Genomic DNA, 141,356 nt, shown 5'->3' with positions numbered 1-141,356 from the left:
AATCCTTGTTATTCACTGTGCTTTAGAGTGTATATTAAAGCCATCAACTTGACTTTGAGGTGAATGCACAATTGTAAGAACAATGCTTTTCATAAATAACACTACATGTCACTGTACTGGAAATGAACTCCAATGCTGACTTGTATTTGGACTTAGCTGAGCAAGGGAAAACAACACTCAAATAGGAAGAGCTGTGCAGATAGGAAGGCTCTTTTTGAGGGTGGGGACAGTTTATAAGGGATTGAACTCAGGGGCACTCAACCACTGAGCCATAGGCTCCAAAGTAAGATCTTAAAGTGTGACTGATGTTTTTCTCACAATGAGTTCTCTCACAATAGCGGGCTGGGGATGTGGCTCAGTGGTTGAGTGCCCCTGAGTTCAGTCCCCAGTACCAAAAAAATAAAACCAAAAAACCCTTAATTTGGAAGGAACTAATGGGCAGGCCAATTGGAACATGAGATCTTATATTTGTTATCAAATATTTTTATATTTGTTTTCTTCTTTTAGAAAAAGTTTGAATCCTTTTATTATCTATCTATATCTATATATTTAGATAGATATATCAGTAATTTTTGTAGCTTTCAGGTGAAGTTTGCCTCTTTTATACTAATGAACTTCTTTTAGCAGATCTTCTAATTGAGTTCTGCAGGAGATAAATTCTTTTGGCTTTTGTCTTTGTAAAAAGTCTTATTTTGTCTATAATCCCTGTGACTCAGGAGGCTGAGACAGGAGGATTGCAAGTTCAAGACCAACCTCAGCAATTTAGCAAGGACTAACTTCAAAACAAAAATGTCACTCCCCCACCCCTGGCCCCACCCAGTGCTGGGAATTGAACCCAAGAGTTCTCTACTACTGAGCTACACCCAGAGTCTTGCTAAATTGCTGAGGCTGGCCTCAAATTCACAATCCTCCTGTTGTAGCCTTGAAGTAGCTGGGATTACAAGCATGGACCACTGCACCCAGCTCATCTTCACTTCTGAAGTACATTTTTGCATGAGGTAGATTGACAGGGTTCCTTTTCTCCTTCACCTGTGAAGATTCCAGTACCTTACATTTGGGCCTCTATCTTGATGTGAAGTCAGATGCCATTCTATTATCATCCCCCAGCATGTAATATGTCCTTTTGTGGTGGGGGGTGGTTTTTAGTGATGTGATTCTGATATGCCTAGATGTGGTTTTCTCTATATTTAACCTACTGTCGATTTTCTGAGCTCTTTCTGCCCAAATTTCTGTCTCAATTTCAGAAAATTTCTCAGTCATTATCTCTTCAAATGTTTTCTAATCCATTCTTTCCTTTTTTGAAATGGTCTGCTTGGTACGTTATAGTTGTACATAAGGTGGATTTGTTGCTACATATTAGTACATGCATACGATGTAACAGACCATTGGGCTACCGTCCCTCCTTTGTATGCTCTCTGCATCTGTTCTCTTGTGGGTCCACCTGCTCCTGGTTATGAAGCTGCTTGATTTTGTATTCGAGAGCCCCCCCCCCCACGCCTGTCACTTAGGTGATTTCTAATGACTGGTCTTGGTGCACTGGATTATGTGTCCAGCTGCCTTCTTGCCCTCTGACACCTTTCCTTGCTAGCGCTCGCCAGGCCCTTCGTCGCAGGGAAACTGCGGAGGAAACGGATCTCAAACCACGTTGAGGAACGACAGCCCAGGAGGCCTGGAGCAGCCATTGGAAGGTTGTAGGAGCTTTCAGCAGATCTGCCTCCTGGAGCACCCGGAGGATGAAACTGTGCGGAACTTACCCGGAACAGGTGTCTTCTTAATTGCGAGGAGGAGACTGGCGGAATCTTCTTAGTGGCAGTGGAGCTTAAGTGGAGGGTCTGGAGGTCAGTGAGGCGCAACTGCAGGGCGGGGCTGAACGCACCGGAGGGGCGGGGTGGAGGCCGCGGCCCTGCCAGGACAGAGGCTGGCGGGAGCACTGGCGCGGTGGAGGCGAGGTCCAGTTAGGAGGCTGGAGCAGAAGTTGGGGGTCCCAGGGGGGTTGGCAGTAGCAGAGGCAGGGGTGAGAGGGGCTTTCTGTGGCTGTGGTTTTGTTTTTTTTAATTCTCGGCTGCAGGGTTGGCTGGGCAGTACTACGCAGGGCCCGGGGGCTCGGACTGGTGATGATAGGCATAAGACAGGACAGAGTTCTTGCCCTCCTGGAACTCGGGAGGAGAGAGTCCCACCGTGCGCAGGCTGTCCCAACGCAGGGGCTGTGCCAGGGCGCAGCGGGCACTGCGCCGTAAGAGAGAGGGCGCCTGGCCCAGGCCGGTTGTTGGAGGAGAGGACGCACTGTGAGTGTGTCCCCAGAGTCTGTGTGTGGAAGCCTGGTCCCCAAAACCTAGGGGTCTTGAGAGGTGCCTGTGGCACTGGCCCTGCCATCCAATCCCTTCACCCAGGACCAGCCTCCCATCCTCACACAGGTCTCAATCAAAGTCCTCAACAAGCCCTTCTAAAGCAACCCTCTTGGCACCACCCTAGACATTTATTTTATTCTGGAACTTATCACTATCTGAAATTATATTGTTGATTTATTTACCTTTTTATTTTTCATCTCCAACCACCTTCACACTCCAGAGAGGACAAGTACGTGTCTTGGTGACCGCCAGCGGCCTGGCTGCAAACCCAGGAGAAGGCAAGCCTGGCACCCAGGAGACAATTCTGTGGGATGGGGGCAGCGCTCCAAGGGGTCTCAGTGCACACACCAGAGCACTCTCCAGCGGGCGGCCACTCACTCTGTATCCCACACCTTGAGAGTGCTGGGCAACAGATACAGATTTTAAAAACAAAAATTTTTTATTTGTTCTTTTTAGGTCTCGATGACAGGAGCATGGATTTGGGCATTTTATACCCACATGGAGCATAACTTCCCGTTCTGTGGTCATACCATGTAGAGTGTCCCTGGTTGTGTGTTCATCTCCAATTCATTCTACTGTCAAGAGCTACAGATGTGCTAGCAAGTTTATATGTGGTGTTACCAATCTGCATCTTGTTGATCACCACTGAGGCCCAGTGTTCTTCCTCTTTTCCTAACACGGTTGCCTGTGACCTTCTTGCATTGATCAGTTAGGGAGCTGGTGCTTGTCTGACTTCTTTATACTGCAGGCTAGAATCTTTTTACATGTTCAACAGCGTGTTTTATTGGTATCTTTGCCAGGAGAACGCTTCCTGGTGTTTAGGCAACCTCCCCTGAGAGGCCAGAGAGACACAGGATGGCCCCCTGTGTCATGGGGAGCAGGCTCAGAAAACACTCTAAGTCCGAATTCAAACAAAAGAAAGCTTTATTTACCTGGCCAGGGACTGTCACCCACCCACAGAAACTGAAGCTCTGTGGGAGAACAGCCCTTTCCTGACCTGTGTCTTGGAATTTAAGGATGAAAACCACAGCTTAGGGGCTTTCCTCAGCGTCATGCAAGCAAGCAAGTTACAGAAGCTAAAAAAAGCAGTTAGTGTACAACTTAGTTAACCATGTCATGAGTCCGAGCAAGTATCCTGAGTGCCAGCTGAGCAGGGCAATAATCTATTGTATAGTCCTCAAGCCCAGGGTGTAGCTCACACGACCACCACCATACCTGGGTACATTCTGTGGGGTACAAAGTACAGGAAAGCAGTTTTTTTAAAGAAGACAGCTTTCGTTTCTGTTTCTCAGAAATGAGTCAAGCAGCTCCCTTTCACAGGAGCAGTGACAGAAGAACTAGGAGGGCTCTAGAACAGTGAGGTGGGGTCCCTGCAGCCACACTCTGTGTCCGTACAGCCACCGTGACCCCATTCCCGCTGTCCCAGTACTGGAAACTTATTTGGTGCTTGGAGTTCTCTCATTCACATCATTTGACTACTGAAATCCATCAGCCTGATGTCCACATGATCATGTTAGTACAACCGTCCACAACTGTAACCTATAACTGACACTCTTCCTGATTTTAGTGATTAGTTTACACCACAACATAAGCTTCCACCAGTGTCTGCCCACCTAAGTGCCCATGGTCCCACGTGGGGTCCTCGGACCCTCAGCTGTCTGGCTGAGGCAAGCCATTCCCAAGCTGTGCACAACTCCCACTTCATTCAGAACTGACAGCAGTGGCTGAACGTGGACGTGGCAGGTGTACGGCATGCTGGGCTCAGCCTCTCGCTGGAAACCTCAGATAAACACATGCCCAGAAAGACAGTTTGCTCTGGTTCTGTTGTTATTGGAAGGGGAGTTAATCACTTATTAATTTCTAGTTAATAAGCCACATCAAGGACATAGTTGCAGGGTGTAAACACAATCCTTATCCAATACGTAAACAACCCCATTGAGACAGAGATAGAGGTCCACGCATGTGCCTGTGAGTAAGCATGAGTCCTGGGTCAGACTTCTGTGTAGGATTCAAGGCAAATTCCAACACAGCTTGCAAATCCATATGAACTGGGCTCCATGAAGTCACACTAATACTTCCCAGACTAGTTTAAAAGGTAAGGAAGCAGCCCTGGGACTTAACGACTTTTAACTCAGGAAAGTTACTGATTAACTGTGCGATTGAGCTGTTTTCACAGAAGCTGGTTTCCCAACTACTTGGTATCGGCCCTGTCCCCCCTTGACCTTCTCCTTTCTCTGCCCCTGGAGACTGAGCCTGCAGCTGGGGAGGAGATCAGAAGGGTGGAGGCGGAGGGCGGGCAGCCTAGTGGGGCTCCCTCCTCCCAGTACCACCTCCCAGCCCTCCTCAGTCCCCCTCAGGCAAGGGGTGGTGGTGGCCCAGTCTCCTAGTCCTGAAACCATTCCCAGCCCTGCGGCCCTCCCTTCCCTGCTCAGTCACCCTCTAGGGTCTGCTCCTACCCCTAGGATCCTGATTGGGAAGGATGCCCCTTACCTAAAGAAGGAAGCAGCGGAGGATCTCAGCTGTCACCTGTCCAACGCAATGCCAGGACCAAGTGGTGAATGGCAAAGCATCGCAGGAGGAAATCACCTCTCAGCAACCAAACCCACAGGCCCAAAAGCACCCACCCCAGAATGCAGGGCCCTGCACACTTCTCCTCTACCCTGTGCCCAGGGCCTTGTCTTGTCCTGGGCCTTGGCCGACCGCGGGTTGCCTGTGCATGGTGCTTCTCCCTGCCTTCAATGAGCGAAGACGCCAGAGACCTCCTGTTCAAGACTCAGTCCCCCAGCCTTCCTCGGAACTAGAGGCACCCATGTGACCAAGCCTTGACTAAGGGACCTGAGGGAAGCCACAGCCACCTAGGTCTTGCCCTTGAAGGGAAGCCCAACTCCGCCTCCTCTCCTGCAGCCTGAGTTAGGCTGGAGGGTGACCCACTGTCCTATTTTGCGCATCTCCTGACACTGAACTCTCTGCATGAAGACTGGAAGCTGAGGAGTTGGTCACCCCACGTGGGGATGTGACAGTGGGGACTGGAGGACCAGTTGGAAGGAGAGGGTGGGCTTCACACCATGCCCCTCACACGAGTGTGAAACAAGCTCTCATTTTGTCTACGCTGCTGTGACTTTGGCTTCTTCTGCAGCGGAAGTCGCACTGCGGTGGACCGGGCCTTTCTCCCTTCTCCTGGCAGCAGAGCTCTCCTGCTGCCATGTCAGGACAAGGACAGGGTCTCACTGAGTTTACTGTTTTATTTGTGTTATACTTTTCACAGCTGGCTCTTAACCCTAGTCTTACTATCCTGAGTGCTGTGCCTTCAATGCAGGCCAAACACTGTGGCTGTGCGCAATGTCACAATGTCGTGTTCAGTGCCAGCAACACATTCTCAGGCTGAGCCTCTTTCCTCACTGGCAGGTCACTGAACACTGGCGGGTCACCTGGCAGGCCTGAGTGGGGCCATAACAGGTCCTTTCATACCAGTCTTGGTTCCTAATATCTGTGACAATCCAGCCACAATCAGACTTGACACAGGTACATATGTGGTCACAGCAAGGCTGGGAAAGGGCCAGGCAGCCCCAGGGCACGGCAGGCTGGACTGACAGCAGAGCAGAGAGCAGATATGAAGGCACAGGGTCACTGCAGGTGGTCAGACATGATCAGGACCAGCCAAGGTACTTGTGCAGGGTGCAGAGCCACCAAAGCACAGGACTTCTTTCCGGCCAAGGTCCAGACAGGGCAGTTTCACAGTGTTAGGTTGGAGTGCCATTTTTTTTAATATTCATTTTTTAGTTTTTTAAGGTGGACACACTATCTTTATTTTTATGTGGTGCTGAGGATTGAACCCAGTGCCTCATGCATGCCAGGTGAGGATGCTACTACTTGAGCCACATCCCCAACCCTGGAGTGCCATTTTGAGAAGTCAGTTTGGAGTGAGACTCATGTGATCGTCACTGAAAGCTAATGGAAGAGAATATAGAAAGGAAAAGAAATGGAGGCAGACCTCAACCGGTCAGTGGTGCTTCTCTGAGCAGCAGAGAGCACATTTTCAAGAGGAAAAATGGCAACTGGCTACAATAAGGGTCTGAGCTTTCTAGGGTTAAAGGGGCTAGGTCCCGGAAGGAAAGCATTGGTTACAGTTGAGGAGACCTTGGGCAGCCAAGGGACGTCTGCAGATAAGCAGAAGTGCCACACGTTCAGAGCCCATCGTACGCCCTTTCTCCTTGGGGGCTGCCATTTTCCATAGCCCTCAGTCACTGGCAGGGATACTGCATGCAGCTGAAGCCCAAGGACAGAGATCCTGAGAGTCCTTGTTGTGATTTTTTTAGGAAAGGCTCATGACGAGTAACCAGGTAACAGGTCAAGGTGCTGCAGGGTCCAGTGTCTGGGTGCTCCTCCTGTTATGGGCCTTTAGTGAGGGGGTTACATGATCTGGTGGTCTGGTGTGTCTGAAAACCCATGGGCCTGACTTTTCCTATATGAGCTGGACACAACTGTGCATCCATGTGCTCCTGATTAATTTCACAAGTGCACAGGTGGCCATTCTTATCAGCAAAATCGATTTGTCTATCAGTTTGTGCGTTAGGGTGGTGCTGGGCAGATGGTGGTTTATTGATTGGTACAAACAAGGAAAGGTGTGGAGTCAGGGCGTCAGCACTTAACTCAAAATGTGTAGCTTAAGGCAAAATATTGCCTTACAGAATGGAGAAACAGCCTGAGAACTGCAATTCTATACACCACGGAGTCACTCAGGGCAGGCACAGCCTGAGAACTGCTGTCCTACACACCATGGAGTCACTTAGGCAGGCACAGCCTGAAGATTACTGATTTGTACTCCATGGAGTTACTCAGGGCAGGCACAGCCTGAGAACTGCTGTCCTACACACCATGGAGTCACTCAGGCAGGCACAGCCTGAGAACTGCTGTTCTACACACCATGGAGTCACTCAGGGCAGGCACAGCCTGAGGACTGCTGTTCTACACATCATGGAGTCACTTAGGGCAGGCACAGTCTGAAAACTGCTGTCCTACACACCATGGAGTCACTCAGGGCAGGCACAGCCTGAAGATTACTGATCTGTACACCATGGAGGTACTCAGGGCAGGCACAGCCTGAGAACTGCTGTCCTACACACCATGGAGTCACCAGGGCAGGTGCAGCCTGAGGATTGTGTCCTAAACACCATGGAGTCCCCAGGGCAAGAACAGCCTGAGGGCTGCTGTTCTACACACCATGGAGTCACTCAGGGAAGGCGCAGCCTAAGAGCTGCTGTTCTGCACACCATAGAGTCACTAGGGCAGTTTCAGCCTGAGGACTGCTGTTCTGTACACCACAGATTCACTCAGGGCAGGTTAAGCCTAAGAACTGCTGTTCTACACACATGGAGTCACCCAGGGAAGGCACAGCCTGAGGACTGCTGTCCTACACACCATGGAATCACTCAGAGCAGGCACAGCCTGAGAACTGCTGTTCTACACACCATGGAGTCACTAGGGCAGGTTCAGCCTGAGAGCTGCTGTTCTACACACAGGGAGTCACTCAGGGCAGGCTCAGCCTGAGAACTGTTGTTCTTCACATCATGGAGTCACTCGGGTTGTGAAAATCACCTTTAGGAAGAGACCAGCACTCCTCAGGTTTTTTCTCCAGTGGTCCCAGACGAACTAGTGCTCTGAAATTCTGGGCCCTGTGTTGAGGTTATGTGGAGCCTCTATAGGATATTTGACATCATTTCTTAGCCATTACAATACTGGTGGGTTTGAGTTCTTGGCCCATGAGACCAAAGACAGTTCACAGGAATTGTTATGATAAGCAATTCACAGAAGCAGAACAAAGACATGGAGCGTTTCAAGTGTTATCATGAAGTAGCCTTCTCCAGGCAGCAGTTTCTCCAGATAACGGAGAGCTTACTCCCTGAGAGCTCTATATCTAAAAACCAGGACACTGAACTTTTAGTTTGGTCAGCAGTTAATTGGAATCTATAGTTTATACTAACAATTACCTGATGCAGCTACATTTCTACAGAGTTCAGGAAGCAATATTTTCTTGTTTACTCAAGGCAGGCGCAGCCTAAGGACTGCTGTTCTACACACAGGGAGTCACTAGGGCAGGCACAGCCTGAGGACTGCTGTCCTATATACCATGGAGTCACTAGGGCAGGAGCAGCCTGAGGACTGCTGTTCTGCATACCATGGAGTCACTCAGGGCAGGCACAGCCTGAGAGCTTTTGTTCTACACACCATGGAGTCACTAGGGCAGGTGCAGCCTGAGGACTGCTGTTCTGCACACCATGGAGTCACTAGGGCAGGCACAGCCTGAGGACTGCTGTCCTACACACCATGGAGTCACTCAGGGCAGGTGCAGCCAGAGGACTGCTCTTCTAGACACCATGGAGTCACTAGAGCAGGCACAGCCTGAGGACTGCTGTTCTACACACCATGGAGTCACTCAGGGCAGGCAAAGCCTGAGGACTGCTGTTCTACACACCATGCAGTCACTAGGGCAGGTGCAGCCTGAGAACTGCTGTTCTAGACACCATGGAGTCACTAGCCTGAGGACCGCTGTTCTACACACCATGGAGTCACTAGGGCAGGCACAGTCTGAGGACTGCTGTCCTACACACTATGGAGTCACTCAGAGCAGGTGCAGCCAGAGGACTGCTCTTCTAGACACCATGGAGTCACTAGGGCAGGCACAGCCTGAGGACTTCTGTTCAACATCATGGAGTCATTAGGGCAGGCACAGCCTGAGAACTGCTGTTCTGCACACCATGGAGTCACTCAGGGCAGGCACAGCCTGAGAACTGCTGTCCTATACACCATGGAGTCACCAGGGCAGGCGCAGCCTGAGGACTGCTGTCCTATACACCATGGAGTCACTAGGGCAGGCACAGCCTGTCCTCCCCATTTATCATTAAGGCCTAGCAATTTCAATTCTTGTTATATATTCAAAAGAATTAAAAACCAGTATTCACACAAAAACGTATACATAAATATTCATAGCAGCACTATCCATAATGGCCAAGAGATGGAAATAACCCAAAGGTCTATCAACTAGAAAAGGGATAAACACATACATAAAGTGTATTTACACAACGGAATATTTTTTAAAAAATATTTTTCTAGTTGTTGATTGACCTTTATTTTAATTATTTATATGCAGTGCTGAGAATCGAACACAGTTCCTCACACATGCCAGGCAAGTGCGCTACTGCTAAGCTACAGTCCCAGGCCCACAATGGAATATTTTTAGGCCATAAAAAATAATGAATGGCCCGGTACAGTAGCGGTCGCCTGTGATCCCAGTGGCTAGGGAGGCGGAGGCAGGAAGATGGCAAGTTCAAACCAGCCTCAGCAATTTAGGGAGGCATTAAGCAACTCAATGAGACCCTGTCTCTAAATAAAATAGGGCTGGGGATGCGGCTCAGTGGTAGAGGGCCCCTGAGGTAAATTCCTGGTACCACTCCCCCACCCCCCCCAAAAAAAGTAAGGAAGTACTGATAAATGGTACAACATGGATGGGATGAGCTTTGAAAATATCAGGCCAGGGTTGGGGCTGTGGCTGAGCGCTAGAGTGCTGGCCTAGCATGTGTGAGGCCCTGGGTTCAATCCTCAGCACCACATAAAAATAAATAAATAAAATAAAGGTATTAAAAATATGTAAGCATAATATTTTTTAAAAATCAGGTAAATTGAAAGAAGCCAGACACAAAACCACGTATGGGATGATTCCATTCATAAGCAATGTCCTGAATATGACATTCCAGAGACAGAAAGCAAGTTACTAACTGCTCTGGGTTGGCAGTTGAGAATGGGGAATGACTGCTTTTCGGCTATAGGGTTTCCTCTTGGGGTGATGGAAATGTCCTGGATTGAGATGGTAGCAGCATTCCCACAGCATCGTGAATTGTATCCTTTCAAATGACAGGGAAGGAGGATTGGATGTTTGTGAGTCTCAGGGTGCACACACACCATTTGTCTAATGGAACCTGGGTGCAGGAGGCCAGGAGTCTTCCTGCTTAACTTCCCGTGCCTTCCTGGAAAGCTGGAGTGAGACATGCACAGAGCACACTGACTTCTGGGCTCTCCTCCAAGCCTTGGGCCCTCCCTGTCTCCATACCCTGGACTTCAGGGGAGGTCCTATTTGCCGCTTGGACTGAGGGGCTGGGCTTTCTCTGCGCAGGTCAAAGATCTGGGATGGCGTTCTGCTCTGTAGAAGCTGATGGTCCAGGCGGCTCTCGGAGGCAGATCTGAATCCTGCCACCCCACCAAGAGCCAGCTCTCAGACACACAGGTGTTAGGGTGAGCAGGAGGCTGTCCTTGTTGGGGGATGCGGTAGACAGGATAAAAGGTGCTCATGCCCTGATCCGAGGAGCCATGGCTACGCCACCTTAATGCAGAGGGGACTTGGCAGACGCAATGACGTCCTTTGAGATGGGAGATTTTCTGGACTATCTAGGTGGACCCCAGGTAGTTACAAGGTCCTTATTCTAATTCAGACGACAGATTCAGAAGATGTGGTTATGGCAGAGGGTGGGGGTGTTGAGGATGCTCTCTGCTGGTTTTGAAGGCTGAGGAGGAGGAGAGGACAGGGCCAAGGAGTGCAGGCGGCCCCTAGAAGGTAGGTGCCAGAACTGTAAGACAATGAACTTGTGCGGTTTTTACCTAAAGGAAAAGAAAAAGTGAGGCCCAGTGGACTTTTTCTAGTTTTCCCTTAAGAAAATCCCTAAAACCTTAAAAATGTTTTAAAAATAACTGTAATGCACATAGACCCCTCCAGGAGCAAGTGGATAGATAATAAAGGCCATCGTTTGTTGGTGGCTGGAAACAGCATTTGTGACCCTGGTTGTCTTATAAGGCAGTATCATCATTCCTGCTTTTCTGATGACAAACAGGCTGAGAAGGTTAGGGGAATTAGAGTGGCTGAGGAGGGCAAGTTCCTCCAAGGCCGGTGCCTGAATTCACCCATCTGCACTGGTTGCCTCTGATGTAAAAAGGGGCTTGTCTCTTCCCTGGACGATTATGGACAGCTGCAGCTGTGGCCAGGCACGTGCAGGGGCAGAGGGCCCCCTGGCAGGCTGGGCTTGTTTGACAGATGGGGGCTGCCAGCTGCTGGTCCTTGGGGGAGGCCCCCTCTCATGGGCCAGCCTTCAAGGGCTCCCCTGGGGCCCTGCTGGCTTTCTTTGCCTTTCTGCCCCCACCTGGGACCTTTCACCTCCCTGTACGGCTGTGTCAGTCCTAAACTCCTGCGTAAACACTCACACTAGGTCCTGATTGAAGGATTGAGTCTGAAATGGTTTTGTTCTTGTGCTATTGTATCATCCTTGTATGCTTTTAAATTCTGATTTATGTTGCTTTGGGTTGCTTTAAACTCATTATTTTATTTGTTTACATTTCAAGTCTGTTTTCTAATTTTATCTTTTCATATTTATTTTGCTTTTTTAAAAAAATTTTTACTTTGTATGCAAATTTTAAATATTTTACTTTTCTAACATTTTGTTCAATTTTTAATTTTTTCTTTCCACTTTTCTTCCTTTCATATTTCTCTCTTTCTCTCTTTCTCCCCCTGCTATATCTTAGCAGATACTATTTTATCTTGACATTTCTGACCTTCTGGTCTTGTTTTTCTTTACGTTTTATTTAATTTCTTTATCTGTATGACTTTTGTTTTTCCTACTATCTCTCTTATTGTCTGAACATGTTAGATTGGCTTTGGGATTCATTTATTTATCCCTCTGAGTCATTTTGTATTCACACTTTACATGATTTTAGGTTTCTTTTCTTTTTGTCGATGGACAGAATGCCTTTGTTTTATTTGCTTCTTTTTATGTGGTGCTGAGGATGGAACCCAGTGCCTCACGCATGCTAGGCAAGTGCTCTGCCACTGAGCCACAGCCCCAGCCTGATTTTAAGTTTCTTTAAATGTGATTTTATACTTAAACCATGTCATGAATTTCACTACTTGAACTCTTCTGCTTTGAGTTCTTTTCGTATATTTGAACCAAAATCCTTTCTGTCCCTTTCCATGGTGCTCCCCTTAGAAAGATGGTTTTCATCTCGCTGGTCTCCTGCGTTTCTTCCGAGCCTTCCCCTTGACTTCTCCATGGTTGGCTTTCAGGAAATTGGCGACAGGCTGAAACCCAGGCCAAAACTCTCACCATAAACTGGGGGCTTTCTTTTTAGCTCTGGCTCCAGCTGTCTCTCTGGCTTCTGTTAATAGATCTCACATGCCCTTCCGCACGCCTCAACAGCTTAGGAAACAGCAATAAGAGATCTCAATCACCTTCCTGAGGTGGCACCTCTCTAGCCAAGGAGAGCCTCCCTTCCAGCCTAGCTCAGACTGCCCTCAGAGCCCTCTGCAGGGAGAGGGCCGCCCTCTGCAGCTGCTGCTCCCTGCCACACCAAGGTCCCTTTCCTGTCGTGGCCTTGACTGCAGCCCTCTTCGGTTGCAGCCCCTTGAGCACTGGAAGTTCGTTTGCCTCCACATACCCCACACCCTCTGGGAGGACACACTCACTCTCTTTCTGTCACTGGGGATGGAGCCTGGGCCTCATATGTGCTAGGCAAACACTTGACGGCTAAGCTACACCTTAAACCAAGGTGTTTCTGTGAAATGCCCCCCCCCCTTCACCTTTGTGTATCAACACGTCCTCCTTTGAGCCTGGGTCCCACAGCTGTGTCCCTTCCTTCCTCCTTACAGCCACCTCTCAAGTGATTGGATTGGCTGTGTGGGTGACTCCATGACCAGTCCACCAAGCCTCTGTTCCATGGGAAACTCCCAGACTGGTCAGCTAGCCTGCTGGTTCCCCCAGTGGCTGCCTCCCCCAACCCGGCCTCCTGTCTGCATCTGTTTGTGGCCCCCTCTTGCCCTAGATTGCGTACAGTTATGAGGCGAATCCTTGCAACAACCCTTTGAAGTGGGACTTTTATTAAAGTCTACTTTGCAGATGAGAAGCTGAGACTTGGAATTCCATGTGGGCGAGTGGTGGGTGTGCTCCAGGGGTGGATTTTAGTGCTGATGTTCACGTTCTTTGCCCTCATGCTCCTGAAAAATAATGTTTTGAGCGAGAGAGTGGGTGTGGATCTCAAGTCATCAATGCAGCAATGTGAGAAACATGAGCTCGTTTGCTTCCTATAACTCACCTTAAATTCAGCCTCTGGCCTAGCAGAAGAGTGTAACTGAGTCCTGGCTGGGGTCTCTGTCCTTAGACCAGTACTATGGTTTAGGGACCTCCCTGTAGCCCAGGAGTTGGATGTGCACGATGCCAATCTGATCCTCAGTCACCAGAGCCCTGTCCTGCCCCATGCCTGCTAGAGATACCTGGTACCCACTCTTACAAAGCCCCAGCTCCACTCTCTCCCTGGCTGCTCCCTTCCTCTCCTCAGTCTCTTCCCCAAACCTTCCAGGAATGATCCAATCCAGCTTTTAAATTTCCACAAGACTCTGTGTTCATGTCTGTAAATTTTTCCTCCTATGGAGGAGTGTGGCAGAATACAACTCTTTCTACTCCATCATAGACCACTCTTGAAACAAGAAACTGAGTTATTCAACATCTCTATGCCTTAGTTTCCCCATCTGCAAAACAGATGTAATAGTAATACTGATCTACAGGGGCTTTTGTAAGAACAAAATGTGCAAAGCTAGGACAGCTCTTGGTACATGTGGCCCATGAGCTAAGAATGGCTTATACATTTTTAAATAGCCGTGGGGAAAAACAAAGGAAGAATAACATTTTATGACACTTGAAAAACTGTATAAAATTCAAATCTCAGTGCACACAAATAAGGTTTTGTTGGGACATGACCATGCTGATTCATTTCCATACTGCCTGTGGCTGCTGTCACACCACAACAGCATTGGGTAGCTGCAAATCCTGAGATAGTTACCATCTGGCCTTTGATAAAAAATGTCTCAGACCTCTAAGTAGACTAAAGCCAGGGAAGAACTCTCTAAGGCCCAGGAGAGCAGGGCTTACCTCATGTAAGGAGGAAAGGCAGACTCAAAGGGCCAGGTGGAGTGACCTGGGGGTCCACACTTCATAGAGATTAGACCTGGAGGAGAGGGATTGGGTCCTGGGATCTTAACTTGACAACTATGCTGGTGTTAGGGTGACAGGACATGTTGGATGCGAGAAGATCTTGAGCCCAGCAAGAAAAACACTTCTCTGGTGACTTGCTTTAACTCTGAAAGCCTTGAATGCAGTAGAAGCCACACAGTGTAGCTTCCAGGTTCAAGTCTTAGGGGCATGGTAAGTGACTTTTGTTTCAGTGGAAGGCTCCTTGAGTCTGCCATGCTCCGAGGAAGCCCAAGCTAGCCACTTGGAAAGGCCCACCCAGGTACCCCAGCTGACAGCTCCAGCTGAGCTCAGCCCTAGCCCACCCAGCAGCCCACCTATATCAGTTCATGCCATGTGGAGCAGAAGTCCCCCATCAACCTGTGCCATGACAATCTTTAGGACAAATTGTCAGAAATAATAAGCTGTTGTTTTAAGCTATTAAGTCTGGAGGTGATTTGTTACAAAGGGGTGGATACCTGACACACCCCACACCAGCCCTGCTTAGCCTCAGGGGAAGTCTGAGCAATTCCACCCCAGAATCTGGCTCCTAGAACATATGTCGATACTAGTCTTCAAAGTCCAAGTTTACTGGAGGCAAAGCCTGAAACGAAGTCAGATTCCTGTCGTGTACTGAGGGGCAGCTCTCAGGAGAGAGGGGCAGAGGAACTGGAGGAGGCTGGGACAGAGCTGAGCAGCCGAGGGGTGGGGCCAGGGTGATGAGGGTGGAGCCAGACAGGCGAGGGGCGGGGCCAGGCTGGTGAGGGGTGGAGCCAAGCCCTTAATAGGCTTCAGCCTCTGTCTATGAGGGCCTGAGCAGAGAACCACACAGGACCTCGTAAGTGTGAATTGCACCACAGCGGTGGTCCTATCTGAGGCAGGGGCAGGATTTAAAGGAGGTCCAAGTTCACACATAATACACTGGCTCGTGTAAGGGGTGTTATTTAGTGTTTTAGTATATTGCCATACAGGTGCAGCCATCCCCACTATAAGTTCTGTAATACCTTCATTTCATGGGAAAGAGCCCGTGCCCTCCCTTACTGCTCCCGGGGTCCCCTGCCCCACCTCGCCCTAAGCAATCCCTAATCGACTTTCTTTCCCTATGCATGTTCTTATACGTGGAATCAAATACAATCTTTGGCAACTGGCTTTTTATTTTTTTATTATTTTTTAATATTTATTTTTTAGTTCTCGGCGGACACAACATCTTTGTTGGTATGTGGTGCTGAGGATGGAACCCGGCCGCACGCATGCCAGGCAAGGGCGCTACCGCTTGAGCCACATCCCTAGCCCCTGGCTTTTTAAATTTAGCAAAATGCTTTCAAGAGTCGTCCATGTCCTAGTTTGCACTGCATTTCTTTCCCTGGCCATATGACTGCTTTGTGTACCATCTTTTGTGTGTCCATTATTAGTTGTTAGAAATTTGGGTCGTTTCCACCCTTTTGCTGCTATGAATAGTACGGCGTCTTGGGGCATTTGCCTGGAAGTTCTGGTCTCACCTGTTCTCGTTGCTCTTGTGTAGGTATCCAGGGGTAGAATTTCTTAGTTACAGAGCAACTCTGTATCCATGCTTGAAGAAGAGGCAGGTGGCTTTCCTAAGTGGCTGTCCCACCTTATGCTCCACCTGCAGTGCCAGGGGGCTTCTATTTCACTAGATCTGCAACATTACCTATTATTCTCTAGCTTTTGGGTTCTATTATCCTAGTGGATGTGAAGTGGTATCTTATGTGATTTTAATTTCCATTTCCCTGTTGACTAATGATGTTTAGCAGTTTTCTTTTCTTTTTTGTACTGGGGATTGAACCCAGGGACTCTCTACCACTGCGCTACTCTCCAGCCCTTTTTTATTTTATTTTTTTATTTGACACAGGGTCTTGCTAAGATGCTGAGGCTGGCCTCACTCATACTTTAGATCCTCCTGCCTCAGCCTCCTGAGTAGCTAAACACCTGACTTATTTAGTGTCTTTCTAAGCTTATTGGCCACTTCTATATATCTTCTTTGGAGAAATGTCTACTCAGATACATTGCCTGTTTTATAATTGGATTCTCTTTTTATTACTGAGCTGCAAGAATTCTTCATATAACCTGGTACAATCTGGTAATTTCTATACACAAGCTCATGTCCTGTGTGAGTGGAGACAGCTTTTCCGCCTTGGGTTTCTCGCTCTCGCCTACTTGCGCTGGCTAGGATCTCTACACAACCTTGAACAGAATGGTGGGTGGTCCTCCTTGTCCTGCTCCTGATCTCAGGGGAGGCTCTCAGCCTTTCTTTCTTTCTTCTTTTGGTACTGGGGATGGAACCTGGGGCTCACATGTCAGGCAGCTGCTCTGCCCTGGGAGGCAAGTGGCCCGTCTTCCCCCAGTGTGGTATGAGGTGGCGCCCCGTGGGCTTTTGCAGATGCTCTTTGTCAGGACGAGTTTTCTTCTATTCCTAGTCTTTCTGTGTTTTTACCATGAAGGGGTTTTGGACTTTAGTCAGATGCATTTTCTGTGTTTATCAAAACAGTCGTGGTTTTTGTTTATTTCTGTTTATGTGACACATTTCATTAATTTGGTTTTTAGATGTTAAACCAACCTTTCATTCCTGGGATAAGTCTTCCTTGATCATGGTACAAAATTTTCTTTATATGCTGCTAGATTCTGTCCGGCAATGTTTGACTGAGCTTTTTTTGGTCCATATTCATAAAGATATATTGGTCTGTAGTTTTCTTTCTTGTGATATCTTTGTCTGGTATTGATATTTATAATATTGGTTTCAAAAAAATGAGTTGGGTATGGAAGTGTTGTCTCCTTTTCAATTTTTTGGAAAACTCTGAAGAATTAGTATTAATATTTTTCAGTGCTGGGGATTGCACCCAGGGCCTTGTGCATGCTAGGCAAGCACTCTACCCCTGAGCTACTCCTCAGCCCCTGATGTTAGTTTTTTCTGAAACGTTTGGTAGAATTTAACAGAGTATAGGCCAGGACTTTTCTTTGCTTGTAGTTTTTTTTTTTAATATTTATTTATTTATCTTTAGTTTTAGGTGGATACATTAGTTTGTTTTTATGTGGTGCCGAGGATCGAACCCAGTGCCTCATGCGTGCCTAGCGTGCACTCTACCACTGAGCCATCACTCCAGCCCCTGTAGTTTTTTTTTTTTTAATATATATATATATATATATATATATATATATATATATATTTTAGTTGTAGATGGATACAACACCTTTATTTTATTTGTTTATTTTTACATGGTGACGAGGATCGAACCCAGTGCCTCATGTGTACTAGGCAAGTGCTCTACCACTGAGCCACCACCCCAGCCCTGCTGTAGTTTTGATTCACTAATCCAATCTCTTTACTTGCTCAGGGCCTGTTGGGACTGCCTCTTTCTTGTCAGTCTGTGTTGATAGCTTGTCTTTCCAGGAAATTGTCCATCTCATTTAGTTATCTCTGTGTCGTTGTTCACAGTGTTCACAGTGTCCTTTATGACCCTTTTTTCTTTCCATATGGCCGGGAACACTGTCCCCTTTTTTTTATTTCTGATTTCAATCATATGAGCCTTCTCTCTTTTCTTGGTTAGTCTAGCTAATGTCTAGTCAGTGTGGTTGATCTTTCAAAGAACCAAATTTTGGTTTAACTGATGCTTCTCTATTTTCCCCTATTCTCTGTTTCACTGTTTTCTGCTCAATGTTTCAATGTTTCCTTCCTCTTCTTTCTTCAGTTCAGTCTCCTTCCTCCAGGGTCTTCAGGTGAATCTTGGGCTTGCAACCGGAGCCCACTGGACGACTAAGCCCTTCCTTCTGAGAGCTCTTTTAGCTCCTATGGGATGTGGCATGGGTTGGCCGTCCCCTGGGGTGGGAGCTTGGGCGGCTCCTCTGATTCTCCCTCCACGGCTCCCTGCTATTAAACTCCACTAATTGTCAGCTGGTCTGTCCTGGGGCATAATCCGCTTCTCTGAGGACTCCAATAAAATCCTGCTCTTTGAAGGGCTGCTGAGTCCCTCTGAGACGGTACGACGACCCAGGCCAGTTCCTCCAGTGTTCCCTCCTCAGCTCTCAGGAATGCCAGCTGGACATTAGCTTATCCTAGCTGTTCAGAGAGTCCACCAACCTCTTCCCAGAGACCTTCCCCACGATCTGCACCAGTTCTGAGAGAGGCTGGAACTTCTCCGCACTCCACTGGGAAGAAGGTGGTTCTGTGAGAGCAGATTGGGAGCTGTATGTCGTGGGGTCTCTGAGCCAGGACTCCAGAGCTGGAGGGGAGACGATGGCCCTCTTCCCCCTGAGCGACACCCTGAGTGGCATCCTGCTTAGGCACTGAGCACTTGGAGGAGGTGGGTAGAGGCCTCTGCTGCCCATCTGGCAGGATAGTGCTGCGTCAGGCCCTGGGGCAAGTGCAGGCAGGCTCCAGTCTTCCCAGGGGTGCCCAGGCACAGCCAGGCATGTAGCCCCTTGGGAGACGCGCCCCCTGCGCCTGGGTCACACTCACCTGGGACAGGTCGCCAGGGGCCACTGAGAGATGCTGATGTCCTGCCCATCTTGGAAAGAGCCCTGTCCCTGGCGGTGAGGGGCCTATGTCCTGGGCTCCGTCAGTCTGCAGTGTTTCCCATCCTGCAGAATCGGGAAGCTCAACGGGCCTGTGCCACCCTTCCCTCTTCAGGAGTGGACTGCTCAGGAAGGAGCACGGCCAACTAAGGTGCAACCGTCTCCTTCTCTCTGCACTGCATCTGAGTAGCTTTCTTAACTATTGTTTCATTTGCTGCACATCCTTGAGATGGTTTCCAGAGGTTTTTAAGTGGTCTTTTTTTTTTTTTTTTTTTTTTTAATGTAACTTGCACCAGTTTTGCTGTAGAGTGTGGTCCACAGACTTCCTTGTATGGAATTCTGGAAATCCTCTCAGGACCTGCTTTGTTTCCCCCTGTGCTGGGAATTGAAGTCACACATGCTAGGCAAGCTCTCTGTCCTCACCGAGCCGCAGCATCCCTAGCTCTTTATTCTTTATTTTGAGTCAGGATCTCGCTAAGTTGCTGAGGCTGGCCTTGAACTTGGGATCCTCCTGCCTCAGCCTCCTGAGTCTCTGGGATCACAGGTGGGCACTACAGCACCTGGCTGGGCCGGTCTTTTCTTGTGTTCCCACGTAAGTGGGCCTTTGGCTGTCCTTGGATGGAGAGTGTGAAGGAGATGCATTGTCCCAAGTGAGACGGTACTGGTGTGGCCGAGGGCTGTCCTCGGGAGACTGTTGGTGGCTGTCAGCAGGCAGCCAGGTGTGGATAGTTCACTCCATACAGGGGACCCACACAAGCTGAGGCAGGCTCCAATGCCATGCTGGGGCCAGGTCCAAGGTGAGGCAACCCACACCCACACTCGGGATCACAGGAGCACCGGCTTGCCACCCAGAGCGACCGTCTCCTCACATCATCCCCAGGTGCCTGCGGTGGTTCAGATCTTACTGTCTCCAAAAGGTCCATGTGCTAAAGGCTTGGTCGCCAGCTGGTGCTGTTGGAGGTGTGGGCCTTCCCCAAGCCAGGCCTAGTGGGAGGCCTTGGTCACTGGGGCTGCCCTTGAGGGCCTGTGGGCCCTGTCCCCTCTCCGTTTGTCTTGCTCACTGGCTATAAAGTGAGCAGTTTGCTTGTCCACGGTGATGTGATGCCACCCACAGGCCACAAATAGCGGGCCACTCTCATGGGCCGACCCTTCCAGCTGGGCCTCTGGGACCCTCTGCTCCACACCAGTGGGGTACCCTGGGTGTGCTGCTCTCCCTGCTGGTGCTCCTGGCCCTGGCCCTGGCATCCCTGGTTCCTCTGCCAGCTGTCCTGTGTCTTTCACCCAAGGGGCTCCTCCTGGGGGCCGTGCCTCGCCCTCACCCTCGAGCATCAGCCATTCTTGTGCTCGGAGGATGCTTCCTTTTTCTGTTTGTATCCTATTTTTTTCCAATGCCTGCTCGTTTCTCAGCTTTTTGGAGCTGGGGTCTGCGGAATGATGAGACCCTCAGTGACTACAGGGAGGGATGCAGGGGCTGGGGGCTCCCTTAAGCGCATCCAATCCAGCTTCCAAACTGGAATGATATTTACAGCTGCTTTAAATAGGAAGAAAATCTCATGAAAACTCTGAGACTATCTTTGTGGGCAATGAGTTTCTTATTCCCCAGTTTAATAAAAAACTCACACAAGAAAGTCTTACACTGAAAACATTCATGAGTTTTTTTTTTTTTAACTGCACATAGGAAGATTTGTCTTCAGAAGTGCATAAGGAAAATTTCCTTGAGATTATCATCACAATGAAATCAGGAAATTAAAAATTGCTCTTGGAACTCAGCTTGCTGCCTATCCCCAGGTGTCCCTGTCTGTCATTTTGCCCACGCTCTCTGGGGCAAAGGGCCTGGCATCCTGCTCAGCTTTGCCAGGGTCTGGCTTTGCAGACACACAAGTCACTTCACCTGTCATGGCCTGGCTCTGCTCAGCAGCAAGTGTGACACAACCCAGGCGTGGCCGAGGCCCCTGGGGAAGGGCTCTGGAAGCCGCTGGACACCGCTGAAGCGCAGCCCACAGCTTCAGGCTTTGTGTTGGCACATGTCCAGGCATGGGGCAGACGAGGCTATGGTAGCACGGGACGAGGGCCCGCTGTCCCAACCCACGCTTCCAGTGGGCCAAGGGGGTTGTACTGCCTCAGCCAGGACAAAGGGAGGCACCCCAGGGTGATCCTGTGTCCCCTCCATCATGCCTGGAGCACACACCCAGTGTCCAGTGCGACAGCTGTTCCCACTGTCCAGTGGGTTGCTGGCCTTGGAAGGGGCAGCACAGCTTCAACCTCCCACACCAACCCGGCTCCAGATGGCAGGGGCTTTTCTCCTCTTACTTGGGGATTCTGAACCTCATTTGTCCCACAGACCAGGGAACTCTGCTCCAAGAGAGGTGGACACTTGGGAGCAGGAAAAGAGGAGCTAAACTGCTCCCAGTTCCTCTCGCCCTTGTTGACCATTCCTGTCTGGATCTGACCTCTCAGCAGCAGACTGGCTAATGGTGTCACTCCCAGTCCCCCACCCACCCCGGGCTCTGTCTGCAGCTAAGCTGTTGCAAGGCTCCAAAAAAGTATTCTAAGCCAACCCAGCCTTTAAGCTCCTGGAAGGACAAGGCGGGGCTCAGTCGGGGATCTCAGCAGGCCGTTGGCCACCGGGCTGTCAGCAGTGTCATCAGAGGATCCAGGAGGCCTCCTGCCTGGCCTCAAGGCCAGTCGCAGCTCCCCAGAAGGTTAGCCTCCTGCAGCCTTCACTCACAGAGACATCAGCTCTCCTGAGTGGGGCCGGGGGGATGCCTGGGGGTACTGGGAGAGCTACGATTGCCTGCCCACTCCCTGGACCCTTTGCCCATTCCTGCCCAGTGCAGTGTTCCCCCTTACAGTGGCTAAGTGTGTGGATGAGTGTGATGGATTCAGAGGTGCAGTTGGTACAACAATGTTCCTGGATGTGTCTGCAAGGGGATTTCTAGAGAACCTGAGCATTAGAAAAGACAGTAAAACTGTCTGCCCTCACTGATGAGGGTGGGCATTGTCCAGTTGCTGAGGGCCAGAGGGAGCAGAAAAGCAGAAGGGTGACTTCTCTTCTCTAGCTGAGACGTGCATCATCTATCTTGGAACACTCTGGTTCCCTGATCTGTGGACTCTAGGACTTGCGCTAGCACCCCAAGTTCTCAGGCCTTTGGACCACTGGAGTGACCCATACAAGCCCTGGTTCTTGTGCCTTTGGTCTTGGACTGAATGACACAGGTTCTCCAGCTATGAAATATGCATGTTGTATGTTAAGACACACACCCCGCTGGTTGGCCTCTCCAGAGAACCCTGACTAATGAGATCCTAGAGCACCCACAGTGGGATCTGCCCAGAGCCCCCTTCCCTGGCACTGGGTGGGAATAAAACCCTTGCTTACCTGCTGCCCTTTTCCATGTGTAGGGGCTTGGGTGGTCTTAGTTAACCAGATCCCCCAAGGATGATGTCTCCCCTTTGGGCCAATTTGCATCATTATTTATTATTGATTGATTGATGGCATGTGGTGCTGGGATTGAGCCTGAGGCCTCACCATGCCAGGCACATCCCCGGCCCCCAGGCCAATCTGCGTCAGAGACGAGCTGTGGTTGCTGTCTGAGGTCAAGCACTTTATTCTGTCCATGCTCTTATAAGACAGGTAGCAGGATCAGCCTGGTGGCCTGGACAGTCAGGGGCAGATGACCACCTGGCTGGAGATGCCCCACTAGAGTCCAGTCGCAGAGTCTGTGACCCTTCCCCTCCTACAGATGCATTCAGTCCAGGCCAGTGACCCAGGGCTTCCTTTGTAAGAGGGCCGTAGCCATGTTTGTGAGGATGAGCTCGGCTTGGGGGTTGTGGGAGCTGCCTCTGAGCTGAGGGGTCTTGTCTCCTAGAAGTCCCCAGGACGGGGACATCACACTGCTAGGTGACAGGTAATGTCGGCCTAAGAAGCCTGTGTGGGCTGACTGTGGCCATAGAGCCCTGAGGAGCCTCTCTTGGTGCCCTGCCCCTCCCCTGCCCTGCTAGCCCTCCTGGGGCTTCCTGCAGGTAAGTCTCTCCCTTGGGAATCCTCTCAGGCTCTGCTTCTGAGCAGGCACCACCCGGTGTGTGGTGACAAAGTACCAGAGACCAGGCGGCCAGGAGCAGGAGACACTGGCGCTCACTGCTCTGGAGGCTGAGTCGGGTGGCCGGTTCCTCTGAGTAGGCTGGCCTTGTCTCCTCTTAGGAGCACAATGATCCCAGACTGCAGCCCCGTGACCCCACCCCGAGGCCCCACATCGGAACACTCCTGTGTGGGTGCCGGGGCTGGGGTGCACTTTCAGTCCACCACACCAAGCCAGCAGAGCCACTCAGAGAACCTCCGGGGCCTCCCCAGGCCACAGCCACCATTCCCGTGGCCCTTGATCCTGTGATGGCTGCTGGGGCCTCCACTTCCTCCCCGGCGCCCTCTCTGTTCTCTTCTTGGCTCTTCTTGGCTCCCATTACTCCCCAGAGTCTGCTGTTCCCTGCACTGTGGCCCCTCAACCGTCACCTCCCGTGGGGCGGGCCCCAGAATCCCCCTCTCCTGAGTTTCAGTGCAGCTCCCCCGCTGCTCCCTGCACATCTGCACACACACAAACACACACACACACACACACAAACACACACATCTCCCAGGTCTGTGGAAAGCCCCCAGCCTGCTGGCCTCACTCCAGGCTGTCCCCTCTGGTCTGTCCCCCTGCTCTAAGCGCTTGCCTAGGCCTATTGGTGCTGCTTCCTGAGTTTTGCCTCAGCGTCCCTGCTCCCCACCCCACCCCCGCTGAGGATTGTGGCCATTTCTGGTCCTATCCCAGGACACCACAGAAGTCAGGAAGGATTGCGGTCCCAAGGTTCCCTCTACAAACATCACTAATGAATTTTGTGGCCGTTACATCAGTGTGTCTCTAGTAGAGCCACATTTTGGTGTCGGTGTCAGCAGGTATTACTCTTGGGGTCGTGGGCCTCTGTGGTCACGGAACAAAGACTCACCTGTTTTGTGGAGCTGAGGAGAGGTGACTCTGCTCTGCCATGGCTAACTGGCCTTCCAGATTACTACTGTGCAGAGGAGGCAGCTGTGTGTCCTGGACGCCCAGTAGACTGTAGACCAAGGTGATTTGCTGAAAATCACTGGATCAAAGTGCTTTTGTTCTCTGACCCTTTGAATTAAGTGGTTTATTTGTTTATATCAAAAGGCAAACAGACTGTTGTAATTGGAAAAAGACAATGTCATTGACACCATCAAGACAGAGTTTTGGAAAACCCTGCTTTCTAATTATTTTACTGACTTATGTGTTTTTTCCACGGCAACGTGTGGTCAGCCTCTGAGGGGCAGAGAGCCATTTGCCCCGCCTGCCCCTGCCACAGCCTCCTTCACCTGGGAAATGAGTCTGCCAGCAGGATACCTGCACCCCGGCCCCCATGGCTATAGGTGGCATAAGTGGGACACTGATTCCCAAGGGCATGGTCACCAGTCGGGGCAGACATGTGACCTTGGCTTGGCCAATCAGAGCTTTCCTTGGGAGCTCTCCATTGGAACTGGGAGAGTAGCTCAGCTTGCTCTCTGGTCACACTGTAAGGATGTATAGGTGGACTGCTCACATCCATGTCCCCTCACCATGAAGGAGCCAGAGCAGCCAGGAAGGAGACCAGAACAGACTTGAGTGCAGGAATAGTCCTAGCAAAGCATGAACCTGATCCAGCCAAACCTGAGGCCACCTTTCTGCAGTCTTGCCCGCTGTGTGCCTTGGCCAACTGATAATCCTTGTAAGCAGAGCCATGTCTATATCGACTTGTTTCCTGTGGCACCTAGAGTGAGCCCAGGGAGGGTTTAATGAAGACCTGCTAACGGATTAAAACTACTCTGTGAGATACCTGAATCAAAGTCGACTGATTCCATTTCTCAAAATCCCCAGAACAGGTGTGCAAACACACACAAGCAGACCCACATCACACACTGCCAACACCCAGACCTGCTTTGGTATTCCCAAGGCCAGGGGCCTGGATATGTGTGCAGACACACTCAGACACACACACAATCAAGTACCACTTTCTGGGGCACAGAAACTCTTCACAGATCAAATTGCCCCAAGCCAAGCTCTTTGGGGAATGTATCTTTTTTTTTTTTTTTTTTAAAGAGAGAGAGAGAGAGAGAGAATTTTAATATTTATTTTTTAGTTTTCAGCAGACACAAAATCTTTGTTTGTATGTGGTGCTGAGGATCGAACCTGGGCCGCATGCATGCCAGGCGAGCGCGCTACCACTTGAGGCACATCCCCAGCCCGGGGAATGTATCTTGCATCATGTCCAAGATAGGGGAGAGAAACAGGTGTTTCCCAGCTCTTCAAACAGGCGTTTGTCCCAGGGATTGTGCTCTGTGTTGTAACGTGCTTGCACTTGCTTCCCACGAAACATCAGATAGATACTATTACCCCCTTACATCAAAGAAAACATTCAGCATTTGTTTTTTTGGGATTGGCTAACTTCACTTAACATTGTTTTCTCTAACTCCATCCATTTACCTGCAAACGCCATGATTTTATGGCTGATTCATAGTAGGGTAGGGAGTGGGATCATGAGAGGAATAGATGAACTCTGGATAGGGCAGAGGGGTTGGAGGGGAAGGGAGGGGGCGAGGGGTTATTAATAATGGTGGAATGTGATGATCATTACTGTCCAAAATACATGTATGAGGACACGAATTGGTGTGAATATACTATGTATACAACCAAAAACATGAAAAATTGTGCTCTATATGTGTAATAAGAATTGTAATGCATTCCACTGCTGTATATAAATTAAGAAATTACATAAAAAGATACTATTGGGCTGGAGATGTGGCTCAGCGGTAGCGCGCTCGCCTGGCATGCGTGCGACCCGGGTTCGATCCTCAGCACCACATACCAACAAAGATGTTGTGTCCGCCGAGAACTAAAAAAAATAAATAAATATTAAAAATTCTCTCTCTCTCTCTCTCTCTCCTCTCTCACTCTCTCTTTAAAAAAAAAATAAATAAAAAGATACTATTATCCCCATTTCACAGATGAGGGAGCTGGAGGAGCAGGTCCAGGAAGGCATCTGTAGCCCAGCCTGGCCCCAGGCCCCTCCTACCAGGTGCTTAATCATGGACTGTTGGATGCTCCTGCAGCAAATGGCCACAACAACCCATTTCCTGGAACACACACATGGTTTCTAGGACCAGGAAGGATGCTTGGCTGCTTAGCAGGCAGGTCTGTCTTCTTGGGCTCATTTGCATGGAGGCAGAGGACCCCCTGTTTACGGCAGAAGACAGCTCTGGTGACCTTGAGACTCGTTTGCTAAGCTCAGACAGGAAGGCAGTGTCAGGGATGGTGGGAATACCAGGTCATAAAGGCTCAGCTGGCCTCAGAGGATTGCCGAAGCCCTAACCGCAGTCTAGGGCCTTCCACCGTGTCTTCCTGTTCCTGGGCCCTGGGGCCTCCCTGATCCTGTCCTTGGCACAGTAACTGAGATTTATAGATAGTGGCAGAAGAAGTAGTAGCCCACAAGACACCAGCCACTCCTCAACCTCACACAGATGCCCAGGAAGATGAAGAAAATAACCAGATCTTGCAGCAGCTCTGAAAACTAAAACAGCAGGCCGTCAGTGCACAGGGACCTGCCAATAGATAGGAGGCAAGTGGAGCGTTGAGAGAAGGACACCCAGGCCACATGGTGTCCCCTGCCCTGCCCCACGGACACTGGCTATGGGAAAGCAGGTTGGGTTCTTTCATCCAGGTGTTGTCTCTGACAGAGGAAAACAGATCTGGCATCAAATTTGCCTGTTGGGAGCCCAGCGCGCCCTGTGCACGCATCATCTAGGGCCCTTCCTCTCGGCCACATCCTCCACGCTTACATCCTCTTTGGCAGAGGCTCCCAGTGAGCGAAGCTGTGTGTGCGTTGGGGACGGAGCTGGGCAGCAAGTGTGCACGGAGCACATCCTGGAAACCCAGCTCCAGGCTGAAGAGCAGTCTGCAGGGAGCCCAAGGAGCCAGCAAGAGTTCAGGCAGGGGATAGCCATCACTCCAAGAAGCAGGAAACTACAGACAGGGAGCCCGAGGGGCTGCCGCCTCAGTGCGGATTCCCTGGCACAGGGGGGATCAGACATGGAGCTAAGAAATCAAGCAACAGATGTAGAAAAGAAAGCAAGTGCCCAAGAGCCACCAACCCTCAGACGCTCCGTGTGATCACATGGTGTTTGTTGGATGTGGAGTAAGGAGAGAAATGGAATGAAATTCACAACAAATAACAATGAGCAGGGGAAATGAGGGGCCTTGGACAGGATCAGAAAACCTCTGGAGGACCCAGAAGACAACGTCAAGAGACTGTAATCCCACTCTGGTCCATGGCATAGGGCAGAATCCACATGCTGTAGGCGGCAACCCCGCCTCCCAGCCATCCACAGACCATCCCACTATTAAATCCAACTGGCTAATCCTGGGGGACTGTGGCACAGGTCACAACCAGTGAGTTCTGTGGATGTGCACCATGGCCACACTTCCTTCACCATAAAACCTGCACTTTGGTCACGGGCAACTTAGTGTGAGTTTCCAGGGTGATGAGTCAGACACACAGCCAGTCCACAGATAGGCTGCCAAGTCCCTGCCTGGAATAAGCCTCTGTCCCCATGAGACAAGGCACTGTCTCCTCCAGACAGACAGGTTCCAAAGTCATCTCCTGCCAAATGCCAAGTGCCAATGTCTCGGCTTGGCACAGAATCACGAGCCACCACACAGCTTTGTAGGTTCAAACAGCAATTCTTTATTCCCGATCTCACACCAGCCTCCACACACGTTCAGGGGCAATTCCAATAATGTCCGATCCCAAATCCTACTCCACGAGGCTTTTTCCAAATCCCATTTTAATCTCACGAGAACTCAACAAGCCTCAGGAACACCCTAATCCCAGCATCAATAATCTTCAACCTCAACTTCCCTAAAACTCCTATTGTCACGCCCTAAACCCAAGGACGGAGATACTTCCTGCAGGAATACACCCTAATCCTGGATCCACCCTGGTGATTGAGCAGGGTCACCTTTCGCAAACACACAAGCAAGGTCGCAGCAAATTTCCAAGGCAAGTCCATTTAACATGGGGTACACTGGCAAGGATTACGATGCGTCATACCTACTTGGTAATGGCCCTCAGCAATCTCCCTGAGAAGGGGCTCGGTCCTCCAAGGACAAGGGTCGTAATAGGGCCTCAGTGTTCCTATCTGCTTCTGGGACATCACCACAGACCCCATGGACAGGAAAGGAATGATGAAGGAATGTAGGAATTACTCTGTGCCTGTAAATTTTATAACCTAAATGAAATGGACCAGTTAGTTCCTTGGAGGGCACCTTCTGCCAAAACTCATGCAAAAGGAAATATACCATCTAAACAGGCCTATGACAGTAAAGAAATCAAATCAATAATTAATAAGCTACCAAGATAGGGAGTGCCCAGTCCAAATGAATTCATTGGTAAATTCTACCAAACGTTGAAGGAAAAAAATATATGCCAAATTTCTATGATTTTTTTCCAGAACACAGACACAGAGGGAATACTTTCTAACTCAGTCTTTGAGGCCAGAATCAATGCAATAACAAAATGAGACAAAGACATTAAAAGAAGATAAAACTATAGACTAGTACCTCTCATTAACATAGATGCAAAAATCCTCAACAAAGTATTATCTAGTTGAATTGAACAGACTATGAAAACATTATACCTCATGGCCACATGGGATTGATATCAGGTATGCAAGACTAATTTAATATTACAAAATCAATTAATGCAATCCATTACATTAACAGGCTAACGAAGCAAAAACGACACAATTCTATCAGTTGTTGGAGAAAAAGCATTTGGCATATTTCAACACCTATTCATAAGACCTCTCAGCAAACTAGAAATAAAGGGGAACATCCTCAATTTGATAAAAGACATGTACAAGTACCATACAATAACATCATCGTTAATGTGAGAAGCCATTGGTACCAGCTACAAAAACCATACAACCATCATATTTAGGGGGAGGCTTTTCTTGGGATCAGGAACAAGATAAGCATGTCTCTCTTACTACTCTTTTTCTGTACTGGATTGGAATTTCTAGGTGATTCAATAAGTCAAGAAATATAAATATCAGAGGTATACATAGTGGGATGGAAGAAGTAAAATTATCTTTGTTTGCAGATGACACCATCATCTATAAAATGTACAGGATCTATATCAGCAAAGCTACAAAATTTGATTAAAGATATCAAAGAAGTAAGTAACTGGAGAGATGTTCATGGGTAGGAAGACTCCATTTTTCGGATGTCAGTTCTTCCCAGCCTGACCCATGGACTGACGCAATCCAGATCCAAACCCCAGCAGGCTGTTTTTCGGATATTAACAAACTAATTCTAAAATTTTTATGGGGGGACAAAAACCCAGAAGGACCAACTCAACATTGAAGGGGAAGAAAGTCAGTAGATTGCACTACACAACTTGAGGAGTTAATATAAAGCTACAGTGATCAAAACAGTGTCAAGTGGTGAAAGAATAGGAAAATGGGGCAGTGGGGGAGAATACGGAGACCAAAGGCAGACACACACGAATACAGTTATTTATTATGGAGTAAAGACAGTCCTTTCAACTACAGATACTGGAACAACTAGATGTTAACATGCAAAAAACTTAATCTAGACACAGACTTTGTGCCCTCATGAGACTTAACTCAGAATGGATCATAGATCGAAATGTGAAATGCAAGACTATAAACTCCGATAACCTGGGAGGAAATCTTTGTGGCCTTGGGTTGGCATGACATTTTAGTTACAAGCCAATGTATAGCCCACGAAAGAAAGAATTAGTCAGATGGACTTTATTTAATTAATTATTTCCTGAAAACTAAAAAATTCTGCTCTGTGAAAAACCATGCTGAGAGAACAAGCAGACAAGCCACAGACTAAGAGCCTTTGCCAAAGACATGTCTGATAAAAGACCATTATCCTCAGGGTGCAGTGGTGCATGCCTGTAATCCCAGCAGTTTGGGAGGCTGGAGGCAGGAGGATAACAAGTTCAAAACCAGCCTCAGCAAAAGTAAGATGCTAAGCAATTCGGTAAGACTCTGTCTCTAAATAAAATACAAAACATACTGCTCTAAGAAATAAAGTATATCTATATTATCTTATGTAAACAGTAATCAGCTTAAATTTTTTTTAGTTGGCAATGGACCTTTAATTAATTAATTAATTTATGTATTTGTATGTGGTACTGAGGATGGAACCCAGTGCCTCACATATGCTAGGCAAGCGCTCTCCCACTGAGCCCAGGCCCAGTCCCAGGAATGGACGTTAAGAGAGGGGAGGTAGGAGATCGGGTTCTGCATACTCAAATAAACATAACGGTCGTAAGTCTTGGTGTGCTGAAGGGACTTTCCTTAAATCAGCCTGATTCTGGCTCCTCGCCTCGTCCCTTCTGTGTAATGCACCTTGGGCTCCGTTGGGCACCTCTTCCTGCTGGGCATCACAGATGCTGCTACAGAGCTTGGAGAATCTGAGGACGGTCCCTGTGCTGCCACCCATCACAGTGGCCACTGCCTTCCTCATCGTCCAGGCCTGCAGCATTTCCAGGTATGTGCCTTTGGCTTTGAGGTCACATGTGGGGCCCAGGGATCTCTGCTGGGGTCTCACCTCCCTCTTCTCCATCGCCCCTTGCTCCATCTCTGGAGCCTGGTTGCCATCTCAGTGAGCTGGAGCTGAGTGGTGACCACAGTTCACAGGCCCCAGACCTCCTCCCTTCCCATCCAGGGGTGTGTGTATGGGGGGACGGATCCACAGAGGCCCTGCCCTTGTGCACACCCATCTCGAGCCCTTCCACGCTGACCTGTGCTAGGATAGCAGACAGCCTCTTTCTTAACCCACGTGGGTCCTGTGCTCCAGGACATTGAGGTGGGAGGGACCACTCACCTGAGATCAGGGGAAAGCGGGCTGGCAAGCATGGGAGAAGAAGCAAGCCTGGCCATAGCAGTGCCCGGGAACTCAGGACGGGAGGTGGGTGGGAGCCTCTGTGGGCTCCAGGAGGGCCCTGGCCTCACAGGGCCATGCCCCAATCACAGCACTCTGTGCCTGTGGCCCCGGCTGGCCTCGGCCCTTCTTGCTTGGCCTTGGTCCTTTTTGCTTGGCCTTAAGGGACAGTAGTGACTTTCCTGTCGTCTCTGCTACAGACTGTGAGCTCCCACAAGCTTCTCAGGCTGGGAACTGCCCTGGCTCCTGGCATGTGTGGGAAGCGCACCCTGCCTGCTCCTGTCCAGCCCCACATGGCAGCCAGGGGGCACAGGCCTGACCTGACCTGCTGCAGTGGTTGGTTGTGAGGTACCCCCCAAAAGCTCAGGTGTGAGACAGTGCAAGGAAGTCTGGAGGTGAAGCGATGGGTGATGAGAGCTGCACTCCATCAGTGCCTCACTGATCTGGATTAGCTGGGGGGTCACTGCAGGCAGAGGGTGTGGCCTGAGGAGGTGAGTCCTAGGACATGCCTTGGGGTTTATATTTTGTCCCTGGTGAGCAGTGCTCGCTCTGCTTCCTGGTGCCGGTTCCTGGGCTGCTTTCCCCAAGTCCTTCCTCCAGGACATTCTGCATCACTTCTTGCCCAGAGTTACTGAGTCAGCCCACCATGGGTGAAGTGAAATCCTGAGCCACAATAACCTTGTCCTCCTCTACATTGTTACTGGAAGGTCTTCCTCACGGCCACTAAAAGGCTGACTGAAACACCTGCCCTGCCCGGAGGCCCCAGGGGCAGAGGTCAGAGGCCCTGGCCTCCCCAGTGAGGCTGCCCTGCCAGACATTTCCCTCCTGACCCATTCTGTGGAAGTCCCTCTTCCCAGGTGTGCTCCTGCCCTGGAGGAGGGCGACTCAGGAAGCGGAGCTGAGCTGCCCCCTCCCGCCCGCAATCCCCGCAGGTGCACAGCCTCCTGGCCCGGCTCACCGCACCTCTGCCGCAATGCTCGCACCTTCCGCGGGCCGCGTTAGGGCAGCCGAGGCCGGAGGCTGCAGCCCCGCGCCCGTCCCCCGGAGCCCGCAGCGCAGCGCAGACCCTAACTTCCTGGGGCCTGTTCACCTACTCCCCGTGCCTCACTGATGTTCTGCCCACATTAACATCAACTCCCACAAACAGAGCTACTGACCGCCACCGCAGGGCTGGCAGCGCCTCCCTCTTCAGAGCAGATCGGCCAACCCTGGGGTGGCCTCGAGATCTGGAGCTCTGTCGCTCCAACAGCCCGCGGTCCAGTCAGCCTACCCGCCAGCCGTGGGAGAACGTGACTTGACCAGGGCGGAGCAAGCCTGCCGCGGCCACCTGGGCAGACTCCGCCTCCCTGATGCTGTGAGCCGAGCTCTGAACCGGGTGCCAGCTCGCCCTGGTCCATCACGCAGGGCTCTGGGCCAGGGCGCGCCCCGCCTGCGCACCTCACCAGGTAGGTCCAGCGTGCGGTTCACAAACCTCTGTTAAGCTGGACTCTGCGGGACCTGGCGGGGCCCTAATGAGGGGAAGCAGACAGCAGCAGGGACGCTCTGATTTCCTACAGGCCTGGCTGGGCTCAGTGGTAGCTCTGGCTGCCAGGCCCGGGTTCAATCCCAGCACAAACCCTCAGCCAACGAAGTTTCAGGCATGTGAGTACATAATAGCATTTCATGAAAACTGCCACGCATCCCCGCGCTTCTCTGGCAAAATTATTTTAGTGTATTTTAATTCTTAAAAAAAAAAAGAAAAATAGGAAACAAAAGAAAAATCACCCATAAACTCCTGTTTTGAATCACAAAAGGATCTTAAATATTCCTCTTTCTGACAGCTCCAATTCTAGCTCCCAGAAGTAACTCCGTCTAGTTTATAGTGTATCCTTTCCTAACTTTATAACTGCTTATAAAGATACATTTTTTCAAAAATATATACAGTTTCTGGGTGGGGTGGCACAAGCCTGTAATCCCAGTTACAAAATTGTTGGAGGCTGAGGCAGGAGGATCTTGAGTTCAAAGTCAGCCTCAACAAAAGCAAGGTGCTAAGCAACTCAGTGAGACCCCGTCTCTAAGCAAAATTAAAAATAGGGCTGGGGATGTGGCTCAGTAGTTGAGTGCCTAAATTCAATCCCAAGTACCTCCCCCACCCAAAAAATACATATAATGTTACACTCACTTAATAGAATACTACACAGCAATAAAAAGGAACAAGCTATTGATCCAACCTGAACCTCAAGGGCAATCTGGTAAGTGAAAAGAAACAATCTCAAAGTTCCCAGGCCTTGTTCCTTTACCCTTCTACAGTGAAAGGATAAAGTTTCTAAGCTGCAAAGCCTGAGTTAAAATGTAAAGGACCAGGCATTGTAAACCTGCTTCTAAACTGCAAAGCATGGGTTAAATTCCTAAGGCAGTTAGGACAAGGCCCTACTGGCCATTTAGTTGAATCATGGCCTGGGATCCTGTGCAACTCCTCACGTAAGCATTCAAGACCCCGTGCAGCTTGTCACATAGATATTCAGGGTCCGAACCAATCAGTTTAAATGTAACCCCCTCCTTAGGAAAGACCTATCACTCCAGCCAGCCCTGTTCCCCGCCAGTGAATGTACTAATCAAGTCTAAGAATTATTGTTTGATTTTCCCTCGGTGTAAGGTGATTTGTTAAAGGAGACTGTGATGTATGCAAAACCCCCCCACCTCCTCCCCAAAAGGTGTACTTAAGCATTGTTCAACCCCTGCTCTGGGCTCTGGGCTGCTCTCGCTTCTTGAGTGGGCCTAGAGTCTCAGCGCGCTGAATTGGGATCCTCAATAAAAATCCCCTTGTGTGTTTTGCATGAAGCCAGTCTCTTGTGGTCTTTTCCTCCGACGTTTCACGGGTCCCTTACAACAGCACTCTTGAAACAGCAAAATCGTAGTACAGGGGGCAGATTTGTGCCACCAGGGCACATGAAGTGAAGTGGCGGTAACAAGAATTTGTGTGAGACAGTGTGTCCCTGCGCTGTGGCAGTGGCTTCGTGGACTTGTGTGGAACACAGTGGCCTAGAATCACACGCCCACATTAATACACAGAACCTGATAGAACCTGAGAAGCTCCTCCTTGGCATGGTGAGAACGGTGAGTTCCCGGTGTCTGCATTTCATCACAGATACGTGAGATTCTACCTCCGGGGAAACTGGACGAAGGGGACAGTCTTCAGTGAACTATTTGGGAAACTTCCTCTGAGCATACAACTATTCCAAAACTAAAAAATATGGAGTCTTTTTTTAACCTAAACTGGGAAATATTTATATACTCTGTCTGCTAACCTCTTTCCAGGTCAGTATCTATGGCTTTTATATCATTCTTTTAACATCAAAATAGTACTATCCATGTAGATATGTCATTTTCCATTTATGTTATTGTGTGTGTGTGTGTGTGTGTGTGTGGTTTGTGGGGATTTTGTTGTTGTTTTGGTAACCAAGGATGAGGGATTGAACCCAGGGGCATTTAAACACTGAGCCACATGCCAACCCTTTTTATTTTTTATTTAGAGACAGGGTCTCATTGAGTTGCTTCGGGCCTCACTAAGTTGCTGAGGCTGGCTTTGAACTTGGGATCCTCCTGCCCCAACCTCCTGAGCTGCTGGGATTACAGGTGGGCACCAGGGTGCCTGCCTAGCTATATATGTTTTGATGAAGTTCTAGATTGTTTTCAATGTTTAAAAAAATCACGACAAATGCTACTTGTTAATATGACTTTCTGGACACTAAAAGTGGGGTGCTGGCTCTAAGTTAAACACGGGGCAAGTCCCCTCCGTGCACACACACACACCCCCCACACCCCCCCCCCAACCCCCCCCCCCCCCCCCCCCCCCGCCTCTGACCTACTGGCCCTCGCTGTCCTGGGTGCTGTCTCCTACCTGGTCCTGAATGATCCATGGTGAAGTGTTTCTGGTTTCACTTCACATCTGCCTGTGTGAGGTGCCGCAGTCTGACTGGGCACAAATAACTGAGCCACCACAAAGCCTTGTAGATTCAAACAGCAACTCTTTATTCCCCAACTCTCACCAGCACTGCACACACCACACGGGAACCACACTCCCTCCAATGGGCTCCATCCAATCTCTCCAATCTCTCCGACACCCCCGCCCCAGAACTCACGGGAACTCCAAAGTAGCGGGCGCCCGAGGCAGCAAGAGCCGCCCTATAGCCTGACAGTAAAGGTCAAATATACAATACAATCAATCCAGCATCACAGCAATTATATATAGCTTAACTCAAATCATCATCTCAATGGTTCGCTGGCGTCACCTTACAACCATTTCCTCTGGCAAATGCCAGGCATCATTCTGACTGGGCTGTGGCTCTCAACAGTGAGGATCGTATTTCTTTGTGGCCACCAATATTTTGGTGTCTGTGAGTGGCCTGGGTGTGGCTCTGCCTATGACCCTGTCACTGATCACCGCCTCCCAGGTGCCAGGGGTTTGGTTTAGCTTTTTGGCCACCCCATCCTCAGCCCACACAATCTGGACCTCCCTCAATACGTGGAGGAAGATGGCATTAGAGCTTGAATCTGGAGTGTCTTCTAGAGCCCATGTTTCCAGGAGGTGGGCAGTGGGGAGGTTGTAAGAGGTGGGCACGGGGAGGCCTTCAGGTCGCTGTGCTGCCACTGGGGGCCAGAGTGTACCCCAGCCTCTTTCTTTGCTCCCTGACTATGAGGCAGGTTGCTTCTCCCCACCATGGCTCCTGGCCCCAAGATGCTGCTCGCCACAGGCCCAGAGCAACCCCATCTACTGGTCAAGGGCTGAAACTTCCAAAACTGGGCCAAACAAACCTCTTCTCTTTATAAGTTGATTATCACAGTAATTATCATAGTAACGAAGCTGAAACAGACAAATAGGTGAATACTGTTTTCTATTAACTGTTTATCCTTTTCTTGTGGACCTATAAACAATATTGACACAACAGAGACATCAGTATTAAGTTTTGTACTGCAAATACTCCCATTTTGATTGTTTATCTTCAAAAAAGATTTGCCAGTCCTGTCATTATGTATAATTATAATGCACAATAAAATGTTTGGGGAAAATATCTGTTTACCTATTGGAAAGGCAATAGGACCACAGGGCACCAATGTGCCACATGTGATGAAGGTACTTTGAAGAGTGACCCTCCTCCCACGGTCTCTTGGCTGCCTGCCTCTGGCCAGCACATACAGATGCCAGCTTCTCTTGTAATTTTCTGAGCTGTTCTAGGCTTATACACATATGACACCAAACCTGCTTACTGTATCTTCCATATTTCACAATACGCCCCGATGTTCTGTAAGGGTCCGGCGAATCGTTGGAGAAAGAGACCACAAGAGACCAGCTTCGGGCTGGGGATGTGGCTCAAGCGGTAGCGCGCTCGCCTGGCATGCGTGCGGCCCGGGTTCGATCCTCAGCACCACATACCAACAAAGATGTTGTGTCCGCCGAGAACTTAAAAATAAATATCAAAAATTCTCTCTCTCTCTCTCTCTCTCTCTCTCTCTCTCTCTCCTCTCTCACTCTCTCTTTAAAAAAAAAAAAAAAAGAGACCAGCTTCATGCAGTGAGCAGGAGGGAGTTTATTGAAGAGGATCCTAATTCAGCGCGTTGAGGCCCAAGGCTCACTAAGGAAGGGAGAGTGGCCCAGAGCAAAGGTCAAGCAGAGCTTAAGTACACTTTTTGGGGAGGGGGGGGCTTTGTATACATCAGAACAAATCATCATGAGGCGCGGGAAAATTGAACGACAACTCTGAGACGTGATTAGCACATTCATTGGCGGGAACAGATCGGGCGGGGGTGATTGGTCACTCCTAAGCGGGTACACATTCAAACTGATTGGTTCAGGCCCTGTGACAAACTGCACAGGGCCCTAGGCTAAATGGCCAGTAGGGCGTTGTCTTAACTATCTCAGGAATTTCAGGTTCTGGGTGTAGCAGAGGAATTTTGTGAAGCCCGGGTCTTTTACATTTTAATTTTGCAGTTTAGAATCAGCTTATAAATTTTACCCTTACAGTTCAACAAGCCTGGTCTCTGTCCCTGCAGGATTTCTCCTTGCCTGGCATTTGCCCATAGCTCCCTGTGTGGTCTTTCTACACACTCTCCTCTCCACTGTGTCCCCTGTGGATGAGTGAGGTCCAGCCACGCCCTACCCAGGGACCCCCACTGGTTTCCTTACACGTTCCTGGAAGGTCATCTGGTCTGTCCTCTGGGTCTGCCCTCCAGGTCTGCCTCCGTGTGCTCAGGGGCCTTGTCCAGTGCTCCATGTTCTTGTCCCAAGCATACATTCAGCCATTGGTTCTGGGGTCCTCATTGCTAGTGAGCCAACAGCTGGTCCAAAACCCATTCTTGAGTCAGATTCCTGGGACCACTGCTGGCCTCAGCTGTCCCCAGCCTGAGATGGAGCTGTGCACAGAGAGGGTCTGTGTCCATGAGAGCCCCACAGAAGACAGGAAGGCAGGGCTGGTAGCCACAGAGGCCTTGGCACATTCCAAGGGACTGCTGGCTGGCCTCAGAGTTGTCCCAAACTGAATCAGGGAGGCTGATGTCCACTGGTCATTGATGTGTGAGGCCTCCCCCGCCCCAGGGCAATCCCACAGCCAGGGCACTTCCCAGGTAACACTGGTCAGCTAACAGCCCTTCCAGCAGCTGAGGATGGCTGTGCCCACTCTGGAGGCAAGGCCTCCTGGGTTATGTCATCAGATGACCATGGCCATGCAGCTTGCCGACTGTCTTTTACCTACAGCATCTCCTCTTTATGACTAGGGGACTCTGGCACTGGAGTCTCCCCAGCCCCCTCCGTGACTTCTGCGGAGCCTCAGGAGGGTAGATAGGCTCCAGGGACCTCTTTGTCCTGGCATGTCATTCACCCATCATGACTCTCTGTCCCCCACTGCACAAGGGCACGGGACTCTCCTGCAAGGATAGCCGAGTGCCCTAGAGAAGGAGGGGACGGAGCTCCTGGGCGCTCTAGTTATCCCAGCTTGGACACCTCTGCGCCGTCCAAACGGCAGCCTTGGCCAAGGGTGGGTATTTCAGTTTAAATTAATGTAAGCTCTGGCCTCCAGGGAGTTTCCGTGTGTGTGTGTGTGTGTGTGTGTGTGTGTGTGTGTGTGTGTATGAGAGAGAGAGAGAGAGAGAGAGAGACAGAGAGAGACAGACAGAGACAGAGACAGAGAGAGAGAAGAGACAGAGAGAGAGCGCCACACGCAGACAGGAGCCCAGCATGCCGCTCTGGCAGATGGAAGGTGGAGGAAAGGGACCTTTCTTATCCGGTGACTGTTTGGGAGTGGACATCAGCTAGGAATGAGCCGGGCAGGGAGGCTGCGGGAAGGTGGGGGCTCTGTGTCGTGACCACTGCAGTGAGTTGGCTGCTGCATCAGGACCTCTCCGGACTGAGTCACAGCCACGCTGCGGGTTTTGTTCTCTTTCTGTTCTTGCGGAGGGGTGGGGGGAGGCAGGATAACTATGATTCAAGAGATCATAGGCGAGGAGATGAAGTGGGCAGAAAAGCCCCTCCTCTTCTCCCCAGGGGCACCGCCCATAGGCACTAAGGTCTACGCTCCCAGGGAGGACTCCCCTCTTGAGCATGAGCTTCCAGAAGCAATTGTGATATCCAGCTTGTCTCCTGCTGCTGAACACAGAAATGCACAGCCTCCTCAAGATGCCTGTGAGTGTGTGTGTGTGTGTGTGTGTGTGTGTGTGTGTGTGTGAATCCCAGGGCCTCAAGTGTGCAGGCAAACACTCTGCCACTGAGCTTCCTCCCAGGCAGTTACAGTGTCTTCTAATTAGAAAGATAACTTATGTTCAGTCCAGAAAACATGGAAAATATAGACAAATCGGAAGAAAATGAGAAAAATTAATCACCATCCAGAGAAGGATTACCACATCCTTTTGGATTGTTATACGCACGTCCATTTTTGATTATTTCAGCTTAGTTGGGAATATACAATGGACACATTTTTGTTCCTTTTTTCCTTTTTACATGGCATCTTGAATATATTTCTGTTCCATTAGAATTATTTTAAATGTCCCTTCCATGAGCACACAATACTCTGTCTTATAAATATACCCTGATTTATTTAACTACCCCCGCCCCCCCCCACCGCCCAGGGTCAGACTTTGAACAGTTCTTTGCCTCTCTTGCAAATATCCTGGCAATGAATAATTGGTGGCATCTGCTTCTTGTGGGTTCCTAGGATGGAAGTCCAAGTGGAAGGGAAGGAACATCTAGAAATATTTGACACACACACGGCTGGTGCCCGTGGGGTGAGCCTCCGCCTGCTAACCTGCACCTGTAGCCCAGCCAAGTGGTCTCCTACCAGAAGGTGAGTCCCACACAAATCAAAGGATACCCTTTCTTAGTGTCTGGAACCTTGAAGGTAGTTGGTTATAGAGAGTGTCACTTATCAATTTATCATTTTTTCAGCTCCAACTTCACCCTTTTTGCCTGCTCTATGAAAGCAGGGCTGGGACCCTCAGATACTCTCCTTTTCCAGGGCCACTAAAGCTCTATCAGCAGAGGAGGCTGGGGAGGCTCCGCGGGTAGGAGGTTCTGCTCTGGGTCCGGGTGGTTCTTCCTCAGCAGTGGCTTCTCTGCCCAGGCTTGGGTGGCACCCAGTGGTGGTTTCACAGTGGAGAACCTCCAGCAACACTCCTCTGAGCAGCTGGTCCTGCTCAAGGGGCTGGTCTCCAGCAAGATCTGCAGGCAGGGGCCTCAGCAAATCTGCCGTCCTGTTGGCCACCACAGCCCCGAGATGTGATTGTTCCTCGAATATCCGCCATGCCTATAACCTATTTATTTATTTTGTGCTAGGGATGGAACCCAGGGCCTCGTGCATGGTACACAAGCACTGTAGCACTGAGCCACATCTTTAGCCTGCCACTCCTGTATTCTTTGGAATTATCTTTGCTTTTTATGAGTGAACCCCTTGTGATTCAAACCATTAATTTAACTAATTCTTAGTTAGACTTTCCTTGTTCAAATCACTGTGTGGTTTCCCTCTTCTGCTTGGACCCTGCAACTCCAGAGCCCTGAGCTCAGAGATCTCTCTCACTGGGTATTTCCCTTTTCTGTGTATTGCTCCTACTCAGAACCAGTGGCATGTGGGACAATCTCCAGCCATAATCTTTGGTGGCTAGTGACCTTGTGCACACATAAGGATCATTTATTTTCCCTTTCCTGTTATTATTGAGGGCAACCAGCTAATGAACCTGCCCCATGTGTCCAGTGAATTAAATAATATCCAGAATGACCATTATTCTGTTCTGGTCAGTGTCAGGGACCCCAGGTTGAAGTGACAATAAGTGCTTCCTTCTCTGCTTGCTGGACTTCGCACACATCCTTCAAGATCCAGATCACACATCTCCATTGTCAGTGCTCATGACCTCATCTTCCTCCCAGCCGTGGTGCTTGGCTTTGGCTGGACTGCAAGTCACCTGGGCCAGGCTAGCCCTTGCCTTCTGTGCTCTTGTGTCCTGGCGAGAAGGCGCAACGTTCTTTTCATTTTTGTGGGGCTTCCCAGTAAATGCCTCATTGTGAGCTCGCTATAGTGAGACCATTACTGTTTTACTCTTGATTAACAAACAGGGGAAAACAGACCTGGTAACAACCCCTGGAGGTGAGTGGTTTTCAAATTTTTCTCTCGTCAGAGTCCTGGGAGGAGCCTGGGGACAGTTTCTCATTGCGCAGGTCTGGGGTGGGGAGTCCTAGTTCTTTTTACCAAGGTCCTGGGCAGTGCCGGAGCTTCTGGCTGGGCCCATGCGTCGAGACCCAGGAGGCTAGTGCACCCCTGTCCATCTCAGATGCCCCCACGTGCACCCTGCCACCCTCAGGTGTACCAGGCTGAGCAGGCCCCCACAGCTCCTTCTCCCCAGAGCCACCTGTCACTGTCCCAGAGCCCTGACACGACCACCTCAGCCCGGACACATCAGGGCTTTTCTTAATTTTAACTTCACACCCAAGTTGGGGATTCCTTTGGCCCCAGTGGCCCCAGTTGTCCCGTTCCTGTCAGGTGGGACCCTCTCAGGGCTAGACAGGAATAGTTCCTGCCTCACCCGTCTGCCTCTGGCTGAACGTGGTGCTGGGGTGCCAGTTGGGCAGCACCAGCCTGTCCTGCCATGCCAGTGCCATGGGGCCTCAGCTCCTAGTTTCACCCACCTCCTCCTGGCGCCCTCCATGCCTCACAGTCGGGCAAACACCACTGAACTATCCTCCCTCCCTGTGGATCTCCCAAGGCCCTGAGCCCTCACTCAGCTGCTGTGGGGGCCTTTCTGCCAACTCCCCCAGAGGGCATACCAGTCCCAGGCCAGGTCCCCAAGGAGTCCCTTCTCTGGACTGCAGAACCCGAGCCTTCCCTTGGCTTCCTGGCTCCCCGGGGGGAAGGTCGAGTGGCCCAGGTTGGCTTCTCAGGGGAAGGAGGCAGATGGCAGGAGGCAGGCGAGTGGGGGCAGGTGGGGGCAGCTGTCAGCCCGGGTTGGGTTGCGGGTCTAAATCCTGCTCTGACACCACATGCCTGTGACCAGAGGCAAGTTACTCCCTGTCTCTGAAACCTTGGGAGGTGACAGGCCTCAGGTGAAGATGTGGCAAGAAGCCACTTGAGGCGCTTCCCAGCGGCCTGGGACACACGCTGCTGTGCTGGTTGCTGTGATTACGTGTGGCCCGACCGATTTCCACCTGAGTTTGTGTTTTGCCGTTGGATGGGCCTGCAGCTAGAGGGAAAGTGGGGTGGCTGAGGAGGGCAGAGCAGCCTGAGGGTGTGGGGGACAAAGCAAACTGAGGGACTACAGTGTGACACTTGTTAGGCACACAGTTCTGTATGATCCTTAGAGTAAAGGAAGCCACGGAGGCACACGATCCCACACCTGTTGGGGGCAGGGGTGGAGTGCAGAGAGGCCAAGCTGCTGCCCAGGGCAGCAGGGGCGAAGCCGGGGCTAGAGCCCAGAGCTGAAAGGCTGTGCTGATTGGGTCCCCAACCCTGTGGGAAGCCAGACACCCAGGAAGCTCAAGGTGGAAGCAGCTGGGGAAGCCCCCAAGGGGGCTCAAAAAGGAGAGGGCACTGTCCTCCGTGGCTACTCCAGGGGCTCTCCTGGAGCCCATGACGAAGGCCAAGTCCCCCAAACAGCCTGGCGCCATAGAAATCACATCCGAGCCTCCTGCCTTTGTACTCTTACCAGCTGTCTCTTAGACTGGCTGCGAATGAACATGTCACCTGATTGAGGCAAAGTCCAACAGCCTAATGAGAATCGCCTGGGCCCTGCCACTAAGCAGCTCTGCAGCCTGGAGCCGGCCACTTGGCTGCCTGGGCGCAGCCTCCTCATCTGCATAGTAGGGAGCTCACAGGTCACTCCCAGACTCTCAGGACATTACAGATTGTACCTGCGAGGCCTTCACACCGTGTCTGGCATACAGGAGATTCAGGTCAGCGCGTGTAGTGGGTCAGCCACTGTCCTGTCTTGGTTCTGTGACTCCTTGGCCTGGACCTCGAGGTGTTGTTCCTGTCCCTGGACAGCAGTGTCCTCTTCTACGTGACAGTAGAGCCCTTGGCTAGTGCTACGGATCTGCACATTCTTTGCTCTTGATGCCCACTGATGGCTATGAGGCTCCTGACCACCCTTGGAGAGGGGTGCTACATAATCCCCATTTCTTCGTGGGGACACCGAGGCTCAGAGGGTGGGGAGATGTGGCCAATATCATGGGACTACAGAGAATCAAGTCTAGGGACCAGGGGTCTTTCTTCAGACTTAGTCCCATGATAAACTCCTGTGGGTAAAACAGCTTCACAGGGTCTGCTGGGGGGTGGGTGCTCCAGCAAAAGACCCCGCGCCAGGTGCAGCCTGCCTCCTCCTGCAGCTCAGGAGGCCACGGGACACTTTCCAATGCCCTGTACAGTGGCTTATTAAGACACTCTTGTACAATTGTCCCTCTGTACCATGAGGGAGTAGTTCTGGACACCCAGATCTGCGATGACCGTGTCCCTTATATAGAATGGTGTGGTATTCACATAGGACCTATGCACAGCCCCTGGGTGACTTATCAGATCTAATACAATGTAAACACTATGTGACTAGCTGCTACACCGTGTTGTGTAGGAGTCACACGAGGGGGAGACAGCTGTGCATGTTCCTCACAGACGCAGCTTTTTTCCAGGATTCCATCCCCAGGGTTGCTGAGTCTGTGGATGGGAGCCGCAGAGACCAGAGCTGCTGCTCTGTTTCCCTCTCTCTGCTCAACGGCAGTACTTGGCTGTAGGATAAGTCTCGCTTGGGGCAGTCCTTCCATCTGGAAGGCTCTGGATCTCCACTCCACTCATTTAAAAAAGAATTGCAACGATTTTTATCTCAGAGGGTTGTGGACGCGCAAGGAAGAGCCTGGGGAACATGCTGTCCTTTGGCTTCAGAAGGACTCGGCTGGAACCATCTCCACCTGTTTTACAGGTTTCCCCCACTGCGCTTGGCTTCTCCTGAGGATGGTGTCTGAAGCCCGTGCTATCTTCAGCTCTGGGGTTTTACCCTCTTTCTAGTACACACATCTTATCTGCCGTCTTTGTTACTTACTAGCTCTTTGACCTTGGACACGTTGCTTATGTCAAAAGGCCTGACGTGAGGCTAAAACAGGACATGCTTACAAAGCACTCAGCACAGCGCCTGGTAGGCAGGGCGCTTGGTGGACGGCACCATTATTAATGAGGTCTGTATCACAGCACCAAACGCTCTGGCCTCCTGGTTGTCGCCTACACCCAGCTTTGCAGGTATTCTGCAGAATTCTGCTCATTCATGAGCACCACCTGCATACTTGGGCTCTGTGGTAGAGATGTCCCCTTCTGGGAAGGACGTCCCTGAGCAGACATAACCAACCCTTAAGTCAATCTCGTGGGGTTATCGAAGATGTGTGGATGCCAGGCTCACCCTTGGAGTCCAGGGCAGCTTCCTGTTCCCTAGAAAAGAAATGCAACCTGTCCCTTACCCCCTGCAGCCCCCTTTCTCCTGAATCCAGCCTGGAACACCCAGCAGCTCTGTGGGTGCATCAGAGCCAGCATGCTGGCCGGAATGGAGCCTGGAGCCCTGAACCCAGAGCCCTGAGCCCAGCCTGCACAGGGAAACACAATCCTGGTCCACAACAGGGTGCAGAGGGCCCCCAGCGGCACCACCCAGCATGTCATTGGGCCTTGGTTGTACCCAGGGTCACCCATTTTAAGAAGCCAACAGTAAAAACACACAAAGTAGCCTTCTCTGGGCCCTTTCTTGGGGCTCCGGCTCTGGGTTCCCAGGATTCTCTCCTGAATCCAGGTGTTCCCTAGCATAGCGGTTCAGTGCAGGGGCCTGCACCCACACAGCCTGGGCCTGCACCCACACAGCCTGGGCCTGCACCCAGCACCTCAGCAGTACTGCATGGCCCTCCTGCTCAGGGCCAGCCAGCACGTTCAATGGCTCCAGGTGGGTTAGAGTTCATGGAGGCCACTCACCTAGCTCCACAGAAGCATGTAGACAAAAGGGAAAGGATGTGATTAATTATGAATTAAAATAACTAGAAGAAAACTAAACCCTGAATCTCTCATCTACCCATCAGAGAAAGGAAATGACAGTGAGTCCAGCCACTGAAGCCAGAAGTCCTGCTCATAGTCAGCTCAAAGTCTCCATGTTGACCTTGTCTTAAATGACCATTTAAATAGATCAATTAAAAGATAAAAGCAAAAGATGATTTGGTTAAAATAATGGCACCTGGTTATTGAAAGGAAAGTATATAAACAGCAGTGTAAATAAACATGTATGTGTGTATATGAAACCTGACTACATGCATGGGGTATATACACGACATTTATATCCTATGCAGATCATATTGTATTATGAATGTAGGTGTCACTTATGTTTATTTATGTACCTATGGGCACACTCTCCTCACTTAGTGGCCTGCTACTGTCCTTTCTGTGTTGCTGGGCTGGCCAGGGCCTCGTGTGTGCTGAGCAAGGCTCTGCCCTGAGCCACCCCCAGCCCTCAGGTGCCTTCATTTTACTAAAGCAAGGGTGCTGCTGTTTTGCTTCTGTGGCCGGGAAGCACTGAGATTCGGGGGTGGAGGGGCTTCCCCTGTCCACCCAGTGCCACCTGCTGCACCCTGGTGCTCCCTGTGTCACGCACTGGATTTGTCTTACCGTGGACATTCTGTGTGGACGAGCACAGGAGGTGGGAACGCTCGTTGACTATTATTACTAATCTTCAGGGACGGACTCTCCTTCCTGGAAACCTCAGTGCTGCTCCTGGAGGGCTTAACCAGCTTCCCTCTGGCGGGAAACCTGACTTCAGGAGGCAAAGCTCTCCCTTTTGCAGGGAGAACAGCGTGTTTTTCCGGACTTCTCAGCCAGTTCTGTGGAACAATGTGCGGCAGGGAAGTGTGGACTTCCTGCACCTCTCAGCGGGCCTTGCCCAGAGCACACCTCCTGGCCTTGGAGGAGGGCCAGCCTCTCCCAGCCAGCCAGCGTTGTGGAGGGTTGCCATGGAGGCTGTAGCTGCTGTTGAAGGACGCAGGAAGCTAAAGGGGGGCTGGCCGAAGCCGGCTGGGGTGAGAAGCCCGTCACCCTGCCCCAGGCTTGATTCCTGCTCTGGGAACACAGTTCTCTTTCTGGGGCTGCCAACCTGGGGGATCAAGTCTGGGGTTGTGGGGGCCATCTTGTCTTTGGTTATCTGTGCAGCCAACGTAAATATTCAGAGAGGCAGAGAGAGAAGGAGCTACAGAGTCAACCTGGTGAAGAAGCCCAGGGTCAAGAGGCGGCGTGCCCCACCCGGGAGCAAGCTCACAGGGAATGGGTGCCTGCCAAGGGCCACGCGAGCAAGGAGCCAGAAACCACAGGCCACCAGGATTCCCCAGGCCCCTGGAGTCAAAAGCTGTGCGACCAGAGAGGAGCTATTGCCACTGTGACCTGTGTGTTCTGGGAACAGCAGTCCTGAAGAAGCAAGTGCAGAGTGGCCAGGGACGTGCAAGAGGCCGGGGAGGTGGGAGAAGCATCCTTCGGCCCTGAGCATGGCCAGGATAAGGCCCCAGTGGACACTGCTATGCCATGTGACCCGGGGCTCGGGCTGTGCAGTCCAACCTTCTCCTCCCTTGCTCCTCCTCATGTACCTGCTGAGGGCCTGCTGGGAGCCCTGTTCTAGGAACCAGGACTGAACACACCAGGGGAAAAGGTAGGAATGTCTGTGTTTGTGAGCGCACATTCTAGTGGGGGACACCCAGCAACAGAGTCCAGCCCTTCTCCTGTGCCAGTGGCCTGTTCTGCGAGGTCACAGGGGACACGGAATTCGAGAACACTGAAACTTTGCTCCGAGGGCAGGTGCAGAGTGAGGTTCCTGCCAGCCTCTGGGGGACCCGTGATTGATGTGCAGTGTTGATTCATCTTTGCAGCTTTGGCTAACTCACAGATTTTCCGCTTGAGGCGCATCGATCAGTCTTCTTGCACCTAGAGTCACCGCACTTTGGCACTCAGCATGCGGCCAATGTCAAGAGCAGACCCACCAACAGAGCTGAAGCACTCAGCCAAGCATAGAAGGGTCAGCAGAGAGGACCCTGCCAAGATGGGGACGAGGCTAGAGTGCATCTGTGACGTGCTTTCGAGGGACTGTGGGTGACTCTGGGCATGCCTGTGCCCACCCCGCTGAATAGAGGCTGGAGTGGCCCCCAAACCACCCAGAGATGGGCTCTGGTAGGATCCCAAATGAGGAGGCTCTAACCAGCAGGAACAGTCCAGAGCACTGTGGTGGGCCCCAGGGACAGTGAGGGATGGGGGCGTCCTGCCAAGGGTGTCTGTAGTGAGGGGCAGGAGTGGCAGAAGGGAGGGTAGTGTTTTGGGGGAAAAACCTAAATGCCATTCCGGAGTCTGGGAATTCAGGACCCTGCTTGGGTTCAAGCCTGCAGGACCTGCAGCCAGTGGTCATAGTGCAGCCGAGGCACTGTCCTCTCATTCAGGATGAGAGGCAAAGCTGGGACTGGGGGACTGAGTGTGCAAGTAGCCATGAGGTCCTGGGTGTGTTGATGGGGGGTTCAGAGGAATTTTCACCACGAAGGCAGAAGGAGAAATGAGGATCTGCCAATTGTGAGGCTGGCTGAGGAGGCTGCAGAAGGAAAGGCCAAGTGGTCCGAGGGGAAGGAGACCCAGGGAGGCCTCTGAGCTGTGGTGTGGACTGGGCTGTGGGCATCAGGGCTGCTGCCCTGAGGGCCACCAAAGGGGTATGCTCGGCCATTCTTGTCCCTTAGTTAGCCTCCAGGGGTGGAGCCCTGGTGCCCAGGGTCCCCTCACAGTCCCTCATTAAATAGGCCCTTCCTCATGTTCCCACGAGCCCCCAGACCCTGTGAGCAGCACACCCCTGTCCACCACCCCACCCCACCCCACAGCAGGAGGCAACATCTGAGGCAGAACCCCTCTCCGACCGTCCATGCCAGATGCCATGTACACACACTCACGCCTTAAAATTAAGGATAAGCAGAGAGATGGAGGGGAAGCTGGAGCCCCCAGCTACAGGGGCTCTTCCCAGCAGGCTCTTTGTGCTGGGTCCACGTGACAGCGGTGCCCACATCTTCCCCAGAACAACATGTGCACTGGCTCTCCACTTGAAGGAGGGACAGTCATCCTGGCGATCTTCGTCAAGTCATGAAACTGTTCCCCAAGGCTGCATTCACTGGGCTTGTGTCCCGTGAACCATGAGGTACGGGGTAAGACCAACCAAGAGCCCTGCCCCCGAGCTGGAGAACCAGGGTCCCGGACACCAGGGCCTCTCACAACTGTAAAAGGATGGCTTTCTCCTTCACTCCACATGGTGTCTTCCTTTGAGAACTCCAGAAATATTTTGTAGCCCAGGTTTTAGGCAGAGCATCAAGTTACATATAAAAAGAAAAATTTATTTAAATCAATTTTATGCAATTATATTTTCACATAATAAAAGTCACACCATTTCAAGTGCACAGTATTGAGTTTTAAGAAAATTTCTGTGTCATGAAACTGCCATCACAATCAGGATGTAGAAAAGTCACCCCATGATGCTCCCTGCACATCTGCACAGTTTTCTCACTCCATCCAAACGCCAGTCAGCTTCCTGTCCTTCTAGATTAGAGCTGTCTTCCTGGAGTTTCACGTAAATGGAATCAGACATTAGGGACTCTTTCATCACTGTCATGGTGGCTGGGAAGGAGAGAGAGAGGACAGCCAGGGATAAGACACACCCTTCAAGGACATGCCCCTGACCGACTTCCTGCAACTAGACTTGTTCCTGAAGCTTATGTCTCCCCCGATAGGGCCATCAAATTGTGAATCCACCATTGTATTGATCCACTGTGGAGCTCAGACCCCTCAAGGGGCAATCCCTCCCTGAGAGCCCCACCTCTGAGCCTTGCTGCATGGGGACTGAGCCTTTGAGGACATTCCAAGTCTAAACCCTAACAGTGGCCTCAGGAAAGCAGCACTCCTCTTAGGAGCCTGATGGTGCAGAGCTCTGAGAATGAGTAGCAGCTAAGGTGGGAGCTTCCCTCACCTGGGAAGTCCTGCGAACCACTTCCCTGTGCAATAGGCCATGACATCCTCACCCAGATCCAGGGGACAGGGACAGACCCACCTCCTGCATTGCAGCTGGTGTGTGAGATACCTGCACTGTGGGTGCCGCTCCGCGTCAGTCTGCACAGAGCATGAGATGTGTATCACTAGCCCCACTGGGAAAATGAAGAAAACCAGGCTCACGAAGGTGGAGAAATTCACCCCAAACTAGTAAGGCCCTGTGCTCGGTATTTGCTTCCCTGTGTGTTCCTGTGCTCAGGACTCTCAGCCCAGGCCTTTAGGACAGGGGCCCACAGCCTCCCACACACACCTCCCCTCCCCCATGCCTCCCCCCTACCCCACACCCACCCAAGTTGTTGAAGATGGTAGGTGGGGCCTGCCTCCCCCTGCAGCTGGCTGTCCCACAGCCCAGCGTCTCAGCCTCCAGTTCTGCTGCCTGCTCTTGGGTTCTCACTGTTCCCTTCATGCTCAAGGCTGGGCTCTGCCTCCCTGGATTTAACTGTCCATCTTCCAGGACACAGCCTTGTTGTCCCTTTCCATTTTTCAGGCCAGCCTGACGGTATGGATATGCTTGGCCCATGCTGGCCTGGCCTGTGGCCAGAGGACTTGGACCACCTGAGACGTCCACACCTCACCCAGTGCCTGTTTGATGGGAGTGAGCAGTGACACCAAGGTCTCGAAGAGGGCTGCCAGGGGACAGTGCGTTATTTCTTAGGACTCTTGCTTGCAAGTGCCAGAAGCTTTGGGATCACCTGTGCCCAAAGGAGGGATATGCTGGGGACACTTACATAGCACAGGTAAGGCAGCAAGGACGCGGCCCCAGAGTCAAGAACCGAGGATAGAATACTGCTCTCCTTCTTCCCTTCACTGTGTCTGTGTCCACTTACATCCCTCCTAACCTTGAAGACCTTCCGCATGAAGAGGAGAGCAAGAGCAGCAGCCTGACCCAGACCTTCTCCATCCGAAGGGGATTGTCACAGTTCCCAATCGCAACTGACAACTCTCAGGGGAGAGTTCTGATGGACATGCATGAGGAGGGACCACCCTGGATCAGTCCGCCTTGGCCAGGGAAGCAAGTATCCACAACCAGACTGGATGGCTCCAGCCCCATCCTTAGACCTCTGGACTGGACCGCTCCAGCCTTTAACACACAGAGTATTAAAATGGCTTAGTTACAGATTTTAATTAAATGTTTTACTTTTGCACATGTGTCATGATGGGTAAAATTGTGGCATATGCAGTCGAGGGGAGAAATAAAGAATGTCCACATGCTTCTGCCCCTGTTCAATGCTTTACTCACTCAAATTACTCCATACATTTTCACCCTATAGGTTCTTAATCAAGAAAATGACAATCCTTAATGCTAGGCACTGCAATAGACATAATCAATTCACAGCAAACAATTCTAGATTAATTAATTCACAGCAAACAATTCTAGATTAATTCTAAGCACTGCAAAACACCCTTAATCATGATAGGCTAATGACAGACATTCCCTCTGCATGCTAAGTTCAAAAGTCTTAAGCCTTAAGCTTTATGTCCAGCGGATGCACACTCACTCAGACTGTGGTGACCAGGTCCAGAACCAAGTCAGGCTTTTCTTGGCGTGGAGTGGATGACCAGTTGAGGAGAGGGACATAGGGAGAAGTTGCAGTTCTCTCCAAGGTCCAGACGAGTGGTAGAGTTTGAGAGCGGTAGAGCGAGGATCAAGCAGAGGATCAGGAAATGATGACAAGTGATGGGATGTCAGGTCCTCTTCAGGCTCTCTAGCTCCAGTGCATCCTTGTTCTGGCTGCTGAATCCCTGTTCACTTGCTCTATTATTTATACTAAATTTTGGGGCTTTTGACTCCCCTTTCAATCCTTATCAGCTACAACTGTATTTTTCCATGACATCATTTACCCTGGGAACAGAAACATCTGGTCTGGGGGTCTCCACCCTGATCTTCTCACCTTTCCCTCTTATCAGGGGAGGACAGCCGGCCTGAGGCTACACTCTGTTTATCAGGGTGAGGGGAAGTGACTTATCTGAGACCACACAGGAGGGCTCTGTGGGTGTGCCTGGTGAGACTTAAGGTTTCAAACTGGAGTTTTTAAAATGGAGTTGCTTAGGCTCAGGCCGAAGGCCATTCTCACAACGTGATATTCACATCTGATCATGTGACCATAAGACAGGGTCTTACCCAGGGCTCTTAACTAAGCACCCTGAAACTTCATCTTCATCTCTGGGTGTACCTGGACCTTATGTTGGGTTTCTGTATTAATATCAATATTTAAGGCAAAAGTCTGTTCACCATCAAAATTCTTTATTCAGCCCTGAATGGACTATACGGCCGGTTCTTCAAGGGTGGATCAATCTCTTCATATTTTTGTTCATTTGCAGCTGAAACACTGAAACCCCTTAGGATCACATCATACAAAAGATACAAATATGCAGGGTGCCCCTGCCTTGGGATGTGAGAGCCCCATAGGACTAGGGCCTGAGGGAACGGCAGAACCTGGCCACATCATCCTGCAAGGCACCTTCCCACCAAGTCATTGGAGAAGGTCTGCACCCTCTGCTGCTTCCCCTCCCCCAGGGTACCTGCAGTTAAGTTACAGATATTAGTCATTATATGGTGAGGCCCACATTACTAAGGAAGCCCATTCAATTTTCAAAAATTGGGGCTGGGGATGTGGCTCAAGCGGTAGCGCGCTTGCCTGGCATGCGTGCAGCCCGGGTTCGATCCTCAGTACCACATACCAACAGAGATGTTGTGTCCGCCGAAAACTAAAAAATAAATATTAAAAAAAAAAAATTTTCAAAAATTGAAGGAACGTTTTTTGGAAACTTGTTTGATAATATTATTTAGCATCAGGCACCAAAAGGTGTAAAAAACGTGCATACCCCTAAACATTCGGTTTCTGGGAATTTATCCTAACAAAATCATCATAGATACACTAAAATAAATAGCTACCAATGTGTTCATTGCTAGATTATTTTTTAATTGATAGAAATTGGAACTAGGATTAGGTGTGCTGGTGCACACCTGTAATCCCAAAGTCTTGGGAGGCTGAGGAAGGAGGATTGGAAGTTCAAGGCTAGCCTCAACAACTCAGTGGTATGCTCAGCACTTTAGTGGGACCATGCTCAAAAGTTTTATAAAGGGCTGGGGGTGTGGTTAGAGGCAAAGTGACCTTGGTATTCAACCCTCTGTACTCCCCCACCTCCACAAGGGGCTTGGGGGGAAGAAACAGAAAGAAAGAAGGAAAGAAGTTAAGAATAGGACGGGGACATGGCTCAGCAAGAAAATGCTTGCCTAGCACCTGCAGGCCCTGGCTTCAATTCCCAGTGCCACCAAAATAAAATCAAATAAATAAAAATGGAGCTAACCTACGGGTCCACTGAGGACACTGGTTAAATAAATGATGACTTAGTTATGAAACTCAGTACAACACACTGGTCAGAGTGGCAAGGTGAAGAACTGTGCAGGATCTACTTTAAGAGAAAAAAAAATGAAATACTCTTAAGGACATGGAAGAAGATCTGAGTAAATGAAAACAAACAACCTGCTCTTGAATAGAAAGACAAATGTCACGCCAACACCAATTCTTTTATATATGTTTAGTTGTCAGTGGACACTACACCTTTATTTTTTATTAATTTATTTGTATGTGGTGCTGAGGGTCGAACCCAGTGCCTCACACAGGCGAGGCAAACACTCTGCCTCTGAGCCGCAGCCCAGCTCCTGCCAACACCGACTCTACGTTGATCTACAAATTCAGCATCATTCCGACCAAGAAGAGAACAGTAGGACAGAGTGCAGAGGGCAGGGGGGCCTCTCAGGACAGCCAGCTGACTCCTCTAACATGAACCCCGGGGTGTAACACTGCAACCATAAAAGCAGAAAAATGGGGAGAGTTTTGAATTTCAAACTATCAGTTTTAGTGTGGGAAAGGCCCCTGCAGAACACGATCCGTGTAGTCCCAAAATTATGAAAATATGACTACATAAAATTTTTTTTCTTTTTTAAAGATTCTAACTCAGTACACATAAAATTTTGACAGGAAGAAATACCATGAGCTGTCTGATGAAGAAAGTGACCAGCTGAGAATGATGTCGGAGTGTGGATGATGGACAAAGCCTCCTTTCTCAATATGTAAACATTTAAAAATGAATCAATAAGGAAAACACCCCTAAGAATATGGGCATCTACCGTTACAGAGCTTCACGTCCCATGTGTTGGAACGATGTTTTTAAAACACTTGTACTTAGCTTCACTGAGGAGTGAGCTTCATCTGCGGCTGCCTGTGCCAGCGGCTTGTGCCCTTCCCCTGCTGCCCTGTGTCCCTCGGTGGAGGGGAGGGAGAGCACTGGGGACTGGATGGAGCGTGTTGTGTTCCCTACAAGCCTGGTCCTGTCAAAACGAACCCCACTACTACGTATGACTCTAACGCTCTGATAAACGCATAAAAGGAGTCATTTCTGTTTATATAAAAACCCTGCCTGACCATTTTCCAAACATCGTCGTGCCACTCCGCCTTCCCACTGTGGCCAAGACACGGGCCTGAGATGGCCAACTTATGGCCGCTTGCACCACAGTTTGGAGGTTTGGTCGATCCGCCCTGCTGCTTTGGGGCCCCTGCCGAGGCAGCACCTCACAGCAGGGCCAGTGGCAAAATAAAGCCAGTCACCCCTGGCCAGGAAGCAAAAGAGAAGGGGAGGACTGGCTCCCCCTGAGGAGCTCCCACTGGACCCCACCTCTGAGACTCCATCTGTGGACAGCCCACCCTGGGAACAAGCCTTTAATACACAGGCCTGCAGGGGACAGTCGGGACTGTCCAGCTGCTAGATCAGTCCTAGTAATTGTAGCCATTCTTCGGTGTCTGCAGAGAGAAACGCCTCGGGTTCCCATTTCTATTTCCCTAATGATGGATGGTGCTAAACATCTTTTCATGCATTTTTATTTTGCCGTTTTTATTTTTTTCTTGGTGAAATGTCTGTTCAAACATTACATAATCTAAGGACCCTGCCTTCTTAGTCCACCATGTCTGGGCCTGTCTCAGTTGACTGATTTCTCGTCTGCTTGGAGTCAGGATCTCTACCTGATGATTCTTGTTTGTGTGTCACACTTTGGCTTAGCCCGTTTTCCTGCTGTTATGACAGAACATCACAGACTCCATCATTTATTTGAAAAGGAAATGTGTTTCTCAGAGCTCTGGAGATTGGGCAGCCCAAGGCTGAAGGGTCACATTGGGGGCCAGTCTTCCTGTGGCATGGTAACCCAGCAAAGGCCTCGCCTGGTGAGAGCAAGGGGACTGGGGCCAGAGAAAGCAGAAGAAGCTGCGTTCTGCCGATGTCTTGGGGGGCACCAGAATCAGGAGGCACCACAGCTTTGTAGGTTCAATCAGCAATTCTTTATTCCCGATCTCACACCAGCCTCCACACACGTTCAGGGGCAATTCCCAATATGTCTGATCCCAAATCCTACTCCAAGAGGCTTTTTTCAAATCCCATTTGAATCTCAGGAGAACTCAAGGGGAACAAGCAGCAGGAACACCCTAATCCCAGCAGCAATAATCTTCAACCTCAACTTCCCTAAAACTCCTATTGTCACGCCCTAAACCCAAGGACGGAGATACTTCCTGCAGGAATACACCCTAATCCTGGATCCACCCTGGTGATTGAGCAGGGTCACCTTTCGCAAACACACAAGCAAGGTCGCAGCAAATTTCCAAGGCAAGTCCATTTAACATGGGGTACACTGGCAAGGATTACGATGTGTCATACCTACTTGGTAATGGCCCTCAGCAGTGTTCCCTATGGCTAACCCTCCTGGGGAGATCCACCTCAACTCTCTCGGGGCCCCACCTCCCCAAACAGCAGCGGCCAGGTAAATTTCCACCCACCTTCTAGAGGGATGTTCCAGCCATAGCAGAGCTGTGGATTTTATTATAGTGGGTACTCAATTTCTTCAAGGTGTATGTCCAAGCACATGTAAGGTGCTTGGGATCAGTTTGAGCCTTTTGAAGCTTGATTTTAAATTTTAAGGAAGGTCAGTGTTTCAAGACTCATTTAGTCCCACGAGTAAGATGGTATCCTTCTGGGGACTCTGTGTGCTGTGTGCGTGGTGTGTAAGAGGCCTCTCTGTTTCAGCTGGTGTGAAGATAACCACCCGTGTTGCGTGGCCTCCTTCTTCCCAGTAGAGCCCCCCCTCCACCAAGCCCTGGTCTATGCCTCCCCTGCTCTGTGGTTGCTGGGCTCTGGGTTCTCCACCTGCTGGGACAGGGACTGGTGAGTCCAAGACTCTCCTCATTTCCATCTCCCTGGTTTCTACTTGTTTACAATAGGAGGAGGGCCTTTCCCCTGGTGATTGGCGCTTCATGGGGGAAGCAGAAGTCTTTTTCCCATTTTCCATTTAAAGAATCCTAGCCAAGAACTTCACCCAGTTTGTCTGGTGACCCTCCTGCTTCCATGAGCCAATCAAGGTGGGGACAACAAAGGGCAAAGGGCGCAGAGTCAGGATTTCTAAGGTTGGAATGTGGGAGAATCAGTCCCCTGTAAAAAGTGGAGAGCTCTTTTCAGAAGCAGGAAGGGCATGCGCGGGGGGTGGCAGAAAGAAAGAAGACGCAGGTTCATACAAAAAGGATCTCAGAGTGGAGCAGGAGACGGGCTGTAGGAGCCCCATGGTCCAGAAGGCTGAGTTCATTCCCAGCCCACGTTTTCCAGGGTCAAGGACAACACAGAGGGCCCAGTGTGCAGAGATGCCTTGTGCAACAGTTGCACTGAGATAGATAGAGGTTTGCAGGGCTCTCCTCTGCCTCCCCTCCTCTGCCCGACAGCCCTGGGCTGGGAGGAGCCCTCTCCCACCTCTCAGGAGAGAGCTGGGGCTGGTCTATTCTTCTAGACTACACACATTTGAACCCCATGAAGAGTTTTATTTTGGTAACTGAAACTCCTGTTCTTCGCAACAGTTGAACCTGAGAATTCCACCTGAAGTGTGGAGCGTGCTCTGGGAAGGAGGCAGTGCGGGTTCCATCCTCTTCTGATAATGCCCATAACCCATCTTCCAACCTCTCCAGGGTGTGTGGAGGGCTCAGGAAGGACGTCTCAGGAGGCCACCTTGGTGCCTGCTCTCCTGGTCTGGTTTTGGCATTCCATCTGCCTAGTGAGTGTTTCAAACCTTCCTCTGCAGAGACTTGTTTAACTCTTTCCCCTTGAGTGAGGTATGGTGAGGCCAGAGGCAGACCAGGAGAGGGGAACTGGAGTTCCACACTTCTGTTCTCCCAGTTCCCTCGGGGATCAGGGCTCAAGCAGGGTCACAGTCAGAGGAAGGGAGGACCTGTCAGCAAACACCACCCTGTGGTTTAGGAGGGCAGAAAAGCCGCAAGAGGAATACCAGGCTCAGGAAGGGCTGACTGATGGTTCCAGTGGGCTCTGGCCAGAGCTGTCTCCAGTGTCTGGTCCTTGACCCTGGGGTGTCTAGAGTGGCCGCATAGTGGCCTGGAGCGTGAGAATGTGATAAGAAGGGAACTGACTCGTCTCCAGCCAGGACCTTGAAACTGAGTCAAACAGCATTTACAAACCTCACATCTCAGGTGGGTTGTGGGTTCCCTGGAGACGCCTGACCACAGAGGACACCAAGGTGCACCAGTCTGTCTCCTGTCTCTCCCCAGCATGTTCGTATATACACCTGCACCTCTGTACAGCCTCTATCTGGCTGGCTCTTTTCTGCTAAGGTCTGAGTTCACCTTGCCTCTTCCCCAAAGCCCTCCTGGGCGAATTCCTTAGAGAAGGCTCACACTGGGTCTCTCCTCTGCTGCGGAATGCTACAGGCTGTGAGCATCAGCAAGAGAACAGGCTCAGAGACAGCACCACAGAGGACCCGGGCTGCTGCAGGGTGGGAAGTTGGCAAAGCTGAGGACGAAGACATAGCTCTCCTGTGTACCAGAGGACCATCCAGGCCCACCACAGGGTTGAGCAAAACCGGGCTCCCGACTGGAGTGCAAAATCTAGGGGCACCATGAAATTCTGTGGTCAAGACAAATACTATTTAAAGCAATGTTCTTAAAGTACATTAAAATGTTTACGTGGGAGCCAGTGTGGCTCCTCCTGGCTCCCGACAGGGGCAGCGGCTTCCAGCTCACCCAGCCCTTCAGCAGAGGCTTGAAGAAACTAAGGCCAGCAGCGAGGCCCCGAGAGCATGGTGGCGGGAGGAGACAGCTCATAGGAAAATCCGAAGCACCTGCGGCAACAGAGCTAGGGGCAATTTGGGAACCTATGGTGGCGATCCGGTTGCAGGCAGGGACGGGATTGAGTGGGATTCAGGAATCGTCTAGGGAGACACAAGCCTAGGGTTGTTTCTTACACAGTAATGGCCTATGGGGGACAGAACGAAGAGGTCAGGTCTGGGTACAGGCCAGTCCCTCAGAAGACTAGCGCATTATCCGAGTGAGCGGTGACAGCATCCCACCCAGACAGGTGCAGATGGACTCCCAAAGACCTCGTGCGGACCTGGGTTTCCCCGGTGACACCAGGGTGGGCGGCTCCCAGTCTCCCGCAGGGTGCCCAGGGCGCGGACCCGCCCGAACTCGGCGGGGGCTGGGGCCAGCGGGCGGGGCGGTCCCGCCAGCAGCCTGACCGCGCGCCGCCCAATCGCTGCGGGCGCGGAGCCGGGGGCTGGGGCCGCCGCCCGTACGTGCCGCGGCTGCGCCGACTGCGCGAGAGCCGGGCAGGCAGAGCGCGCTCAGTCTGGCGGCGGCGGCCGTGCGCGCACTGACGTGCCGAGCGCCGCACAGCCCGCACCGAGCCGCGCTGCCACCGGGCCGCGCCGCCGCCCGCCATGGTGTCATGGATCATCTCCAGGCTGGTGGTGTAAGTGGCCTTCGCCCTCTCCCCTCCGTGCCCCCTCCTGTCCAGCCCCGGCCGCGCGCCCCTGCTGCGCGGGCCGGGGCGCCGGGCTATTAATACCCCGCGCCGCTAAATTTAGCAGGTACAGTAGCTGCCCCTGACGCCGCGGGACCCGCGTGCAGAGTCGCCCGCTGCCGAGGCGGGGGCTGCGGGGCTGCGCCTCGCCGCGCCCCAGCCGCTTTGTTCCCGGTGGACAGACTGGCAGAGGCCTCGAGGGGCGCGCCGCGGTGACACACGCGTCTCTGGGGGAGATGCCGGGGTCGCTGGGCACCCGCCCCTGCGCCACGCTTTTGTCGGGTGGAGGCAACAGACAGAGCCCAGACGCGCTAGGGGCGCTGCCCAGAGGGTCAGCGCGAGGACGGTGGGGAGACAGAGGCGGGGTCCCCGGAGGTCGGAAAATACTCCTTTTTAGGTTTCTCAGATCGACGGCGGCAAAGGCAGGATGGCTGTGAATCTTGGGGTAGACACCTGCGTCCCCCAGGTCTGATTTCTGTTGCAGGGGGTGGGAGATGGGGCAGGCGTCTTTAGGAATGCCCAGGAAGTCTCCAGGTGACAGACCGCCCCCAGGGCGGTAGCACTGACACCTCCAGGCGCAGGAGAGCAGAGTCATCTGGGGTGAGGCCCGTGAAGTCCTTGGGGATGGGCGTGGGGGACATTTTTATCCTAACCTTCCCCACCGGGGGGCAGGACAGATGTGCCACCTGCTCAGAGCAGCCAGGGCTGGCATGGGCCTGGGGTGGCTGAGGGGCACGGGCCTCGGCTTTTCTTTGTCTGAAAAAGAGGGGTCTAGAGGATTGTGCCTCATCACTGCCGGCGTTTGACACATGGTCGCGTCCCCTCCTTCACTGATTCCAGAGCAGCAGCGGGGCAGTGCTCTCAGGTCCTTCCCAGCATTGTTTTGGGCACCTCCCGGCTCTCTTCCAAAGCCAGTGCCTTGCTTCTTGCCCCCTAGTCAGTCCCTCAAGGCCCCTTCACAGCTGCCGCCAACTGTCTTTTGGCTTGAGCTGTACCTTGAGAGGGCATGCTGAATATTTAGAGGATTCCTGCAGGCAGAGCCCCATGAATGACACAGGAAAGCCTGGCAGCCCTTGCCACACCTCAAGCCTGGCCAAGGCCCTTCTTGCCTTCAGGGTGGACCGTGATCTCTACATTTATCAGTGGCTGCTGCAGGGCCCTCAGGGTGGGGCAGCAGAGGTTAGTAGGCCTGACTGGTGCTCTCTACAGGTCCACTGGGCTGGCGTGAGAGCTGAATGGGGACAGGAGACCATCTTCAGTTTTATCAGCACCACCTCCCAAAGAAGGGGGCAGCCTTGCAGAGTAAAAAGCAGACGCGGATGTGGGAGGGGTCTCTGTGACCATTCTTTTCCCAAACAACCACACTCTGCAGAACCAGACTTCAGAGAATTTAAATGACCCTGAGAATTGCCACCCCCTCAGGTCAGGGGAGGGTTGGTGGGATTTGGGCTGTTGGTCCCACTGGACTCCAAAAGGTCAAGATGGGTATCATCTGTCCCCCAGTCCCCAATTTACTATTTAAGCCCAGCGTGAAGTATGAATTATTAGCTCCACTTTTAACAAGCAATAACACCTGTTTTATTATATAAGTAATACCTGCTCATTATAGGATAACTAGAAAATGTGCATGAGCAGACTGGAAATCATCCACAGTAGCACTACACAGAGATAACTAACAATGATTTTGAGGGGCCTATTCTTTTTTAAATTTTTTTTTTTTTGGTTGTGGTTAGACACAATACCTTTATTTTATTTATTTATATTATATGGTGCTGAGGATGGAACCCAGAGCCTCACATGCTCTAGGCCAGTGCTCTGCTGCTGAGCCACAGCCCAGGCCTGAGGGGCCTATTCTTATGCATATATGCCCTTGTACTGACATTTATGATTCAAGGGAATGGTTGATGGCCCAGGACTACACATCTAGGGGAGCATCTTAGGAAGGGGGAGGAATATTATGTTTGGACTCAGAAAACCCATGGTTCAAATCCTACTTCTACCTCTTGCCAGTGGTCCCAGGTCCTAGCCCAGATCACCACAGAGCTTAGTTCACAAGCTAATTAGCCCCATGTTGCTGTTGCATTGATTTCAGTGACACACAATGGGTGAACTCCTCAGCACCTGGAGAGTCCCGAATCAATGGTGACTCCCCTTGTCCTCCTAGGTACACCACAAGAGCATGGAAGAGCTCTGGAGGGGCTTTTTCGAGCTGGATTCCCTAAGGGCCAGTAGCCTGAGTAGGTGGGCTCTGGCTCCAAGCCCCGGTTTGGCATGAGCAGCTCTCCTTTGGCTCACTTTATATGTTGGGATTTTAGGTTAACTATGATGAGGAAAATATCTGGGTTTAACTGCTAATAAAAATCACTGGTCTAGTCTGCCCCACTTCTCTGTCCAACTGCGGAGGGAAGGAATGTCCCTTGCCCAGAGACAGAGCTGAGCTGGGGAGAGGAAAGAAACTCTGGACTTTTTATTCCAAACCCCTTCCACCTTGGGCACCCTGGGGTCATGCTGAACTGAGCTCTGTCCAGCTCCTGAGCTCCCTGGGAGAGCAGCCTACAGTTCTGTCTCTAGTCCCATTTCCTGTGAGCAGTCTTTTCAAGGTTGTGTCAGCCTTTGTCACATCAAAGAACATTAAAGGAAGACCTATGTGTCCTGAGGATGGAGAGGGAGTGCCTTCCTGTCTTTGTGGTCCCAGGCACCCCCCCCCCAGGGGCCTAGAGAGGAGCAGATGGCCCCCAGGGACAGCTGCCTGAGTGCCCAAGGGCAGCGGTGACTTGTCTCCCTCTCCAACCCCTCGCCCCTCCGAGGGCTCTTTTTAAGGCACCTATGCCACCCAGCAAAGGTGGTTGCTTTGAAGAGATCAGAGGCCCTCTGTATAAGGAGGGACACCGTTTGGTGCTGTTCCCTGGGAATGGAGTCCCTGGGTGGGCATCATGACAGGCCTGTGCCCACTGGGCACAGTTCACTGAGTGGGCATCAGTTTGAGATACTCCTTTCTTGCCAGTTACTATCCTCTTTGGCATACCTGGGAAGAATTAATAAAGAACTCTTAAGGTGGGCCCTGCAGACAGACAGTGGGACGTCTGCTCAGACAGGAGGCTCGGGGCTTGCTGCTCACCTTGTATAAAATACTTTGTTTTCTTTACAAACAGCTCAAGGCCTAAGCTGCATATGTTTCACCCTGGGGAGGATATGTTCACATGTACCTCGAGGGAGGGGGACACAGACGTTCTGTGACTTGGGAGAATGTGCCCTTTTGTAGCATTTACTCCAAGAATCAAATGTTACTTCATTGTCTCTGGACCCAGTTTTGGCCAAGGTCCAGATGGGTGGCTGAACAGAGCTTCCCAGGGCAAACCCCGCTCACTGTGCAGGGAAACAGGCTTACCTCAATAAGGGTTTCTGAATGACCCACTGCTGGGCAGGAAAAAAATTCCTTCCACCCTGAACATCTTTTTAGTTTTAGGAAAGCACAGGGTGGTGCTCAAGACAGAAGCTTAGCTTAATGGCTGATTATCTGGCCACGTCCCAGGAGAGCACTGTGGGGGGCTCCTCCTGGGTCAGGATGTGAACCTGCAGGAGAGGAAGGAATGTGGGTTGTCCTCAAGACTCCTTATCACTGCAAAGCAAGCAGAAAAACACAAACCCTTAAACATAGGCTTGGCTCCTTGGGGGCGCTGCCGTGTGCCCCCCCCCCCCCAGGGAGCTGGGTCAGAGGAAAAGCTCGGGAGGGAGTGCAAGGGTTCCAGGTCGGAGTCTAAGGGCACCACGGCCCACCTGCCCACCTGGGGACCAGGTCCTAGGAGTCCTCCTGGCTCTAGGGTCCCTGCTCTTCCAGGCCCCTTCCCCCACCTGGCCTGGCTGCACCACATCTATTCCTAAGCAGGAGGTGTCCTCAAGGAAGTGACAAACGCCAGCTTGGACGTCACTGCGGTTCAGCTGCCTCATCGTTGCCCGCCTGCTGGGAAGTGGCTGCTGAGGCTTGTCCCCACTGTATGGGAGGCTAGCTGACAAGGGGCCTCACCTGCTGGTTACCAGTCCTCCCTCCTTCCTTCTGAAAAGGGCATCTTCCTTGCAGGTGTATTATTAGGGGTGGAAGTTCATTGCCGAGGACGAGGACGAGCCTCACATGTGCCCTGGTCACCAGCTACCAATAAGAGCTGCAAGTGCCTGCCCTTTGGCTCTGAGGATGCTCTCCTCTACTTCTGGGCTTTCGAAGGCCCTGAGGGATTGGTGGATGGATAATTATATACAAATCATTTGTTCCGAACCTTCAGATCTTGTCTGTCTTCACACAGAATTACATTGTTGACCCTTTGGGGAGTTTTAGTGACTCCTTAGAAAAAGGGAATGTTGTTAAAGGACAGGATGTTTGGTGCATGGTGGAGGAGTTGGGAGGAGCCTCCATGGGCAATCAGGGCAGCCCTTCAGGCGTGGCGCGGGTGCTCAGGGCAGGGCTAGCACACCCATTTCATCTCTAGCTGCCATCTCTAGCTGCGGCGTGAGCTGCCTGGGAGGAGCACAAGGCTGGGCTGGGTTCAGTGGGGGAAGGAGTCCCAGATCCTGCAGGGAAGGGGACTTTCTTCCTGCATGCTGGTCCAGGGTGGGCTCTCCCAGGCCTAGCCTGTTCCCAATCAGGAGAAGTGTGCCCACTGTGAGAGGTACCCGACTGATAACCAGAGCACCCACTGCCCCGTTCCCATCCCTTCCCGTCCTGCCCCGGCCACACCTTCAGACACCTGGCTCCTTGGGTCCCAGATGCTGCAGCCAGCACAGGGAGCTGTCTAGCTGGTGCTCTCCACTCCACCTCCTTCCTCTTAGGATCATGGTACAACTGAGTCCCTTCTCCTTTGCTCTCTTGACACTGACAGCCGGGTTTTGGTTGGTGGCACTTCCCCGTGCACGTTTGCAGTTGTGCTCTTTCTGGCTTATCCTTGGGGACTGTGAATAGTACTTCAGGCTGCAGAGCAATCCTGTTCTCTCTGGTCACACACCCGTCCACTTCTGCTCAGTGGGAAGGGAAGGCAGGGGCTCAGGCCCAGGAGTGCACTTCCCTGGATACGGCATTGGTCCAGAGGTAGGCATGTGACTGGACTGAGCCAGCAGAGCTTCCCAGGGCTTCTTGATTTGGATCTGGGAGAAGAGCTGCACCTACAGGGCACGGAGTTGGAAAGATGTGGCCGTGGGTACTGGCACCTGTTGAACCCCAGCCCCTGGGGCAGGCGGGTGGGCCTGAGTGGAAAGGGCGGGAAAGCAAAGGTGGGCAGAGGGACATGGCCGAGGGAGGAAGGGGCATGTCCGCTGGTTCCCCAGGTCCCGTTCCTGACCTTGCGTGGCTCAATGTCTGTCCTTAGGGCTGGGATGGAGTGGGCTGGGTTGTGCTGTGACTCTCACCTGTGTGGCTCGAGATACAGAGGTCCCTTCTGTGCTCTGTGCTCTCTGTTCAACGTGGGCTGGCCAAAGCTCTGCCGGTGGTAACCTCGAGACCCAGGTGATGCCATCGTATTCTCTTGGGTGTTACTGCCACATTGGACATAGGATGGACTGTGGAATCTTAAGTACCTCCACTGGGAAGTGGAAGCCTGTCACCTCTGCTCTGGCCGTGCCTGAACTTGAGCAGTGGGGGGTTGTGTGGTCACCCAGGTGTCCATGAACAGCCGGGAACTTCCGGAAGTGAGCAGTGAAGTACCCCACCAGCTCTGCACACTTGGACCTGTCCTTGGCACCAACGGGCTGTCTGCCCCGCTCTGGGGCCCTGGCACTGCCTTTACCTTTACCTTGGAAATCTCTGGCTCCCTCCCTTTCATTTCCTTTTCTTTGTTCTGTTTTGAAGGTCAAAACAGGAGGAGGAAGCCTTGGTGGTCTTCATGGTTTTCTTATTCTTTTTAGCCATACATGACAGTAAGATGTATTTTGGAAATTCTACAGTGTGACTTACTCTATGGCGGATCCCAGTCTGTGGCTGGGCCTTGATTTTGAAGAAAGATCAGGGAATATAAGGGCTGGTGCTGCCTGTGGCCAGTGCGCTGGCTCCCCACCACCACTGTGTGCCTTCTCGTGTCCCAGGCTGCCTTTCTCCACGAGGCCCCACTTGCTCTCCTAACTGGAGGAAGAGTCCTATCTTCTGGGTTCCCAGAGGGGCTTTGGCACTTTGCACCTTGTGATATCATGGTCTGTGCACTGTCTCCCCTTATGGGCCATTTTTCTTCCTCTCCCTCTTCTCTCTTTGCATGCAGTAGGTGCCTAACACATGCCTATGGCTCATGAGTGAGTTACAGACTCCCTATTCAAGGCGTGGTCTGGACACAGGGTGTGGTCACCTGGAGTTCCAGGCGAGGGTGTGTTGGGGTTGGGTACCTGTCACCCACCCACATGAGGGTGCCCTCATTGGCTGCAGAGCTGGATTTGCGCCAGGCTGTGTGCTGGCCCCAAGGGGTCCTGACCTGCTCTGGGAGGTCTGAGACCAGCCAGGTGCCTTGTATAGGTGGCTGCCTAATGACCACCAGTAAAATCTGTCACCTCTAGGCTTGGGGCTGGCATGGGGCTGCCCAGTGAGCCTAGGGTGGGGCTGGCGGGTCAGGCTGCTGAGGACAGTGGGCTGCAGCCCTCCTGGAGAGAGGGAGGGCTGGCGGTGGGGGGGTGTTCTGGAGTCTCCTGGAGTCCCGGTTGGGTTCTGGAACCTGTGAGGACTTTCCATGAGCGCCTGCAGCTCAGAACCCCTGGCCTATGGGTCTCCCTCCTGAGCAGTTGGGGATCCTGGTTGCCTGTGGGCACTTCCGCCCAGGCCTGTGTGCGGCGAAGGCCTGTTGAGAAGTCTCAGCTCCACCTTCACAAGGCCCCCGTCAACCGTGGCTCACACCTCCACGGCTACCACCCCGCTCCAGCCCTGGACTGCTCACCTGGACCTTCCAGAGCCCTGCTGCTGTCTCCACTTGTGTTCCTGCCCCTCCAGTGATTCACTTGAGATGTGCTATTTGGATAAGGCTTCTGTGTGTGCCAAGGTTCACATGTGAGAAGCTTGGTCCTCCGTGAGTGGCATTGGAGGTGGGGCTTTGGGGAGGTCCTTCAGCCCAGCTGGGACATGACCTGTCCTCTCTGGCTTCCCTAACACTCGATTTCTTCCTCCCCATGTCTCACCCCATTGCCATTCACCAGGAAGTCACACAGCCAAGGGGCCCTCATCAAAAACCTATGCAATGCTTTTTGGACTTTCAGCCTCCAAACACTGAGCTCAGTAAACTCTTTTCCTTTTAAAGTGAGCCTGCCTCTGGTATTTTGTTATAGTAATTGAAACAGACTAATACAAAATGTAAGATTGGTCACCTCTTTCCCTTGCTGTTGAATAGCTGTCCGTAAATTCCCACCCCATGGAAAACCCAGCTCAGATTCCTTACCATTCTCAACAGGACAGGCTCCTGCCCCCTCTGACCTCACCTTGGGCTGCTCTTCTGGGAAAGAACCATGTCCACCCAGCAGGCTTTGTCCTTGTTTCTGCCTTTGCCCCCAGCTCTGCCCTGGGCTGCCATGCCCTTCCCCGTCCAGTTAGGGCTCTGCTCACGTCCCCTCCCCCAAAGGGCTCTACCATGACCACCTTCTCAGAACCCCCTTCCCGTCACCCCCTCCCCTGGGGTTCCTGGAACTGTGCTTTTGATTCGTTTTCTTGTTCATGTCCCTCTCCCCCAGCCTTGGTCTCCATCACTGTCCACACTCATCTTGTTCACAGCTGTTTTCCCAGGTCTGGAGCAGTCCTGAGCACACAGTAGGACATTTGGGTAGTTTCTGCATTTTCCTTTCCCCCTTTGCTCTTGGAAAGGGTGGTGTAGTGAGCTCTCAAACGTGTTCCCGGCTGCACAGGTGCCTTGGGATTGGAATGGCCGAGGCATGGGGCATCTGCATTTATGCCTATGAAGAATGGTTCAATATTTTCTTTGAGATGAGAAGATCATTTTCAACACACAGTTTATAGAAACTTGATCTGTGATGGTGTCAGGAACTTAATCCCTCTACACCTCGGTTTTCTCATCTGTAAAATGAAAGATTTGATTTCTGTTCCTGGAAATATGTAAAAATAAATAGTCTGCAAACCCTCCCTAAAGCTGAAGTTAAAACTTGTAAAAAACTTGGATGAAATATCACAGCAGCCCTCTTACAGGCTTAGCTGGACTTTTAAGTAATGATGGGTGGTTTCCAGGATACAGAGAGGAATCACTGAAGTTAGAAACCTGGAGGACAGGTTACAGTGATGAAGGACTTGGCGGCCAGGTGTGTGTATGTCATGTCCTTCTGCCCAGTGACCTCCTAATGACTTTCCAGGTTGGCAGCCTGAGCAGCTAGTCCCAGTTGGGGGCCAGGACTCCACTTTCTGAAAATGTTTTAATGTGGGAAAAGGAGAGCTGTGCTTTGTGGTCAGGACGTGGGCCAGGGGGCACTAGAAGTCTTGACAGAAAGAAAAGTTCCCATTGATGGGCACTAACCGTGCCCTGGGCTGCCTCACAAGGCAAGGCCTTCCGACCTGCAGACTGTTCTGAATACTTCTTTTGTAGTGGTAGGTAGTGGTGCAGGGAGAGAGAAGAGTTACAGGGAAGATCTTCAGTCTTGCTGGTTAGGACTTCACTCCTGCCCAGGAGTGATGATTGATTGATTTGCTCATTGCTGGGTTGATGGATTCATTGATTTGCTCTTTTATTGACCATTTGCTATGTGCCAGGCACTACTCTGGGCACCAGGGATATAAAGATGAATGAGTTATGGTCCACCTCTGAAGAGCCAGTTTCTGGACATGGGACCTGATCTCAAGGGTACCTCCTGCCTGGCCAGGGCTCTTTTTACCATATGTACCCAAAATACGAACATAGGTACGTAATCTTCATTGTAAGAATGTATGCACTTACTTATCCTTGAGCTCTTTTGGTACTGGGGATTGAACCAGGGTGCTTAACCACGGAGTCACATCTCCAGCTCTATTTTATTTTATTTTATTTTTAAGAGAGAGTGAGTGAGAGAGAGAGAGAGAGAATTTTTTTTTTTTAATATTTATTTTATAGTTCTCGGCGGACACATCTTTGTTGGTATGTGGTGCTGAGGATCGAACCCGGGTCGCACGCATGCCAGGTGAGGGCGCTACCGCTTGAGCCACATCCCCAGCCCTCTATTTTATTTAGTCAGGGCTTTGCTGAACTGCTTAGGCCCTTGCCAAGTTGTTGAGGCTGAGTTTGAACTTGGGATCCTCCTGCCTCAGCCTCCTGAGCTGCTGAGATTACAGGCGTGCCCCACCACACCCGGCTCCATTGAATTCTTGACGGATATTTGGGTAGTTTCTAGATTTTCCTTTCCCCCTTTGCTCTTGGAAAGAGTGGTGCAGTGAGCTCTCACGTGTATTCCGGGCTGCACAGGTGCCTCGGGGTTGGAATGGCCGAGGCATGGGGCATCTGCATCTTCCCGCAACTGACTATGTAGCCCGGGAAGCCTTCCCTTCCTGGAATTGTGAGGATGTTCTTCTGTGTTACTCCTAATGGTTTTGCAGTTTTCCTGACCCATCTGGAATTGATATCTATAAATGACGTGAAACTGCAGCCAAAATTCTTTCTTTTCCATATGAGACCATTTATCCATCAGCAGGTTCATCCGCATGGCAGGGCCCCACCCCATCATCTTGAGTTGTGTGGTCCTGGGTCTGTTCCTTCTCTTCATGCTGTACACAGAGCCACCTGCCTGGCCCGCACCAGCACCTGTCCTGATCACCAGTGCTCTGGAGGGGTCTCTGGCTTATTGAGAGTTAGTGTTGAATTATGTGCTTCATTCAACACACACACAGCTTCCCAAACCTGTTGGTATTTGATTGGAACAGCATGGAAGGCACAGAGCGACAGAGAACTGACAGACAGGGGCACACCAGTCCACAGTGTGGCATCCATTTATGTAAGTCTTCTCTGTCGACCTGCAATAAAATTTTGTAATTGTTGCTGTAAACATCAGCCAGGCCATTCTTTAGATTTATTTTCAGGTGTGTGATGTCCGTCAGTGCCATCATATTTAGCATCTTTTTTGGGGGGGCGGTGTTACTGGGGATTGAACTCAGGGGCACTCGACCACTGAGCCACACCCCAGCCCTATTTTGTATTTTATTTAGAGACAGGATCTCACTGAGTTGCTTGGCGCCTTACTTTTGCTGAGGCTGGCTTTGAACGCGTGATCCTCCTGCCTCAGCCTCCTGAGCTGCTGGGACTATGGGTGAGGCCACCACATTTATGGCTTGTATTTTGGATCCATGTGCAGCTGCCTATTGGTGAAGTGGCCTCCCAGGCCTTGGGTTCTCCTGGATTCTCCTTGGTCACACCCTCTAGGGTGTGTCTTTGCAGTTACACTGGCTGCCCTGCCCTTGGTCCCCAGCACCTGGTGACTGCAGGTGGCGAACCCAGAGCCCCAGAAGGGCTGGGGTGACTGCTGGGGTTTCGAGGGTGAGCGTCATTACTTGAGAGCCAGTTTGCTAAGAAAACTTTTATAAGGAATGGTGTTGTGTCGGGTGCTCCTCATGAGATCGCTGTCGGCCTGTCAAGAGGCAAACTGTGCAAATAATCTTACCGTTAGTTCCACCCAGCCCTCCTGGATAGACTCTGGATAGTTTGTGGAGATTGGGTTGCTTTCTCCAATAGAACTGGCTAGTTGGATTATCAGGGCCATCTTGAGTTGGTTTTCATAAATGATGTGAAGCAGAAGCCCCCAATTTTTGTTCTTTTTTTCATGTGAAAAACCAATTGTCCAATTTGTAATGAATTTATTTATTTTATAACCATTTATGATTTCTTTTTCTATGGGAAGATTTTAAACTACGAATTCAGTTTCCTTAATGGCTGTAGATTTCCTCTTTCTTCTTGGATCAACATTGTTTTAGGACTTAATCTGAGTACATTTTTCAAATTTGCTGACAGCTGACAAAGCTGTGTCTCTGGCTGCTCCTTCTTCTGTGCTCGCCGTGGGCATGTGTCAGACCCATTCCTGGGGCTCCGCCTGACGTCTTTCTCTGCTACTGTTGCATTATGGACCCTGCATGTCCTCAGCCATGGCCAGTCAGCTGCTGAACACATCCATCTGTGTTGAAATCTCAATTGTCGTATTTTAGAAATCCTGTTTAGTTCAGTTCCAGACAGCGTGAGTGCATCATATACTGCCTGTTCTTTTTATATATATTAAATTCACTTTCATTCCTCTAAACATATTCGACATGTTTATGTTGGGTTTGGGGGTCTCATTGTTCTGGCATCCCAGGCATCCCAAATTGTCTTTTTTTTTTTTTTAAAGAGAGAGGGAGAGAGAGAGAAGAGAGAGAATTTTAATATTTTATTTTTTAGTTATCGGCGGACACAACATCTTTGTTTGTATGTGGTGCTGAGGATCAAACCCGGGCCGCACGCATGCCAGGCGAGCGCGCTACCGCTTGAGCCACATCCCCAGCCCCCAAATTGTCTTTGAAGGGCAGTTCAGCCATCCCATCTCTGCTTCTGTTGGCTGTGTGTGTGTGTGTGTGTGTGTGTGTGTGCATGCGCCTTACTTTTGCTGAGGCTGGCTTTGAACGTGTGATCCTCCTACCTCAGCCTCCCGAGCTGCTAGGATTATGGGTGAGGCCACCACATTTATTGCTTGAGGTGTGTATGCGTGTACCTGTGTGCATGTGTGTGTGTGCGTGTGTGTGAATGAGCGTGTATGCATGTGTGTGCATGTACATGCATGTGTGTGTGCAACGTGTATGTGCATGTGTGTGTGTGAGCGTGTGTGTATGTGTGTGTGCATGTGTGTGGGAGATGTGCTGCTGGAAATGGAACCCTGGGCCGTGCATGCCAGGCAGGTGCTCTGCCACCGAGCTGCCCCTAGCCCCTCAGAATCAAGGTAGGGTGTGAGTTCTGTACATCCTTTCCCCTGTGAGCTGATGTTCCTCAGGACTTCGTCCCTGGGAGTCCTTGGAGGCCTGGGATAGAGGCCAGTTCTTCAGAGGAGTTTCGCTTTGGCTTCCGCTGGGTATCCAGGAACACTTCCCATATTGGACCACTGGAAAGCAAATTCCTGAAAAAAAATATTTTTAAAAATTTTTTTTAAAAAACTTGGGCATGTAAATTGGGGTTGCTAACGTACATGAGGGAGACTGCTGGGTACAGATTCTCGGGAAGTTTTCTCTCTGCTACTGTGGGACCTTCCTTTCCTGGAACTCCAGGCAGGTTGTGGGCTCTTCTGTCTTCCCCTTTCACAGATGATGTAGATCTTTGGAGTCAGTATTAGTCCCCTTGAGCTGCTGTAACAAAGGCCACAAACTGGTGGCCTAAAAAGGCAGAAATGTGTTCCTTCCCAGTTCTTTTTTTTTGAGAGAGTGAGAGAGGAGAGAGAGAGAGAGAGAGAGAATTTTTTTTTTAATATTTATTTTTTAGTTCTCGGCGGACACAACATCTTTGTTTGTATGTGGTGCTGAGGATCGAACCCGTGCCGCAGGCATGCCGGGCGAGCGCGCTAAAGCTGAGCCACATCTCCAGCCCCCCTTCCCAGTTCTTGAGGAGGCTGGACGTGAGCGTGTCGCAGGGCCATGCTCTCTGGGGCTCTGGGGAGTACTGGACTTTGGCTTTGCTTCTGGGGCTGTCAGCAGCCTGGCCTCCCTGGCCTGCTGACACATCCCTCTGAGGGCTGCCTTTGTCATTACATTCTCCCCGGGTCTTGTGTCTCCTGCCCCCTTTCCTAAGGACACCAGGCTACTGGGTTACAGCCTACCCAGCGACTTCCTCTTCACTTGATTACAACTGTGGGGACCCTGTACCCAAGTCAGGTCACGTTCACAAGTGCTGGGGCTGGAACGTTGACATGTCTCCTCAAGGGACGCAGGTCCAGCCTTACAGAGGGACGTCTTGAACCAGCATTACCCTGTGTTCTGGGGACCCGCAGTCTCACCTCGTGAACCGGGAGCTCCTTAGGACCGCACGTTCCCAGGCTCCACACCTATGAAGGAGGACACCAAGGTCCACCAAGGTGGCCCAGGACCCAGCATGTTGATCCCCTCTCCCAACTAAAGCCTTGCCACGGTGGCGTCTCTGCACGCAGCAGTCATGCCTGCAGTCTCTAGTTCAGCACGTCACCTCAGCGGGAGCCTCATTTTCCCGGGGCTCTCCTTGGACCTGGTTTGCTTCTCGGCATCCTGGCATTGATATAGTATGTTGAGTTATTTACATTGCTTCCATTTTCAACTGTGAAAACCTTTGGCTCTCACTAGGAGTTGAAGGCTCAGCATCGAGCTCACCTGTTGGTTCTTACCTGGTGTGCTCCCTCTTCTGCATAGCCCGCCCCTCCTGCTGACCTGGGCCCCCCAGCACTGCCGCTTGTCACTCAAGGATGAGTTTATTCCCTGAACCCGGGCTTTCAGACGTGTTGGTCTCAGGACCCCTTTACCATCCTAAAAACAAGATATCCCTCAAAAGCTTTTGTTTATGGGGCTTATACCTTTTCAGTATTTACCACGTCAAAACCTAAGATGGAGACATTTCAGATATGTATTTATTAGTTGAAAATAATAAAAACCTAATTATTTTACACATTAAAATAAATAACACATGTTTATGAAAAATAGTTACATTTTCCGGAATGAAACAGAGTGGCAGGAAGAGGGCGTTGTGCCTTTTGTAGGCGTCTTTCGGTCGAGGGCCTCGTGGAGTGGCAGGCCAGTCCAGATTGCTCACACCATCCCAGTGTCTATACCTCCAGAGAGCCAGCTGCTTTGAGCTAGGCAGACCCTCCTCGACTCCCCCGAGTCTCAGGACATTGCAGTCTTTGAGGTTTATGAGGAGGGGCTACAGGGTCAGGAGAACATGGAAGACACTGGTACTGGCTCGCTGTGCACACCCCAGGGAGAAAGAGAAGCTGAGGAGGGCGGGATCGGCTTCCAACCACGTGGGGCCAGGAAAGTGAATTGAAGGAGCCATTGAGGATGCCCTTGTCTGTCCACCTGTGCAACAGGTGAGCACTGTGGCTAGGCTTCCTGTCCTGGCCAGCAGGTGCCCCCAGCTTGTTCAGCCCACCTGCCGCCTGTCTCAGGAGAGGCTGGATCCACAGTCTGAGGCCAACCTGGGCCAGCCCCGCCCCACAGCACCCTCGGGAGCCACAGGCTCAGCCCCTGCCTGGAGGCACTCGTCCAGTCTAAGCAGGCTCTGGGTTGCGAGGTGGTTTTCCTGCAGGGCGGTTTTCCTGCAGGGCGAGGATGCCAAGGCCGCAGAGCCCATGCCCTGGGCTGGCAGCAGAGTGAGGTCAGCTGGGGTTCTGCATTCCCAGCACCAGGCGAGGAGCCTTGTGGCTGGGTGACATCGCATGTGGTGGGAGCTCTGATCCCTGAAGGAGAACCAGAAACTGTGCCCGTCACTGTGGGCCGGTCTCCCCACCTCAGCGCTCTACTTGGAAGTTTGCGACCTGCTCTCTGGTGTATCGTGGGATCCAGGGTCACGGTGTGGTGGCTCCTGGGCTGAAACCAGCCCGAAGATGCCCTTTTGGCTTGTAGTGCTTAGATTTGAACAGTTCCCAGCATTTCAGCGGCAGAGGTGCACCTAGGCCAGATTTCTGGCTTCCCCTGAAGACTCCGCAGACCTGGCACTGCAGGACGGCTCCTGGTGGGCACCATCAGCAGGCGAGGGCTGGCTCCCTGGTACCTGCTCCCACTCCCTCAGCCCCCGGGGCCCAGGCTGTGAGGTCACTGTCTTACCTTCTGCTGGTCTCTCTGTCCCTGGCTGGGAACTCACCGGGCATCTCCAGAGCAGCCCCGGAGGCCATGTTCCCACCCCTGTTCTGCTGTTAAGTGACTAACACTCACACTGGCTCCATGGAGTAATGCAGGAAAGCAGTCCTAGCTCTCGTAATGGAACACCTGTTGGGGACACCTGTGGAGGAGGGGCACAAAGCACAGACACACACACAAGGAGGTGCAGACGGAGGATGGCAGACAAAAGGGGTGCCTCCCCATCTCTGCTGTCATCTTTAATAACCCCAAAAGTTACATATTGCCCCCACCAGTGACTACTTCAGCCAGTGTTCCTCTAACCCTGAGTGCTGGCTAACTGAGATAAGGTCCAGGTGGATGCAAACACAGAGCCCCTCTCCTTCAAAGGATGTCACTGTGTAAACCAGGTAGTGCATCCACACAGTTATCCTAATAGCCTCAGCGGGGAATTGCTGGGCATTCCAATCCTGGGAATCAGGGTGCCCGTTACCCCCCGGGAGTTTGCTCACTAGGGGACACTTCCCTGTCTATTTCCATGGTCAGAATACCTACAGGCTCTGCCACTGAAGAGCCCTGTGGCCTGCGTGAGTGACTTGTCCTGTCTGGGTCCCAGTCTCCCTACTCAGAACAAGGGGGTTGGGTGCTACTTATCACATTGCTTAGCTCAAGAAATGGGGCGAGTCCAGCCGAGCTGCAAGAGGAGAGGGGAAGGAGGAGGGGTGATGGGGCAGAGAGGCCAAACCCTCTCAAAAGGGTCTCTGATATTCTGCTTTAATCCGTTTGCTTTGCTGTGATATCAACTCTTCTCCCAGAACTTTCCATCAAATTGACTATTTGCACTAAGGCAAAAGGGAAAAGGCTAAATGCTCACCGGGCTTTACACCTATGCTGACGCCTGTCACTCCTGAGTGGTCCCCGCAGCATGCAGGGAGCAGCCAGTGTAACAGTATCTGTGCCTCATTCCCTTGACCTAAAGGCACACTTCCATCTATTTGCCACCATGAAATCAAGGTGTACTCTGTGGACAGGGACCTGCACTGTCCCGGAGCAGTCCCTGGGCTGTCTGTGCACACGGTCTCACTTGACCCTGGCAGCAGCCCCACGGGGTGGGTGAGCAGTCTGAATTTAGAACAGGTAAGGAATGTGCCCAGCTCTTAATCTCAGAGCCAGGACCCCAGTGTGAACCTGTCTGCAGCCTGTGTTCTCCTTGCCTGAGCGGTGCTGCCAGTCCATTGCCCCTGTGAGGAGGAGGAGCCCTGGGAATGCTGGAGGACTGCAGGCCAGACTGCTGGTCCTGCTGTGGGAAGGGGGTACGTGCTCTTCCACACGCTGGGGTCCTGTTCTCCAGCGAGGGAGGCACCAGCCAGGCGGTTTGAGAGGAGATGCAGGGAATGTGGCGGGTGTTGTCTGAGAGACCAGGCTGGCTTGGGAATTCCTGTGGGGTCTTCTGGGAGCTGGAAGGAAAGGTAGCCCCTTCGGTTAAAGCAGAGCCTTGTGTGTAGGCAGAGGCCAACAGTGAGGAGGAGAGTGGGAAAGCCGTGTGTCTGTGTCAAACTTGAAGCAAGAGTTGACCCAGGGTCTTGGCAGAAGGAATGGACAGAGGCTGAATTGGCAGAAAGTAGGGCAGAAATAATGGCAGGACTTGAGCCACAAAATTATACAGGGGAAGGCATGTTGGAAGTTGCAGCAGAGTGCAAGGGCAGGCACCTGCCCTTGGTCCTGGAGCTGGTGACAGAGGGGCGACAGGCACCAGCATCTGCCCTGGCTGGAGAGTGCCCCGTTCATGTCCACCTAGTCTCAGAATGTGCCCTTATTTGGAAACAAAGTCTTTGCAAGTGTGGACCTAGTTAGGGCGCGTTCATACTGGATTGGGGTTTTTCCTGATCCAATGACTGGTGTCCTCATAGGAAGGAAATTTGGGCACAGTCTGAGACATGCAGGAGAACACCTGAGACACCTGGGCCAGATTGGAGGGAGCTGCCCCAGGCCAGGGTATGCTCCGCAACTGCCAGAGGAACACAGCCTGCTGTCACCTGATTTCACACTCCCAGCCTGAAGAAGTGTGAGAATAAATGCCACCAAGTTTGTGGTGCTTTGTTATGGCAGCCCCAGGAAGCAAATGCAGTGTCCCTCGTCCTGAAACACCCCTGAGCCCTGGCCTTCCTATTGCAGGAGACAAGGGCCACTCAGCACAGCTGTCCTTGCAGAACCATTGCAGGCCCTGGGACTGTCCCTCTTCTTCCCAGTCCTCTTAATGAGGATCTAGAATTCTGCTTTGGTGTGCAGGACCCTTCATGATGGGACCCTAGAGGACCTTATTCTCACTGTTCCTGTGACTATCCCTGCCTTGCGTGAACTTCCCACACCTTGACTGGGGTCATTGCTGCCCCTTCCTGATTGCCATTCCCCATGCCCCTCCATAGCTCTATCCATCCCCCTTTGCCACCTGCCTTCCTCCCCTGGACCCTTCTGGTTAACATGGATTCTTTGTTCTGCAACCTCCGCGCACACACACCGGGTGCTGAGCAAGCAGCCCACACAGAACTCTGGAGATAGTCTGCAGCTTCCCCATTTCTTAATTCATGGATTAATTCCTTAAATTTCTGTCTGGCCTCTGGGGCTCAGGGTTTGGTTGCCTGAGGGCAGACAGCCTGTGTCTGCCTGTGTCTGCTTCCTTTCCTTATCTACAGGCTTAATAGGTGGAGATAAGAGAGCTCAGCAGTGGCAAAAGATAATCTTCCTGGTCTAGGAAGATCAGAAAGAGAAAAGGTCAACTGGGCACAGCGGTGCACGTCATTCCTGAGGCAGGAGGATCCCACGCTCAAGGCCAGCCTGGGCAACTAGCCAGATCCTGTCAAGATAAGTAAGTAAATAAACAGGACTGGTGTAGCTCAGGGGTGGAGTGCCCCCCATGTTGATCCCCAGAACTTCACCCCAAAGAGAGCAGAAAGGAGCTTGAAAGACTCCTTCTTGACCATTGGGGTAGATGGCGTGTCTGTGTCCATCCCTGGACCACAAGTTCCCATCCTTCTAGAATTCTAGGCCGCTTATCCGTGACACAGCAACGGTTTCCTTGAGCACCTTCCCCGTGCCCAGTGCTGTGATGGGCCCAGGGGAAGCCCAGGCCAGCACCACAGCCTGACTCCTGCTCTCCACACGCTGGCCTTGTTGGAGGTAGGCCAGGAGCCAGTGGGTACTTCCTGACCCGCTTCCTGAGCCGCTCCTCCAGGCGGCAGAGAGCAGGCAGCCTGGAGGGCATGAGGACCCCGGCAGCCACGTGTGTGACGAGTGGTGGAGAGTGGGAGACGCCGACTGACCAGCCAGGGCAGTCCTGTCTCCCCTCCCTGGACGAAGACCTGGATGCAGAGGTCTGCTGTGGACCAGGTCACGTTTGGGATCCTGGCTCCTCTGTGAGGGTGTTTGCAGGTGGAGCCTGTGGGCATGGAGGAGTGGTGGTCGGAGCCCTGGGGATGGCTTTGCCACAGGAGGACACCTAGGCCAATCCTAGCCCAAGAGTCCTCACCACAGGCGTAGCCCAGGGGCGAGGGGAAGTAACCTGTGCTGCAGAGGAAGCCTTGGGTCTTGTTCTGCCCTGGAGCCTGAGTTGCCCAGCTCAGCGGCCACCTTCCAGGTGAAGGCCACTGCGCAGCACACGCCTGCCCAGTGTCTTTCTCTCTGGGTCTCTCTGCAGAGTGGCCCTCAGCCAAGATAGCCTCTAGGACAGCCTTGGCAGGCCAGCTGAAGCCCAAGGCAGGTGCAAGGCCTTGGGGACAGGGCCTGGGCTCAGCTGGGGCCAGTAGGAGGCCCGGAGCTACAGCGAAGGTGGGCGAAGGGGCCGGGGCGGGGGGTGGGGGTGAGAGAGCCTGTGGGGCTCTCCTAAAGGAGGGGCTGAGGGGAGCACTGAGGGGAGCTCACCACAGGCCTGGGTGTAATGCTGGTCAGCAGCTGAGGGGTCCCTTGGGTGTAGGTCGGTGGGAGGAGCCGACTGCATTGGGGAGGGAACTTTAACCAGGCCACCGTGAAAGTGCGACAGGCGTGACTGGGTCCTAGCTTGCAGATGCCCAGGCAGCAGCCGTGCTGAACATGTTTATGGCAACGGGGCAGCGGGAGCTGGGTGATGGCTGAGACGTCCTGAGAATATCCAGGCTGCAGGGGGCCTGTAAGCTCCCCAGGACTCTCTGGTCCCGGGTTCTGGATGTCAGAAGGCTCCCTGCCCGTGGGTCCACTCCACAGTCTCCATCGCTGACACCAGCTCCAGTTCTGTTGCTTCCAACCTAAAGACCCCTCCCAGGCCCTCCCATTCTACCTGGGAGGAGGGAGGACAAGGGCTGGCCCCGGCCATCAGGGAGGGGCCTGCAAGCTGCAGCCTGTCCTAGGGCAGCTCCTGCCCCAGGCCGTCACTGCTGCCCCAGGGCAGTTCCAAAGCGTGTCATCCTCTGCCACGGGAATCCCTCTCCTACGTCAGTTGTGCCACGTAGTGGAGACCCATGGCCATCCTGGCTGCCGGTCCATCTAAGAGGCCAGGCGGTGTGCACTGGCCACAACCAAGGGCTCCCTCTTTGCATTTGTCTCTCTCCTGTTCTTGTGACGTGACCCACAGTGACATACCAAGAGCAGGGGACCTGAGCCCTGTCACAGGGAACACTTAACACCTGAGCCCCATTTGGTTCCGGTGGTTGTTTTAAGGTGTATTTTTAGATGAGTTCATTAATTGGAATCTGTGTAAAATGGGGAAAATCACCGCCATTTCCACCTTGCCTCAACTGCAGGGACCAAAGGGAGCCTTCCTGGGCTGTTCTACTTGTGAGTTAATTCATAAAAACACATCGCTGTCACCGTACACATTAAGATTCTGTATTCCACTGTCCCCTTAACACAGTCACAGCAACAGTGTCATATGTCTCATGAATCTCTCTGTTTTTTGGAGGTCCAGGAACTGGCCCTGGGTGTTGACCACTGAGTTGCACCCCAGCCCTTTGTTTTCATCTTTATTTTTAGCTCTTCAGGCATGTGCAGCAGTAGGCAGAAGCCATGTGTTTGAGCCTAGTCCTCATTTGAGTTTTAGGAAACCCCAAATGTCAGTGACCTGCAACTGTGACAATACACATACTGCCTCCTTATGCAGACGCCCAGGCAGTGCAAACCTGAGCCAGTTTCTGTGCACACATTCTGATACTTCTTCAAATCTGTTTCAGTCAAGAGTATGAAAATGGTTAGATCTGGGCTAAAAATAATTCCTGTAACCAAAAATAATGGCCTGGTGTTAATGCCAGCTGAGCTCTTTACTAGACCACCGTATTTTTCCACCTACTGAGTAACACCTTGACACACAGGTGTTTGCATCAAAAAGGCCACATGCACAGTGGTGTGTCCTGGCTGGTTACTCACACGCTGTGCCCAGGGGTTTAAACTGGACCCTGCTTTCACTTCCACACGCTCCAACCTTCTAACAAGTACTTTCAAAGAGGGCAGAACCATTTGGAGTCATGGTTGTCATTGTTTTCCCTTCGGACCAAGGATGTGACCAATGACCTAGTGAGAGGACTTGGCTCAGCTTAAGGCCATCCTGTCCATCTGTATGTGCCCTCTTCACAGTGACAGTCCCCTGGCATATACCAGTGTTGCTCCAGGGCCTCTGCGTCCACGGCAGTGCTCCATCTCGCCCTCGTGCTGTGTGGGTGGAACGCAGGGCTCCATCCTCATGGCCACCTGCATGCTGCTGGCCCCACCATGGGCTTGTTTGGCCCCACTATTCAGGGCCGTCACCGATGACCTCAAGTTGAACATCCTTCCTGGGTCTTCACTGTGAAGGGCATTGATCCCTGGGGTGTGGTCCCAGGGAAGTCACCCACTGGAAGCCAGGCGCTGTTTCTCATTCCAGTTCTGACATCGTCTCATGATTGTCAGCTGCTTCTCTCCTCTCGAGGACCTAGGGCTGACCCTTTCCCATCTTCAGTTTGGACGTCTGGGCTACTGTAGCAAATCTCTCACCATCTTATCTGCAGGGTGAGGATGGTCACCTGGTGGATGTTCAGCCATGCAGTCTATGTGTGTGACGGGGGCTAGGAGGGTCTAGTGGCTAGGAGAGTCCAGTGCGCAGGGCACAGGGGCTTCTTTCTTGGGTTTGGTTCTTTATCTTCCCTGACAAAACCTTCGGCCCCTCCCCTACTGTCAGCAGGGCAGCCACCAGGAGCAGTTAGCGACAGCAGGAATCACGTCCTTGCCATTGACTTCACATCACATCTGCTCTTCATATTCATGCTGAAAATGTGTTTCCTGAGGTTTGCAGAGGAAGTGACAGAATCCACTGTGGGTGGGCCGTCGTGTCCCAGAGGAGCGCAGCTCTATCCCCGGTACTGCTACATAGACTCCCACCCTCCATGCTCTCTGGAAAGACTCTTTACCTAGAACCCTGGTCCTTCCGACCTAGTGGGCTTGTCCATCTGCTGCCTGGGATTCTTGCCGCTGCGCTCCACCCAGTCCTGGGACCTGGAGGCTCCCCACTGTTGATAGACCCCTGATCTCATCCTTAACAAGCTTGGTGAAGAGTTTCACTGGATCCATCCTGGTTGACATTGCCCGTTCCTCTGTGGAGATGGGTTTGATGTCACCATCTTCGTTAGAGGATTGAGCGCTGGCTCCAGCTGCTGTTGGTTCCCAGGCAGCTCCAGGGTCAGCGGTTGGGTGACACTCCCGAGCAGCGTCTTCCTGGCCAAACGCTCTGCCCAGGCAATACGAGGAACAGGCTCTGAAGGGGCATTGGGAACCTACAGCCAGGAAGGGTCTCTGGGTTGGCCAGGGCAGCTTTGTGACACTCAGTCCCTCCCTTCTGGACAGCAGTTCTTGTCCAGGATGACCACACTCCCCCCTCAAGAAGAGGTACACAGCTGCCAGATGCGTCCCACTCACATGGCTGTGCAGCTCTGTGGTCTGATGCGATAGAAGCTGGACATTCTCTAGTCGGGGCCATGTTGCTGTCCTGGCAGGCTCCACGTTCACTTTCTCTGGCCACCTGTGCCTTTGACCTTCCAACAAGTCTCCTTCGAAATAAAGCCTGCCCGTGGAGACTGCTGGCATCAGTGGTGTCCAGATCAATCAGGGGAAGAATGTATGAACCCTTCTCCCCAGCATCCCTTGTTCAGGCTCTGCTGTCACTCATATATTCATTAGGAAGCTGTCACCCCATGTGTCCAGGACACCTTCACACACTTGAAACTCACATCCAAGCTCCAGGTGGATGAAGGAGAAGCGGTGACCACAGGTTCATCAGACTCACAGCTGATACCACCTCTGCCCACCAGCACCTGGCCCTGCCATGGCCTCAGCCAGCCCCTTGGGCAGCCCTTGGGATGGTGCCATGGTGGCCACCCCCCGAGCCATGGCAGAGGCCTTATTTTTTGAGACTAGATCTCACTAATTTCTTAGGGCCTCACCACGTTGCTGAGACTGGCCTTGAACTTGGCCAGCCCCAACCGAGTTGCTGGGATTACGGGTGGTTATGTCCATTCTAGAAGGCCGAGTACAGTTGACTCAGCTGTCGCACAAGCCCCTCGGTGTGGGAGAACTATGAAGGAGCACAGGAGGTGTCAGATTCGAGTGTTGATTGTGGCCGTCGATTGTCGTCTTGCTCTGTGTGTGTGACTGCACGTGTAACGGTCAGCTCTCAGGTTTGCCTAGGGTCTTTTCTCCATGCTGGAGTCCACGCAGTGGAGTTGTGGATAGACACACATGGCTCTTTCAAGGGCTTCTGGTGCATGTCATCGAATTCTTCTCAAGCAGTGCTGGTTTTCCCACCGCCCGCCCTCCCAGGCCCCAGCCACAGAGAGGCTGTCAGAATCTCACTGTGGGTCTTCTCTCCAAGAACCTGCCTAAGTGATGTGTGGGATGAAGACACGGGTTCTGTTGGCGTCCTCTGAGGTTGGGTAGCAGAACTGTTCCCAGCCACAAAGGTGTGGCTCAAGTGACACTCCACAGGGAAGGAAAACACACCTGATAAGGTTCCAGGAGCTGTCCCTGCTGGTGGGAACACGGTGCCAGTGTGAACTGGAGTGGAGAGTTTCTCTTGGAAATCATTCAGTGGATAGTGTTAATTGTTTGGGGTGATGAGTAGACCAGATGACAGGCTGGGACTAGGTTACTACAATCACGTTTCTCTGCTCAGATGTTTGTGTGTCCTGGGTCTGGGGAGGGGGAGGTTGGGGCTTGACTTGGGAGCCCTGAGGATGCAGGGTGCACATGGGGGACTTGGCCAGGACTCGTGCCCTCTGCGGGGTCTCGCTGCACAGGTAGGTGTGGGCCAGGTTGTGGGATCTGGAGCAGCCAAGCTTGTGTCCAGAAGGCGTTTGCTCCTCTGTGGAATCATTCAGCAGCTAAGAGCAGAAAATACGGTGATTTTAAAAGCTATGGGCAAGAAGGGAATGCCAAACGGTACAGCTAATTTAGAAAATAGTCGGGCAGGGCTTTTCATTAAGTAAAATATATACATATGACACGTTTGGCATATGACCTGAGCACCTGGCCAGGAGGAACGAGAACATGTCCACGAGGACACAGGACGCGGCTCGCGTGGCCTCAGCATCCTATCTGTCATGGTCAAGGGTTGGAGTGGGAGTGGCCTGAGGACAAGGCACCCAGGTGGAGGACTCTGGCAGTGAGGGGCAAGCTGGTCACAGGTTCTCACGGTCCCCCAAGAGTGGAAGGAGGAGGCCAGGGCTATGGAGGACCAAGGACTGGCTCCACAGAGAGGAAGCCAAGAGGGAAAGTTCAAGGTGTGGAGCCTGCTGGATGGCACTGCCGAGGGAGAGAAGCAAGGGTCACACTGGACGGGAGGCAGATGGGCACCACAGATGGACAGGCAGCGGGCTCTCAGATGGGGTCCCTGTGTCCGGCTCAGGCCTGCTGAAGGAGAGAGCCAGGGGTCACACCAGGTGGGAGGCAGAGGGGTATACAGATGGATGGGCAGTGGGCGCCCACGTGCCCAGCTCAGACCTGCTGAATGGTGGCCCAGAGGTCTGTTCCACAGGCTCTCCTGGTGAGCCACACATGTCCTCATGGGCAGCTGTTGAAGATGGAGAACTGCGTGGAGGTGAGGGTGTGCTATCCGAGGAGATGCTGGAGATGGGAGAGAGCAGAGGGGCAGTGTGGACGCTGGCCCTGCCCAGGGGGCAGATAGGGCAGGAGTGCCCAGGACTTGGGCAGAGAGGGACTGAGGCCCTGGAGGCTCCATGGGTCAGCTCTGTGAGTAGCAACAACCTGCATCAGACCATCTTGGGCAGAGGGGACATGCATAGGAGGGGCTAGGAGAAAGAGCTGCCCAGGTCATGAGGAAGCTCTCTGCCCTGCCCCTTTTTCTCCCCTGGGCCAGTGTCCACTCAGCTTCCTACCCTGTGCCTGCCTTAGGCACCAGTGAGGGCTGGGGCAGAGTTGTCTGTGTCCTGCTTCTTCCCTCCTGCCCATCTGTCATAGCACGAAGGGGGGACGCTGGTGTCAGTTCTACTCTCCTCTGCAGGCACCCTCCTCGATCTGGGGAGTGCATGTCCAGATGCGGCCACCTCACAGCTGCTCAGGTTCACACTGGGGAGTGCATGTCCAGGTGTGGCCACCCCACAGCTGTTCAGGTTCACATTGGGGAGTGTGTGTCCAGGTGCAGCCACCCCACAGCTGCTCAGGTTCACACTGGGGAGCGCATGTTCAGGTATGGCCACCCCACAGCTGCTCAGGTTCACACTGGGGAGTGCGTGTTCAGGTGTGGCCACCCCACAGCTATTGAGGTTCAGTCTTTATTTTCATCAATCCGCAGCTGTCTCCGCCCTGATCTTAAGTTCCCGGGGGTGGGGGACCTCAGGGGCCCAGCTTGGGCTCCACCGTGTCCACAGTGCCTCTGGCTGGTCCCTGGCAGCCCCTGGCAGGGTGGGAGGAGGTGGTCGTCATGGGAGGAGGTGGTCGTTATGGGAGACGCGTGCCAGGCAGGTGTGTTGTGGATGTCTGGCCCATCCTTGCCAGCGCAGGCTGCGGGAGGAGATGGTGGGCATTTGTCCTGAGAACAGAGCCCCTCGGCGCCTGGAGCAGGCCTGGGGCTGTGCACCAGGTCCTAACCCTTGGCCTGGATGCATGGGGGGTACTGGGGGGAGAATTGGATCCCTGTTCATCTCCTGGGTGCAGCCCCCCCTCCCCCGAAGGTCTGTGACTCAGTGGGAGCATCACGGCGGTGGATGGGGTGGACAGTGGACGCCTGAGCCTGCGTTCTTGGCCAGGGGAGAGGATGCTGCTGGCTCCCTGCCCTGCTAGGCTCAGCTTGCTGCTGGCTTAAGTGCTGCGCTGAATCTAGGCACGTTCTTCAGGGCAGCGTCCAGGAGCCGTTCCTTGGATTTGCGGAGGGGGAGGCTTTGCTGGCCCCTCTCTGGATTGTGGTGACCTACTGCCCTCACTCATCCGTCTGTCTGTCCACTCATTCACATTCACTGCAGCCCTACTGTGTGCGCCTGTGGGTCCACATGCTGGTCATCCAGCTCCATCTGAGGTCAGTGAGGTCCAGGGCCGTTCCACTTATCCCCGAGTCCTGCTAGTGATGGGTGGTCAGTGAGTGTGGCCAACAGGAAGGGGAAGGAAAGGAAAGGATTTTAAACAAGTAAAAATCACAATTCCACTACTCAGGGGTACGTTTTGGAGGAGCCTTTAGGACATTTTGAAATTACCGTGTCTTGCTTTTCCACTAAACATTAATACATTAATACTGTTCATTGTCCACAGGGTTCCAAGATAAGATTCTAGTGACCTTTTCATGTTCTATGGCTGATTCCGTCTTTCTTGTTGGATGATATTCAATTTTCGACATGGAAAACATTTATCCCTTAATCTCTGTTTGCCTCTGATGGTTTCTTTTAGATGAATTCCCAGGAGTGCAGTACTGGCCAGAGAAAGGCAGCGCTGTGACGGTCGAGAAGGATCTGCCTCTCCAGGACGCTCTGCCAGCCCTTCCCCCTGTGGGGTCTGAGAACTGGCTTTGTGGGGTCTTTGTGTGTGAGGTGCTGGGGTGGTACCCACCGAGCTACACCCAGCCAGGTTGGTGGATTTTAGAGAAGACGGGGAGTAAGGAGCTGAGCAACGAGGGCCTCCTGACTGGCCCTGGCTTCAATTTGGAGGAAGAGGCAGCGATTCTCATGATGGGAGCCAGGGATGGAGGAAGACCTGTCCTGCCGCAGCCGGAGGCCTTGGGTGACAGGGACACTACTGCTCTGCACCTTTCCAGGCAGGGCTGGGCCAGGCGCCCTCTGCAGCCCTCAGCCGTGTGAAGTGGCCGCATGTCCATTCAGGTGGAACCTGGGCTCTGGAAGCCCAGCTGGGTTTGGAGACACTCTGGGAGCTAGAGAAAAGGGGTGTGGGTGAGGCGCAGGCAACTTTCCCTGTTGGGGAGGCCACGCTGGGTTCGATTGCATGGGCCTCCTGGCCGAGAGGGTCCAGCAGTAAGTGTGGGCTCTGAGGCTGAGTCACTTGCCCGCCACTGGCCTGGGAACTCCGCTGCTGGCCTCTTGGGTGTGCACGTCTGTCCAGGCACCAAGAGTGCCCTTGCTTAGTCTTCTGATGTGGGTCGGAAGGAATGAGTGCCGTTCAGAGGACGCTGAGAAACACAATGAGCTCCGACCAAGCTTTATTTCTAGCTGGTCACATATAGTGACGCCTTTCATGAATCATGTTTTTAGATGACATTATGTTGTTGTCACTCGGTGAATTAAGAAGTGAATTAAGGGCTGCACATGAGTAAGACCGAGAGGAAGCCGCCGGCTGGTGAGTGCCCTCATGCAGGTCCTTTAAGACTCTTGCTGCATGTGGTCCTTGAAGTGGGGATCACTGTCATTTCTTGTTTTGAAGAGAAGGGGATTTTTAATGACCTCACGTCATCAAGCCCGCATGTGGCAGACTTGAGACGGGCTCTGACCCCAGTGCCATGCCTGCCTGGTGTGCAGGGGCTCTCCCGCCACCCCCTCTGCTCCCGGGTGGTGGGGCCGGTGCTCTGGAGAGCCTGCCGAGGCATCTGCCATGGCTGCCCTCTGCTGAGCGCATGGAGCCGGCCCCACGGAGCTTCAGAGAGGAGCCCGTGGACAGCACCCAGCTTCTCTGATCTCAGCTCTTCTGCAGGGAAGTGGAGAAAGGAGGTCATTTTAGCTAAAGAGGTGAAGTCTGCACTGGATGAAGGAGAGAAAGCTGCAGGTAGCAGACTCAGGTCAGGGGATTGGTCTGCAGGGGCTGGCCTGCTGGGCCATGGCGCTTCTGTATCAGTAGGGTCCAGCGTCCTCCAGGGCCTGAGCTTCGGCTGGGTGGGCCGGCAGGACTTCCTGTGGCCACGCCAGCCTGGTCCTGGTGCCACCTCTGCTGCAGATGCTTCTGATCTTTGGAGGAAAGATGTCAGTGGCAGGTACCCAGGCATACTGGTGGGCTGTGCTGGAGGGACACGCCCCATGTCCAGCAATCTGACTGCCATCTCGGCTTTGTGGTTGAATTGCGGGGTCGCTTATCTTTGTATTTTTCTTGTCCATATTTAATTCTTTCTGCAGTGCACACAAGTGAAGTATGTTTATGTTAACTCTGAGCAGGTTGAGCCCAGCGGTTGGCTTTGCCTAGGTCAGTATTCATTGGAGGTCTGCTCTGGGTGGCCCTGGGCTCAGTACTTGCCCTTAAGGAATGTGCAGCCCCACGTGGAGGGACGGTGTGACTACAGGGCCAGCAGGCTGTGTTAAGGGCTGGGTGAGGCGTGACTGCGGCATCCCCGAAAGGCAGCACTGGACCCTGGCATAGTGAGAAGTCCTCAAGCAGGGGCTGTTTCATCCTCAGGACACATCTTGTTCATTGCCACTAACATGGGTGAAGGAAAGGCCATGTCCTCTAGTGGGTAGAGCCTGGAACAGCTGTAAGTGTCCCACCAGGCACAGGGCAGAGTGCTGCCTGGCCTGGATGTCAGAGGGCCACTCCTCTGACCCATGCTCTGGGAGCACACACAAGACTTTGGCAGACAGAGGTAGAGAAAGAGCACTCGAGGCCTGGAAGACAGTGGCCAAGCCCAGTGGCAGACACACGTGCGGACCTGGGGGTTGGTGGAGGGCAAATGAGGCTGGCGGAGCAGCTGCAGCTGGGGGGTGGAGGCCTTTGGTGCCACGATGAGCAGTTTGGACCTTCTACTTCGGGCGCTGGGCCCCTGGCAGTTCTCAAGCAACATGATTTCTTCATCAAGAGTGGTGTCCCTGGCTTTGCTGTGGCTCGATCCTCTGCACGGTCTGGAATCTCCCAAGCCAGGCTTCCGGTTTGCCTCCCTGTCTATCCATCCAGAGGACAGCTCCGTCAGCACTGCGCCCTGCTGACCCGGGATCCTGTCTGCTGGTGACAAGGGTGCAGGACACCTGATCCCTCTGAGCACTGTGCTTCCTGCTGGATTCCCAGGAGCACACCCCAGGGCGAGTGGCTGTCCAGAGCTCCTCCGGTGACCTCGGCACTGAGCTTGGTTGTGCCAGTGTTGGCAGTGTCTTCTCGCCACCTCAGGGTGCAGCGTGGAACGTGGGGGGCCGGTTCATGTCCAACGACGTCCCCGCAGAGGAAGCCAGTGCAGAGGCCAAGGCTGGATCTGAGTCCAGTGGAAGAGCTGGGAGTTGGATGCCTGTGTTGGGGAGGCCCTGCCCTGCACTGGGTGCACCCGCGGTAGCACCTCACCAGCTTCCACTGTAGCCTACCCAGTGTCCCTATCGGCCACACCTGGGACCACAGTGTTTTAGAGTGAGGGTTTCTTCAGATTTTGGAATGTTTGCATATATTTAATGAGCTATCTTGGGGACAGGACTCAAGTCTAAACACAAAGCCCATTTATGTTTTGCAGACACCTTATATACACAGCCCAAGGCAATTTTTTTTGGGGGGGGTACCAGGAATTGAACCCCGGGGGCGCTTAACCACTGAAATGCAACCTTGGCACTTTTTATGTTTTACTTAGAGACAGGGTCTCACTAAGTTGTCATCCTTCTGCCTCAGCCTCTGGAGCCACTGGAGTCACAGGTGTGGCCACCGCTCTGAAGGCAGTCTATACGTTGTCAGACCATCTGCATTTTGACGGCGCCTGTCATGTGAGGTCAGATGAGGTGTCATGCACCTGTGGTGTCATGCACCTGTGGCGTCATGGTGGTGCTCAAGGAGTCCTGGATCTTGGGGAGTTTCAGATTTTTAGATGGGGGGTACTCGGCCAGTAGTTTTCCGATGTTTTCTGAATGAAAGAAGAAGGGGGTCAAGGTGCAGGGAGAGTGTGATGGCCTGGGATCACCCAGCCCTCGGGGTCAGGGCTGAGCCTAGAACCAGGGTCCCTGACCCCTGTTGCCCTCCCCTGGGCCACATTTCCCTCCACGCCAGGGACCCAGTGCCGCCTCCTAGGCCCTGACCAGGCACTGGCTCTGCCCTCTGGGCCCCTCCTGTTTTTTGCTCCCCAGACCAACCAACCAACCTAAAAATACCCTGCCTTCCGTGCCTGCTGCTGGATTGCTTGGAAGGTGGGGACCTCTGGCTACCTTAGCTGTGCCCCCAGGTGTCCTTAGTGGAGTCTCTGCCCAGGTACTGATTGGCAGGCCAGGATGAGGATGGGCTGGGAGGTGGGATGCTTCAGGGTACTGAAGTTTGGACCAGCCACATACAAGGAAAGGGCGTGGCGTGGACATGTTGGTTGTCTTCTATTTGGGTAGGGACCCAGGCTAGATCCCAAGTGTCCTTGGGACACGCCAGAGCCTTCTAGAAAGAGGTTCCTCCCTGAGAACAGAACCAACGGATGGGAGGAGGGTGCTTTCTGGTTCCATGGAGACCCTCCCCACACCTGCAGAGATACCAATGGAAAATACATTCCCTTCCCTGCCTGATCCCAGGGAGGCTCTGTCCTGCAGGCAGTGCTGTCTTGGTCTCCAGCCATGTGGCTCTCCTGGGTCTTAACAGGTGCATGGGCTGACAGCCCCCCACAGGACTGGTTGAGGAGCTCCCACCCTGGCTCCGTGCCATGTCCCCTGGTGCTGGGGCATCGGAGTGCATGTGCTGTGCTGGAACCTCCAGCTTCCCGGCCTCCCGGGAGGAAGGGCTTGCAGATGCTTGTTGCATTTCCACCTACTTTAGGGCATGTCATTCTGCCTGACCCTCCCACCCTCACCTGCAGGGACAGCAGGTGAGCTCCTGACTGGTGTCCAGGGTCCAGGTCTGCTCAGCCCTCAGCAGGCTCACTGGGTCCCCGCGCTCCACAGTCTCTGAGGTTGTCCCACTTCCCGGGCTGTGGCTGAGAGTTCAGAAGCTCACAGCCGGGCAGAAGGCCGCCACATCTTCCTCCCGTGTGCAGGCCACTCTGGGGCAGGGAGCCTGGAGCATGGGCAGGTGGAAGGAGACCAGGTGGTGGTTGGAGCAGGACCCAGGGAAGTGCGCTGAGGTTGCCGTCAGGTGGGCACCAGGCATGTGGCTAGCACCCTGGCGGGAGGTTCCCAGGGGTGGGGTGGACTGATCAGGTGTCGGCTCTCTAGCCTTGTCAGGTGGGCTTGTGTGTCAGGTGACCTCATGTCCAACAGCCGGACCTCAGCATGGCAGGACGTCTCTGCGAAGCTCACGCTCATGGTCAAGATGCATGTTCAGAATGTTCTACCAATGATGTCCAGTTGAGGTCAAGACTTCTGTGGCTTAGTACCAGGCTGGACCTGGAGTCCTGGGTGCCTGGGACTTAACCTGGGTGACCATTTCACTCCCCATATTCCATTTCTGTCCTGGGCGGTGGATGGCAACAGTGAATGCCCGAGGTCCCACACGTGTGGTGCCCACAGGCTGCCCACACTGTGGCGACCTAAGACTGCCCTGCTCACCACAATGACAATTCTTACTTCCAAATGAGGCTTCCTGGTGACAGGACGTGGCTCCCGGGGCCATCCCATATGCCACCTGTAGCTATTCTGTCGCTTTTCACCTCCCCATGCGCAGAGACAATTCTATCTGATATTCTTAGAATGTTCCTCTCCTTCCTATTGACCTAGTTATTTCTGTCCTCAGATTTGCAAAAGCAAATGGCACAGTCTCTTTCTGAGGCAGTTGAGAGGAACCTCTGTTTTCTCAACAAAGCAAGCTGTTTGTTTTATTTTAACCTCTTAAACAGCATTCCACCAAACTTAGATCAGTTCCAAGGATCGTTGTTCAGAGTATTAAAAAAAAAATAGTCATTGTTGAGACTGGGCCTCTCCTTGTGCACGGCGCCCAGGAGCTGGGACCTGGGCCTCCGGCTGGCGTCCTCCCAAGGATGCGGGGCCTCCTACGTCATAGCTGGGCAGGTGCGCAGAGCTATCTGTGCCCCCTCTGCCCCATGCCACTGTGCTACGCTGCCCCCGGACCTCCACTTAGGAGTAGGCAGGAGGACCCCAGCCAGAACTTTCCTGAGCAGCATCTGTGTTTGCTGACGGCCACACTTGCTCAGAATTAAGACACCCCGGGAAGCCTCTCAGAATCTGAAGGAGCCCTGGCACCTTCCCAACCTGTCTCTCCTGGGGTTTTGTGGCCTAATCGTGTGGCACTGGACCTGAACCGACATCTCTCTAAAGCCGCCTTTGTTCTTCCCTGGCCGGGTCTGGGCTAATCTGCTTTCCCCTAATTCCTCCCTCCCCTGGGTTAGGTGGCAGGCCATTGATAGCTTCCCTCAACACGCATGCTGACAGCCAGTGTCCTGAATCCCGTAATTACTTACAAGCTGCACAGTTATTTATAACCAAGCCACCTCGGATCCTTTGTAGAAAAAACACCCAAGATATCAGGAACATTTCTTTCCTTCTTTTGTGCTGGGGTTGGAACCCAGGGCCTCACGCTTACTGAGCACGTGCTATCCCACTGGGCCACCCCCAGGTCCAGTCTAGGAGTTTTTTTGGTACTGGGGATTGAATCCAGGATCACACTACCACTGAGATACATCTCCAGCCCTTTTTTTTTTTTTTTTTTTTTTTTATTTTGAGGCAGGGTCTTGCTGTTTCCGAGGCTGGCCTCAAACTTGTGATCCTCCAGCCTCAGCCTCCTGGTATGTGCCGCTGCACCTGGTAAAATAACTTCAAAGAGAACATATTACACAGCTATGTTGCTCTCTACAGCCAGAACCATTTTAAAAATATTTGCGTTGCCTACTAATCTCCGCTTCTGGTCAGTGTTGGTTTGCAGGTCACAGGCACACACTGTGAAGCCAGACTCAGGACTTCTTCACCTGTGAGTTGCACTTGGAAGCTCTGCCTGCTTCCTGCACCTGCTGACTCCGTGCGCTTCCCCTGCCTGGCCCTGGCTTCAGTGGGCAGGAGGCCCCTCTGGAGTGCGTTCTCATCAGTAGACCCTCTTTTTTTTTTTTTTTTAAGAGAGAGAGGAGAGAGAGGAGAGAGAGAGAGAGAGAGAGAGAGAGAGAGAGAGAGAGAGAGAGAGAGAGAGAATTTTTAATATTTATTTTTTAGTTCTCGGCGGACACAACATCTTTGTTGGTATGTGGTGCTGAGGATCGAACCTGGGCCGCACGCATGCCAGGCGAGCGCGCTACCGCCTGAGCCACATCCCCAGCCCCAGTAGACCCTCTTGGGGCTTATCCTTGTACTTGGCTCATCTCCCCAGCACCCTGTCCTCCTGGTCACCCACATTGCAGCGTGTGTCAGAGTCTCCTCCTTCTTGGGGCTGAATGACCGTCTGTTCGTGCACTGGTGGATCTCTTGTTGCCGTGGGCACAGGCCCCTTGAGGCAGAGCCGTCTTTAGGTCAGCTCTGTTCTACTCTCTGGCTTGGTGATCTGGCAGGTGAGGCCTCAGCCCTGCAGCCTGCCAGCCTCTCCCAGTGCCAGGGGGCGGCAGGAAGGGGGCAGCCTCTGGGTCCAGGCGAGGGGATGGGAGGACCTGGGCTCCCGTCAGGGCAGGAGCGTCTGGTGCAGCCTGAGCTGCAGTAGCAGCTGGACAGGGAGCCGCGACCTTCAGCTACAGGTGCAGAAGGTGAACTGGCCTCCCCGAGGCAGTGGGGTCAGTGTCCCCTGGAGCCGCGAGGGTGCCAAAGCTCACTAGCAACCAGGGTTTCCACGTGCCACTGACCGCAGCTGTCCTGTCTGCCCAGGGTTGCTCGGTGTGGTCAGAGGGGCCACACCAGGACCTGTGTAGAGCAGGCTGCAGACTCCTGGGGACAAATGGTCACTTGGGACTTGGGAGAGGCCCTGTGCCGCATGCTGGCCGTGCTGGCTGCGCTCTTTGAGTGGCTCCTCCTCTCTTCCAGAGCCAGCTCCTGCCTGTCTCTTCCGGCGTGAGGCCAGCCCCGAGGGAGCCCTCTCCTTGTCCCTTCATGGTGTCTTCTCCATCGTGTCTGGGGGCTCACGGGTGAGGTTTCCTGGGCCTGAGGCTTTTACAGTGGGGGGGGGTCAGAAAAAAATCATAAAAACATTTATTTGGGGCAGAGCTGGGAGTCCAGTGCACAGATGCTGACAAGCAGGTGCTGTACCGCTGAGCTACCCCCACCAGGTCGCAGGAATCCTGATGGCCTCGTGGCTGGGACTCGGGGTCCAGGCAGGGGGGCCTGGTGCTTCGCTTCTCTCACGTCCACTTGTTTCCTTCTCTATCTTTCTCTTTCCCCCCACTTTAAAGTTCAGGGCACAGTTGGCACCCAGTGAGACCTCTGCCTCTCTACTGCCTCGGCTGCGAGCTTGACAGATGGGCACCGGGGTCAGCTCTGCCTTGTCCCCAGGCCTGTGCCCCATCATCTCCGTGCCCCGACAGCCCCGCGCCCTGACAGCCCCATGCCCCCGACAGCCCCGCGCCCTGACAGCCCCATGCCCCCGACAGCCCCGTGCCCCCGACAGCCCCGTGCCCCCGACAGCCCCGTGCCCCGACAGCTCTCCAGGCCGGCCTGGGGTGGGCGTCTCTTTCCACCTGTCTTCACCTCCTGGAGAATGTCCTGTGGACTTCAGAGTCCACACAGTGGAGATGCTGAGAGGGAAGCCGCAGTCCCAGAGAGCTCAGGGCTCCACAGTGAAGGCACCAGGCTGTCACCTTGCCAGGTCCCCAAGAGCTCAGGGCCCCACAGTGGAGGCACCAGGCCAGTCCCCCTACACTTGGTCCACGCATGTGCTCCACCGCCCACCCTGGGGTGAGGCGCCTGCCGCCCAGGGTTCCCGCTTCTCTTGTGTCTGCTTGTTTCCTTCTTTCTCTTTCTCCTTTCCCCCACTTTAAGTATTGGGGCACAGTTGGCACACAGTGAGGCTCCTGCCTCAGGATGGAGCTCGGGCCTTCTTGAGGTGTGGTGGGATTGGGCAGAGCCAGCAGTTTGAAGCTGGGATAGTTTGGAGCCAGCAGCTCAGCAGCTCTGTGACTCAGGACTTTAGGGAGTGGAAGAGGTTGCAGATGGTGACTGAAGTCCCAGGTCCCAGTGCCGCCTGGTGGCAGCAGGAGAGATCTGTCCCATGCCCCTGCTTTCCCCAGAGTCCACCGGTACCCACCCTCAACGGCCCATGCATGTGGTGCAGACCTGGCTGTCCCCACAGAACGACACCCTCAGTCCCTGCCAGGTGGAGCCAACAGGACACCTGTTGAGCAGGGAAGGCCCCAAAGACACCAAGGCCAGTTCCAGAGCCCTGCACCCTTGTGCCCCCCTTTCACGGGAAGATAGGAAGACCTGTCCCTCTGTGCATTGCAGAAGCCCTCTGGGAGGAGGAACCACAGCCCTCTTGTGGGGGGCTCTCAGATTTGGGAGGGGGCAGCAGAGACTGAGTTTGGCGGCCCAGGCGGTCACTGTGCGCAAACCTGTTCTCTTCAGCAGGACCATGATGACTGTTGTTAGTTTTGTATTTACATGTGTGCGTGGCTGCCTTCCCTTCAGGGACCCAGAGCACACAGTAGGTGCTCAACAAATAATCAGTGAGTGAAAAATGTTGTGGTGAAAAGAATTGGCATTTGAAGCTGGGTGGGGTTGGTGCACACCTGTAATCCCAGCAGCTTGAGAGGCTGAGGCAGGAGGATCATGAGTTCAAAGCCAGTCTCAGCAACTTAGTGAGACCCTGTCTCAAAATAAAACAAAAAGAGCTTGGGATGTGGCTCAGTGGTTAGGCATCCCTGGGTTCAATCCCTAGTACCCAAAATAAAAAAGGATTGTCATTTGAAGTTGCTATTTCTGTAGGGAAATAGGGACAGGAGCAAATAGCTGCCATGCATGCACGTGTCTGTGGGGCCTGAGTCTCCAGCTAAGGTCCCCTTGTTTAACTTCCACAGGGGCTGCTGGGCGCCGGTGCTCTCGTCTCCCCACTAGGGGGAGGCAGGGCAATGGGAAGCGTACCCAACTGCCTGCAGGCGTCAGTGCTGGAGCCGGTTCACTCTGCAGTCTGACGTCCAGCGTCAGCCTCTTTCTGTCCCACACCATCAAGCTGAGTTTCTTAAGAATAGAAATCTCTGTAACTTAAAACAAAACAAAAAATGAGCCAGACGTTTGAGCAGGATCTGGAGGGGCTGGACAATGGTGATGAGCAGTGGGGACTGGGGATGTGCAGGGTGGTTGTTCCCTGCTTACCTTGGAGGACCCTGTTTTCCTCCTTTCTAAGCTGGGCTAGGAGCATTTCCACAACCCAGCTGAAGTCGGTTTTTTGCACACAGCTCCAACTAAGCCATGAAAACCCCTCTCGAGCTCAAAGAGGCTGTGTGGACTGGGAATGGCTGAGGCCTCTGGGGCCTGGGTGTGGGTCTCGTGGGGCAGGGGTTGGGCCTCGCAGGTCCCTGACTTGAGGCTTAGGCTGTAGTTTGCAGTTGGTGAACGTGACCCTAGTCATCTTGGGGTGCCATGCAGATCAAATGAGCAAGGAAACGAATGCGATGCTTAGGACGGTGCCTCCCAGCAAGAGCTGTGTAGGTGTCCCCTGTCCTGTCTGCAGGGAGGAACAGCAGGGAGCTTTGGACAAGGCTGACTGAGGGATAGAGTCCTGCAGACCCTCACGTCAAGGGGAGGAGAGTGAGGCTCATTTCTGCCCTGCCAAGGTCAGCTCCTCCCAGAGGGCCCGTTTGTGAGCTGGGCCCTGGGATGTCACCTGGCGCATATTTAGGACCCAAGGGAGGAGATCCACACCCTCCGCTGGACCATGTACACGCAGGGACCCCTGTGGTTGGTGGCCGGCAGGCAGTGTGTCCTAGCGGGGCAGAGATGGCTAGGGGCTTGGACAGAACTAGTCCAAGTCTGGCCGTCCTCTGACCAATTGTAAAACTCAGTTTCACTGAGCCCCGTTTCCCACCCACATCATGAGGAAAACCATGTCCTGGGAAGGTCAGAATTGCTGATGCCTATGGGTGAGTCTGCGCATCCCTTGGGCACCAGGAGCTCATCGAGGCATGACCTCTGGAGCCAGACGCAGAGGGCTGGTTCTGGCTTCCTCCCCTCCCCCTCTAGCCTTGGATTAGAAGGCCTATTGGGGACCTGTGGCAACCAGGGCCCAGGTGGTTTGCTGTTCCTTGGAAACCTGGGCCCCTGGGCCAGATTTGGGAGCTCTGCGTGCTAAAGCTTCTGGGTCCCTGTCCAGCATGAGTGGCATAGGCCAGGTCTCCCACCACGTTTCCCGCCCCAGCCCACTGTGTTTCTGAGACCCTCCCAGCACGTGGGTATCGGTGGACCTTGGAGATTCCGTGTGTGGTGGGTCCTCTTCTTGTCACACTGGGGCCTCTGACAACCAAATGTGCTGTTGCTGAGAGCTCAGAGGCCCAGCCTAATCTGGGCCATCCATCTGGAGACACAGCTGACATAGGCGTCAGCTCCTCCAGGTGCCCTCGTGCTGAGGTGGAATAGGTGATGTCCACCCAGTTCCCTGTGAGATGTTGGTGTGTCAGTGCCGAGTTTTGACCACGGGCACCGTGCGCAGCCAGCATCGGGTCCAGGGGCAGCTTCTCAGCCCAGCACCCCCCTAGCTGCTCCGCAGAAGCCAGCGCTTTCCACACCTCCAACCAGGGATGTGGCTTTTGTCCCTTTAAGTTTGCCTTTTCCAGAACAGCAAATCCTAAAAAGGAAAATCCACCTGGGAGGAATCACCCTGCACAGGCCACAGCAAGGCCTGAGACTCTGCGGCTCCTGCCTCGGCAAGGCCCGGTCTCTGAGTGTGGTTCCGGCACCACGAGGAATCTAGGGGGGGTCAAGAGGCTGTCAGCACCACCCATGGCCAGAGGGCCTGGAGCAGGCCAAGCACGCAGACCTGGATGGGGAAATTCACAGCGCATCATGAAGAGGCCGAAAGGAAAGCAGGAGGAAACAGAAGAGGCCACGTTCAGGAAGAGAGAGCCTGGCAGAGACAGCAGCTCTTCCCAGCCAACGTTAGAAATTCAGGGAAATCCAAATAAGGTTTCCCAAGGAACTCGACAACCTATGATAAAATAGGCAGGAAAAGGGCCAGGAATGGCCACGAGGATTTTAGCATCTCCGGACTTGCTCTGAAGCTGTGGTCATCACCACGGCTGTTCTTAAGACGCTAGTGGGGTGGTGCTCACACGGTGGCCATGGAACCCCTGCATGTCAGAAGGCTGAGCACACAGCAGTGGGCAGGGACTCCACAGCTGCACCTGGGACGATCGGACGCCTTCACAGAAGAATGGAACCAAACCCCAACTTCCATGAACTCCAGATGATAAAAACCTAGTAGTGAAAAAGCAAAAGTTAAAAACTTTTACAAGAAAGTATGTGTGAAGACAAGCACATTGGCCATGCCTATAATCCCAGCAACTCAGGAGGCTAAGGCAGGAGGATTGAAAGTTCAAGGCCAGCCTCAGCAACTCAGCAATACCTGTCTGAAAAAAAGGGGGTGGAGGGTGCTGAGGATGTGGATCAGTGGTTAAACACCCCTGAGTCCCACCCGTATTATTAGAAAAAAAAAAAAAAAAGCCAGGCATGTTAGTACATTCCTGTCATCCCAGCAGCTCAGGAGGCTGAATCAGGAGGATTTTAAATTCAAAGCCAGCCTGGGCAATTTAGCAAGATTTTGTCTCAAAATAAAAAATAAAAAGGGCTGGGGATGTGGCTCAGTGATTAAGCACCCCTGGGTTCAATCCCCAATACCCCAAACAAAAATAAATAAATAATAAGAGGAAATATGTGAGCAGACTTTCTCAGTAAGATATGTTTAAAAGAGTGATATATTTGTTCATTTACCTTTTGTGGTGTAGAAATTTTTAAATTGTAAATCACAAACAAGTTAAAAGAGTTTGTGCTGGGAAAAGACTTGCAGAGCATCTGTCTGAAGCAGATCGTCACCTAAAAATCACTAAGAAGATAACTTAAGGGAGGGACATCAACAGGCCAGTTATGCAGCCCAAGTGGCCCACAGGCATAAGAGGTCAGTCGACTTCACCTGCAATGAGGAGATGCAAACCCGGGTTCCATTTTGCACCCATCAAACTGGCAAAGCATTTCAGATCCGACTGTATCCGTCTGGCAAGAGAAGGGGCAACAGAACTTTCACTCAGGAGGGAGTAAAAACTGATGTCACTCTGCTGTGGGTGGGCGTCGCCTGGTGGAAGTGCTGTGCGTGTGACCCAGCAGTTCCATGCTGCCTGTGCCCTAAGGAAAGTCCCCAATGTGCATGAGGATACATGTATGAGGATGTCAGTCATGGCCGTGTGTGTCCTGGGGAGAATTGGAAAGAACTTATGTAAGCCGCAATGTGGTCATATAGTGAGGTGGCACATGGGTTCAAGAATGATCTAGAAAGACAAATCTCAACAGGGATTGCCGTAGTCTGGCTGGGCACAAATCACGAGCCACTAAAGCAGGAACAAATTTTATTTTTTCTACTGCAAGAAAAAACCTCACACACGCTCCTGGGGAATCCTCCCGAAAAGCCACGAGGCTCCTCCAGCAACCCCCAGCCGGAAATATCTCCCCCGGGAAAACCCTCCTCCTGCCCTTCGCCAACCAATGGGAACTCCCGGGGAATCCCCGTGAGAACTAAAAATAGCGCGAGAACTCAAAATTAGCGCTAGAACTCAAAAGTAGCGGCAGAGGCGGATATTAACGCCTTGCCTGTCAATCAATACTGTTGGCAAAATGCCAGGGGCCATACAGACTCGGCTGTGGCTCTCAGCAAGGGATCGCATTTCAAAACATAAGGTTGGATGAGAAGAACAAAATGCCTTGGAATCCATCCAGTGAAATTCTGTTCCTTTGCCCCAAACAGGGAGAACACGATACTATCTATGCATAGCCCGTGTAGTTAACCCATTATGTTCCATCATCCTAGATGCAACACCTATAGAATTCTATAGAATCCCTATAAATTGTTCAATATAGGTTATTACAAGTGTCCTATGTAAAGGATTGATGGCACACAATGGGCTTAATAAAATAAGGTGTGGATAATAAATACCAAATTCACAACTTTGGGGGCAGGGGAAAGGATCATAGCAGGAAAGTGTATATGAGGGACTTCAAAGGTGTCTCACTTAAATTTTTTTCCATATTTAAAATAATTGAAACACATCTATTGGAATGCCAAAAGGAACTCGGGAATCACAAAGCATCCTTCCATTGGAATAGAGAGCAAAGTTGGGCATGGTAGTGCACACCTGTGACCCCAGCACCTCAGGAGCTGAGGCACGAGGGTCATAACTTTGAGGCCAGCCTCAGCAACTTAGAAAGACCCTAAGCAACTTAGCAAGCCCCCAACTCAAAATAAAAAAGTAAGAAGGGCTGGGGATGTGGCTTGGTGGTTAAGCACCCTGGGTTCAATCCCTAGTAGCAACAATAACAACAAAAAGAGTATAGGCAGCAAAGCAGCCCAGGAGAGTCACTTCCATTAAGGTGAAAAAAACTGATTTATAAGTTTTTACCAAAACCCTCAGGGAATAGTAATTATAATTTATATATTTTTAACATTAAGAACATAAAGCACAAAATACAATCAGTATAAATTTATATTGCTTTGGATGCTCAGAAGAAACAGGATGAACTGGAAGAACTTTATGCAAACTTGTTTTTTTCAATGCAACACACCATCTTCTAAAAATTTTTAACCATAACATGTGCATCCCGAGTCCACAGACCATGTGTGTACTAATATGCACACATGTGTCCATATGCCATGTGTGTACCTGCAGGTACACTTGTGTCCCTAGACCATGTGAGTACCTGCATGCCCATGTGTGTCCCTAGACCATGTGTGTACCTGCATTGCACATGTGTGTCCCTAAACCATCTGTGTACCTGCATGCACATGTGTGCCCATGGACTGTGTGTACACACATGCACATGTGTATCCATAGACCATTGTGTACCTACATGCACACGAGTGTCCATAGACCATGTGTGTTCCTGCATGCACAAGCATGTCCATAGACCATAACCAACACGCAGGGGAGGAGATCGAGTGTGGGAGTACCGTTTCTTTAGAGTGGTTTGTTTTATGGTGGAATAAACACCTGTATAAATAGGCTCATTATTCTGCTTACACTTCACGTTTTAATTTTAGAAAAACTATTGCTAGCGTTGATTCTAGAATGGTCAGTGCAGTTTAAACACTGGCTGGTCTGGTGGTTTGCGAGTCTTGGACTCAGCTGGCAATGGCAGCACTGGAGCCTGTAGTGGAGCCCCAGCCTGTGCAGCATCTGTGGCCCCGGGACAGCCCAGCGCTCCTCTGGGCACCTGGATGGTCAGTGTGTGTGAGCAGCACCTCCCCCTGCTCAGAGCTCCAGGGGGGGCCTCAGAGCTGTGTTCCCCAATGCTGGCCCATGGGTAGGTGTGGTGCCCACCATCTTGGACTGTCCTTTTCTACCTGAGCACTTGCTAGGACACTGGGCATTCTCTTAGGGCAGATTGGCCTGGAGATCAGGAAAGAGTCCATGGTGTGAGGACCAGGAAATAACTCTCTGGACCAGGGTTTCCAGCATGTCCTGTGGGCTCTCGGCTGGAGAAGGCCTGTGGGGCGTCCTGTCCTGCGCCCTGTGGACATGTGCCCTCCAGAGGCCAGCAGCACCCTCCTTGCTATGATAACTGAAGGAGCTCCAGGCGCCGCCCAGATGCCCCTGGACAATGGGATCGCCCTGCTGGGACCTGCCGCCTGGAGCGTTGTGATCCTAGGAGCCTCCGGCACCCCTGCATTCTGGAGGGTGCAGGTGGATGGTGTGGGGGGAGCAGCCTGAAGAAGGCTCCTAACTGGAGCAACAGGGGCAGGGGCACAGACAGCAGAAGGCGGCAGCAGGCGGGCACCCCTGACCTCTGGAGGGGTTGCTGGCCACAGGCACTGACATGAGGAGGAGGAGGGTGGGTGCCAGCCCTGGGCCCCTGGCGCTGTGAGGCTCTGTCATGGACACCCCACTCTGCCTGTGCGGGCCTGAGCCTTGATGGAGCCTGTACACATTTGACCACTCTCCTCTTGGGCTCTGCAGGGCTGTCACTGGAGGGTGGACTACGTTCCTTGGGGATAAATGACAGTTGTTTGATCATTTCCTCAAAAGACACATATCAGGCACCCACCTGGTCAGGGGCTCTTCCAGGCACTTGGACCCCAGTGAACCCAGAGCTGGGTGGTGTGAACAGGGAGCCCCAGGGTCTTGGTCTGTGAAGGTCGTCCAAGATGTCCAGTCCCAGGTGACAGAGAACGGGCCAGCCCACTGTCAGTCCTAGCCCTAGCCCTAACCTGCAGTCAGCCCACTCGGGTGAGCATGCCCAGTGCCATTGTTGCCTGAAATGTCCCTAGGGCTGCCGCTGCTCAGGGCCACAGGCCTAGAGGGGTTGTAGACACCCCAGAGGGAGGAGCGCAAGGCCTCCCAGTGGGGTGCTTCCCTTGAGCTCCTGAGACAGGCCTTAAAGGGTCAGTGGGCTTTAACAAACCAGTCCTGGGGCTGGGGAAGGTCCTACACTCAGATGGGGGCTCTGAGAAAGCCGCCAGAGTCACGGGTCGCTGGCACACTGGGACAGCTGCTGACTGGTGACCCGAGGCCTTGGGGCGCTGGGAAGGCACAGCACTGCGTGGAGAGGGCCTTGCGGGGCACCTGGTCTGGGAACACAGGCACCAGTGCCCCCTGGCTGGGACTGCTGCATTCACTGCTCTTCCTCCAAAGCAGATTAGGAGGGTTGCAAGCCCCTCCCCCAAGGGGTGACATGCTAATTGTCATTGAGACCAAAATGTAAATTTGTCTGTGTGGGACCCAGGGGCAGGGGCTGGCTCCCAGCTGACCTACCCAGCCCCAACCTCAGGGCAGGGGGAGGCCTGCCTGGCAGACACGGGTGACATTTCCCCAGAGTGGATGGTGAGCCTTGTCGGAGACCAGCTCCAACAGGGGGTCTCAGGAGACAAACAGATGGTGAGGAGTCGGCGAAAGCGGGGTGGAGAAACAACACAGACACCAAAGTGAAGGTGCTGAATCCCAATCTTTACTTGTGAAGTTCACCATATATACTTTTCATTTTGGCAGGTTCACAGTACTTTGTGGTTACAAAACAGGAATCATTATTCAAAGAAACAAAATATTACGTAGCTACAATTAGAATAGAAGAATGTATCTTGGCTTATGCATAAGCAAGCATTTTTCCTTTCAGTTTGCGTTTTGCTTTAAGCTGTTTCTGTTTAGTTAACGTTTAATAATAGTTAGAAATGTCCCAACTATTGGCCTATACCTTGACTATTCTTTCTTGACTTACTGACTGGAACTGGTGCCATGGTTACGGCAAGTGGTTAACTTGTTATTAATTTTAATCAAACAAGAGTAAGAGCACAAACCATTGTGCACAGGAAGAACAAGTTGCCCAGTACTAAGCACTAATCTATCTTCTTAACATTAATTCTTCTTCTCTAGATTTTAATTTAATTTCTCAAAAACTTCCTTGACAGGAATACAGGGAGTTTTTCATTAGACATTATCAATTTACGCTCCACAGCTGAATCATTGCATTTAGAGCAAACAGATCTATTCTTAGAAGTAGTTGCATTAATTGGGAAAGTCATGTTTTTTCCTTCATGCTTAATGGTCATATGAGAAGTCGCAACTATACTTATTAAAGGAGTACAAAAACAAACCAGCCCATTCCCAGAAACATACTGCGCTCCTCCAGAGGATGGACGCCCTGCGCCATCCACCTCAGTAGGGCCTTGCCATTGCCTGAGTCAGGGGAAGGGTGCAGCAGAGCCTGAAGCTTTGCTGATTCAGCCCACGCTGTGGCCTCCCTCTGGATGCTGAGACCTCAGACCCAAGGTCAGGAGTGTCCAGGATGGTGTGACTTCACCCAGGAGCTTTGTGCAATGAACGCCTACTTAGCGAGCACTTCACCCTGGGCCGCTCATATCAGACGGAGCAGACCATCCGGTGCTGTGGACAGGGCACGGCAGTGAAAGCCGATGACCACACAGTCCCAATGGTGCTGTGGTCCCTGCTCCTGGGACCATGGTGTGGGGGTGGAACACAGGGTCTTGTGTGTGCCAGGCAAGCGCTTTACCATGGAGCCACACCTCCACCCTTTCTATTTTCTTATTTTGAGGTAGGGCCTCACTAAGTTGCTGATGCTGGCCTTGAACTTGTGGTCCTCCTGCCTCAGCCTCCCAAGTTGCTGGAATCTCAGGGTGTGCTGGGATGGCCACCCTGACTGGCTTGCTTCTGCATTTCGGGAACAGTGGTTAATGTGGGGTGGGGATGCGCTGGGGTTGACCAGGTTACCATTACAATGGGAGAAGCTTATTCTGGCTATAGGATCAGAGATCAAGTCCAGTTGGGCAGGCTTTGTGGGGCTTCAGAAGAGGTCAGCAGCCGGAGCGGAAAGGTGGCCTTTGATTTCAGGCATCTTGGCTGCTCAGCTGGACCCCCCCACACTTGTGGCCTCTGTGACCCCCAACCATCTTTTCATATTGACAGACCACAAGTTGAAGGAAGCGGGGGTGGGCTGGGCCAGGGGGTTTCCAGGGGCAACCACCATCAGCAGGAGGACCTGGGGGCCCAGGCTGGAGGGACCCAGCCCCACAGCAGCCTGGAGGACTGTTCCTGGTCCCGAGACAGACAGCTTCCCCCAAGTAGAATGAATGGAAGCTACACTTCTGCTTTCTCTCTCTCCTGTTCAGGCTCATATTTGGCACCCTCTACCCTGCGTACTACTCCTACAAGGCTGTGAAGTCCAAGGACATTAAGGAGTATGTAAGTAGAGCCCTTTGCTGCATGGCGGGGGTGGGGGGGTGAGGGCTGGGTGCAGGGTTTGCCCTCAGGAGTGGGCCTGTGGCTGGTGGAGACTCCTCTGCAGTGGGTCCCAGTCTGGGCCCTGAGTGTGGTGGGAAAGCAGAGCTGCTCAGCCAGAAGACAGGGTGCCCATGCGTGAGTGACCTCACCACCCTCAGCCTCAGTTTCCTTGTTGGGACACACTGTGGACCCTGGGGTCAGCCTGGCATGGCGGGCAGGGCACCTGTCCTGGGGTCTTCCTGGTGGTACCACTCTGGCCCTACTCCAGCCTGCGGTTCCTCCTGCTCCAGGGTGGGCCTGTTGCTGTGTCAGCTGTTTGAGAGCAGGCGCTGCTCACCACCCATCGGTGTCCCCAGCAGCTTGCAGAAGGCTGAGAACAGGAAAGGCTGCGGAGGACCCCTGGTTGGAGGGTCCTCTGGGCACTGTCCATGGACATGCTGGGTCCCTTCCACAGAACTGCTAGGCCACCGTGATTGACAGGCATGTCTGGTGGAGGACAGAAGGTGCCCTCGCCCTGGAGGACACACCCAGCTCTGTTCAAGGTGGTGACTTGGCATGGGAAGCCTGGTCAAGGCCTGGCTCTGAAGTTCAGTGGCTGCAAGGCTAGACCAATGCCTGAAGTTCCAGGAGCCTCCATGTCCTCCCTGGGCAGTGGGTGGGGGACAGCAGCCGTCTCTTGCTCAGACATTACCTGGCAAGTTTGACGCAGGTAAGGAAATCACTCAGAGTGGGCCTGGAGAGCATTGCTGCAGGTTTCCCAGAGCCCTGATAAAGAAGCTGGCCACCCCGGATTCCAGCCACCTCGGCCCTCTCTCCCAGGTCCCTAGTACTCCCTGGGGCACCTGCCTGGCTGGTGCTCTGCTCCTAAGCAGGGGACCTAGGGGTGGTTCCTCCTCTGGAGACAGTCCCTGGACTGCGGGAGCCTGTCTCAGCGAGCACACTGTGGATAGTGGTGACGCTGCTGGCACAGGACCCGCAGGGCTCGACTGATTGGGCCAAGGTGAAGCTTCAGTGGCCTTTCCTCCTGGCTCTTCCCCTCACAGGGCAGCGGGCCAGGGAGGGCCTTGTTGGTCAGCACGGGCAGGGCTGACCCTCCACTCCCCAGGGCAGAAAGCCCCAGCTGAGCTCAGCCTGGTGTGCTGCTCTGTGTCACTGAACTCGCGGGGGTCTGGTGTAGACGGGACTGGCAGCCCGTCAACACAGAGTTGACACTGATGCCAGGCAGCTGTCCTGTGGGCCCCAGGGAAGCTCTGAGGTCGGGAGGCTTCTGGGTGAGAGTGGGGTGGAGGAAAGTGGAGCATTGGGGCCCCTTTCTCTGCTCACACTCAGGTCACACACCACACGCTCAGTGTCACACACAGTCACAGTGTCACAGCCAGCATTACAGGCACATGTGCTTACATGCCCACACTTGCTCTCATGCACACACACACACACACATTCCTTTCCCAGTGGCCCATTTGTACAGAAGAGGAGCTGGGGGTCCTTGACACTCTCCGGAGCCTCCACCTTGCAGACACACCTTCTGGAGACACTCCCTGGGCTTCCCTGGCCTCTCCAGCTCCTCCTTCTCCCTGCTGGTGACTGTCCCTGGGCTGCCCTGGCCTCTCCAGCTCCCTCCTACTCCCTGCTGATGACTGTCCCTGGGCTGCCCTGGGCCTCTCCAGCTCCCTCCTCCTCCCTGCTGGTGACTGTCCCTGGGCTGCCCTGGGCCTCTCCAGCTCCCTCCTGCTCCCTGCTGGTGACTGTCTCTGGGCTGCTCTGGGCCTCTCCAGCTCCCTCCTGCTCCCTGCTGGTGACTGTCCCTGGGCTGCCCTGGGCCTCTCCAGCTCCCTCCTGCTCCCTGCTGGTGACAGTCCCTGGGCTGCCCTGGGCCTCTCCAGCTCCCTCCTGCTCCCTGCTGGTGACTGTCCCTGGGCTGCCCTGGCCTCTCCAGCTCCCTCTTGCTCCCTACTGGTGACACTCCCTGGGCTGCTCTGGTCTCTCCACCTCCCTCCTGCTCCCTGCTGGTGACTGTCCCTGGGCTGCCCTGGCCTCTCCAGCTCCCTCTTGCTCCCTACTGGTGACACTCCCTGGGCTGCTCTGGTCTCTCCACCTCCCTCCTGCTCCCTGCTGGTGACTGTCCCTGGGCTGCCCTGGCCTTTCCAGCTCTTCCTGTTCCCTGCTCCCAGGCTCAGCAGAGCCCCTCCCAAGTCCCTGCAGGGCTCAGTCTCCATTTCCCCGTCAGGTGGCAGGTCACCAGGGACCCCCTGCAGGGTCTGCAGGTGCAGCCTCTTCTGGGCCTTGTCAGGCGGGCTGCCTCCTTGGCAGACTCTGCAAGAAACCTGGGTCCAACCTCCAAACCTCCTGGAGGCCACCTGCACCCTTGGCTGCTGGTCCCCATTCCAGAGCCAGCCTCTCGTGTCCCTGGGCGCTCTGCCACATCCCTTCTCCCTCTGACCAGCCAGGACGTTTCTCCTCTTCTAAGGACGTGTGATTACCTGGGGCCCAGGACACCCTTCCCTCGGGAGGCTTTAGCTACTCCTCGCAGCCACCTCGTAGGGCTTGGGTATGGGTGTCCTGGGGAGCTGTGCACCACACCCTCCTCCCCTGTGTCCGAATGGCCAGCGCCCTGTGGGAGAGAGCACAAAGTACATGAGTTAGGATCACTAAGTGATGCAGAACATGGGAAGGGAGAAGGTAAACGCTGCAGTCCATACTCACGAAGCTGGTCAGGAGATTATAGCAGTGTTGGAATCTAGCTTTCAAGATGATTTCTAAAGGATGAATCATGATTCTCAGACAAATGAAAATAAGGGCATGTTGAAGATTTTCCTGAACTCCTTAATTATTGTGGTGACCCATAGGGTGTAAAGTGGTTCAGAGGGGCTCGGGTTAACACGCCAGATCCCTGCAGAATCAGGATGCTCAAGGCTCGTGCTGGGTACCCTGCACTCCACAGAATCCATGCCTTCCCCTCCCCGGGTTCCCCTGGCCCTTCCCTCTTCTGTCACCCTATTCATGCCCGAGTGGCCTTGGTTGGCACTTGGTGAGAGGGCTCTCTGTGCACACTGTGAGAACGAAGGCCTTGTGATCTTGCCTCCGCAGGGTTCAGCAATGAGCCACCACTTTCACCTCCAATGGGGACAGTAAAGGAGCCCCCACAGTGGACCCCCAGTCCCTCTACCCTGGTCCCCCTGACAATCAGGATTGTCACTGCATTGAAGCCTGCAGGTTGCCCTGTACCTATATTCCAGTGAGTGTCTTGAGGTGGCCAGGTGACATTTTGTTCGAACCATCTCGTACTCCTGGTGGATGCAGCTACCTCTCAGGTAATAAAGCCACTGAAAAGCAGTGTCAGAGATTTGGAGGTGAGGGCAAGGGTGCCATGGGTGAGCTGGACCTCAGCCTGTGTGCGTGAGCAGGATCCCGTCAGACGCCAGCCCTGGTCTAGAGGGTCCTGGTGAGTGGCACACTCTCACATCCGAAGCGCTCTAAGGCAGTGCAGGTGGTATGGCTCTGTGGACCACATTGTGAGCCGCGAGGAGCTGCCATTGGGCTGAACTAGGAGACAGGTCGCCCTAGCAGCTTGGTTCCTGAGCCTGGAGGCCCTGGCTAGGAAGCAGGGCCATGTGTCGGTGACAGAGTCAGAGAAGAAATGCACCCAGGACAGCATGCCCACCCAGGAGAGGCCGAGCATTCCGTGGGGCTCCCCGCCTCAGGGCCAGGCTGTGGGGTGCACAAGAGTAGAGGCTCCCCAGAGTGTCACCTTGTCACCCCATCTCTGTGCTCGGAGGAGGCCCCTGGCGAGAAGCAACGAATGGGGTTCAACACTGAGAAGGGCCCTCCCTGAGACCCTGGCCCCTGTGCTGGGGAGGGGGGCCTGGGCGTGGCCCCCTCCATGAGGCTCTGTGGGAAGGTAGAGGGAGGCAGACTGAGGAGCAGCGGGGAGCCATGTCAGCTGGTACGTGGCCCCAGTGGCGGTGGCTGTGGACACAGGCTCCACCGGTGAACACCCGATGGAGGCAGTGGAGAGGATGGCCCTGGACGGGCTCTTGTGTGTGGAGGGTGCACACGGGACGAGTCTTGCTACTTCCACATGCTGTCAGTCCCTGGGAGGGGGCTGCCTGCTGTCAAGTGAGGCCACAGAGGCCCAAGCATCAGGAGTGCCCACTGGGGAACCCGTTTCCTGGTGGTCACAGGAGAACACGATTCCCATCTCTGGGGCACCCTGTCGGGCTGCGTGTGACCCCTCAGGTCCTATTTGGGGGAAGCGTTTTAAGGTGGGGGGGGGCGTGATGGGAGCTTCTCCAGGCTGACAGCCCACCATGGCTCCTTGTTTCTGGGGGCTCAGCCTCCTTGCTTGGTCTGTCCTCCGGGGGCCTGTTGGGCCCCCTGGGTGTCCTCTGGACTCTCAGTCCATCCTTCGCCCTTCTCCCCAATTGGCTTTCTTCACCTTCTGTTGGGTGGTACTGTGTCCGTCTATCACTGGTGCCCGGCTTTGGCGGGTATCTCACAGCCACCGACAGGGGCCCTGGCAGGGAGCATGGGTCACCTCCAAGCTGTCTTCTTCTCCAAAAGCCGTTAGGGCATGTTTCCCAGTATGCCTACCCCCTGTGCACCTTTGGGAGCCATCTTCTCTTTCCCACCCACAACGCCCACATCAAAATCATGTCCACCCAGTGCCCATTGTGTGCCAGGAGCCAGAGGAGTGAGCAGGCTCTGGGGACATAACCACTTGCGAGAAGGGCTGCTGGCCACCTTGGGGAGCTCTGTCCACAGAGCAGCAGAGCAACAGCAGGCACCTTCGCAAGGCTCAGTGAGCACTGGACGGCCAGAGGGTCACTGGGGGAGGGACGGGCCACCTGGGCTCCAGGCACTTCCTAGAGGCTGAGGCTGAGGCCAGGGGTGAACCTGGAGACAGAAGGCGGCACTCTTCAGGAAAGCGGAGTGGGTGGGCATGGGCAGGGGTGCAGCGGGAGCCTGGAGCGAGAGGCCGGGGCCATCAGTGCTTTTCAGAACCAATGCAAGGAGTTTGGGTTTTTTCACAACAAGGAACCACTGGAGGGTTGAGCTAGGCCAGAGGATCGCCCATCTGGGATCAGGTCACTGTGCCTGGAGCGAGAGGGCAGGGTGGAAAGGAGGGCAGGGCAGAGCATGAGGGGCAGCCGCATTCTAGACAGGTCTAAGTGAGGCCAGCCCGTGGGTGGAGAGAAGACGGGGTCAGGGGGAGCTGGAGGTGAAGGGTGCCTGGTCTAAGGTAGGTCAGCGGTCTAGAAAGCCCCCAGCAAGGGGTAAAGAGCCCGAGAAGCGGCCAGTCAGGCAGAGGGACGCCGAACAGTTTGGCCTTTGGGGCTCTTCAGGGGTGAAGCCACCAGCAGTCCCTGGCACCCCTTTAAGAATTACGGGGTGGAAACCCTGTGCTTAGGGGGTGCCATGTGCCCTGTAGGCGGGGACAGGCCGGCTGACGGCAGGGCAGGTAAGCTGCAGAAGCCTAACTGACCACTGTCCAGAAAGGGATTTCCTGCCACTGGTCCTCCTGGTGTTTGCCTGGTTTCTCATCGGGGTGTCTAGCTTTCCTCATGTGGACTTCCTTTCAACAGGTGTCCTTAGCTGTGTTCCCAAGGGACTCAGGGAGGGGGAGATGGCCTTGTTTTCCTGGCCCTGCCCTTGCTCCTTGCTGCATGGGGAGGTGAGGGGAGTGCACAGTGTCCTGACCCATCCCTCAGTGCCCTAGTCCTGGAGGGTTCCCGACAGCTCTCTGGTTTCCTACAGAGCCTGTGGCATTCCCAAGGACTTCCATGATGACATGGCCTGAGAGTGGCAGGGGAGAAAGCCTCGCTTGTCCCTGGGTCTTGAGGGCCACGGCCTGTTTCCTCAACCTCGGGGATGGGTTTGTCACAGGACTTTCTCTCTTTCTTTTGGTAGATATTTTGTTATCAAGGTGGGCAGGTTCCCTCTCCCCACTTTGCCGAGAGTGTTCATCACCATGGTTGTTAGGTTGTCACCGCGGTTGTTAGGTTGTCCATCACTGCGGTTGTTAGGTTGTCACCGCGGTTGTTAGGTTGTCCATCACTGCTGTTGTTAGGTTGTCTGTCACCGTGGTTGTTAGGTTGTCAGTCACCGTGGTTGTTGGGTTGTCACCATGGTTGTTAGGTTGTCTGTCACTGTGGTTGTACTCATACGCACGGCTGTCTGTTGCCCTCTTGTGGAGAGTGAGTGTGCCAAGCAGGCATTCCAGATGTGACAGGGCCCCTCCACCCTGGGGCAGTTCTTACCTGTAACAACCTGTCACCGCGGTTGTTAGGTTGTCTGTCACCGGTTGTTAGGTTGTCTGTCACCGGGTTGTTAGGTTGTCTGTCACCGTGGTTGTGAGGTTCACTCTCTGTTCTGTTGTGCTGCTGTGCTATGGGGTTTTGTTTGTCTCATCTCCGTCTCCTGGTGCTGGGACGGAGCCCAGGCCTTGGCGCATGCTGTGTGTGTGTCTACCGTTGCCTGATGGCCCTGCCCAGATTTATTCCTTATTGATTCAGCTTTTTTGATAAATAGGGGCCCTTTGTACCTTCTCTTCCTTTTTCTCTTTTCTTATCTTTTTAAAAGCTGCCTGACAGTTTTGACATCTAGGTCATCTATGGATCTGTTTCTGTGGACACTTCTCTCATACTGGGGTCGTATCTTCCTGTCCCTTTGCCCATGGGGATTTTTATTGTGCTGGGCTTCCTGTAGGACACACGATAGAAACTCAACCATCTGTTGCCCTCTTGTGGAAAGTGAGTGTGCCAAGCAGGCAGTCCAGGTGTGATGGGGTCCCTCCACCCTGGGGCAGGTCTTATCTGTATTTCAGTTCTGCCTTTAGTCCAAGAGCTGATCCCTTAGTGCTGACATGTAAATTTTATTCCTAACATTGGCCCCCAGATGTCTCAGGAGAGCTTCCAAAATATTGCCTAGGTCCCTCAATGAGACAAGACTTGAACTCCACGCGTGCTTCTCCTGCAGTGAAGAGAAAGAGAATTCCTGCCCAACTCCTTCAGCTTTCCATTGATTTGCTTGTTTCTTTAATGCCAAAGTAAACATTTTGGAGTCTCATTGGTTCTGTGCCACTCAAGAGCCGGCCAAGTATTTGAAGGCGTATTACATGTAGACTTGGGGGCCTCCCGACTCTGGGATTTCCTCCTCTCTACTCTGACAACTCTGGGCCTCACACTCCATTCTCCAGTCTTCACCCAACAGGCTGCTGAGTCCCCGGCCTCGGCCTGGATTGTCCTCAGGAGTTCCAGCGGGGCTCTCCCTCATGGCTCCCCCAGGGCTGGCCCCTCCTCTCTGCCTCTGCCTCGTTGCTCGGGAACCTTCAAGTAGTGGTTTTGAAGGGTTTTGCTGAGGCTCAGCAACAGCTGTCAGGAGGTCAGCCCAGCCCTGGCCACTGCACAGAGCTGAAGGGGAAGGGGCCACAGGGGAGCCAGCCAGCAAAGGAAGCACTCAGAGGCATTTTGCAGGAGCTCAAGACAGAGGGAGAGGGGCAGAGGAGAGAGAAAGGACGTCATCAGGGAGAAACTTGAACAGTCTTGCAGTGGCCCTGGGGCCTGCCCACAAGAAAGGGTTCTAAATGACCCTTGAGGATGCCTGGCCTGGTATAAGTCCATCCTGGGGCATCACTGTGGAGGCTATGGTGTTGGACTACCAGATGGTAGTCCTGGCACAAGGGCCAGGCTGTAGCCTGGTCACTCCTGGTCTCTCCCTGCTCACCTGAGGCTGTGAAAGGCCGCCAGGGTCTAACAGGGTTGGATCTGACCTTGAGCCTGGCCGGCTGTGGGAGGGCCATTTATAGGCCCCATTTCTAGCCCCAGCGTATGGAGTACAGCTGGTCGTGAGCTGGGAGGGGTGGGGAGTGGACAGGGGCGCCACCAACACCTGCCCTTTCTCCTAGCTCTGTGCTGTCTCCCTGCAGGTCAAGTGGATGATGTACTGGATCATATTCGCACTTTTCACCACGGCAGAGACATTCACAGATATCTTCCTGTGCTGGTAAGGACTCTGGGAATGGGGACATTTCCAGGACTGTTTTGCCTGGTGGGAGGCGGGAGGAGGGGAGGGAAGGGGAGTCAGGGCTGAAATCCAAACCTTGGTGCAGGTGCAGGCCTGTTAATTGGATTACTTTTGATGACGAGGTCTATAAAATTTGTTCTTCAAGTACATATTTATTGAATGACCTTCAAGAGCAGGTGTTGTCCAAGGTGCTAGGGATATGGGCAATACAGGCCCAGTTCCCCCAATTAATGCACTGGGTAGAGGATTTATATGTCGAAAGAAAAGAAAAAAGAAACAGGGGACGCAGTAGTGCCCACCTGTCACCCCAGCGGCTCCGGAGGCTGAGGTAGGAGGATTGCACTCTGCTACAAATGTCTTTTTGGTGGATATTTAATTTGGTTTCTATTTTATAAGCAATACAGCTATGCTTAGCAATGAAATAATTAAAAATCATCAGTTCTTTGCATTGATGTGTTGTATCTTAGGTGAAGGGGCTGTGAGTGGTGCCTAGTATCCTGTCTTTATGGTTAAAGGGCTGGGACGCACACACAAGTGAGAATATGTATTGAAAGGATCTAAATGGGGCCTGAGCAGCTCAAAAGCACTTCGCAATCTTGTCCCACAGGCCCTAATCTCGCAGCCTAGGCACGGGCTCTTAGGGTTGGCCATATACCATGAGGGCGTGGCTGTGGGAATCAGGTGCTCTTCCTCATAGCTACACAGAGGGGCTTCCTCTGACTATAAGCTCATGCAGAAGTTCCTCTTCCGGGCGTTCGGGCTGCACATTTGTTCACATGTTGTGTAGAGAAGCATACCAGCCAGGCATGGTGGTGCACGCCTGTAATCCCAGCCGCTAGGGAGGCTGAGGCAGGAGGACCACAAATTCCAGGCCAGCCTGGGCAATTTAGGGAGACCTCAAAATATAATTAGGGGGGCTGGGGCTGTGGCTCCGTGGTAGAGCACTCGCCTAGCATGTGTGAGGCCCTGGGTTCAATCCTCAGCACCACATATAAATAAAGGTATTGGGTGCAACTACAACTAAAAAATAAACATTTAAAAATATAGGGGCTGGGGTTGTGGCTCAGTGGTAGAGCGCTTGTCTAGCACTTGGAGGCCCTGGGTTCGATCCTCAGCACCACATAAAAATAAAATAAAGGTATTAAAAAAAAAAAACAAAAAAAAAGCAACTAAAATGAAAAAAATAAAACAAAACAAAAATATATATATATATATATATAACCTGTACACTCAGAAAAATGAAAAATTATTTCCCACCTGATTCAAATGTATGATGTCAAGATCATTGTATTGTCATATGTAACTAATTAAAACAAATTTTAAAATGGGGGAAAAAAATATATATATATATAAATAAAATTAGGGCTGAGGATGTGGCCCAGTGGTAAAGTGCCCCTGGTTCAATCTCATTAAAAAAACATAAAGCACAGGAGGCTTGCTCGCAGCTTCTTTGTAGACCCAGCCACCCCAAGACCGTCCATCTCAGCCATTGAGACAGGGCTGTGTGAGGCGCCCCAGGGCCTCTGTCCACTGTGCTTGCTGGGGTGCTGTGTAGAAGGGGGCATATGGAAGGCTGAGGGCTCCTGGAGGGCAGGTAAGGGAGTCTTCACACCTGTGATTGTGTTGCCCAGCACCGTACCCCTAAAGGTGCACTAGCAGGGGATGTTCTCACTTAGGAAAGGGTCAAGGGATGGGGTCTAGGGGTCGGATGGGAGGAGACTCTTCCTCCCACACTCCTGGGCCTTTGGCTTGGTTTTAGCTTTGTGCTGCCCGACCTACTTCTTTTACATAATAAATGAAAGAGTTGTAGCATTATAGGTGCCCCTGGGCTGCTGTGTGACCTGTGTGGTGCCTGAGCTCAGACTTACCGGCTCTCTCTGGGCCTGCAAAGACTGTTTTCCAAGGTTCCTCCATTGTTGATCACCAGGGCACTCCTGGGGAGGTGGTCAGGGGGAGGTGGGGGGTGGTCACAGGGGAGGTTGGGGGGGAGGTGGTCATGAGGGAGGTGGTCACGCTGTTCTTTCAAAGCTTCCTTTTTCTGGGCAAGAAACATGAAACAATCCTGCCAGGAAAGTGCCCCCTCATTGCTGAGGGAATATTCTGGAAGACCTTATAGAAAGCAGAGGGGTCGGGACCTTAGTGAGGAAAGGAGGAGAAGGTGGAGCTGCAGATTGGGGTGGGTATTCTGTGTGAGCAGAGCCTAAAGCGACTTGTTAGGAATTGTTCCTTTTTGGTGGTGTACACCTAGAATCCCAGCATCCTGGGAGGCTGAGGCAGGAGGATTGCAAGTTCAAGGCCAGCCTCAGCAACTTAGTAAGGCCCCGTCTCAAAATAAAATAAGGGGTGGGGTGTGGCTCAAGGGGGCTCCCCTACCTGAGCAGGTACCTGCGGAGGACTTACCTATCTGACCCCTCAGACTGTCACAGGTGACCCCAACATAGCATCATGTTTTGTTCAAATCAGGTGTGGTGAGCCGCAGAGACATGGAGATGACTGTCAGGAAGGAAGTCGTTAGTTATGCTCAGAGATCCCTAGAACAGGAGGAGGGCGTAAACCACCTGGAAACTGGAAGTCTAAAATAATTAGTGAAGAACAAAATACAAAGAATCAGAAATACATTTATGAAAGCGGAGCCCTGTACATCCAGTCCCCGTGGGTGCTAGAACAAGACCAAGGAAAGATGGCTCTGGAGGGTTATTTAAGGAGGACATCAAGGGCAGGGGCAAAGTTCCAAGGGTGAGTCTTGATTTGTGATGTCAGTCAGCAGGTTGATTGGCATCTCAGCAGGTCATATCCATCTCAGGTGCTGTGTGGGCCCCAGCAGAGCAGGATAGAAATTCACAGAGAGAATGTCCACTGGTCATTCCCAGACACCAGATGTTCCTATCCATTAGGCTCGATGTGCGGTGACCCACACGCAGCCCGTGGAGGGCTCGTGACCCAGGAGACTGAGCCATGGGTGCATGTGCGCAGGCCTTTCGTGGGCAGAGGAGGAGCTGGGACTGGCCTCCCCATGCGGGCTGAGGTGTCCACGTGCCCAGCCTGGAGTTGCTGGGAGCCTAATGGAGGCGCATCTTCTCATCTCCCCAGGTTCCCATTCTACTATGAACTGAAAATTGCATTTGTGGCCTGGCTGCTGTCCCCCTACACAAAAGGCTCCAGCCTCCTGTACAGGAAGTTCGTACACCCCACGCTGTCCTCGAAAGAGAAGGTAATGTGAACCCTGGGAGCGGAGGACGAGGACACGGTCAGCGCACCAGGTTGCAGGAGCCCCCTTGCTGGGTTTCTGGAGCCCCGATAAGCTTTTCCTACTAATCCCTTTTTAAATTGTTTCTGTAACACTTTGTTTTTTTAAAAAATTGTTTGCTTATTATTATTATTTAATTGTGCCATTCGTGGGGGACAGCGTAGAACTCAACACCTGGATGCGGTGTGCAATGATCAGCCAGGATGGTGAGCGTTTCCACCCCACCAAGCATTACTCAGCCTCTGAGCCTTTCGGCTCCTCTCCTGGCTCTTCCTAAAATATACCAGGGCCATTGTGAACTGCAGTCACCCCACCTGCCACAGAACAATAGCGTTTACTCCTACCTGTGCATCTGAACCCAGCAGCCTACTTGCCTCCACCCCAGTCTTTATCCTACATTCAGATGGCTGTGTTCAGCAGCCACCTATGAGGCAGATCATGAGGTACTTGTCTTCCTGTGTCTGACTTAGTTCACGTAACACACCGTCCTCCAGTTCCTCCACTTAGCTGCAACTGGGAGGACACATGTTTTTTTAAGGCTAAATAATATTCCATTGTGTACCACATTCTCTTTATTGATTCTTCCTAGATGAGCCTCTGGGTTTGTTCCATAGCTTAGCTTTTGTGAGCAACAAAATGAAGGACAGAAGCTATATGATCATCTCAACAGGTACAGGAAGAAGTGTTTGACAAGATCCCACATACCTTCATGGTACAAACTTCATCATGACAAAGGCCATCTAAGCAGACTTGCAGGCAGTGTCATATGAGTGGGGAAGGCTTCGAGCCTTTACGCTCAGATCCAGGACAAGAGAAGGGAGCCAGGTGGCCCCTGGAGGTGGAACACCTAAGGCCTGGTCAGAAACCCCGAGAGCCGACAGGCAGGAGGCAAGGCCATCCCTCGAAGGGAGAGGCGCTTCTGAAACCAGGAAGAGGCCCCGGGCTCCGAGTTGCTGGGGTCACAGGCCTGCGCCACTGCGCCCGGCTGATTTCTTTTTTTTTTTTTTTCAAGTATGATTTTGGACATGTTAGGAGTAGTGGTGAAATACTATACAGATGTTATTTATCATTATGGATTGTAACATATTTCCATCAATTAAAATGAGAAGTAAAACATCCATTGCAGTTCACTGCCCCCAGCTGAAGGCCCTCCCCTTGGCCGTGGTTGGCCCTCTCCTTCTGCAGATGGGATTTTAATGTAACTATTTACAATTTTACATGGAATCCTTTTTGAAAATACTTTTAAAACACAAGCTGGGAGTAGGGGGTGGTGTGCCACCCACACGTGGGAGATAGAGGCAGGAGGTTCCTGAGCCCAGGAGCTTGAGGCCCAGCCTCCAAGCAAAATCAAACCCCTTGACATGAGTAGCAGTATTTATGTTCTGAGGTCTCTGATGTGTTTGCACATGATACACGTCCACGTAGTCTCAACAGTGCCTGCCACCGTGGGACTGTCCCTTACCACTGCCCACACCGTCTCATCTTTTCCTGGGGAAGGTGATTCTGCAGTGGACATCACGAGGTGCACAGTGTGGTTCCTTCTCCATCTTGGAGTAAGATCCCAAGGGCAGGATTAGCGGGCCAAAGGAGTCCAATATTGTGTAATTCATCGGTTGTATTATTTTCTAATAGATCAGGCTCACACATCTGTAATCCTAGCAACTTGGGAGGCTGAGGCAGGAGGGTTGCAAGCTCAAGGCCAGCTTCAGCAACTTAGGGAGACCCTGCTTCAAAATAAAAAGTAAAAAGTGCTGGGGGTGTGACCCCGCTGGTTCAATTTTCAGGACAACAAAAATACAATAGGAGCCCCGTGGGTGGCTGGGAGCTGCTCCCCACAGCCTCTGGAGGTGGAGAGCCCTGTGCCCCCTCCTGGGGAACTCTGAGCGGAGGCCAGGCAGTGGCTGAACAGGCTGCTATGGAAGTTTCTGGAAGCTCTGTAGGAGTGGAGCACTGTTCCTCAGTTCCCTAACGGGGATTAGGGGAGTGGGTCCATCTGGACCTGGCCTCCAGTCCTGCTCCTCCTCCCCGTCCCCCAGCGCTGGGCCTCCCCTGCAGCCTGATTTCCAAGTGCAGGGCCCTGCCTCTCAAGAGCTGCTGAGTCACTTCTGGGGGATGGCAAGGTTAGAGGGCCGTGGAACGGGAATCCCGCTCCCTCTGAGCACAGAAACACTGCATGCTGGGCTTCGAGCCAGCCGGAGGCCAGGTGTCATCATCTGGCTGAGCTCTGAGATGAGCTCCTGAGCCTCAAGCAACCCAAAACCAGTCAAGAAACCAGTGCCACCCTTGGCTTTGTGTGGAGGAGACCTCAGCCGGTCCCTCACCTTTGCCTTGTTGAAGGGCACCAGCGCCTTCCTGGTTCTGCTTTTGCTCTGGAGTCTGTGAAACGGTCACCCTGGTCAACAAGTAGCAACTGTTTCCTTCTTCATCCTCACCCTCCTGTCCCCACACACGCGGCCACGCTGGCTCATAGACCTCAACAGAACAGCAGGACCCCAGGGCCACCTGCAGGGGTCAGCAGACCACACTTCCACCTACGAATCCAGCTCCGTGTGGTGCTTTACGGAATGACCTCGGCCAGGCCTATTGAGCCACGGATTCCGTGTCATGACTGTCCCCTTTCCCCAGGAGACTGTGGCGGCCTTGCAGCCATGGTCTGCAGGGTAGGGTGGGAGACTGCCCCAGCTTCTGGCCGTGGCTTCTGGAGCAGCCGCGTCCAGGAGGCAGGGGCTTCACAATCCTGGTCCCTGCTGGGCCAGCCCCGGGCCGGTCTCTGTCCACTCCCCGCCCCTCGCCCGTGTCCCTTTGGTCTGCACAGCCCACGGCGGTACCGGTGGCTCTTGGGCCAGTGAGAATCCCACGGGGAGCTACCAGCCTGGGAACTGGGAGGGCAGGAGATTGCCGCAGCTGCCTGCTCAGCGCACCGTCTTCCCTCTGACAGGAAATTGATGACTGCCTGGTCCAGGCGAAAGACAGGAGCTACGATGCCCTCGTGCACTTCGGGAAGCGCGGCTTGAACGTGGCAGCCACAGCCGCTGTCATGGCTGCTTCCAAGGTACCATGCTGCCCGCCACCTGGGCCCCAGCCCGCCCTGCTCCAAACAGGTGCCAGGTGGGGCAGGCTCAGGGTGTCAGGGCTCCTTGTCCTTCTGGGGTCCTTTGAGAATCTGACGAGTGAATCCCGCCATCTTTCATACCCACCACCTGTGTCCACACACAGGACTTGCACCGTACCCAGAGCCCTGAGGTCCCAGCCGGCCCCGGGGTAAGGGCCCTCACCTGCTGGGAGCTGGGGAGGCCTGGGGGCAGACAGGAGGGCACATCCCTCAGCTCCAGGTGCACAGGGTGCCACCTGGACTCCAGTCGACAGGTGCACAGACCACCTGAGCAAGGGGCGGTCTCCCCGCTCCTGTGGCCCAGCAAATGCAGGAGAAGGAGCCCAGGGTCCCAGGGTGAGCTGCGGGTCCCCACGTGAGGGGGATGGGCGAGCCTGGCAAGGAAGAATGTGGAGGAGCCCGTCCATGGGACGGCGATGTCACCCACGTGCCCCCCCCATCCTCATCAAGAGCCCTCTCTGCCCCTTCCTGGCTCCTTCTCTTCTTCACTGTCATTCCTCTTGGTCATTGTGTCAGCTGCTCTTCACGTCCTCAGACCTGAACAATTAATCCACCCAACATGTCCTCTAGGAGTAAATTTGGCATGTGGCCCCAGCGTCTCCGGGTGACAGCCCCTTCCTGGGAGCCCAGGTTGGGGCTCGAGGTCTGCCGTCAGCTGGCAGCGGGAGAAACAGCTGCTGTGTGTCGGGGGAGATGCGTGGATGGGAGGTGACTGTCTTAGCAGAGGGGTGCTCTGGTCTCCCATGGGGTGGGAGGGCTGGGGACGGGTGTGCAGCTGTGGGAGGGTGGAGACTGTGCTCCACGGGGTCTGCGTGCACGGCAGGATGAGGTGCCGAGTGCGGGCAGGATGGAGGTGCCGAGTGCGGGCAGGAGGGAGGTGAGAGTGTGGGCAGGTCTGAGGCTGAGTTGGCCGCGCCCCGTGCCAGGCAGAAGCACTGGCAGGTTCATGGGACTGGGCGCAGAGGCTGTGGCTCTTTAAAAGCACCTCTGCCTGAGGCCAAGGAGCTCTGCAGGCAGGCTGGGAGGAGAACCAAGGGTGGCCGTCCACAGGTGACCGGCTCCTTCTGTGACACAGACCGCAGGGAGACATCCACCGCACACAGCAGCCCCTGCAGGGCCCTGCCCGCCCTCCTGTTAAAGCTGCCCACACTGCCAACACGGTGAAAGAGCCCATGAGTGGCTTGCAAGGGGAGTTCTGGGCAGTGTCCCAAGGAGATCCGTCAGGACCCAGGAAGGCCCTGGATCCCCAGTGCAGCCGGCGTCGAAAGAAAAGAGAACAAGGAATCGCTACATTCTCAACACATTAGGAAGCCACAAAGCCCCTGCTGATCCTCCTCTCAGTCCTCTTCTAGTCTCTCGGAAGGAAGACGGGCCTGGCTGTGCTCAGTTCAGAGTGTGAACGTGGCGCAGTGTGGGGGCGTTGTAGGTCACTGGCCACCCAGCTTCATGTATGTAGGTTCTTTCCTGCTGGTGACTTCCACAGGACTGTCCTTTCAGGTCTGCCTCAAGCCGGAGTTGCCAGAGCCTTGTGCCACCCTGGATGGGTACTGCTGTCCCCAAACCGCCAGGGGGGTCCAGGGCCCACAGCTTCCCCAGCCAGGCACCTCCAACAGCTCATCTGGGACTCAGCTCTGGAGAGAAACCCTCTGGATCCTTCCAGGTGGACTGACGCAGAGGAGTCTGGTTCAGAGGAGAGTGTGCTCTGCTCTGTGGGAGCTTCACCGCTTCTCTACATGTGAATATCTGCAGAGAAGAAAATGTCTGTCTTCCAAAAACAAGGCCCTCTGCTTTTGAAACAGATGTGTACTTTAAAAAAAAAAAAAAACAAAGTAGTCAAATCCAAAAACTCATGGCGGCTGGGGTGCCCATCGATGCTTCCATAGCAACAGTGGATCATGCCAGGCAGGGTCAGAGGTCGGTGACTCACCAGCCAGTCCAAACCTGGCGTTCATGTCCAAACCACCTAGAAGCTTTGATTTATTTTGTAGTAGATTCTCAGATTGAGCTGAATGAGACTCTCAGGCTGTGCTCAGGTGCGTCTCTATTTTAACAAGTTCCCCAGGTGATTTTTAAGGGGCTGGCCCTGCACAGGTCGCAGAGCCAGGAGTTCAGGTGACTAGGGTGAAACGGCTCACTCTGCACCTTTCCTGGGACTCAGACTTAATTCCTTGAAGCATGAGGAGTGAGGGCAGTCGTGCGCGTGTGTGTGCGCACGCGTGTGTGTTTCCCCAAAACTTAATGGCAGTTGAGGAATGCGCACACATGCCAGCTAACTTTGGGGACATCACGTGTCAGCTGACTATGGGGACACTCAGAGGTTCATCAGAAGGTGCAGGCTCAGCGCACATCCCTGGCCTGTGAGCCTGCTGTGAGCCATAGGTACCGTCAGCATGTGTCCTCACTGACTGACCTGTCCCTGCACAGCGTGACTGTGCGGAGGACTGCAGACGCTGTCCAGGTGAGGCGTCCAGTCTCTCCCCTCTCCCTTTCCATCCTGCCACAGCTCCCAGCAGGACGCTACAAAGCCTAAGGAAAGATCAGGAGATCTTTTAAAATCATCATCATGCAAATATATTTCTTATTAATGCTAATATATCTTAGAACTGAAAAAACTAAAATGAAACAACTAGACACAGGGATCCCCCAGAACTGCTGACCCCTCCTGCGGGTCTGCATCCCCATCTGGGGGGATGCACCTCTGTCCAGGTGTCCTCTGCTGCTTGGCTGGCTCTGCTCCTGGCCCCTGACTCCACCAGGGGAAAAACTGAGTCCCAGGACTTTTCAGGACTAGAATTGAACATCTCTTTTTTAAAAATAACACTCTCTAGGGGGCTGGGTAGAGCACTTGCCTCGCACATGTGAGGCACTGGGCTTGATCCTCAGCACCACATAAAAACAAATAAATAAAACAGAGGCATTTTGTCCATCTACAACTAAAAAGACCCTTAAAAATAATGTTTTCTAAATTTATTTGTTCAGCAAAACACATTCTCATGTGAAAGGGAGACCCTGGGAGAACTAATGGAACAAGTTGCACAACTGTGAGTTCTCAGGCCACCTTATGCCCCTTGAAATCTGAACGGCACACTAGTCCCTTCCACCCACTCACTCTCAGACCTGGTGAGCAAACCTTGCTTTGATATGAAACTCGAAAGGTGATGTTGTTTAGCCCCTGAAGACCCTGACCCTAGAGCAGTAATGACAACACCAACCATTATAGTTGCCCACTGAGAGCGCTGCCCAGCAAGATCCGCATCCTCTCAATCAGGGACTCTTCTCCCACAGTGGGTGTCCAGGTGTCGGGTCCCCACCCCCAGGAGTCCCGTAGTTCCCTCCTATGGAACGTCAGTGTCTCGAGGTGAGGGACTCTGCCTTCCTCTTTGCTTCCTGCTTAGAACGTGAACAGCAACAGGACGATGCCTAGCTGCCTACCTCATCACACCTGGTCGAGGGCTCTGAACATACACTTCTTTGATCCCTTCTTTCCTGCTGTGTCCAATACGCCAGCCACATGCCACGTCTGGCTATTTAAATTGAAATTAATTAAACTAACCCTAAAATTTGATTCCTCAGTCACACTGCCCCCGTCTGGAGTCCTAAGTAGCCATGCTGGCTGGCACAGCGTATCACATTTCTATGCTGAAGGAAGTTCCACTGGGCAGGCCTGCCCCAGCCCTCTGTTAACACTCTTGGGTTCTCCTCCATCTTGTTTCCACCCTGGACCTGTAGCTGCTTTGGCTTTGGTAGGATACCCCCAACCCTTACCCATTGAGCTCTTGGGCCTCTCTTTATAAGGTTTGCCGGGAAAATGGAGAAGCTCAGCTGTCGCGCACCCATGCTGTGGCCCTCCGCCTCTCTGGTCCACCCAATGTGGCTCCACTCTTCAGACCTGCTTCCCAAGCTCAGGCGCTTTGCCTGCAATTATGGCCATCAGCCACCAGGGGGTGACCAAGCATCTAAACAGCCAGGCCAGAACCACCAGGAGATGAAGGATCGTTTTTTCTTCTAAAAAAAAAAAAAAAATTCTCAATTTGCCATAAAAGATAGTTACAGAATCGGGCTGAGGCTGTAGCTCCGTGGCAGAGCACTTGCCTGGCACGCATGAGGCCCTGGTTTCCATCCTTAGCACCACATAAAAATAAACAAAGCCATGCTGTCCATGAGGGACTATAATAAAAAAAAATGTTTTTAAATAGTTATAGAATAGTTTAACATAAATAGAAAAAAAAAGTCCCCTCCTTGCCTCCCTCCTGCCCCCACCTCTTATCCACCAGTGCTTTATCTAAACCTCTAGCTGAGTGAAGTGCTGCTTTTGAGCCACAAGCAGACTTTATTCTTGGGATCGGAGTCAGTCCAGAAGCACGTGCCCTGTGATTTGGGCTCCTGGCTGACCAGTTGATTCCTTGCCTTTGTTTTCTCTCTAGCAAAGAGCCACTGATTTTACTCCCCTGCCTCAGCCTCGCTTACTAGTCATTTCCAAGGAGGGAGAGAAAGCAAGGGCTGTGCCTCTCCAGGTGCCCGTGCCCTTTCTGTGTCCACCTGTGACTGCTGGATCTGTGGGCCTGGGCTCCTGTCTGCCCCTCCCTCAGGGGAAAGCTCCCCGGCGGCTATGCCAGCCCACATTGTGATAGCCCTTCTTGTTCAAGCGAGGAGTGTGGGACATGGGTTAATATTTAGGACTCACCACGGCAACCAGCATGCTCTGAGAGGTGTGGACAACCTGCAGAAGACACTTGGAGGGGCTGCCTGCCCTCCAGCCCCCGCCGTGCTCACACCCAGCTTCTCACCTCAGAGCCAGTCTCCGTGGGACCCAGGAGGCTCTTCCCGCTATCGCTCGCTCCCAACCTGAAAGACCTGGCCTTGCAGCCAGCCAAGCAGGAGGCCGGGGGCAGGAGCTATGGCCCAATGGACAGCCCCTCTGTTCTGTCAGCCTGGAGGGTTAGCCTGCTGAGGGCATTGGGGAAGAGGTTGGCCCAACCCACAAGGTCCAGAAGACAGCCTAAGGCTCTCACCAGGGGATGGTCTCTTGGCTGTGGGGCTTGGAACCCTCTGCCCTCCACACATGCCCGCTCCTCCCTGGCGCCTCCCCTGCATGGTGGACTCTCTGCCCCCCGCCCGCTCCTCCCCGATGACACATCTCATGCTTGTCCCTTCAGGAGCCATAAAACACCCGGCTCTCCTACAGGCTTCTCTGCCTGGGGCTTGAGCCTCAGCACCCTTAGTGGACACTCCCTAGTCCCAAGTCTGCCCAGCCCTGGGCCTGTCTTTCTGATGACCACGCAGTCACCATCTCTCAGGACCCCAAGCATCAGTCCTGGCTCGCCTTCCTTTGCAGCCCTTGGTACTTGCCCACAGCGCCGGCCCCTGTTCTCAGAATCGCCACTCTCACTACGCATAGAGCCGCTCTCCTGCCTGCCTTTGCCACGTTCTTCCTTCTGCTTCTCTGAAATCCTGCCCACGCCTCAAGGTCCTGTCTGCCCGCTAGAGCCTCCTATGCTCCCATGTGGAGCTGGGCTGTCACACCCTGGTCCTCTTCTGATGTGGTCACTTACGTTTCGTCCCGCCCACGTCCCTGAGAGGTGTTCAGTGAGTGCTGAGGGAATGGAGAGTCTCGCGTGTTCTTAACTGCCTCCCAAGGGTGGGCTTCGGGAACAGCAGACCCCGGGAAGGGGCCACCCCTCCTCCTCTGGTGTCCCGTGAGCCTCCACTCTGCCACGGGGATGGCATGGTACCTGCGGTGGAGCAGTTCTGAGCCAGTGCACAGCAACCTCCTGAGGGCAGGGCTCATGGCCAGTGCTGCAGAAGGGCCACCTGTTAGGCTCCTGCTCCTGGGTGAGATGGCCCTCCCAGGCTGGTCACGACCTCTTCACTGTGGAACAGAATGACACCAGCCAAGCACTGGCCCTGGGCAGCTGCACGCAGATTTGGGTGGGGAGGCCATTTCCACTCTGGTCCCCTCCCATGTGCCCTGGCCTCCTGGCTGGGCTTTCCCTATCAGGGCTCCTCCTCCAGCTCGACTGCCCCAGGTGGAGGGTCCCTGGAGACACCTGCCATCTGCCCATGGAGAAGGAAGGCAAAGGGGTGCTGCTGTTCAGGAAGGGCTTCAGCTGCCAGAGCCACAGCCTCTGCTTAGGGAAGCAGTAGAGCTGGGCTCCTCGGCAGGGTCTCCCAGCTCTACCTGCTGAGGTTCCCAGCCGGGGTCCCACGCACTACCCCACCCACCTGAGCAGAGCCCTGAGGGACCACCACCCGCCAGTGAGGGTCTCAGAGTCGGCCACAGCCAGGCTCTGCAGGGTGGGCTCCAGCCTCTGACCATCCTCTGTCAAACCCCTAAGGAGCTCGGAGGGTACATTGTACCCCAGGGCTGCCAGCCAGGGTGCCAGCCAGGGCCACCAGTCAGGGCTGCCAGCCAGGGCCGCCACACAGGCTCCCAACCCGAGGCAAACATGGCAGCAATTAGATGCTAGTTAAAGAACTTGGACCCCATGCCGTGTTTCCATAAGATGCTTCCCTTTCCGTGAAGCTCTCTCCTGTGGAAAGACGTTGGAACACGCGTGACCACAGCTGCACTTGCCACTAGGGATGGATGTTTTGTCCTGTGGATGTCTGTCCTGTCCTCTCTCCCTTCTCACTGTCCACTCACTAACCCCCTGGGCCTTTGCTCTAGGGCGGCTGGGCCAGGTAGAGCGTCCAGCCAGATGCCCATCTTGATAGTCATGTGTGCAGATCCCTCCAGGTGGTCTTGATACCGTCACTGCCCATCACTGGGCACTACCAGTAGACCCTGGCCCTTAGTGCTGCCCTGACTCCTTGCTTCTCCCTCTCTGGGGCTCTGTGGGCACCCCACTCACACTGCCCCACCAGCCTTGAGGGTTTGGTTTGCCTGCTGTCCGTCACCAAGGGCACCTCCCAGAGGGAGCTCGGGAAATCCAGTCCTTCTTCTCCGTGTCCACGTGCCAGCTGCAAACTGAGGGGAAAGAGGAGGAAGCCCTTGGGCCAGTCCTCCGTGTGTGCGGCCTTAAGTGTCCAGAAGGTTCTGACTGTTCTAACATCTGCTTTCAATACCCGCCCACTGTTCACCTCCCTGCCCCTGCCAGGGATGTGTTCAGGTTCTGGTCAAAGAACACACCTTGCCACCGAAGCCCGGTTTTCCATTCCTATCCCGCGACCCGCACCAGGGCCTCCTCTTCCAGGTGGGCCCACACAGTGTCCTGAAGGTGCCTTGGGCTTCCCATGCTCACACCCTGGCCCTGCCCATCTACCTGTGCAGAGGCCTCCACTGATGAGCCAGCAGTGTGACCTCCCCACCCCCCGCCCTGTCACGTGTTGCTGTCCTTATTCCTGGCCCACACCTAGCTAGAGCTGACCTCCTTGGGCAGACCCCATGTCCCCCACCCCACCCCTATGCAGGATGCCGTAGCCCTGGCATCCCAGCAGGGCTGAGCCAGTGACCGGGGAGCCAGTGATCAACCCTGGGCATCCAAGGGGAGCTGAGAGGGTGACCAGCCCTGGGCATCCCAGGGGGGCTGAGAGAGTAATCAGGGAGCCAGTGACAGCCCTGGGCATCCCAGTGTGGCTGAGAGAGTGACCGGGGAGCCAGTGACCAGCCCTGGGCATCCCAGCAGGGTCTAAGAGGGTGACCAGGGAGACAGTGACCAACCCTGGGTGTCCCAGGGGGGCTGAGGGTGACCAGGGATCCAGGGAGCAGCTCTGGAACCCCAGCAGGCTGAGCACTGACATGAAGGAGGGCAGGAGGCGGACGCGCCTCTGTCCATTCCACGTGTCATCTGTGCCCACGGCTGGGGCTGTCTCTTCATTTGTGTCCCCTCTTCCCCTTCATCAGGTGGCTCGACTCTTTCACTTTGCCTCCTCTCTGGACCACAGGGAAGGGCAGGTAACCCTGTGGAGAGGTGTGACTAACCCCAAGCTGACCCAGTTGTGGCTAAGGCCCAGCTGTCCCTGTGGCCCTGGTCTGGCTCAGTGGCGGTGGCTTCCTGCCCCATGTGTGCGGTGCTTGTGAACCTGTGGTCCCCCGGTGCCTGGTGGTGTGTCATTAGGTAGCGTCTAACGCCTGCTTAACCTCCAGGGTTTCCTCCCTCGCTGCCTGGACTTGCTGGGGCTGCCGTGGTGGGCGCCTGACTCCCTCTCCGGGCTGGTGGGTCCCATCTTCCTCATGAGCAAGGCTGGCCTCCGTGCAGCATGAGGAGGCTCCTGCCTGGCTCTGGGGGGGCGTGTGCAGAGCAGGCCTCACTGTCAGCGTGGGCGCCAGTGGGGGGAGTACTAACCTGTCCAGCTGCGGGAGGGACCTGGTCTTACTAGTGGCTGCTGCCAACTGCTGACCACTAAACCGGTTGCATTACTGTCACTGTGCCCGTAGAGCATTAGATTCCGCGTGGTGTGGATGGGCCGATGCCGTATGGTGCCTCTCCTGTGGCTCGCTGGTCCCCGGGACGAGCGCCTCTTGAAGGGGGGCAGTCGGTCCCTGGTGGAAACCCCACGTCCTCCCTCTCGGTTCTGTTTTAACTGTTTCCTTTGCTGTTTCCAACCCTCCCTGCCAGTGTCTGGTGTAGGGGCATATGTGAGGGTCACACAAAGCCTGTGCTCGTGAGATGGGAACTCCAGGGTGGCCTTGAGGACTGACGGGTGAACCATACTGCTTCCTTAAAGGGAACACACGTTCCCAAATTCTTCAGGGACAAGAGGGGGCGTGGTGAAGAGTGAGGCCCATTCCTCCCAGCTGCCTGCCTGGAGGCCTGGGAAGCACGCCTCCATGGTCAGATGCTTGCGTGGCCCCCACCCTGTAGCACACAAAACTGCACAGACCCCCACTGTGGTGGGTGGAGGGTGCCACTCAGGGGTGACCCAGGCTGAGAAATATGCTTCTCTTTCCACCTGGTCCAAGCCCTCCAAGGCCAGTTCAAGGGCGGACCCCAGGACTCCTGGCCTCTCACTTTTCACCCCCTGACACTCTCATGCACTCCTGTGGTCACACCCAAGACCCCCCTCACAGGATGCTGTCTGGGACCTGCAGATGCATCCAGTGGGGTGGGGTCTCCTGCTGCACTGTACTCAGGCAGCAGCTCAATGAATGGTGACACAGACATCTGTTCAGCTCCCTGACCCTGGCGTCCATCAAGCAGAGTAGGGGTCCAAGTCTGCAGTAGCCAAGCTGGAGGGGAAGCACAGCAACTAACCGTGCTGAAGTTAAGTGACCGGCATGTGGCCAGACGAAGCGCCCGACTGCAGTAAGAGCAGCCTGGAGCGCAACAGTTAGCCAAGGTGGCTCTGCCCTGTGCAGCCAGAGCCCACTGTGTCTAAGGACTGTGGCTTCTGGCATGCTGCCATCTTAACTACCATCTAAGAAGGCAACTGTTGCCCATGAAATTGGGACACGGTGCTAACTGGTTTTCAGGAGCCTTCTGATTTCCACAGGGGACAGGGTAGATAGAGAGCTACTCCTATCCTATGTATCCTTGGCCCTGCCCCGTCAGTCTTTGCAATGTTGGTGACATTGGACCTTGACTGGCTGGCTCCTGGGAGAGCAGATGGACACGTGTGAGGCCACTCCTGCTTCCCTCAGATCTGAGCATGTGGAGAACCGGCAGCCACGCTGATGGAGTCTGTCCCTGGCCATTTATATGGGCTTGGGTTCCTGGGGCCCCTCCTGGTCTTCTGGGCCAGAACAATCTTCTCCTTCAATTTCAACAGCAGCTTAAGTGCCTCAGAAAGTAGTGGGGGGCTCTGTAGGGGTGCCTGAGGGGGTCATCTCACTGAGTCCTCACCAGCACCCAGCTGGGCAGCAGCTCCTCTGCAGATGGGCTCTGAGGTGGAGAGGCGGAGGGCACCACTTGTGCCACAGTCTAGTGGAGTACGGACCCCACCTCCCCACAGCTGTGTCCTCGTCTCCTCTTCCTGTGGCCTCTGTTGTGCACTTGGGTTCTTATTTGCACTTTTCTCTTTTTATACTTTGTCAGACACCAAGCTGTCTTTTTGCCCCTTCCTATTAACACCCAATGCAGGGTGCTGCCATGGAAAGTGCCCAATAAATTGCTGCTCAGTGTGTGAGTGAATAATAGGGAGAGAGCGCATCAGCAAGTGGCCACCTGGACCTGCCGTCAGCCTCACGCGGCTGCACTCAGGCATAATTATCAGAATATCTGCTCACATTTCCAGAATCAATTTCAGCTTCCAAACTCCAAATGGCAGGCTGGGGTGTTGCTCAGTGGTCAGCGCTTTCGTAGCATGCCGAGGACCTGGGGTCCATCCCCAGCACCACAAAAATAAATAAATACATTACACATGTCACAGAAACATTTCTGGGTAAAGTGAGCTAACCATGGCTGCTGGCTGTGAGGTTTGGATGAGGCCCCAGGAAGTGGGGCCTGAGAGCCTGCCTCCTGCCATCTAGAGCAGAGTCTTAGTTCATGTAATGTTCTCCAAGCTTGGGCTGGTGCACCTGGTTGTTGGTCTCTGATTATTTAGAGTTTTCTTTGGGTTACTGTTGGTTTGCAGCACACAGTTTTTGTACTCTGGTAGGTTGGGAGCTGCTATCTCACCTTCTGAAGAACCGCTGCTTTATTGACCCTGATGGTTCTCCTAGCCCCCCGTCAGCCCTCCATATGCTCCTGCCTTGGCTTCTTTATCCTGTCTGCAACTTCGATGTCAGCGAGTCAGTGTGCTTGGTTGGTTTAATTATATTGCTATGATTTTTTATTAAGTAACATGAAAAAAATATTAGGCCTGTAATCCCTGTCACTCGGGAGGCTGAGGCAGGAGGATCAAGAGTTCAAAGCCAGCCTCAGCAACTTAGCAAGACCCTGTCTCTAAAAAAAAAAAAATAAAATGGGCCGGGGGACATACCTCAGTGGTTAAGCATCCCTGTTACCCCCACAAAAAAAGGAAAAAAGAAAAAGATCTCTGCAAGCCCTCCCTCCATCTCTGACAGCCCCTGCCACGCAGTGGGGGCCTGGGCTTGTTCATTGAATTCACAGAGGCCTGAGTCCTGCCCAAGCAGCTCTGACCAGTTCTTGCTGATTTGGGTTCTGTTATTTCTGTGTGCTTTACTGTCCCCACCTCCTGTGGACCTCCAGAACCATTCTTCCCTCCATTATCCAAGTAAACTACCTCTCCTGTCCCCACCACCATGGGCACCTGAGGCCATCAGCACGGGCTTCTGAGCTGCCTCAGTTCACTGACTTGCCTGAGCGTTGCTGCCCATCACCCTTCCCCAACCCCAGGCATTTCTCAGTCTCCTGCCAGCCCTGTCCCACCCAGCTGAGGCCCAGCTGGGTGAGGCTGGCCCTAGGGTGCCACCAGGAGCACCTCACTCTCCATTGAGATGCTCTTCCTACGCAGCCAGTATAATGATTTTTCCTGATTTCTTAAAATAATGATGCCCCTCCCAGGATTCACTCCGTGGCTCCTTCAGACAAGGAAGTGATCATGATCAGTGGGTTTTAAAAATAGACCATTTTCCTTCCTATCCGCACCTTGTGGATATTTTGTGAAGCGCAAACGCACAGCGTGAACAACGAGCCTCATGAACAGTGACAGCCGCACAGACAAAAGAGGCGAATGTCGTCGTACATTAAAAACCCTATTCTATTTCCCTTGAAAAGACCGAGGACTGAGCACATCAGGGTCTGGCTTTCTGACGAGATGCTTGTGTGTTAAGAACCAAGGAGACTCAGCTGGATGAGGACCTTCCTGTGCGAGTCCAGGGAAGTTGCGTGGCCCCTGGTGGCAGGGCCTGAGGCGTGGTCCCCTCGTGGCGTCTGCTTGGGTCCCCAGCTCTCCATGGGTGTCTGGGCCGAGCCGGGCTGACCATCTTGTGTCCAGCACTGCCCTCTGCAGGGTCCATCTAGGCCTTGACTCCCACCTCGCTGGCCCTCAGGTCAGGGCTCCTGGCCTGGCATGTCTAGCCTCTGATGTGTGTCCCCCTGTGTTGTGCCCAGGGCCAGGGCGCCTTGTCAGAGAGACTCCGGAGCTTCAGCATGCAGGACCTCAGCACCATCAGGGGAGACGGCGCCCCTGCTCCCTCTGGCCCCCCTCCACCTGGGCCCGGGCGGGCCAGCGGCAAACACGGCCAGCCCAAGATGTCGCGGAGCGCTTCCGAGAGCGCCAGCAGCTCAGGTAGGTGCGCTCCACTGCCCCTCTCCCTCTACCATGGCCTTACTTCTCTGAGAGGCCTGTCCACCATGGGCCGTGCACTCTGGCCCTGGCCCCTGGCCCTGCCACCAGCAGAGGTGTCCATCAGACCGTGCTAGGCCAGCCAAGGGGCAGTGCCACTCACCTGGAAGCTGGTCTGGGACTCAGCTCAGGGGCAGTTAGGTCACCTGCATCAGAGGGTCCTGCCTCCATTTGATCCCCTGGAATTTCGGGGGGGGCAGTAGTGCCAAGCCTCGAGGCCACAGAGAGATGGACGGGGCCCTGGAGCCCCCAATGGTCTCTTCCTCTCTGGCTCCACACTCCCAGGGTCTCACCGTCTTGAGCACCTGAGTGCCTCCTCTTCACCCCACCTGGGCGGCAGCCCTCTTCCCCTGGACAATTCCTTTCCTGTTCTCTGCTCTCCCCGCTCATCCCCGGCCACCCATTCACTGCACGCCCCTGTCCCCGGACTGGCCCACCCCGCCGGGGTCTCTGTGGGTCTGGGGTGAGACCAGACGTGGGTTTCTGTAGAGGGGCCATGCGTTGGGGACCCCAGGCATCTGACCCATCTGTGTGGGCTTCAGGCTCCTGGACAGTGGGGCATGGACGGGGGTGGGGCACTGGGCCAGAGCGCACAGTGTTCCAGATATATTCCCAGGAGCTGAGGGCAGCCTGGGCTCTCAGCAGAGGGTCCACGTGGGGTGTGGGGGCGGTGCTGGGTCAGCTCCTCCCCTCTGAGGCATAAGGGGTGGGAATGGGCCATTCTTGTGCAGTCTGTGGCCGGGACGTATGCCTGGCATCTGCCCTGCCCTAAGCATCCCCACGGGACCCCTGGCCCCCGAGACCCCCGTGTGCTGAGGCCTAGCCTGCAGCAGGCTTCCGTCCTGCAGACCTGGCTGAGCCTCAGGGGTGTGGAGCATGAGCACTGTGCTACCCTGGGAACAGGGACTCAGTCAGAGCCAAGGGCCCCCAGGTGCCCTTGGGATGTTCCCTGTGCTCCTCTGAGGGTTGGAAGACTGGTTTTTTGGTGAGAGGTATTTTAATCCTAGAAACAGGGCAGAGCTGCGGAGAGGGCCTAGCCACAGGGTGAGGGGCACCTCTGGAGGGTTATCTCCTGAGGGGCCCCTCAGAACCCTGCAGGACGGGCCTTGGGGATCACACAGTCTAACCCTTCAGGCGGAGCCCAAAGGACTGTCACCAGGGTCACCTTTGGTGGGCTGCAGGCGGGCACAGGCTCCTGGCTACCAGGCAGTGTCCTCGGGTCATCACCACACCAGGCTTCACTGTGCACCCAGCTTCTGACCCACTGGGCACTGCCCAGGAGTGGCATCACCTCTCCCATGATCAGCTGCTGAGCCTCAGGAAGCTAGAGAAGAGGCCCAGAAGCCAGTGCAGGGACCCTCGCCGGCACGTGATCTGGGCAAATGCTCGTCCTCTCTGAACCCTGAACTCCTCATCTACACACAGGAATGCCACTCTGGACCCAGCCAGGTGGAGTGCTTAGGACTGGGCCTGGGGCCAACGTGCAGAGACCACCGTTACCCATGATGGTATTTATCTCACCCAGGAGAGCGCTTTGTAACACCCAAAGTGTCCAGGAGGGAAGGGGGCTGCGGGCAGCAGGGAGATCCCTGGCGGGATGAGCTGAGCTGGAGTCCTGCTGTGGGAGGAAGTGGTGTCACTGGCCCTGCAGCCCCTGTCCCCATAGAGTCAAGTAGAGGAAGCAGGCCCAGAGGGGTCATGCACTGTGCCAAGGCTGCATAGCACCGGAACCCGGGCCTCCTTTCTGGAACTCCCTGTGCGTGTTCAGAGCAGAACTGTGCGTGAGAGGCTTGAGTGTCTAAAAGAGGATGTCTCCTGGGTCTAGAGCATGCTCTCTGCCCAGCACCAGGTAGATAAGGGCTGGGAATGATTGGATTGGGAGTTGGTCTGGGCCTGGCAGCAGAGCCACCCTGGTGGCTGATGCTGTGCTTCGGTAGCCACTTCCGCGCTGCCCTCCCCCGGGCTGGTTTGGGGACAGGGAAGGGAGATGCTGACCCACAGTGAGGCTGGGTGGTGCTCTTTCTAGATGTTGCCGGGCCTAAAATAAAAGCCACCTCAGCAAGGAAAGGTGGCCCAGGCCCAGGGCAGGGGCAGGAAATTAGCCCAGCCTGCACGGCCTCAGATCCACAGGGGTGGGGCAGGGCAGAGCTGGGGAGCCACGGGCTTCTGCCAGCTGGGCCTGGACTCCAGGACTCCACCAAGCAGAGGCTGCACTTGTCCCTGCGGGGCCAGGCCTGGCCACGGAGCTTCTCAGGACAGTCCCCATGGGGCTCCAAGGAGCCGATTGCGCAGCTTCTTCTTTACAAAAGGGCCAGGTGACCCCGACGGGCCGCTCAGCACTGTGAGGAGGGCACAGGGAGAGGTGCAGGCTGGGAAGGCTCCTGGAGAGACACGGGAGAGGTGGCAGCTGTGCCCACGGAGTCCTGCGGACACTGGAGCCACAGACGGGATGCACGGGTGGGTCCTGAGCGCGCAAGGCTGAGTGAGGAAAGGACAGAGCAGCGTGAGGTTTAGGTGACGGTTCACACAGGACAGAAGTGTGTGCCCTGCCACAGACAAGCCCGCAGGGACACACTGAGCAGGAAGACGCCCTTCCAGGCAGGGGGCTGCTGCCTAGTGAGGAGGAGGGCGAGCGAGTCTCAGGAGGAAGGCCGCCAGGCCCCAGCAGGAGGTAGAGCTCTGCTGGACCCATGGGACCACTGGGGAATGAGGAAGAGCCCTGTGTGTCTTGAGAAGGGGGCGCAGGAAGCTGTGACGGAGGGAGGCAGATGGCGCTTGCGCGGCCCTCCGCTCTGCAGGCTCCTGGAAGGGGACCCAGGCTGCCTCCCTCTCTGGCTGCCCGTGCCCCCTGCACAGGTGCCCAACACACCTGGCACTCAGGGCGCTGCCTGTGGTCTGAGGAGGACGCAGGCCCTGCCACCAGGGATGGAGAAGGATGGTGCTGCCCTGCGTCCCACGCCCAGGCTGGTGCTGCTAGTGCAGCCACCCCACCTTCTCAGCGTGTGGAGCTTCAGGCCCTTGAAGATACAGGGCAGGCAGGGACTGAGGTTGCCCTCCCTGCAGAAAGGATGGGAGGGACGGGGCACCATGAGTGGGACGCCTAGCGCTGGCCACAGGGAAGGGCACACAGGGAGTTGTAAGAGTGGATTTGGATCACAGCAAGTCCTTAACGAGCATCCACCATGTGCCAAGGCCCAGCTGTGCTCCGACAGCCAGGGAGCAGGCGGGACAGCAGCCAACCAGGACTTGGGCCAGACGGCCAGATACTGCGCACTTGGGGTTCAGGGACTAGTCTAGGGAGGTGTCCCAGGGAACTTTCTGAACCCGACGGTCTGGAGGAGAGACTTCTGGGAATGGGTGGTTGGAGCGATTTCCTGGAGGATACCTGAACCTGCCCACACCTGCCCTAGGGCTGCAGGACTCGAGGCCGGCTCTGGGCACCAGGGGACAGGTGCTTTGGAGCAGAGACCCCCTTCCTGGGATCCCCGTGCTGAGCGCACGGGATCCCCACCCTCTCGGCCTCCCTGTGCCTGGGGCTGGCTCCTGGGTGGGGTCCTCACTGACGCTGCCCCCGTTCCCACAGTGTGCACCTGCTGCGCCACCTGCAGGACCCGGAAAGGTGAGTAAGCAGCGTCTCCAGCCCCCACAGCTGCTGGCTCGCCTCAGGAGGGCCTCTAACCCGAGCAGGGACCTCGGCTCCCTCCCAGCTGCATGGCCAGGGGGCCCAGTAGGGTCACTCCTGCAGAGCAGACACACTGTACTCCTGTGGGTAGTGTTTGGAGCGTGTGCAATGCCTTGGGGGCTGCAGTCAAGATGGTGGCCAGTGCGCCCTCATCTGAGGGGTGGAGCTGGAAGTTCACATCAATGTGGCCTCTAGTGGCCGTGGGCCAGAGGCCTCAGTTCCTCTCCACATGGCCTCTCTAGGGCTGCTGATGTCCTTGCAGTGTGGCAGACGACTTGGCCCAGAGCAGGTGACCCCAGAGAGAGGGCAGGCAGGAAGCCACAGTGCCCTTCATCACCTTGTCTTTGAAGTGGCCAGTTCAAAGTTCTCATCCTGTTTGGTGGAAGTGAGTCACCATGTCCATCCCACATCAAGGGCAGAGTTAACCTCCAGCTCTTGAAGAAAGGAGTAACACAGCCAGGGGCTGTGGCCATGCCTGTAACCCCAGCAACCTGGTAGATGGAGGCAGGAGGGTTGCAAGTTCAAGGCCAGCCTCAGCAACTTAGTGAGACCCTGCCTCAAAATAAAAAGGGCTGGAATGTAGCTCAGTGGCAGAGCACCCCTGGGTGCAATCACTAGTGCCCCCCCCCAAAAAAATGTGTGCAGTTATTGCTCAGTCACCACACAGTCATGCCTCCCTGTACTGTGGGAAGTACGCCCAGGAACTTGCCAAGACTGCAGTGCTGGAGCCCTGTGGTTCCAGGGGTGTCGTCCTGGTGCAGCCAAGGGAGCCCTGGTCCTGCTTTGCCACTTACGAGCTGTGCAGCTTTCTGTGAATCTCCTAACTACTCTGCGCCTTAGTTTCTTCACCTTAAAATACAGACAAAGGTCCCTGCTTTCCTCGCTCTCTGCACTGTTGTGAAATGGTTGTGCAATGGTTGTGCAATGGTTGTCGAAGGACTACTGTTTCCAAGGACTGCCGTTAGTGGAAGCACCACACACTAGAGTAGCCAGGAGACTCCAGGGAGGGAAGAGGCCTCCACTTCTGGACAGGGACGCCTGCTGCTGCCTTCACTGTGTGTGACAGCTTGGTAGCCTGCTCCTGTTTGCCTGGCCTTAACTGGACACACCAGGGACTAGACTGTGCTGGACTGTCCAAGCCCTTGTGGCCCTCGCTGTTCCCCAGGGAGCATGCGGCTTGGCTCAGAAGGAGGGAGGTCCCAGCCTGCAGCCTGTTGACTACGTGAGGACATGGGGTGGGCACACACTGCCCACTGCTGCCTGGCCACTGGCTCTGGTGCCACTGGGCCAGCACAAGCAGGACACTGTTAGGTGGTGGGTTGGGCTAGATGGCCTCTGCAGTGGCAGCAGGTGGTACTGGGGAGGTTCGCTGGGGCCATGAGAAGGCCTCAGTGCACAGGATGCTTCCCTCCAGGTCCCCTGGAGTGGTGTCCTATGGGGGCCGCTCGGACCGAAGCCTGGGCCACGAGTTGTCCCGAGGACCCCTGAGCAGAGCAGGAGTCTCCTAAGGGCTATAAATGCAGGTCCCAGCACAGGATGGAGGGTGGAGAAGGACAGGGGCAGCTGGGAGGCTGATAGGCGTGGGGGGCCACAAGAGCCACCCAGGAGCGGTAGAGGCGGCCGCTGATCTGTGCTGTCCTTTCTGCCTGTGCACCTGGTTCCCTCCCCGCCCCTGCAGCCAGTTCCTTCCCCACTGCCCGCCTCCCTTTCTCTTCCTCTGCCGTCAGGCCCCACCTGCCCCCATGGACAGAGAACTACACTCGGGATGGCCACCTGAGCCCAGGCACAGAGCACCCCTGGGACATGGTTTAAGAGGGTCCTTCCTCTTGCCATCTGCTAGGGAGAACGGCAGATGGCAAGAGGTTTAAGAGGTTTAAGAGGGTCCTTCCTCTTGCCATCTGCTAGGGAGGAGAGAGTTGCGCTGGGCAGTGTCTTTCCCCTGGTCACACAGGAGGAGCTGTGTGTGTGTGTGCACACGCGTGTGTTTTCACACTCACGTGCGCGTGTGTGCGTGTGTGTGTGTATGGGTGGGTGTGGCTCTCGCCCCAGGGCCTCTCCTAACTGTGTTCTTCTCTCCCCACGGCGGTGGCGGACGTGGATGTAAGTGTCGCGGCCTCCTGGGCATGCTCTCCAGACATGTTTGCTGGCTAACGTGTGCCGTGTGGGGTGCTCACTAACCCCGGGGGGCTCTGCTGCTCTGTGGGGGTGGCCCTGGGCTGGCTGGAGCAGAGGGTCAGGGAGGAGCAGGAGTTCGGGGAGGAGCAGGAGGTCAGGGAGGAGCAGGATGCCAAGGAGGAGCAGGAGGTCAGGGAGGAGCAGGAGGCCAGGGAGGAGCAGGAGGTCAGGGAGGAGCAGGAGGTTGGGGAGGAGCAGGTGGCCAGAGAGGAGCAGGAAGTCAGGGAGGAGCAGGAGGTCAGGAGTAGCAGGAGGCCAGAGAGGAGCAGGAGGTCAGGGAGGAGCAGGTCAGGGAGCAGCAGGAGGTCAGGAGGAGCAGGAGGTCAGAGGTGCTTGCCCTATGCCTGGGGTGTGGCCAAGGTCCCTCTTCCCCCTAAGGAGGAGGAGGACAGGAAGCTGAGACTCAGATTCACCAAGCAGCCCCCTGAGGCTCGGAGGCTTGTTCAGGACACTCGCCCTCGGGAGTCCTGGGGGAAGAACATCACAAACACTCTTGCCATCAATGGCTAGGGCCTCCGTGGCCAGGGGTGTTTCTCTTCTGGGAGCTGCTTCTGGCCCCCGACTGCCCATACCAGTGTCCCTTGCTGCAGCCTCTGCTCCGCTGGGCACTAGCTCTCTATTCCTGCTTGAGTAGCTGGGCTCACCTGCACTCTTCAGGGCCTGGAGGGTCACTCTCTCTGACCCTTGGTCCTTGCTGAAGGGCGAAGTGTGGAGAGCACGCGGGAAGCCCCTCTGGTGGTCATTGTTATCCTGGTAATGTGTGAGTTCCTTGCTCAGCCACAGCGCATCCAGGCCAGGAGAGTGGGTTGACTTGTGAGATCCCCTAGGATCTTGAGGGGACACTGGGCCACCTTGGCGCCCAGAGGCATCAGTACAATGAAAGCCCTCGGGCAGGACTGAGAGGGAACCACATGTGGGTGTGCAGAGGCACAGACCCCACCACACTCAGCCCCAGGCCCAGGATGGGGACGGCCTCTGCAGGTCTGCCTTGCTCTGGGGGCCTTGGGTCCTGGGTTATGTCTCGTGCTCCTCCTGTGTGTCCAGTTGATGGGTGCCAGCTCTGACTTGGGGCCAGCACATCAGAGGATGTGGCTGCTGTGCACCCAGCCCTGGGCAGGTGCTCAGAGGGTGTGCGGGAGGACCAGCATGGCCACACACCTCAGGACACTGTTGCTGGCCTGGGCTGGGAGCCCACGGGAGAGCCAGGCTGTGTAGCACCAACGGCTTGGTGCAGACCCTAAGCTTTCCAGGTCTCTGGTGCGGGAAGCCCTTGGAGGGTCAGTCTTCCCAGAGGCCTGTGAGATCGTGGGTGTTTAAGGTCCTGAGTCTGGCTGGACTTGGGCAGGGAAAGGACCCGAGAACAGCCTAAACGCAGGGTAGACAGGCTGAGGGAGGCACAGACTGAACCGCGCATGGGAGATGGATGCCTCAGGCCCTCCCTGAGGTGCAGCGTGGGCAGATCCCTCCCCAAGGCAGCCGTGCTCTGGAGCTGCCCACCCCCCACCCCCGCAGGCTGCCACGGAGAAGGGCAGCAGAACGGAAGAGGCTGTCCAAGATGAGGTAGTGTTGCTTTGCTGGGCCCCTGGGCCCCTCTGCAGCCAGTCCCCTTTGTGGAAACAGTGGACTTGTTGGCTGAACTTTTTTTTTTTTTTTTTTTTTTTGGAGCAGTATCAGGTGTCCTAGGAGGAGCTCAGGTTTCCATCTGCAGACAGAAGGGTGGTTGGACGAGATGGGTGAGGTAGGCGAGGGGCCTTCTGTGACTGGCTAAGGCAGTGTGTGAGGCATAGGAGGCCGAGACTGTGGACATCAGATGAGCTGGGCGGGCAGGGACAGCTTACATCTCAAGGCAGGTCGTGGGCAGACTCTGCGGGCCTCCTGTGGGTTCTTCAGGGCAGCCTGAAATAGGACCCTTGCTGTCTTGTTTTTCCAAAGCGGCTACGTTCAGACTCTTCCTGGGCTCCTTTGCTTTCCAGGGCGGGGGCCTTGGAAGTGAGGGTCTATGTGGGTCATCACTATGGCTTCCAGGGTGCTGCCTCCTGTCTGTAAGAGTGCGGAGCTGGCCACCCAAGTGCAATGCAGTGCCGTCACGGTTGCACGTGTGACGTAGGTAGCTGGGTCCCCGTGCGTCACCCATCTGTCCTGTCTAGAGCACAGCCTTCCCTGGCCAGCTGGGACAGCCGCAGGTCTGGACCACGGGGACGCAGCATGCCCACCTCCTTGGCTGGTGTGGGCTGAGCGTGGGTTGCCCTGAGCCCAGTGCCTTGCCATCGTCCTCTCACAGCCCTGGCCCTTCAGGGAGGCCCCAAGTCCTTGGTGCCTCCTAAACACGGGCTGCAGCTGTCCTAACAGGCCTGGCGTGTGGTGGAGCCTAACCCCACCCTGCCAGCCCCTTCCTCGCTGATGCCTCCTGCGCCCTCTCTCCTCGTGTAGACTGTACATGCACATTCAGTGGTTGAGGGAGATGTGGACGAGGGTGGTGTGAAGGCCTGGGAGCCCCTCCAGGCCCACAACCCACTGGCGTTCTCTGACGACGAGGAGGAGGACCTGCTGGATTTCATGTACAAGTATAAAGCACCAAAGAGGATGGATCCGCCCCTGGAGGTACCGGCATCAGGGGCTGCGGGTTGGAGCGTGTGTCTGCCCAGGCGCTTTGCTCTTGAGACCTGGGTGCCCCAGCAGTGGCCTCTCGGGGTACCCAGCACCGCAGCGGGTGACAAGATCTCCCTTCAGCGAATAGGCAGGACCCACCTAGGCGCCAAGGCTGGGGCAGTGGGAGACAGAGAGGAGGCAAGGGGTCTCCTTTCCCTTGACACCAGCTGCGATGTGTGAGGAAATCGACCTGGAGAGTCTTGGGGAAAGGAGAGCCCAGACCTCGCTGCTTGGTGTCTTTACAGATGCGCCTTCTCTCGTCATCTCCAGCACACCGAGGCACCTGGTGCAGAAAGGCTGGTCATGAAATGGCCTCGGGGCACAGCCCTTTAGAGTTAGCAAGGCCAACATGTCCACAGGTGTGGACGGGTGTCCGCAGCAGGAGGGCCACACGGGAGCTCATGGGCCTTGCTCTGAGACTTGGTGGGGACTCACCAGTCATGTCTCAGGGGCAAGGCCAACAGACTCAGGGACCCCAGAGACATCCTCTCTGCCCCCTCAGTCTCCTTTCCAGTTCCCCATCTGCTGAATCCTGAGGTCAGGGTGGGAGTCCCTCCCCAGAGTGGAGACCCCTAGAGTGAGATGAGGAGGAGTTGCTATGTCCCCACCTAGCACAGTGGCCAAGTGTCCTGGTCACCCCAGAGCCGTGCTGGGACCACCCCCACCTGCAGGGTCCACCAGGTTCCTTCTGAGATGAGGCACACATGGGCCAGTCTTTTAAGAGCTGGGAGTGGCTGGAGCCCCACCTGGCCCGGCCTCCCAGGCTGGTGGCCAAGCCCCTCTGTTCCTGGGTTCTGAAGCCGCACAGCCTCCTCACCGCCTGCTTTACCTTCCAAGAGGCTGGAGTTAGGAAGCGGGGTCACCCCCTACCGGCCTGTGGCCAGTGGTGGCTGGTGAGGGGGCCCACGCCTGCTCTGGTCCATCCACTCCCTCCCTTGGAGCAACCGCCAGGCACTGACCTGGATGTGGGCCTGCCCCCAGGAAGCAGAACGCCCTCCACCCATACTCAGGTGACGAGCCATCATGGGCAGCTCGGTGGGCCAGAGGCAGTGAGGCAGACTGCTTGTGTGTGGCGAGGGCTCGGGAAAGCCTCCGCAGAGGGGGCTTTCCAGGTGGTGCCCAGGGACGAGTCGGAAGGTGTGAGAGGACACAGAGTGGACAAAGCCCTCCTCCCTGGGACATGCACAGGCATGGGCTGAGGGGCTCTGCAGGAGAGGCCTTCCCGTTCATTTCCCAGCAGCTGGGGCCTATGTCCCATGGAAGGAGGGCCTCGTGAGAGTCCCCTGTGGGCTGAGGGGACCCTTGGTGCAGTTCACTTGCCTGTGAGCTGTAGTTTGTGGAGCACAATGGCTTTGCATCCTGAGTGGGCACTAGGCCCTCAAGGCTGTGCCAGGGGATGCAAGGCCAGCGCGGAGGAAGTGCAGACGCGGCAGAGCAGTTCTCCTCTGCATCACTGCTGGGGACAATGAGACAGTGCCCTCTGCACAATGTTCCCCAGGCAGCCAGGGACAGGGGCCCATGGAGCAGCCCTGTGGGAGGCTCTGCTTCAAGGGGTGCGTGGAGACCCAGGAAGACCCCTCTGCTTGCTGCCGCGCTCCTGCTGATGTCCCCACACAGCCCTGGTGCCATCCTGAGGTCACACGTTCGTGCCACACGGAGAGGTGTCTGTTCTGTTCTCTCTGCCAGGCACCGCCTAGACTCCTGCGATCCCGCTTCAGGAAGAAGAGTACCTCGTCCTCGGCCACCGAAACCACGTGAGTGAGATGAGCCATCGGCACCGGATCCACAGAGCGTCTCTCCTCTGCCTTAAAGAGCTGGTCACCATCCAGATCCACGCGCGGACTCCACCTTGCCTCACGCCCTTCGCCTCTCTCGGGATTTCTCTTTCTTCCCTCCCCTTTTCTTCTCTTCTTCCTTTGTTTTGCTGGGGAGAAGCTAAGGGAAAGGTGATAATGGGGTGACTGTCATGCCTTCTGAGGTCGGTATGTCCCCTCCACTGGATGGTCACTACAGAGAGCAGTGTGCTTTCAGAACGTCAGAGATCTCCCCTGTGCTGCTGAGTTGTACACTTGTAATTTATCTGTTGCAGACTTAGTTTTTAGTCCTGTAAATACAAACAAAGCAATTTTTTTAAAAACTTTTTTTTTTTTTTTTGCTCTTGGTACTACTCCTTTGGACTCTGATGAACATATTTATGGCTTTGGCTTAACATAATGAACTTGCAAGGGCTGCCAGAGGTTCCAATAAGTGAGAAAACTGTAAAAACAGAATTGTTAAAAAAAAAATCAATTCTAGATCATGTCTCTGATGTGCTTTTAAAGCTTTCAAATCCAGCTACCCTGAAGGAAGATGGTTCCTTCTTGCCACAGTTGTGAGGCGGCAGCTCGGAGGGCAGGGGCTGAAGAGCCCAGCAAAGCCCCCGGGCAGCGGGAGGCCACAGGAAGCTCCACTCCTGCCTGGGTCTGGGCAGCCTGCAGAATGCTTGTAGGGCTCACTCGGCAGTCTTCCTGGGCATGGGCACTTTGCAGAGCTGCTTGAAGAATGTCGAGGGTCTCGAAAGTGCTTGGCAAAGTACTGTTTCTCCCTCGTAGTGATCAGTGCTGATCTCCCCAGGCAGAGGAGCCTCCACTGAGCACCTTGCAGAGAACAGAGGCAGAAACAAGTGCTGTTTCAGATACGCCCCAGCAGGTGGACACACCTCACCAAGGGGGCTGGAAACCCTGGGCAGCTGTGGCTCCGCCTTCTGCTCCCTTCCTGACCTGCGGGATGTGAGCTGAGCCAAACTTGGAGGTTCCACACAAGCCAGGACCTCTCCCAGGGCAGTCCAGCTCTGAGGGAACTCCCTGCTTAGACTGGAATTTTGAGCAGCACCTGGATGAAGTGACAGTAGGTCTGAGGTAGTTGCCACCCCAGAGCTGAGCCAAAACGTAGGACTAGTGTATTTGTGCTTAGAGTTGGTGTCCCTGTGTCTTGCATGCCTTGGCCACCGTGCAGGTCTCATACAATTGGATTGTGTTTGTTCTTAGACTCGCCCTCAAGGCTAGAGAAGTAGTGTCCCAAGTCACTCAGAGCTGTCAACCCGGCTGCAAGCAGGCCCAGTTAGAGACCCACCCAAGGCCTGCACACGGGCTGCCGAGGGTGCTGTCGTGCAAAGGGGTCTAGTCCAAGTTGACTGTGGCCAGACATACACACTGGAATCCCTCCTTCCCACAGGGCCTCTGATGGTGATTCTGAAGTTTATAAGGAATTACGAAAATCCACCTAAAAGTAGTTTTGTGGCTGAGAGGTCAGAGGCCTCTGCTCTCGGTCTCTGGCCCACACCCCCCAATTCCTGAACCTGCTAGGGAAGAGAATCCCTGCGTGGTCCCAGACGAGGAATGGTGTACCCTTTACAGTGTGTTTACTTAGTTGGGCATACTAGGTGTGACCAGAAACAAGTGCAAAAAGCTCAAGTGAGGCAGCTTTCTACCAATTTTTTTTATTATTTTGCCAAAATAACAATAGCTTTAACAATGGGTCATGCTGTATTTTTGATTCTACAATGGAAAGGTGGACAGGTCCAGACTATCAAGTGTGCCAGAACCAGCAGGGTGCACCCCACCTTGTAGAAGGCTGTGCAGTCAGTCCACGGTCAGAGACAGATGGGAAGCACCTGCTGCCGAGTGCCCTGCGCTTTCCCGGTGCCAACTAGGGAGTCGCCTCTTGGGGACACACACGCACACCTGGGAGCAGCCATCATGCTTTTGGCAAACGTGTTTCCTCACCCACCACGCTGTGTATCTGTGTGAATGCGAATGCCTATCAGTGTGCAAGCAGCAGTGCGTTCTGTTTAGAAGATGCCACCGGATGATTTCAGTGCGTGACTTATGGACACACTAGCTTGGAAGTCTGACTTCCCCTTCATGACGGTTAGCTGCTGGCCTCCAGCACCTGTTGCTTCCGAGGTGAGCGGGATCTCCTGCTCTCCATCCTCAGCAGAGCCTCGCCACACCCCCCCTCCCCAGCCCTGCTGGCCTTTATGTGGGTCCTTTGTGATGTTGTCCGTGTCTGTGCAGTGCGTGTACACCACCGCCATAAGCCCTCCCCTGGCCTCGCACAGCACTTGAGTGGCAGAGGACGCGCTTCACCCTGTGGCCGGACACGCAAGGAGCAGGCGCTGTGGACAGCGACTGTGCTCCCTGCCGTGTCCATAGGACCATTGGAGATTGGACCGTGCATCGAAGGGATGTGAATGACAGTATTCCAAAAGCTGACGTTTGCTGTTTTGTTATAATGCTTGAATAAAGTCTTAACATCTTTCTTTTAAGAAATGTCCTTGTTATATTGGGCTTATGAGGAAAGAGGAAATGTTCCTTAAAAATCTGGAAAGGCCAGGACCAGTGGTATGCCTGTGATCCTGGCAACTTGGGAGGCTGAGACAGAGGGATCACAAATTCAAGGCCAGGCTCAACAATTTAGTGAGAACATGTCTCCAAGTAAAAAAAAAAAAAAAAAAAAATTGGTCCTGGGGATGAAACCCAGGGGTGGTTTCACCCCTGAGACACATCCCCAACCCCTCTGAGACAGGATCTTGCTAAGTTGCTGAGGCTAACCTTGAACTTTTGATTCTCCTATCTCAGCCTACCAAGTCATTGGGATAACAAACATCTACCACTGCACCCAATTCAAAGGAAAATTTAGAAAAGGGCTGGGGGTATGCTCCTGGGTTCAACCCCAGGACCGTGCGTGTGCGCGCGCGCACACACACACACACACACGGAACCTAACAAGGATTAGAAACAGAATGCTCAATAACCAGCTGGCATGGAAACTTGGCCCCATTCGAACTGCATAGGATTATGGGAGGAAGAAAATTAAGTGATACTGTGTTTGCAAAACCAGATGATCTCCCTAAAAGCATCAATTTTACAGTCTAAAGATCACCAGTGGAGACTGGGCAGCTGTGAAGACAGAGTAGCTGGCTGCGATTCTGCAGAGACCTGTGGTCTGTTGCTTTCCTCCTGAGCACTTGTCCACCTACAGACGGGGGCACCTGTGCAGATGAGGAGAGCGC

At 53.7% G+C, this 141,356-nt stretch overlaps 1 protein-coding gene across 8 annotated transcripts; it reads left to right on the top strand.

Annotated features, from left to right (window-relative positions):
* The first annotated feature begins 57,146 nt into the window (after positions 1–57,146).
* Reep1 (receptor accessory protein 1) lies at positions 57,147–140,802 on the top strand. 8 transcript variants are annotated; one of them, XM_026409466.2, is made up of 11 exons: positions 57,147–57,281; positions 101,116–101,188; positions 109,152–109,228; positions 112,340–112,460; positions 115,435–115,548; positions 123,452–123,502; positions 127,563–127,740; positions 129,223–129,305; positions 131,381–131,416; positions 136,085–136,255; positions 137,990–140,802. In XM_026409466.2, exons 1-11 carry the CDS (start codon positions 57,250–57,252, stop codon positions 138,059–138,061), a joined length of 1,008 nt encoding a protein of 335 aa, XP_026265251.1. In that variant the 5' UTR covers positions 57,147–57,249; the 3' UTR covers positions 138,062–140,802. The 8 variants fall into 8 exon arrangements, with proteins under 8 accessions (XP_026265251.1, XP_026265252.1, XP_026265253.1 ...); XM_026409467.2 differs by lacking the exon at positions 123,452–123,502; XM_026409468.2 differs by lacking the exon at positions 129,223–129,305 and having other exon boundaries at positions 136,104–136,255.
* The last annotated feature ends 554 nt before the right edge of the window (positions 140,803–141,356 follow it).

This window comes from Urocitellus parryii, chromosome 12 (assembly GCF_045843805.1).
Source record: "Urocitellus parryii isolate mUroPar1 chromosome 12, mUroPar1.hap1, whole genome shotgun sequence".
In the NCBI taxonomy this organism is placed as follows: domain Eukaryota; kingdom Metazoa; phylum Chordata; class Mammalia; order Rodentia; family Sciuridae; genus Urocitellus; species Urocitellus parryii.
The sequence above is the reverse complement of the archived record's forward strand: the minus strand, read 5'-3'. Positions and strand labels throughout refer to the sequence as shown.

Excerpts from the sequence above, each read along its gene's own strand:
- Reep1 (XM_026409466.2), top strand. The coding sequence starts at position 57,250 with ATGGTGTCATGGATCATCTCCAGGCTGGTGGT. Across the intron at positions 101,189-109,151 it reads CCAAGGACATTAAGGAGTAT|GTCAAGTGGATGATGTACTG; the intron begins GTAAGTAGAGCC and ends GTCTCCCTGCAG. Across the intron at positions 112,461-115,434 it reads CGCTGTCCTCGAAAGAGAAG|GAAATTGATGACTGCCTGGT; the intron begins GTAATGTGAACC and ends TCCCTCTGACAG.